The 144,179-nt window shown below is 38.2% G+C and overlaps 2 protein-coding genes across 2 annotated transcripts; one reads left to right on the top strand and one right to left on the bottom strand.

The window, feature by feature from the left end:
• Nucleotides 1-26,655: 26,655 nt before the first annotated feature.
• LOC132650883 (zinc finger protein 120-like) lies at nucleotides 26,656-30,037 on the top strand (the record flags this gene model as incomplete). The annotated part of the gene is made up of 3 exons (XM_060376217.1): nucleotides 26,656-26,776; nucleotides 26,986-27,046; nucleotides 28,630-30,037. Coding segments are annotated over 3 exons (1,071 nt in total), but the record flags the coding sequence as incomplete, so codon positions are not given.
• A 14,876-nt stretch (nucleotides 30,038-44,913) lies between these two features.
• Nucleotides 44,914-69,449, bottom strand: LOC132650900 (vomeronasal type-2 receptor 116-like; the record flags this gene model as incomplete). The annotated part of the gene is made up of 8 exons (XM_060376233.1): nucleotides 69,292-69,449; nucleotides 65,416-65,530; nucleotides 63,610-63,888; nucleotides 61,503-62,303; nucleotides 56,076-56,303; nucleotides 54,265-54,388; nucleotides 45,461-46,310; nucleotides 44,914-44,950 (listed from the first exon to the last, which is right to left on the bottom strand). Coding segments are annotated over exons 1-8 (2,592 nt in total), but the record flags the coding sequence as incomplete, so codon positions are not given.
• Between the last annotated feature and the right edge of the window lie 74,730 nt (nucleotides 69,450-144,179).

Genomic DNA, 144,179 nt, shown 5'->3' on the forward strand with positions numbered 1-144,179 from the left:
CTAACTGAGGTAACCCTGAAGCAGAAAGACATGCATGGTATATAATCTTTTGTAAGTGGATAATAGCCAGAATACAGGATAAATGTACTACAATCCACAGACGTAAAGGAGCTAAATAAAAAGGAGGACCCTATGAAGGATGCTCAATTCTCATTCAAAAGGGCAAATAGAATAGACACCAGAAGTGACTAAAGAGAGAAAACAGAGTGAGAGCTTAACATACATGTCCTCTGAAAGTCTCTACCCAGCAGGGGATCAAAGCAAATGCTAAGACTCACAGCCAAACTTTGAGCAGAGCACAGGGGGGTCATAGGAAAGTCTTGGGGGATAGAAAGACCCATAGCTGACAGGACCTCCATAAGAAGACCAACAAGGACAACAAATCTGGGGCCGTTGGGACTTGCAGAGATTGATGGACCCACCAAAGACCATTCATGAAGAGGAACCAGACCTCTGCTCAGATGTAGCTGATAGGCAGCTTAGTCTCCATGTTCAATCCATAGTAAGGGGAGAAGGTGCTGGCTTTGACATGGACTCTGTTGTCTGCTATTTGATCATTTCCCCTTGGTGGAGGGGGCATTGCTATAACACAGAGGAAGAGGATGCAGGAAGTCCTAGTGAGACTTGATAGGCTGGGTTCAGATGGTAGGAGAGGAGGGTTCCCTGTATCTGAGATATAGGAAGTGGGATAAGGAGGGAAGAAGAATGGAGGGTGAGACAAGGAAGAGTCAAGGGAGAAGATTAAAATTGGGATGTTAAGTGGATAAATTATTTTTTAATTTAATTAATTTATTTATTACAATGTGTTCACTTTGTATCCTTGCCATAGCTCCCTCCCTCATCTCCTCCCAGTCCCACCCACCCTCCTTCTTCTGCCCCTATGCCCTTTCTCTAGTCTCCTAATTGGGGAGGAATTCCTCCCCTTCTAACTTATCAGGTCTCATCAAGGATGGCTGCATCATCTTCCTCTGTGGCCTTGCAAAGCTGCATCACCAAGGAGGAGGTGATCAAACACTTGAGTTCATGTCAGAGACTAAATAAAAAAAACAAATTTAAATTAAAAATAAATTAAATGTGAATAAACCAAAGAAATAAAATTAAAAAAACAAATACAACAGGTAAGAAGAGCATCACACACACTTACAATTCAATGACTCAGAAAGCTCAGATAGTGTTAGTGTCATGAACAAATGGCATTCTAAGAAATTAAATATACACTCTGCCAAATTTCAAATGCAAGATGTTGATGAAGATCAACACAAAAACCTATGCTTACATATACAAAACAAAAGAAAATAAATACCTAAAACTCTATATTCCATGCTCAGCACTCAATGATGGTGATGTTGATGACAGGCATGTTGGCCTAGATTTAAACCCAACACTCGACTGGAGTTAGAGCTGTAAGTTCAAAACCAGCCTGGTCTACATACAAACTTTCAGGAAACATCCAGGAACTCTGGGACATTATGACAACACAAAACTTGCTGATAATCAGATTAGAAGAAGAAGGATGAGATCAAAGGTCCAGAAGATATTTTCAACAAAATCATACAAGAAAAATTTCTTAACCTAAAGAAGATGTCTATGAAGGCACAAGAAGCATACAAAATACCAAAGAGACTGGACCAGAAAAGAAAGTCCACTTAGCACAAAATAATCAAAATACAAAACATGCAGAACAAAGAAAGAATATGAAAAGCTGCAACTGAAAACAAAAAACAAAAAAACAAAGCAAACTAACTAACCAATCAGACAAACAAACAAAAAAAAACAAACAAAAAAATAAACAACCAAAAAACAAAAAAGGCAGATCTATTGGAATTAATCCTGTATTCTCAGTAAAAATTCTAGAAGTTGAACGGCTTAGACAGAGTGCTTCTCACTCTAAAAAACTACAGAATCCAACACAATTTACTAACCATGCCCAAAGTTTCAATCAGCAAAAGAAGAAAATAAGATGTTTCATGATAAGGTCAAATTTAAACAATATGTATCTATAAATATAGCCCAACACAGGGTGCTAAAAACACCACCACCACCATCACCACCAAAATACCAGGATTTACAATCACTGTTTGTTGATATCTCTTAATACCATTGGCCCAAATTCACCAATAAAAAGACACAGGCTCACAAAAGTGGATGATACAACAAAATCCACCCTTCTTCTAAATACATCAAACACAGCTTCACATCAAGATAGACATTATCTCAAGGTAAAGGGTTGGAGAAGATATTCCAAATAAATGAATTAGAGTATCAAGCTTGTAAAGCAATTTTAATATCTAACAAAACAGACTTCAAAAACAACTAATGAAAAGATGGCAAAAGACATGACATAAAAAAAAAAAAACATCCAACAATATAACATTTCAATACTTAACATCTCTGTCCCAAACATAAGAGCACCCAAGTTATAAAAGGAACCCTTCTGCAGGTTACATCACTTCCTGGCCCTCATAAACTGATAGGGGAAGACTTCAATATATTACTCTCAGCAATGGACAGGTCCTCCTGACCAAACTGAACAGAGAAATGCTCCAGTTAACTAACATCAAAAAACTAAATATACACAAATGATGTTTACAGAACATCCACCCAAGCACAAAAGATTGTTCCCTCTTCTCAGCAACACATATATTGTTCTCCAAAATTGATGATATACTTGAACAGTGGAAGTCTCAAAAGATATAAGAAACTTTCAATAACCTCCTGCATCTTATCAGACCACTAAGGTTTAAAGCAGCATATCACAAATAACAAAAACAATAGAAAGTTACAAACACATAGAAATTGAACAACTCTCTACCGAATAAAATATGGATCAAAACTGAAATAAAGAAATTAAAGACTATCTAAAAGTCAATGAAATGAATACACAACATATCAAAAGTCATAGTACACAATGGAATTGTTGACCAGAAGACAGTTCATACCACTAAGTACATTCAGAAAAAATAATCAGAAAGATCTCTTAGTAGCAACTTAACAGCACTCCTACATACTCTAGAACAAAAAGAAGTAAACAAAACTAAAAAGAGTAGACAGTGAGAAATTACTGAACTGTGTCTTCACTGGTAAAACCGAATGTTTCCACAGGAAAAGAAAGGTGGATCCTATCAAAATTGATAATGATTAAATTTGAATAGTAGAGATCTTCTGAATAAACAGACGTGACAGTTCATCAGACAGTGTGGTCGTTCAGTGCAAACTACCTTAATAAACACTAAAGTTTTCTTCTTAAATAAAAAAGGATACTTTTGTTGTTTCATATTAAAAAACAGTTAAGAGGCTTAAAATGTTTTAAGTAAATTCAAAGGAATAAACTTGTTTGAGTTGGAATAATTTGGACTGAATATAAAATATTTGAACAGCGTGGTGATAGACCATGCATTTAATCCCAGCAGAGACAAGCAGTTCCCTATTAATTAGTTGTTTTCTAAATAAAGGCGTAACACTGACAGGGTGTTGGTTCATAGCCTTAATCCCAGCATTTGGGAGGCACGTGACTTTTACATACCACCTGGGAGGCAGAAGCAGGCACATAGGATATACAGTGATTTTATTTAAAAGCTGCTTGTAATAGGCAGGCTGAAAATCAAAGTGAATGCCCTTTTTTATCTAGAAATAAATACACTTTAAGGTATATTTGTAAACTTTCAAAGATTTTTTTTAACTTTAATTAAGATAATATACTTTTTCTATTTTCAAAAAATCATTTGCCCTATAAAAGATATAACGTGCCTAAAAAGGTACAACCCTCATCCCCGTATTAGGGATGGGGTAGGGTTTTGATTTAATCTTTTCAGGAGAATAAAATCATCCAACTAAAGAATATGGAGACCACTGGACACATGAAACTTCTGAAGAAAATGACAGATCACCAAAAGAAAATGTCAAAAGTGAAGGAGTAAACTGGCCAACTGGTATCACTCACCTTCATGTTGTCTCTTCTGTCTTCTACAGACATAAGTGCAAATTGTCTTTATGTGATTGCTAAAGAACATTCCAAAATCTCTATCTCATATCAGAAAAGCCACCTGGTAAGAAACAGAGGAAAACAGAAAAATAAGGGATGATTCTATTGTCATGAATCTCATAATCTTCTGGCATGATGTGACTTCTGTACTTACCACAAAGTTCAATAATCAAGAATGTGTACAGTGTTTATGAAAGAATGAGGGGGTAAGAGAAAAAGTCAAAAACATAAGCCTAAAATAGAGACAAGTTTACATGAAAAGACCTAAGGAAACTCTAACATGAAAAATGTGCACAACTGCTACAAGACAAACACAAAGTGACACCTAAACCATTATATTTCTGACCCTCCAGCTACTACTAACCTCCTTTACAGAGAGTCATTTTGCTCTGGAAGTCTCTTAGAAAATGGAGGTGATCATAAGCTGGGCTGTGGCTTGCAGTCCCTCATGTCCCCTTGTGGGTTCAGGCACAGCCCAGCCCTTGCCAACAATCATACACAAAAAATGATGGAGAATAATTTAGTTTCTGTTTCCTGCTGCATGATTTATGTCACAATATGTGGTATCTTTCCTATCCACTTATTTAAAACCAGGCACACCTGACAAAATTCTGCATCTCAGAAATTCCTTTTGTACCCTGGAATTGAATTTCCCTAAATCATGCCATTGTGACTGGTGGTAGTTGAAAGGTTAAAAAAAAAAACATAATCAAATATTGCTGAAAGATGAACACCACCACCTCTTTTCTTCCAGTTTCAATATGAGTTGTAAAATTTGTAATGCAAAGCTCTATGTGAAATACAACATTCATCATTTCTAGAAATGAGACCTTCAGTTTTCCAATCTGTCCACTGCAAAACCAATACCTGTGTGTGCACACTAGATAAGTGATATTATAAGCACCATGACTTTCTACTGCCCAGGATGCAAAGTCCTCACTTCTTTGGGCAATCAACTCTCAGGAAGGGTTGGAGGCCAAGGGTCTCTGCTGAGATTCACATGGAGACCAACAGAAACACAGCCTGATCCATAGTCTGAACAACCATCCATCTCATTCAAAGCAGATCAGGCTGTGATAGCTCAGAAGCCTGCTCTTCCAGGCCTGGGGACAATGGCCCCACACTCAGCATGACATGGCCTCTGGTCTCACTCACAGCTCTTTAGAGCTACATCAGAAGAAAATCCCAGAACAAACCCATAAACTACCTCCCACTGTTGCTCCTGACTTCTAGGCCCGCCCAGAGTCCCTCATTAGCTTGAACAATAGAGCTGAGTCTCAAGACAGTAGTAACTCCTCTACCAGTGCATCAAAGATCAAATGATGCAGATAGCAGAGGCATTCTAGCTTTGCCCTAACCCCTATGGGCACACAGAACCCTAGTTTTGTTCTAAAAGAATGAAAATCCCAATTATTCGATTTTGAAACCTGCTAGCGCAGAGAGGCAAAGAAAGCACCCATCTGACCCTGCTACTCACCTCTACTCCAAGAGGAAAAATCCCCAAAAGCTCACCAGTTCAGATAACAGCTCAGGGGGGATAGGCCAAAGGAACCCAAGGCTAAAGCCTTCTAGCTCAAAGTTAAAAAATCCCAAAATTTACCAAGCTAAAACTCCTTCCACTTTTACACTCTGTCTTAAATTCATTTCAGCTGAAACTTCCACTTACTCTTTAATCCCTGTCAGCTGGTTTCTTGCTTTGCCTCTTGACCTAGGGTTAACATTATTTCATCCTGTGCACAGAGAGCTTTTGAATTAAAGGTATGTTCCAGGGCTGACAGAATCATCCCATAATCACCTTTTTAGAATAAACAGAAAATTCTTGGAAATAAGGTTTGTGTTAGGGCCCAATCATACCAAACAAAGCACAGGTTTCTACAGTTCACAATCTAAGGGATCACCCTGGGATCAAATATCCTGCAACACCCTCATCTTGGAAATGATTTAAAATTCAATCTTCCACTCTCCCAGGGCACTTGTTCATTTTCCAAGATACAGGTAATTTATGTTACACACTCAGTGTCCAGTGAATTCATCTCCACCTCATAGTTAGGAAGTCCTTCAGCCAAACTTCGGTCAAAGCCAAACAGTAACAACCATTAAAGAAACAAATGGCCATGAATTTGAAAGCAAGGAGTAGTTAAGCTCATTGAAAATGAGATATAAAACAAAAAGGATGTGGCTGTTCCTAGGTATGTTGGACTAGAAAGTTTATTATAGATAGAAGAGAGAACATAGACACAGGGAAATGTGGGACAGTCTAGAGTTGACATGACCCTGAACTATGTGAGAAGAGAGGACAGAGGGAAGTAGAGAGCCAGAACAAAGGGCCAGGAGGATAAATGATAAATGAAAAATTTATCATTTTAAATTTAAATAAAAATTTAAATTAAATTTAAATTTAAATATCATTTAATTTATTATTTAAATTAAGTGATAAATTTAAATGAAAAATTTATCATAAAGGAAAAATGATAAATGAAAAAGACCAGGTAACCAAAACGGTTAGAATACATAAGGAAGGACAGCTGGGAGGAGGGCAGCTCAACTCCTGGGCTAGAGAACTGTGTTTGACACCCATACCTTGTAACAGGTAAGGAATGAGGGATGCTGGGAGAACCTGACAGTCACGTTTATTTGATTTTTAAGTAGCCACCATAACCATTCATCTGAGCATTTGAGACATAAGTGTAGAGAGGAATGAGAAGTTTGAAACAATATCATTATAATCTCAAAAATTATTTTTAAAACTTGAAAATTGCTTTATGGTCCAATATTCTTCAGGGAATCCAAGCATATATTAGAGACCACAAAGTATTACTCATACCTTTTCTCTCAGGTTGTGCATTTTCAAATGGGGGGAGGGGAAAGCATTCCTGTTAGGCACTACCACACCACTTTGTCCAGATTTTCTATGTGTTTGAACTAGTGTAAGTGTAGAAATTAGCTTTCCAGAAACAGGTTCAGCAACTAATCAATATTCTTGATTCTCTTTGTGTATGACTCCCAGCTCTAAGTGTACACCTTTCACTTTTACTGACAATCTAAAATTGATTACCTGACTCAGTGCCATCTTCACTCCTCCCCCTCCCTTTCTGTGTTGTGACAACACCAGCTTCAAAGTAGGTCAATGAACTCAATTCTTACACAGGTCCCTCTTTATTTGTAATCACCAAACTCCAAACAAACAAACAAACAAACAAACAAACAAACAAACAAACAAAACCCGGGGAGGTCAGTGGACACTCATTCACTGATCTGTTTTACTTCACACTGACCAGTCAGGGCCCACCTGAAAAGAATTGCAGGATTATGTTTAGGCATTGGGCAGTAGAGTTAGCATTCTGTATTTAAATAAAGTGTAAACTACATAACATGTGAAAGACTGATCTATAGGAGACATTCATTTAAACAAAAACAAAAATCAAAGTACTAGAGAAAAAGGAATGAAATTATTAAAGACTGGGATTATCAGAGAATATTAACTAATAAGAGACTAGAGCAGTGATGCATCAACAAAGTAAAATTTAATAATACCAACAACTGACTTATTTACTATTTGTTTATTTATTTATTATGTATACAGAATTCGGCATGCATGTACACTTGCACACCAGAAGAGAGCACCAGATCTCATTATAGATGTTGTGAGCCACCATGTGGTTGGTGGTAATTGAACTCCTGACCTCTGAAAGAGCATCCAGTGCTCTTAACCTCAGAGTTGAAAAAGAAAACACACAGGCATACTGAATTTGAAAAACACAGGCCATTCTCTTGTAGAGAGAAAGCCATTAATAAGATACTGTTTGATGTTGTCCCTGTGTACAATATTAGCTGCTGAGACCTGTAACCTGACAGACACAGCTTTAGCCAATAGCCTGTGTCTCATATTTGAACTGACAGAACTGTGTCAATGAGGATTGTACATATGGGCCCAGGACAGTCCCTTAATTCAAAATTCAATATTCACTGGATCAAGCTACCTGACCCAAATTGAACACCCACCAATCTGGTCTTTTTTCATTCACATTCATGAATTAATAAATACATGTTTGAAAATTACAAATTAAAAAATCCTCATTCTGCCACATTTCTAGATAATCCTGGTGAGCAAACATGTGTATCCCCAGATCCTAATCTCTAACAGGCCTGGCTGACAACCATCTATAATGAAATCTGGCACCCTCTTCAGCATGTAGGTATAAATGCAAATACAACATTGTATACATAATAAATATTAAAACAAAACAAAACATTCTGTGCTTTTTTTTTTTTTTTTTTGCAGACTTCCTAGCATGTCCATGGTGGTTGACAATCTTCTGTAGCTCCTGTTTCGGGAAATTTGATACTATATGACCTCGTGGGATATAATGCACACATGTGGTATCCATATATATATATATATATATATATGCAAGTAAAATACTCTTATCAGTCATCTATGCAAAAGATTAAAATACCCCCTCAAAAAAAGAAAAGGTGAGTGGGCATAGTGGCACACACTGGATCTCTGTGATTTTCAGGTCATCCAGTCTGCAGAGCTAGTCCAGTCCAGGCAAAGCTACACAGGGAAACCATATCTTGAAAAGCAAAACAAAAACAACAACAAAACAAATACAAACAAACAAACAAACAAGATCATAAAGCAAGTGTGTTGAAACATGCCTGTAAATGGAGCATTAGGAAAGTCAGGAAGGAAGGTCAACCTGGACTATATTAAACTATGTCTCAAAAATAAAACAGCAGCAACAACAACAAAACTGCACAAGACTCTGAGTGACTGGGATGCTTTGGGACATTGACATTTTTTATCTTAATTCCTGGCTACATAGGAAGCTATTGAGGAGTGTATTTGTTTGAATGAAAATGACACCTATAGTCTCATATGTTTGAAAATATGGTACCCTGTTGTTGGAACTGTTTTGGAAAAAATATGAACTGTGATCTTGTTGAAGAGGTGTGTTACTGTGGGTGGGCTTTGAGGTTTTAAAATCCCATATTATTCTCAGTTAGCCCTTTGCCTCATACTTGTAGATTAGGATATAAGCTCTTAACCACTGTTCTCTCTGGTGCTCTGCCTGCCATACCTGTCTGCCTCCATGGTCCCTTCCATAATGGTCATGGACTTACCCTTTGAAACTCTAGATACCCAAACAACTGTTTCTTCTATAAGCAGCCTTGGTCATGATATCTTAGAACATTGATAGAAAAGTAGCTAAGACAAGGGGTTTGAAAACAGGAGAGAAATGCTTTGAGGTACACTTATCTCAAAGATCCTTTTGTCCTGTCAAATTAATAGTAAGATTTCAGAAATTTCAGGTCTCACAGCGCCCTAACCCAGAAGGCTGAGCCCTCTCGGGTGGGGCTGGGGAAGAGCTTTCGAGAGCCTCCATTGTCAAGTGTGATGGAAGCGCCGGTGCTATGGCTACAGACGCTGAAGGGAAATCGCTGAGCTCGTCCAGGGCCTGTTGGGCAGTGGTGGCTAGGGCGGCGATGGGAACTCTCTTCCTGGGCGCAGTGGCAGCGGTCATGGTTTGGCTACCGGAGTACTTCATAGTGGTAGGTTGAGACCAGGAGAAGCCAGGTAAGGGTGTGGGGCAGTCGCCGCCTGAGCTCTGCCTCCGTCCCCAGGCTCCACCTCCGCCCCTGGGCTCTGCTTCCCCCTGCCCCCTGGCTCTGCCTCCGCCCCGGGCTCCGCCTCCTCCTCAGGCTCCGCCTCTGCCTGTGTTCCTCCTCTGCCCTGGGCTCCTGCCTCTGCCCCAGGGCTCTGCCTCCGCCTGGCTCCGGGTTCTTCTTCCCTGTCCCGGGAGATAATTCAGCCCATCCAGTTGAAATTTCAAACTTTTCTGGAATAACTTCAACCATCACAACAGAAACATCAACCATGGCAGGTGAAATTTCAGCCACCTCAAAGTTCAGTCTTTGTAGGCAAAAATTCAACCATTGGAGATCAAATTTCATTGCAGGTAACATTTCAACCATCGCAAGAGAGACATCAAACATCACAGGTGACATTTCAGTCACCTCCCAGGAAAGTTCAACCATCACAGGAGATAATTCACCCTGCGTAGGTGAAATTGGAAATTTGCTGGAAATACTGCAACCATCTCAATGGAAATGTCAACCATCGCAGGTGAAATTTCAGCCACCTCAAAGGAAACTTCAACTATCAAGTGTGTAAATTTTACCTTTACAAGAAAAACATCAACAATCCTGGGTGAAAATTCAAACATTACAGGGGTTATTTCAGCGATGGCACAGGAAAGTTCAGTGTTTGCAGGTAAAAATTTAACAATCTCAGGTGAAACTTCAATCTTCACAGGAAAACCTCAACCACTGGTAGTGACAAGTGAACCATCACAAGAGAGACTTCAAACATCACAGGTGACATTTCAGTCACATCACAGGAAAATCCAAATATCACAGGCGATAAGCCAGGCAAGCCAGGTGAAATTTCAAATGTTGCAGGAAAGGTATCAACCATCACAAAGGAAACTTCAACCATCACAGGTGAAGTTTCAGCCACCTCTTGGAAACTAACTATCAAGGGTTCAAATTTTATTTTAAGAAAAAAAATGTCAACAATCCTAGGTGAAACTTCAACCATCACAATTGAATTTTCAGCCACCTCAAGGGAAACTTCAACTATCGAAGGTGCAATTTTAAACTTTGCAGGAAAAAATAGTCAACCATCCTAAGTGAAACATCAACCATTACAGGCAAAATTTCAGCGATGGCTCAGGAAAGTTCATGCTTTGCAGGCAAAATTTCAACCATATCAGGCAAAACTTCACCTTTCACAGGTAAGAGGTCAACCACCGCAGGTGACATTTCACCCATCGCAAGAGAGACCTCAAACATCACAGGCGACATTTCAGTCACCTCCCTAGAAAGTTCAACCATCACAGGCGATTATTCACCCTACATAGGTGTACTTTCAAACTTAGAGGAAAAACTTCAAACATCACAATGGAAACTTCTACCATCGCAGGTGAAATTTCAGCCACCTAAAGGTAACTTCAAATATCAAGGGTGCAAAATTTACCTTTACAGGAAATCTTTAACTATCCAAGGTGAAACTTCAGCCATTACAGGGAAAATTTCACTGATGGCACAAGAAAGTTCAGTCTTTGCAGGCGAAAATTCAACAATCTGAGGTCAAAGTTGAATCTTTACATGAAAAAGGTCATCCATTGCAGGTGAAATTTCAACCATCCCAAGAGAGACTTCAAAGATCACAGGCAACATTTAAGTCACATCACAAGAAAATAGAAATAGCACAGGTGATAAGACAGGCAAGCCACAATTGAATAATTTTGAGCTTCATAGAGAATTATGACATTACAATTGACTTGTGACATCACAACGGTACTATTGGTATATCACAAACACATTGTGACATCACAATGCTACTATTGTGATATCGCAAGGGAATTATGACATCACAATTCTACCAGTAGGACATTACAATCTCATTGTAACACCACACTGGTTTTACTGTGACATCCCTGGAGAATTATAACATTACAATTGAATGGTTACATCACAATAGTAACTATGATATCATAATTGTATTATGATATTTCAGTGTACTATTCTCTATTCACAATGGCATTCTGATATGAGAAAGGTATTATTAGGACCACAATGGAGTGATTGTGACTTTTCAATTGACTTGTGACATGAAAATATTAGTATTGTGACATCACAATAATACTTTGATATCACATTGGTACTATCCCCTAGTCATAATGGAATTATGACATCACAATGGTGCTATTGGGATAACAGAAACACACTGTGACAACACAATGCTAAAATTGTGATATCAAAAGAGTATTATGTCATCACAATGGTACTAGTAGGACATCAGAATGGTTTGACATCACAATAGTTCGAATGTGACTTCACTAGAAAATTATGACTTTACAATTGAATTGCGATATCACAATGGTATGATTGTGACATCACAATTGTACTGTAAAATCAAAATGGTACTATTCTGTAGTCAGAATGGCATTATGACTTCAAATGGTGCAATTAGGTTATCACAAAAATATTGTGACATCACAATGCTACTATTGTGACATTGCAAGGTAATTAGGACATCACAAAGGTACTAGTAGAATTTCAGAATTGTATTGTGAAAATAGTACAAGTAGGACATCACGATCTATTGTGAAAGCATAATTTTGTGTTTGTGACAATACTAGAGCATTTTGACATTACCATTGACTTGAGACATCACAATGGTACTATTATGACATCACAATGCTACTATTGTAACATCTGAAGGGTGTTATGACATAACAATGGTACCCTTAATACTCTTGTGATATTATGACATAACAATGGTACTAGTAGGACTTCACGTTCCTATTGTGACATCATAATGCTGTGATTGTGACAGCCCTAGAAAATTATGACATTACAATCTTATTGTGCAATCCCAATGGTACTATTGTGACATTAAAATTGTACTACGACATAACAATTATAATATTCTCTAGTCACAATGGTATTATGACATCACAATATTACTATTAGTATAAAACAAAGTCTTTGTGACATCGCAATGTTACTATTGTGATATCACAGGAGTATTATGACACAACAATGCTATTAGTAGGATATCATAATCGTATTGTGACATCACAATGGTTCGATATTGACAGCAATAGAGAATAATGATATTACAGTTGACTGGTGACACCACAATGGCAGTATTGTAACATCACAAGTGTACCATGACATCACAATGGTTTGACTGTGACTTCACTAGAAAATTATGACTTTACAATTGAATTTTGATATCACAATGGTATGATTGTGACATCACAATTGTACTATGACATCACAATGGTACTCTTCTATACTCAGAATTGCATTATGACTTCAAGTGGTACAATTAGTTGTGACATCACAATGCTACTATTGTGACATCGCAATGTAATTATGACATCACAAAGGTACTAGTAGAATATCAGAATCATATTGTGAACTCACCATTGGGCAGTTTTGAGCTTTGCAGAGAATTATGACTTTACAATTGACTTGACTTGTGACATCACAACGGTACATTTGGTATATCACAAACACATTGTGACATCACAATGCTACTATTGTGACATTGCAAGGTAATTATGACATCACAACTCTACCGGAAGGACATCACAATATGATTGTGATATCACAATGGTTTTATTGTGACATCCCTGGAGAATTATAACATTACAATTAAATGGTTACATCACAATAATAACCAGGACATCATGATTGTATTATAATATTACAATGTACGATTCTCTATTCACAATGGCATTCTGATAGGAGAAAGGTAGTATTGGGACCACAATGGAGTGATTGTGACATTCCTAGGGAATTATGACATTACAGTTGACTTGTGACATGAAAATGGTAGTATTGTGACATCACAAGGTTATTATGTCATAACAATGATAATAGTAGGACATCACATTCGTATTGTGACATCATAATTGTGTGATTGTGAAATCCCTAGAGAATTATGACATTACAATCTTATTGTGACATTCCAATGGTACTATTGTGACTTCAAAATTGTACTATGACATAACAATTGTACTATTCTCTAGTCATAATGATATTATGACATCACAATGGTACTATTAGTATAAAACAAAGTCGTAGTGACATCGCAATGTTACTATTGTGATATCGCAAGGGTATTATGACATAACAATGTGACTAGTAGGACATCACAATTGTATTGTGACATCACAATGGTTCGATTTTGACAATAATGGAGAATTATGACATTACAATTGAATGGTGACATCACCATGGTAGTATTGTGACATCACAAGTGTACTATGACATAACAATGGTACTATTCTCTAGTCACAATTCATTATGACATCACAGTGTTACAATGAGGATGTCACAAAGACATTGAATTGTGATATCACAATATGATTGTGACATCACAATTGTACTATGACCTCACAATGATACTATTCTGTAGTCAGAATGGCATTATGACTTCACAATTGTACAATTCAGACATCACAAAGACATTGTGACTTCACAAAGCTACTATTGTGACATCGCAAGGTTATTATGACATCACAATGGCACTATTAGGACATCACAATCGTATTGTGACATCACAATGGTTCGATTGTGATGATAGGGATTTATGACATCATAATTGACCTGTGATATCACAGTATGACATCACAATGGTAACATTCGCTGGTCATAATGGCATTTTGACAAGACAATGCTACTATTGTGATATCCAATGGTGCTAGAAGGACTTCACAATCTCATTGTGACATCACACTGGTTTTACTGTGACATCGCTGGAGAATTATGACATTACAATTGAATGGTTACATCATAGTAGGACTGTTGTGACATCAAAATTGTATTATGATATCACAATGTACAACTGCCTAGTCATAATGGCATTATGATATCACGATGAAACGATTAGGATGTTACAACACTATTGTGACATTGCAATGCTATTATTGTGAAATCAGAAGGGAATTATGACATCACAATTGTTCCACCAGTATGTCACAATCATTGTGACATCACAATGATACTAATGTGACATCGATAGAGAATTATGAACAATAGAATTGTGACATTACAATGGTAGACTTGTGACATCACAATTGTACTATGACAACACAATGGTACTATTCTCTAGTCATAATAGCATTATAACATCACAGTGGTACTATTAGGATATCACAAAGACATTGTGACATCACAATGATACTATTGTGACATTACAAGATGTCACATAATGGTACTAGTAGGACCTCACAAACGTATTGTGACATCACAGTTGTTTGATTCTTATATCACTCTAGAACTATGACATAATTGAATTGTGACATCACAATGGTACTATACTCTAGTCACAATGGCATTATGACATCTTAATGCTAATATTAGGACATCACAAAGACAATGTGACTTCAGAAAGCTACTATTGTGAAATCACTAAGCTATTATGACATACTATCACTAGGAGGATAACACGATCATATTCTGACAACACCATTTAGTGATTTTGACATTAATAGAGAATTATGATATAACAAATGACTTGTGACATCACAATGGTACACTTGTGGCACCAAGAGTGTACAATGACATCACAATGGTATTAGTAGGATATCACAAAGACTTTGTGACTTCATAGAGCTACTATTGTGACATCTCAATTATACTATGACATCACAATTGTACTAGCAGGACATCACAATCATAGTTTTATATCATAATCATAGTTTTATATCACTAGAGAATTATGATATTTCAATTGAATGGTGACATCACAATTGTACTCTTGTGACATCACAATTGTACTATGACATCACAATGGTACTATTCTGTAGTCACAATGGCATGATGACATCCCAATGGTACTAGTAGGATATCACAAAGACATTGTGACATAACAATTTTATGATTGTGGCATTGCAAATATATTATTACATGAAAATGGTACTAGTAGGACATCACAATCCTATTGGTATGTCACAATGGCATGATTTTGACATGATTAGAGAATTATGACATTACAATTGACTTGTGACATTAGAATGCTACAATTATGACTTCAAAATTGTACTATGACATCTCAATGGAACTATTGTCTAATCACAGTGGCATTTTGACATCACAATGGTACCATGAGGATATCACAAACACATTGTCACATCACAATGCTACTATTGTCATATCATAATTGTACTATGACATAGCAATGGTAGTAGTAGGACATCACAAGCTAATTATGACATCACTAGAGAAATATAACATTACTATTGAATTGTGACATCACTATGGTACAATTTTGACATCATAATTGTACTATGATATCACAATGTTACTATGCTCTAGTTACAATGGCATTATGACTTCACAATGATACAATTAGAACATCAGAAAGACATGTGACATTACAAAGCTAGTATTGTGACATCACAAGTATATTATGATACAACAATGATACTAGTATTACATCAAAATTGTATTGTGATGTCACAATTTTGTGATTGTGAAATTACGAGAGTACTATGACATTACCATCGTACTATTGTGATGTCACAATTGAGCTATGACCTCACAATGTTACTCTTATCTAGTCAAAGTGGCATTATGCCATCACAATGGTACTATTAGGACATCACAAATTCATTGTGACTACACAAAGCTACTATTGTGACATCACAAGGATATTATGACATCACAATGGTACTAGCAGGACATCACAATCATATTGTGACATCACTAGGAAATTATGACATTTCAATTGAACTGTGACATCACAATGGTACTCTTGTGAAATCATAATTGTAGTATAACATCACTATGGTACAATTCTCTAGTCATAATGCCATTATGACATCTCAATGGTACTAGTAGGATATCTCAAAGATATTGTGACATCATAATGTTACTATCATGGCGTCGCAAGTGCATTATGACATGAAAATGGTACTAGCAGGAGAACAGAATTATATTGTGACATCACAATGTTACAATTGTGACCTCACCAGAGAATTATGTCATTACAATTGAATTGTACTATGATATCACAATGGTACTATTCTCTAGTCACAATGGCATTATGACATCTCAATGGTACTAGTACGATATCACAAATACATTATAACATCAAAATGTTTCTATTGTGGCATCACATATGTAGTATGACATGATAATGGTTCTAACAGGAGGTCCCAATCACATTGTGACACCACAATGGTTCGTTTGTGACGTCACTAGAGAATTATTTCATTACAATTGAATTGTCCCATCACAATGGTACTATTGTGACATCAAAATTGTACTATGATTTCTCTAAGGAACTATTCTCTAGTCACAATGGCATTATGACATCACAATGCTACTATTGTGACATCACTAGGGTATCATGACATAACAATGGTACTAGTGGGACATTACAATCTTACTGGGACATCTAAATGGTTCGATAATGACATCACTAGAGAATTATGACATTACCATTGACTTTAGACATCACAATGGTACTATTGTTTTGTCACAATGGTATTATGACACCTCAATGGTAATATTAGGACATCACAAAGACAATGTGATTTCAGAAAGCTACTATTGTGAAACCACAATGCTATTATTACATAACAATGGTACTAGGAGAACATCACAATCTTATTGTGACATCACAATTTAGTGATTTTGACATTACTAGAGAATTATAACAATTGACTTGTGACATCACAATGGTACTCTTGTAACATCCAATGACATCACAATGATACTATTCTCTACTCACAATGGCATTATGACATAAGAATGGTACTAGTGGGATATCACAAAGACATTGTGACATCACAAAGCTACTATTGTGACATTGCACTAGAATATTATGACATTACCATTGACTTGAGACATCACAATGGTACTATTGTGACATCACAATTTTACTATGACATCACAATGGTAATATTCTGTAGTCACAATGGAATTATGATATCAAATGATACTATAAGTATATCACAAAGACATTGTGACATCACAATGCTATTATTGTGATATCGCAAGTGTATTATGCCATCACAATGGTACTCGTAGGACATCACAATCGTATTGTGACATCACAATGGTAGTACTGTGAAATGACAGTTGAAACATGATATCACAATGACACTTTGTCACAATGGCATTATGGCATCATAATGGTACTATTAGGATATCACAAAGGAATATTCTGACACCACAATAGTACTAGTAGGACATCACAATTGTATTGTGACAATACATTGTGACCTTATGACATCACATTGTTACAATTGTGACATCACAAATTTTTATGACCTCACAATGGTACTACTAGGATATCACAATCATACTGCAAAATCACAGTGGTATTAATAGGATATCATAATCGTATTTTGACATCATAATGGTTCAACTGTGACATCACTAGTGAATTATGGCATTACAATTGAATTGTGACATCAAATGTTTACTATTGTGACATCACAATTGTGCTATGATGTAACAATGGAATTATGATATTAGTAAGGTATTAATAGATCACAAAGATATTTTGACATTACAATGCTACTTTTGAGACATCAAAGGGAATTATGATATCACAGTGTACTAGTAGGACATAACAATTTTATTGTGAAATCACTATGGTCCGATTGTAACATCACAATTGTGCTATGAACTCACAATGGTACATTTCTCTAGTCAAAATGGCATTCTGATATCACAATTATGATATCACAGAGACTATTGTAACATCATAAGGGAATTATGACATCACAATTGTAAACTAGTAGGACATAACATTCATATTTTGAAATCAGAATGATACGATTGTGACGTCACAATATCATGATATTACAATTCTACCAAGACATCATAATGGTATTGTGACCTCACAATGTTACTAGTAGCACATCACAATTGTAATATCACATTGCAATGTGGCTATTGGGCCATCACTACAGAATCATGACATTAAAATTGAATTGTGACTTCACAATGGTTCTATTAGGATATCACAAAGCAATTTTGACATCTCAGTGCTATTATTTTCACATTGCAAGGGATTCATGACATCACAGTAGAATTTTGGACTCATTTTTGTATACTGTCATATCACCTGTGAATAGAGATACTTTGACTTCTTCCTTATCAATTTGTATCCTCTTAATCTCCTTTAGTTGTCTTATTGCCCTAGATAGGACTTTGAGTACTGTATTGAAGAGATTTGGAGAGAGTGTGTAGCCTTGTCTTGTCCCCAAGTCCAGTGGAATTGACTTAACATTTTCTCATTTAGATTGATGTTAGCTATATACTATTCTGTATATATTCTGTATATTCTGTATACTATCTTTACTATTTTTAGATATGTGCCTTTGTCCCTGGTCTCTACAAGACTTTAAACAAGAATAACAGTTGGATATTGTCAAATGCTTTTTCAGCATCTAAGAAAATGGTCTTTTTTTTTAAATTTGTTTATACAGTGGATTACATTGATGGATTCCATATACTTAACCACCCTTGCATGCCTGGGATGAAGCCTACTTGGTCATGGTGGATGATATCTTTGATATGTTCTTGGATTTGATTTGCAAGTATTTTATTGAGTATTTTTACATCATTGTTCATAAAAGAGATTGGTCTGAAGTTCTCTTTCTTTTTGGGGATCTTTGAGGATTTATCAAGGTGACTGTGGTCTCACCAAAGGAATTTGGTCATGTTGCATCCATTTCTATTTTGTGAAATAATTTGGAGAATATCAGTATTCGCTCTTCTTTGAAGGTCTTGTAGAATTCTGCTCTGAAATCACCTTGGATTTTTTTTGGTTGGGAGTATTTTGATGGATGCCTCTATTGCCTTATTCACTATAAGACTATTTAATATCTTTACCTGATGGTGATTCAACTTTGCTAAGTGGATTTTAAAGAGAATTGTATATTTCATTTAGATTTTCAAATTTTGGGGCATATAGGCTTTTGACATAAAAGGTAATGGTTCTTTGGATTTTCTCAGTGTCTATTACATCTTTTTCTTTCAGACTTTGTTGGTTTGGATAGTATCTTTCTGCCATTTACTTAGTTTGGCTAAGAATTTGTCTGTGTTTTTTATTTTCTCAAAGAACTAGCTCTTGGTTTCGTTGATTCTTTGAATTATTATCTTTGTTTCTAATTTATTGATATCAGCCCTGAGTTTGGTTTTTCCTAGTGGTCTCGTCTTGCTGGGTGTGTCTGCTTCTTTTTTTCCTAGGTCTTTCAGGTATGCCATTAAGTTGCTTGTATGGGATGTCTCCAATAGCTTATGATGGCCTTTGTTGCTATTCAAACTCCTCTTTGGACTGCTTTCATTGCATCCCATATGAAGTTGAGAAATCTTCTATCAAGGTTTGTAAAGTATTCTGTTGGTATTTTGATGGAAATTTCATTGAATCTGTAGATTGCTTTTGGTAAGATGTCCATTTTTACTATGTTAACCCTGCCAAGCCATCAAGCCATGAGTATTGGACATAGTTCCATATTCTGATATCTTCTTCTAATTCTTTCTTCAGAGACTTGAAGTTTTTTTTTTTTTTTTTTTTTTTTTTTTTCATACAAGTCTTTGACTTGCTTGGATATGGTCACACCAAGGTACTTTATGTCCTTTGTGGCTATTTTGAAGGGTGTTGTTTCCCTAATTTCTTTCTCAGCCCTTTTGTCTTTTGTATACAGGAGGGCTACTGATTTTTTTGAGTTAATTTTGTATCCAGCCACTTTGCTGATGGTGTTTATCATCTGTAAGAGTTCCCTGGTAGAAGTTTTGGAGTTACTCAGGTATACTATCATATAATCTGCAAATAGTGATACTTTGACCTCTTCCTTTCCAATTTGTATCCTTTTGGTCTCCTTTAATTTTCTTCTTGTTCTAGCAAGGACTTCAAGAACTATGTTGAAGAGATATGGAGAGAGTGAGCGGCCTTGCCTTGTCCATGAATTCAGTGGGATTGCTGTAAGTTTCTCTCCGTTTAGTTTGATGTTAGCTACAGGCTTGCTGTATATTGCTTTTACTATGTTTAGGTATGTGCCTTGTATCCCTGATCTCTCCAATAGTTTAAACATGAATGGATGCTGGATTTTATTTCAAATGCTTTTTCAGCATCTAAGGAGATTATCATTTGTTTTTTTTTTCTTTCAATTTTTTAATATTGTGGATCACATTGATGGATTTTTGTATAGCGAACCACCCCTGCATACTTGGCATGAAGCCTACATGGTCATAGTGGATGATATATTTGATGTGTTCTTGTATTGGGTTTGCAAAGTATTTTGTTGAGTATTTTTGCATCAATGTTCATAAGGGAGATTGGCCTGAAATTCTCTTTCTTTGTTGGGTCTTTGTGAGGTTTAGGTTACAAGGTGACTGTGGTTTCAATGAATGAGTTTCGTAGTGTTCCTTCTGTTCCTATTTTGTGGAATAAATTGAAGATAGCTGGAGTCACCTCTTCTTTGAAGGTGTGGTAGAATTCTGCACTGAAACCATCTGGTCCTGAGCTTTTTGTGGATTGGAGTCTTGAGGAATGCTATTTCCTTAGTGGATAAAGGACTATTTTATTGATTTACCTGCTCTTGATTCAGCTTTGGTAAGTGTAATTGATTAAGAAAATTGTCCATTACATTTAGGTTTTCAAATTTTGTGGCATATAGACTTTTGAAGTAAGTCCTAACGATTGTTTGGATTTCCCTAGTGTCTTTTGTTTTGTCCCATTTTCATTTCTGATTTTTTAAATTTGGATAATCTCTCTCTGCCTTTTAGTTAGTTTGGCTAAGGATCTGTCTATCTTGTTAATTTTCTCAAAGAACCAGCTCTTAGTTTCATTGATTCTTTGAAATGTTTTATTTGTTTCTAATTTATTGATTTCAGTCCTGAGTTTGATTATTTCCAGGTGTCTATTCTTTTTGGTGTGTCTGCTTCTATTTTTCTAGGGCCTTTAGATGAGCTATTAAGTTGATTGTGTGAGATGTTGCAAATTTCTTCTTGAAGGCACTTAGTGCTATGAACTTTCCTCTTAGCACTGCTTTCATTGTCTCCCATAAGTTTGGTTGTGTTGTGTCTTCATTTCCATTAAATTCTAGGAAGACTTTAATTTCTTTCTTTATTTCTTCCCTGACCCAGCTGTCATTTAGTAGTGAGTTGTTCAGTTTCTATGTGAGTGTAGGCTTTTTGCTATTTCTGTTGTTCTTGAGGTCCAGCTTTAGTCCATGGTAATTAGATAGGTTACAAGGTATTATTTCAATCTTCTTATATCTGTTGAGACTCACTTGTGGCCAACGATATGGTCTATTTTGGAGAAGGTTCCATGAGGTGCTGAGAAGAAGGTAAATTCTTTTGTCTTTGGGTGTAAGATTCTGTAGATATCATTTAGGTCCATTTGGTACATGACCTCTATTAGAGATATTGTTTCTTTGTTTAATTTCTGTTGTTTACCTGTCCTTTGTTGAGAGTGGGGTGATGAAGTCTCCCAGTAGTAATGTATGGGGATCTGTGTACAGTTTAGGTTTTATTAATGTTTCATTTACAAAAGTGGGTACCTTTGTATTGGGGGCATAGATGTTCAGAATTTTGATTTCTTCTTGGTGGAATTTTCCTTTGATGAGTATGGAATGATCTTCCTCATGTCTTTTGATTAATTTTGGTTGAAAATCTATTTTATTAGATATTAGAATGGCTACTCCTGCATGTTTCTTGGGTCCATTTGCTTGGACCCTTCCAGCTCTTTACTCTCAGGTAATGTCTATCTTTGTGACTTAGATGTGTTTCTTGTATGCAACAGTTTGTTGGGTCTTGTTTAAGTATTCATTCTGTTAGTCTGTGTCTTTATTGGAGAGTTAACTCCATTGATTTTGAGGGAAATTAATGACCAGTAGCTGTTAGTTCCTTTTATTTATTTATTTATTTATTTATTTATTAGTTCCTTTTATTTTGATGTTGCTTGTGGTAGTGTGTTTGTGTGCTTGGTTACTTTTAGTTTTGCTGTAGTGACATTATTTATTTCCTGTGTTTTCCTGAATGTAGTTAGCTTTCCTGGGTTGTAGTTTTCCTTCTAGGAGCTTCTGTACCTCTGGATTTGTGGGTAGGTGTTGTTTAAATTTGTTTTTGTCATTAAATATCTTGTTTGCTCCATCTCTAATGACTGAGACTTTTGCTGGGTATAGTAGCCTAGGCAGACATCTATGTTCTCTTAGGGTCTGCATGATATCTGTTCAGGGCCTTATGGCTTTCATAGTCTCTGTTGAGAAGTCAGGTGTTATTCTGATGGGTTTGCCATTATATGTTACTTGATCTTTTTCCTTTGCAGCTTTTAGTATTTTTTCTTTGTTCTGTATACTTACTGTTTATTATATGGTGGGAGAATTTTCTTTTCTGATCCAATTTATTGGGTGTTCTGTAGGCCTCTTGTATTCGTATAGACCTCTCTTTTAAATTGGTGAAATTTTCTTCTATGATTTTGCTGAAAATATTTTCTGAGCCTTGGAGGAAGGAAACTCTTTTTCCTCTATTCCTATTATTCTTAGGTTTTGCCTTTTCATGTTGTCTTGGATTTCTTGGATGGTCAGGAATTTTGTAGATTTAACATTTTCTTTGATGAATACATTGATTTCTTCCATTGTGTCTTCCACACCTGAGATTCTTTCTTCCATCTCTCATAGTCTATTGGCTATGCTTACCTGTATAGTTCCTGTTTTCTTCCCTAAGTTCTTTCTCTCCACAATTTCCTCAATTTGTGTTTTCTTTAATTTTTCCAATTCTATTATCAGATCTTGAGCCATTTTATTGATTTCCTTCACCTGTCTGACTATATTTTCCTTCAATTCCTTCAGCTGTTTGTTTGAATTTAATTTCTTTCAGTGACTTAAGTATTTCCTCTCTAAAGAAAGGCCACAGATTGTTTGGCTGAAACTTCCTGTATTTCTTTAAGGATGGCCATAATCTGTTTGACTTTATCTTCTTCCATTTCTTTGCAGATGGCAATAATCTGTTTGAATTTATCTTCATCTAGGTCTTTACGCAGTTTATTTTTTTCCTCTATTATCCTGTTCATAAGCACAGATGTAAGGTCATCTTCTTGAATTTCATTTACACTGGGTTATCCAGGGCTGCTTGCTCCTGGATAACTTGTTCTAGGGATGCCATATTGCTCTGTCTTTTGTTGGTTGAGCTTTTGTGCTGGCCTCTACCCATTAGGCTATCTGAGGTGTGGGGGGTTAGTTTCTGGTACTTCCTGGGATCCTATAGTGGGTCGAATACCCTTGACAGGAAGATGATTTTTCCCAAAGGAGGCCTCCTCAGCTTTTTGGGTATGGTCACTGAATGGCAGGTGTTTTTCCGGAATTGCCACAGCTCACCTCAGGTGTACAGACCTGAGTACTAATTGTGGCCTTTGTTAGTAAAGGGGGCTCTCCTCTCACCCAGAGAAGTCCTAGAGACAGCTGTGCTGCTGCTGGGTTTCTTGATGTAAATTTAGTGAGCTTGCTGCTGTAACCTGGGTGCCCTGGGGTTTGGTCAGTTTAGTTAAGGATAACTGGTTGTCCCTTGGGGCAGTATCTGGGGGTTGATATCAGGGAACCCAGGCTTCTGGAGGTCTGAGTTTGGAGCTCTCTTTCCCAGTACCCAAGTGCTAATCAGTGACACATGAGCACTACTCTCATGTGTACAGCAAGAGGCTAGAGTCTGGAGCCTGTGTATAACCAGAAACTTTTCTGGAGATAGGTGTCCTGAGGTAGGGCCAGATATTTCCTCCATCTTTGGGTTTTATCCCAACAGGAAGACCCAGTCTCTACTGTTGGGGGGGGTGTAGAGTGCACAGGCACTTGCTTGAGAATGGTGGCTCCAAGCTGGTGACTGGACAGGAACCTGGGAACTTTTTCCAAGAATATTCCCATATGTGGGGTGGTAGTGGTGGTGGTAGTGGTGGTGGGGTCAGCTGAGTGCTCTAAGCTGGGATCTGCTGTTTCCCTCCCTGTGGGTTTTCTCCCAACAGGAAAACCCAGCATCTAGTGCCCTGGGGCACACAGTTCTGTCAGTGACGAAGAGTCGGGTGGGAGGGACTGGTGGCTGGAACCCCACTCAGGGCTAGCTGCTGTGTACCCACAGGTCTACAGGACCTTTTCCAGGGATAGACTAGGTGACATTTGGTCAGTCCCACTTGCTTCCTTCCCTGTGGGGTTTTCTTGAGACTGGGACTCCCCGTCTCTGGCGCCCTGGGGTGCACAGTTTAGCCTGGGAAATTGATCAGGACATGCTTCTTGGGTCTTTTTGCTTGAAAACCCTACTCCTGCCACAACAGCCCAGGGAATTTTACAGGGATTAGCTGGGTACTCTGAGGTTGAACCCAATTGTTTTTCTCAACATTGGGTTTCTTATCACCTGGTAAATACAGTCAATGGTGTTTGGGGGCCAATAGTTCCAACAATTTGTCACTGTGCAGTCTCTGCTACCCCGCTGATCAGACACAGTGTGGGATCAGGTCTGCCATCTGGGATCTGTTTTTAATTTTTACTGAATATGAGTATTTTGATTGTATGCATGAATATGAACCTCTTGCGTGCCTGATCATCACAGTAGTCCAAAGATGTGTTCATAATTCATGAACTTATAGCAACTGATAGTAGCGGGTCCCAGTTAAACACTGACAATTGAGCCCAATTATTTGAAAGAGCAGCAAGAGCTCCTCAATGCTGAACCATCTCTCCTGTCTTATGTTGCTTATTTAAGATCATCATTTATATTGTTAATATTTTCATCTTTCTATTTTTAGCTGTTTAAACATGCATTCCCTTTTAGTAAGATCTTATTAAAGTTACAGTTTAAGCTAGGGCAGTGCAGATTTCTGGAAAATGAATACACAACTGGAGTGAGTGTATAATTCCTTGTAGAAGCTTCAGTAAAGACCTCTCAGTTATTTCAATCGTTTGTATTTGTTTGATTGACTTTTAGGGGAGGCTCTGTCTTACTATATAGGTCTGGCTGTCCTAGAACTCTTTGTATAGATCATGCTAGCATCCAATTCAATAAGATACACCTGCCTCTGCCTCCTGAGTGATGAAATTAAAGGCACAACAGAATACACACAGCTTGTCGATCATTTTTTGTTGTTAGTAATTGTTCATAAATTTCTCTGATGTGTACTTAGTACTGTCCATCTCTTAATTTCTCTGTGTGTCTCTGTCTCTCTCTTTCATTTCGCTCTCTCCTCTCTGTTGGTCTTTGTCCACATGAATTACCATGACTATTCCAAAGCTATATCCTATTCAAAAAAGTTCAGATATGATTCAGATATGACACAGTTAAACTTCATTATTCAGTTTTCTTCTAAAATGACTTAGTGATAACATTAACACTTATTTTTAATAGAAACGTTATAATCTTTATTTTAAACTATAGACTATACATGATGTAGAAAGGAAAGTGTACAAAACAATGATCAAAGAATAATCATGTGTTGTATGCCTTTTCTTTTGTCTGGTTACTCAGAAATATGATGTTATCCGCTATGATTATTGTTGCTTGCCACTCACATCATTTTTATCCATCTATTGACTGTAGTCCACTTTCCCTTCCACAAATATATGAGCCCCCCTTTTCATATACTTATATGGCACATCTCTAAGCCCTGGTGAAAACATGATATTCAGTACCATGTTGTCTTTTGACTGATGTCACCCATCTGTTCACTGTCCCCTGATATCCACATCTCATTTGTTGCTAGATAAAATATGATGACTGTGTCTTTTCCTTCCACCTGTCTCATGACAGGCTCCTGACCTACTTGCCCAAGTAACTGAAGATGATTCATAGATCACTCAAGAACCCAACTAATGGCTACGTCATACACATGTCTTACAAACTAATACAACACCTTTAACATAGGTTTTCAAAGCAAGCCTTTTGTTTCCTTTACAATCTAACCTTTAGGCTTTTTCTTCTCCCATCCTTCACCTGATTCACAGCACCCAACTCTCTAACACTAGCACTTCTGTGTCAGAAAATAAACAGAAGAAGCCCTAGAATTATATGATTATATTGCCAATGAAGTATAAATTTATATTGTTGCCACTCTTTCTTTTGTACAAATGTATGGCAAATTTTAGAATTCAGTGACCTTCGATGATGTGCATGTGAAATTTAGCCAAGAAGAGTGGGCTTTGCTGGAACCTTCCCAGAAGCAACTCTACAAAGATGTGATGCTAGAGACCTGTAAAAACCTCACTGCTATAGGTAAGACAGCATTTTTTTTCATATTTAAAATAAGGAGACAACTCTTACTTTGTTATTGATTCTCTTCTGTAATTCCAATTGAGACTGAGGAGGAATGAAGTGATTAAATCAAGCATGGTTCTAAGGGTCACAAGAAGATAGTGATTTGACTTTTGCCTTAATAATAATATATTTCAAAATAATATATATTTTCTGGTACTATATTTTAGGCTACAATTGGGAACACCATAATATTGGAGAACATTTTCAAAGTTCTACAAGTAATAAAAGGTAACTTTATGTGCACAATGATACAGATATGAATCTTAAGAAATTTTAATGTGTCCTGGAAGTTTGTTTGTCTGTTTGTTGGCTGCTTTTTTTTCTGTTTTCGAAATAGTTTTTGTTTTCTGTGTAGCTGTGGCTTGGCTTAGACTTGCTTATTAGACCAGAATGACCTCAACATCACACAGATCTGCCTGCTTCTGCCTCCACAAGTGCTGGAATTAAAGGCATGTACCAGCACAGCTGGCTGTGTCCTAGAAGTTTTAAAGAAAAGCAACAGTGTACAAACAATACTGCTTTAAGTGTACTGATGATCATTAAAATCTAACAATTCCATGTACTTCAATGTCAGGTATCTGATTTGGGTTTGCAAGGCACTCCCCTAAGATAGAAGAAAACAAAATAATATTGTAATTGAAAATACCATTTGAATCATATGGACATTACAGTTACTGACTTGAACTGCCAATATGATTAGTCTCATTCTATCTAATCAGATATTGTAAGAGGTATACATATTGAATAAGTGATCAGTATGTGTCCAAAACCTTCTAATGAGCAAATATTTCATAGGACAACCAGTGTTACTCATATTCATGCAGTAACACTGTAAAGTTTAGTGAAAGGTGCAGCTTATGAGAATCAAGAATATTGTTGAGGAGAAACATTAATCACTATATGACATGTCTATGATGAACAAAAAACAAACTGTTAATTCAATGTGGGAATCTTTTATTATTCTTGTAAATTAAACTGGTATATCATATGTCAAAATGCTTTTGTGACACATGAGCATAGGGATATTGATAGAAGCAGTGTCCCTCTCTTTCTCCAAGAACAATTCTTTTTGTAGAAGTCTGCACTGTGAATAAATTTTCTGAATGTGATAAGTGGTTACTGTTAATTGATTTTGCAACTTAACTGAGAATTCATCAGCAAACTCATACTGCTGAAAATACCTACAAATACTAGGAATTTGGAACTTCTTCTGATTGTCCTTGCTCACTTTGTAAATGAAGTATCATTCATACAGTACAAAAATTTTTGAATGGGATTGCTGTGGTAAAACTCTGAATTCTAACAATACTATTCATATATAGGAGAAAACCTCTTATAGAAAAAATGATGCTACAAAAATGAATCACATAACAAATGCTCTTACCATCACAGGGATTTTCAAAAATACCCATAATGAAGGCGAATACCATGAAAGTAAATAAAGTGATAAAACTTTAAAATTTGATTCTTCTTTACCATTACACCAAATTATGAAATTAATTCATATAGATAAATATATTTATTAGTGTAATGAAATGTAAATCTTTTACATGTGCCAATTAGCTTTGCAGGCATGAAAGCAGTCATAAAGGAGAGAATCCCTTTGAATGCACTCTATGTGGTAAAGCCTTCCCCTATACCACTGTCCTCATGTGGCATAAAAGAACACACACAGGAGAGAAGTCTTATAAATGTAATCAATGTGGTAAAGGCTTTGCAACAAACAGTCATCTCACGCGGCATAAAAGAACACATACTGGAGAGAAACTTTATGAATGTAATCAGTGTGGTAAAGCCTTTGCACAAAACAGTGATCTCATACGGCATAAAAAAACACACACTGGAGAGAAACCTTATGCATGTAATGAGTGTGGTAAAGCCTTTGCACAAATCAGTACTCTCTTAAGCCATAAAAGAACACACACTGGAGAGAAACCTTATGAATGTAACCAGTGTGGTAAAGCATTTGCACAAAACAGTACTCTCTTAAGCCATAAAAGAACACACACTGGAGAGAAACCTTTTGAATGTAATGAGTGTGGTAAAGCCTTTGCAAAAAGCAGTATTCTCTTAAGCCATAAAAGAACACACACTGGAGAGAAACCTTATGAATGTAACCAGTGTGGTAAAGCCTTTGCAGAAAACAGTACTCTCTTAAGCCACAAAAGAACACACACTGGAGAGAAACATTATGAATGTACCCAGTGTGGTAAAGCCTTTGTACGAAACAGTGCTCTCATAAGCCATAAAGGAACACACACTGGAGAGAAGCCTTATGAATGTAACCAGTGTGGTAAAGCCTTTGCACAAAACAGTGCTCTCATACAGCATAAAAGAACACACACTGGAGAGAAACCTTATGAATGTAACCAGTGTGGTAAAGCCTTTGCACAAATCAGTACTCTCTTAAGCCATAAAAGAACACACACTGGAGAGAAACCTTATGAATGTAACCAGTGTGGTAAAGCCTTTGCACAAATCAGTACTCTCTTAAGCCATAAAAGAACACACACTGGAGAGAAACCTTATGAATGTAACCAGTGTGGTAAAGCCTTTGCAGAAAACAGCAATCTCATACGGCATAAAAGAACACATACTGGAAAGAAACCTTATAAATATACTCAACATGATAAAGCCCTTGCACAACAGAGTAGTCTCCGAAAACATGAAAAAACACACATTGGAGAGAAACCTTGTTAAGGTAATTAGTGTGATAAAGCCTTTCCATTTAACAGTCATCTCCTAAGACAACAACACATTCTGGAGGGAAACCATATGAATATAACTGTGTGGTAAAGCCTTTGCACATAATGTCTCCTAATACATAAAGGAACACATACTGGAAAGAAGCTGTCTGACTGTAACCAATGTGAAAAAACTTTTGGACTTCAGAATAATCTCCATACTCATGAAAGAAATCCTAATGGACAGAAAGCCTGTGAGTGCTTTTAACATGGTGAAACCATTCCACATTTGTATAATCTTCATCATCATGAAAGGATTCATAATGGAGGAAAACTTATGAATGTGTTAAAATGGTGAGGCTTTTCACAAATCTAGAGCCATCATCATCATAAAAGTATCCTTACTAGAGAGGAATTCTGTGACTATAAGCAATATGGAAAGGCCTTTGTGTTCTTTGGTCTACTGAGATCCAGCAGAACTGAAAAACCAGCTCAATGGAACTGACCTCCCTTTTCTGAAGGGGAAAGGGAATAGGGGCAATAGGAATAGAGGGTAGTACTGGGGGAGGGAAGAGTGGGGGACTATGATTGGAATTTAAAGTAAATAAACTTATTTTTAAAAAGAATACAATGAATGGTGAATATCAATTACATGCAACAGTATTATATAATAAGGTGTTTATGGAAGACTTATTGATAATCTTGATTCTCACCATTTACTGTTTTCAGTTGCCTCACTTTACACAAGAAACTTTGAGTCCAGTGGATGAATATGTAGGGAATGGTGAACTAACACCAGCCAGGAAGTTCTCTGAGAGTATCACAACAGTGGTAGCCTGAAGAAGTTTCTTTGCGTGCATATACCTATGGTTCCAGGGGTTCTATTGAAAACCATCACAACCCAGACTGAATTTTGAGATGTGAGGGAGGAGGCTTTCTCTTCCATGTATGACCCTGCTGCTGGCCTAGTTGTAAAACCATGGCAAGGGTGTGTTTTCTCTGCCTGACTTCATCTGGAGAGTGCCTTTAGACATAGATGCCACCAACCAAAATTGATACATGGCCTTTGACACAGATCCCTGATAACTCCCCTCCCTTCAAATATAGGTTAATTAGGTTCCATGTTCTTTTTCACATGATAGGAATGTGCTGTTTAATGCAAATCAAGCATCCTTGAAGTGCCCTGTTTTAAAAAATTATCTACACTTATTTTAGAGCATCCCAGTCACTCCCCAAGGGGTACATACCCTCTGTTTTCTAGAATTAAAGTTGAACTTACTTTCTAAAGTTGAACTTACTTTCCCCGAGTATTCTGATCTTTGTTATGCTTTGGTGGCTTCCAAGCTTTATACCTCATCTTCTGGGCCTCCTTCCTTCCTGGGCTGGTGGGAAACAGCCTCCAGGCAGCAAGAGAACCACGTTCTCTGAAATGCTTGTGAAAAAAAATGTTTCACACTTCATAGCATTTCAAATTTCACATGTTTCTTGATGTGAGATGGTAAATCAAACAGTGTCTTGGGGGTGGGACTCTCTAAAATGAGTTATACCTATTGTTTAGTTCACAGTAAGCTTGCAGGCAAGGTTCATGGTATGAAATCTTCTGATGTGAGCACAGTGGCCTATGCAGAAGTAATAAGAGCAGAAATTTTATTTCCCTGATTTTAATAGCTGAGTAGTGTTCTGATAATGTGTGGATGGATGGGAGAGGAGGGGAACTCCCCCTATGAGAGGATTAGGGGAAAGGGTTTGGGGGAAAGAGGGAAGAAGTGTGGGACCAGTAGGAGTTGAGGGAGTGACCTTTAAAAGGGGTATACAACGAATAAATTGTGAAAAAATAAAAATGATTAATAACATACAAATTAATTAGAAAAGCAAAACGACAGCAAAAATTTGAGTCCAGTCTGGGTACCCACCCTCCCTCAAAGAAAAGAAAGAAGATATAAAGAAAGCAAAGAAAAATAGAATCTTTGTCTTTGCCACCTTTCTTCCTTGTGAGCTCATTTTTTAATCATTACCTAGTGGAGACCAAACTGCTCAGTCTGAAGTTTATATTTCCATAGATGTAGGTTTCATACCTGGAACAAAAGGCAGAGGTTCATATTTAACATATCAATACAGAATTAGCTGCCAATTTTTTCCCAGCAATCCCTCAGTTCTTCCATGTTTTACGGTCCTCAAGGCTGGCATAGCCCACCCAATACCCTGAATTCATACCTCCCTGCAAGTTCACACCTCCTACCATGCTCACACCTCCCTGGACGCTCTCATCTACCACACTCACACCTCCCTGCACGTTCATACCTTCTTGCATGTTCACCCTTCCCTACAGGTTCAAATCTCCCTGCAAGTTCACACCTCCTACTACACTCACACCTCCATTCATGCTCACACCTCCTACAAGGCTCACACCTTCTTGCCCGCTCACATCTCCTTGCACGGTCACACCTCCCTACATGTTCACACATCCCCACACGCTCACACATCACCACATGCTCACATCTCCCTGCAAGTTCATACCTCCTACCATGCTCACATCTCCCTGCATGCTCACACCTCCCTGTATGCTCACACCTCCATGCACACTCATGCCTCCCTGCACAGTCACACCTATCTGCACATTCACACCTACCTGCACATTTACACCTCCCTACATGTTCAAAACTCCTTGCAGGCTCACACCTCCCTGCATGTTCACACCTCTCTCACACCTCCATGCAAGTTTACACCTTCTAGCATGCTCACACCTCCCTTGATGCTCACACCTACAAGGCTCACATCCCCCTGCATGCTCAAACCTCCCTGCATGCTCACATATCCCTGCACGTTCACACCTTCTACCATGCTCACAGCTCCCTGCAGGCTCACACCTCCCTGCATGCTAACACCTTTGTGCACATTCACACCTCTGTGCAGGTTTGCACCTCTCTACATGTTCACACCTCCCTGCAGGCTCACATGTCCCTACATGTTCATACCTCCCTACAAGCTCACACCTCTCTTCAAGTTTACAGCTTCTACCATGCTCACACCTCCCTGCACACTCTCTCCTACAAGGCTCACACCTCCCTGGATGCTCACACCTACTATGCTCACAGCTCCCTGCATACTTACAGTTCCCTGCACATTCACACATCCTTGCACATTCACACCTCCCTGTATGCTCACACCTCCCTGCAAGTTCACACCTTATATCATGCTCACACCTCCCTGCATGCACACACCTACCTGCACATTCACAGCTCTGTGCACATTCATACCTCTCTACATGTTCACACCTCCCTGCATGCTCACACCTCACTGCACGCCCACTCCTCCTACAAGCCTCACACCTCTCTGGATGCTCATAAGTACTACGCTCACAGCTCCCTGCACACGTACACCTCCTTGCATATTCACACCTTTCTACATGTTCACACCTCCCTAAAACTTCACACCTTCTTCCATGCTCACACCTCCCTGCAAGTTCACACCTCCTACCATGCTCTCACCTCCCTGCATGCTCACAACTCCCTGAAGATTCACACCTCCTTGCACCTTCACACCTCCCTACAGGTTCACAACTCCCTGCAGGTTCACACCTCATACCATGCAAACACCTCCCTGCAATTTCACACCTCATACCATGCTCACACCTCCCTGCATGCACACACCTCATACCATGCTCACACCTCCCTGCATGCACACACCCACCTGCACATTCACAGCTCCGTGCACATTTACACCTATCTACATGTTCACACCTCCCTGCACATTCACATATACCTGCATGTTCACAACTCCCTACAAGCTCACACCTCCCTGCAAGTTCACTCCTCCTACCATGCTCACACCTCACTGCACACTCACTCCTCCTACAAGGCTCACACCGCCCTGGACGCTCACACCTACCATGCTCATGGCTCTCTGCATGCACACACCTCCTTGCATGCTCACACTTCCTGCATGCTCACACCTCCTTGCATGTTCACCCATCCCTACATGTTCACATCTCCCTGCAGGTTCACACCTCATGCCATGCTCACAACTCCCTGCAAGTTCACACATCCTACCATGCTCATACCACCCTGCATTCTCACACCTCCTATGAGGCTCACGCCTACTTGCCTGCTCACACCTCCCTGCATGCTCACACCTCCCTGCACATTCACGCCTCCTTGCATGTTCACACCTCCTACCATGCTCACATCTCCCTACACGCTCACCCCTCCCTGCATGCTCAAACCTCCCTGGACACTCACACCTCCTACAACGCCCACACCTCCTTGCACGTTCTCACCTCTGCATTCTCACACTTCCCTGCATGCTCACACCTCCCTGAATGCTCACACCTCCCTGCACATTCACACCTCTTTGCATTTTCACACCTCCCTACATGTTCACACCTCCCTGCAAGTTCACACCTCCCAACATGCTCACACCTCCCTGCAAGTTCACACCTCCCTTCAAGCTCACAACTCCCTGAATGCTCATAACTCCCTGAATGCTCACACCTCACTGCATGCTCTCACCTCCCTGCATGCTTACACCTCCATTTTGGATCTCCCCTGTTGACAACTTTTGACTCGAAGTGCATGTTATCAGACCAAAAAAATAAAAATATTCTCAGACAATAGAATATAGTTGTTTTCTGGTTCCACCTCCTTGTGATTCTTTCAAACCTGTAACCACAAGTCAGTTTCTGTGTCTAATATAGAGGGGATGTTCTCGGAAGTAGAAAATAGGCGGATCCTGTCTCTTAGACAGTCTGGTAGTTCATGTGTTTTTTATTGAGAATTTTAGACCACTTACTGAATTATTGTTGAAAGATGTATGCTGATTCCTGTCATGTTCATGACCTCATGCTGTTTTCTTGGGCTGATTCAACCACCTCACGTCCCAGGGGAACGTCTTTAAGCACCTTGTGATGTCTCAGATGTGTTAATTCTTCTCCTTAGGTGGAGGCATTCCTCCTCATTTTCTCTACTGACCCGTCTCTGGACACATCAAATCTTTTCATATGTGTTTATCCTAAACGAATATCCCTCTCTCAGTTTTAATACATACCATTGCAGATGATAACGTCTTTGCTAACAATGACGGTGTCCAAGGAGTCAGGCTCGGTGTTTTGATTTCCTTCTGAGTTTAAAGTTGATGTATTATTCTAGCAGGCTCGCCACCTTTGTAAGCTCGTTCATCTTTCTCCATTCAAGGTTTAATAACATTTTTAATTTTGTGTTTCTAATGTTTTAACTAAAATACATTGTTAAAATTCACATAACAATCTCTCTTTCTCTCTCTCCGTTTGTTTCGGGAGGATTCCAGGGTTCATGATAATATTAGGGACAGGACTTTAGCTCTTGACCACCAACAACTGGTCAGGAAGTATCACCAGGAAAAAAAAAAAGAAATGGCGGAGGGAGCCTAGGATTCTCCTCTAGGAATAAGTAAAAATCAGCTGCTGGCCCAAACCGGAAAGCTTGGTAAACAGGTTTGATCTGAAATTAGCTCCTGTGAAGGAGAGGACTTCTGCAGGAGCCATCTCCTGGGCTGGTGAGGAGACCAGGCCCCCTGTGGGAGGAGCCATCACCTGGGCTGGTGAGGAGATCCCGCCCCCTGTGGGAGGAGCCATCTTCTGGGCTTGTGGCGAGACCAAGGCCCCTGTGGATGGAGCCAGCCCTGGGCGGCTGGTCCACTGCCTCTGCATCAGCTCCCGCCTTCCTTCACTTCCATCACCGGCTGGGGTTTGGTCATCTGATTATCATCATCTGATTATCATCATCTGATTATTATTATCTGATTATTATTATATTATCCTTTGAACATTATTATCTGATATTATTATTATCTCTTCATTATTGTAATCTAATCATTATTATTTGATATTATCAACTGATTACCATTATGATTATCCGTTTATTATTATTTGTATATTATGATATGGTTATTATCTGATTATGATTATTATCTGATATTATTATCATTATCTGTTTATTATTATAATCTGTTTATTATTATGTGATTATTATTATCTGGCTAGTATTATCTGGTTATTATTATTTGATTATTATTATGTGATTATTATTATCTGATCATTATTATCTGTTCATTATTATTATCTGATTATGATTATGTGTTTATTATCATTTTCTTATTATTATTATCTGATATTATTATCATCTGATCATTATTATTATCATCTGATCCTTATTATCTGTTTATTATTACCTGTTTATTACCATCTGATTATTATCATCTGGTTCATATCGGTTTATTATTATCTGTTTATTATCATTATCTGATTATTATTACCTGATTTTTATCATTTATTGGTAATTTTGTCTGTTTACTATTATTATTTTATTATTGTCACTTTCTTGTGTGTGAGAAGTGCGAGGGGCCCTTTCCCAGCTTTCCTCAGAGCCGCCTTCTGCCACCATCACTGTCACTGTCGCAATCACCATCGCCCTCCATCCCTGGATGTGGAGTGGACACAGGAGTCCTGTCCCCTCTGCACAGCACTCTGGTATCTCTCTGTCTCTGTCTCTCTGTCTCTCTGCCTCTCTGTGTCTCTCTGTCTCTGTATCTGTCTCTGTTTCTGTTACTGTGTCTGTGTCTGTCTCTGTCTCTCTCTGTCTCTGTCTCTCTGTGTCTCTGTTGGTCTGTGTTTCTGTCTCTGACTCTCTGTCTCTGTCTCTGTCTCTCTCTGCCTCTATCTGTCTCTCTCTGTCTGTCTCTGTCTCTCTGTCTCTGTCTATCTCTCTGTGTCTCTCTCTGTCTCTGTCTCTCTATGTCTCTCTGTCTTTCTGTTTCTCTCTGTGTGTCTCTCTGTCTCTGCATCTCTGTCTCTGTCTCTCTGTATCTGTCTCTCTCTCTGTATCTGTCTCTGTGTCTCTGTCTCTCTGTCTCCATCTCTGTCTCTGTGTATGTCTGTTTCTCTCTGTCTCTGTCCCTGTCTCTGCCTCTGTCTGTCTCTGTCTCTCTGTCTTTCTGTATCTCTGTCTCTGGGTGTGTCTCTGTCTCTCTGTCTGTCTCTCTGTCTTTCTGTATCTCTGTCTCTGGGTGTGTCTCTGTCTCTCTGTCTGTCTCTCTGTTTCTCTGTCTCTCTCTGTCCCTGTCTCTCTGTCTCCCTCTGTATCTCTATCTCTGTATCTCTGTCTCTGTGTCTCTGGCTCTCTGTGTCTCTGGCTCTGTGTCTCTGATTCTCTGTCTCTCTGTGTCTGTCTCTTTTTTCTCTCTGTCTCTCCTTGTCTGTGAACCCTGAGTATTCAAGCTCATTTAAATATATTTGAATGTGTTTGACTTTATTTTAATACACGGGTATTTGAATAAATTTGAATATATTTAAATACATTACGCGATGCACTGGAATGTGCTGTGGAGCTCAAAGGACGCCCTTCCAGGCCAGTCCCTCCCAGCTCCTCAGAGGTCACCTCCTGGAGGTTGGTCTGATGGTAAGCGTTCGGCCCTCTGGGTAACCTGCCTGAGGGGTCACATGGGGGTCCTTGTACTGCGACCTGGAGGATGGTAAACATGTTATTAGTACGTTATAATGATAACGATGTGTTATCAGCTCCTTCTCTCTGGGCTCCCTCCGCGCAGGCAATGGACTTAACCCTATGTGCAAATCCTTCAGTCCTCTGTGCACTCATTCATTCATTCACTCATTCATTCATTAATTCATTCTCCTCCTCCTTCTCTTCCTCCTACTTCTCCTCCTTCTCCTCCTTCTCCTTCTCCTCTTACTTCCTCCTCTTTTTCCTCCTCCTTCTCCTTCTCCTCCTCCTTCTCCTCCTTCTTCTCCTCCTTCCTCTTCTCCTCCTTCTCCTTCCTCCTCTTTTTCCTCCTCCTTTTCCTTCTCCTCCTCCTCCTTTTTCTCCTCCCTCCTCCTTTTTTTCCTCCTCCTCTTACTTCCTCCTCTTTTGCCTCCTCCCTCTTCTTCTCCTCCTCCTTCTCTTTCTCCTCTTCCTCCTCTGCCTCCAGAATCCAGGAAGCATCTTAAAGTCTTGGGGAGACAATTGAAAGGTCTGATACCCCTTCCTCTCCTCCACCCCCGGAGTGTGTCTAACTGTGACCTTCTCCTCACTTACCCCTGCACAGCGTTCTTCTCTCACAAGGTGGAACACAAGAGACCCACAACGGTAGGAGCTTCCAGAGGACAAGGACGCTGCCAAGTGAGTCCAAACCCGGTGGGGGCTGCCGGCTGGGGGAGGGAGGAGAGGGGAAGGTGGTGAGTAGGTTTCTGCAGCGTTCTGGAGCTCAGGGAGGCGTGAGTTCGAGGCCATCCTGGTCCACAGAGCAAGTCCGGGACTTGGCTGGAGCCACAAAGAGAGACCCTGTCTCGAAATAATTCACAAGCAATTGGGGCAGCCTGGAATTATTTATTTCTCTCTTTCTCTCCTTCCTTCCCTCCCTCCTTCCTTCCTTCCTTCCTTCCTTCCTTCCTTCCTTCCTCCCTCCCTCCTTCACTCCCTCCTTCTTTCCCTCCCATCCCTTTCTCTTCATCCTTCTTTCTCTCCCTCATTCCCTCCTTCCTTCCCTCCCTTCTTCCCTCCATCCTTCCTTCCTCCCTCCTTCCTTCCTTTCATATCAAAAAGGGGGCAGGCCAAAGGTAGCCAAAACAAATGTAAAACTCCCGGTACAAGATGCCTAGCATATCCTTAAATGCTAAAAGGGAAAGTGAGTTTATATAAAGTTTGGCTATAAAGGCCCATCCTGTGCAAAAGGGGGCAAGCCAAAAAATAGTCACAACCAATGTAAAACTGAGGTACAATATGCCTGTGGTATGCTTAAATGCTAAAGGTAAGAGGGAGTTTAAATAAAGTTTGGCTATAAAGGCATAACTTCCCATTCTATATTAAAAAAGGGGATAGGACAAATAGCTACAGCATATATAAAAACCTAGGCCTAAACCTTTAAACAGGTACAGGATACCTAGGGTATGCTTAAATTCTAAATTAAAAAGGAGTTTATATAAAGTTTATTTAAAACATGCCTTTTCTGTTGCTCAAGGCAACCGGCTTGTCTCTCTAATGGAAGACCTCTCGGGAGATAGGTAGCAGCTTGGCCTAATACAACACTTACCCAAGATCCCCCAAAAAGATACTTTGATCTATCCAACATTGTTTTTATTTCAACATGATAATGATTGTATGTTCAATAATAATGGTAACTTATATTGTTGATCCCTTTACATGGAAACAATTCTCAACCTGACTGAGACATAAAAATATGTCTCCAGTCAAAACATCAACAATACATGGCCAATAAATCCTTGGCTATAATATCTTCAAAAATTCATTATGCCATTATTTTATTTGGCATAGTTAAAATTGGCTTACAGTTTAGTTTCATCCTGCACATCTCATACATTTATAATTTTAGAACTGTATGATACTTGTGAGAAATTATATGTATGCAGAACAAAAGGACTGGACACTGGAGATGCTGGACGAAACCTGACAGAATCCTCCTTCCAGCATGCTGAGAATTTAACATATTTGTTCTAGTCTCTCGCATGTTCCAGCATTCTGCTTGTTCCTGCCTCAAATGCTTCAATATTTCAATATTATTTGGTGATATTTGACACCAAAAAAAAAAATAGGGCTTCTTCTTCAGACTATGTTATCTAAACTGAAATTTCTAGGTTAAGTGTATGAGGGAACATACAGGGTAAGGGTAGGGTAAGCAGTCAGGAGGCAGAGTTAGGAGGATCACATTTCCAGAAACATTTTTAAGAAGGAATTATGGTATTAATTTGTTAGTCCCATCATTCTTTCACTCTTATTTTCTTTCTTTATTTCTTCCAATCTATCTATCTATCTATCTATCTATCTATCTATCTATCTATCTATCTACCTATCTATTTATTATGTAGTTTTCGGCCTGCATGTACACCTGCACTCCATAAGAGGGCACCAGATCTCACTATAGATGGTTGTGAGTCACCATGTGGTTGCTGGGAATTGAACTCAGGACCTTTGGAAGAACAACCTATGCTCTTATCATCTGAGCCCAGCCCTGGTCCCACTTTTTTTTAGCTCATGTTCCATAAATTTTCTAAAACATAAATGAATGTGTAATGAGCATCTGTAGAAGGAGGCATTGTTTTTCAAGGAAGGAAATGAAGTGTCTTAATTTCATTAAGAAATGTCTTAATGATTCTTTATTATGGTCACACATAAGTTTAAACAAATACTGCTGAGTTCATCTCAAGGGCTCATGTCACCATATGGTGAATTAAATTTATCATTGTATTTTCAGGACGATAATTATTTCTTACCTATGACCACTAGGAAGCTGTATGCTGCCTTAGCAATGACTGAGTAAACAGCAGCTTTTAAGAGGGAGGTGGGGAGGCCAGCCTTAAACTTGTGATCCTTTTGTCTCAGCCTTCTGAATGCTGAGGTTCCAGGCTTGGGCTGCTAAAGTGAGAACAGTGAAGCAGATAGTACATTTATCTGTTTTGTGTGTGTGGGGGATTATCACATTTTAACATTTCCAAACTTTGTATGCATAACGTATCTCCCACATAATAAAATACTTAAATGTATCGCTCTGCCATGTCAGGCAACTCCTAACCAACTGTAATTCCAACTCCAGGGAATCCAGTGTCCTCTTCTCTCCCACATGGAAACACACACACACACACTATACACAAACATATGTCTCTTTTAAAAAGTAAATGTGCAATCATCCTCACAACTAGAAAAGCACATTTTTTTAAGAGGTGCCAATGAGAGGCACTGTGGTAATGTGGCCTCGACAGGCAGAATATTTTGTCAAGTGTTTCACACCTTTCTTCTTCAGTAGAAGGATTTCACATATTCTCTTTACAAAATAAAAATAGAACCCTGTGTCTCACCACAACCCCCGCCCTATGGATCTTTTGTAGTTTTTCCTGCCTTCTTTGATTTCTATAAAAACAGTTCATAATAACTGTCTACCTTTCTGAGACCAGGCCTGTTTTTCACTGGGAGAGTTGGCACTCATTAAAGAAAGTGTGGCAGGGATCCCAGAATTTCTTTTTCAGGGAGCAAGGACTTGCTGGGCCCTGGCTGAGCAGAAGAATTTAAACTGGGCACATTTAAACTGGGATTATGTAAATTTAAGCTGTGGCTGTGGGGTCAATAAAATAGCTTTACTTACTAATCTTCTTTTTTCCCCCTCCTAAGAACTGTAAATCCCATCTGTTTATTTTTACACATATGACTGTTTTGCCTACGTGAAAAGGTGTACCTGTGTACCAAGTGGATGCGTGGTGCCTGAAGAGACCAGAAGAGGGAGCTGAATCCCCTGGAACTGGAGTTACAGATGGGGTGAGCTACCAGGTGGGAAACACACCTGATCCTTTGCAAGAACAAGTGCTTTTAACCCCGAGCCTTTTCTGTAGCCCCAGAACTATGAAAGGCATCCATGATCTCGTCCTCAGTGTTGTGGCTTATTGGTAGAAATCTTCTCACAATATTGACTGTAAGTGTAGAAGGCAGTCACCGACATTTCTGGGTTCCCATGAAAACTCTGCAACTACCTTGACCTTGCCCACGGTGCTATAGGAGTCAGTCAGGAAAGTGGCTAAGACACTGCAGAACACCAACACACTGGGTGTCAGGAACCTGGCTTCTGTAGATCAGTCAGGAAAGCTCTAGCCAGAAAAATCACAGTGGACACTCATCAGTGAAAGGACAACTGAGTATCCCAGAACACAGTAGAAAGCAGGAGTTGTGTCCTTGTTGAACATGACAATTGCCATGGCCCGGAGGCATAGATTCAGGTCACTCCAAATTACACATTCCCATGTGGAGGCAATCCCATTAAATATATATACTATCAGAAGAGCCATAAATGCTCTTCAGTTAGACCTTAGAAAAGTGGGTTATGGCAAAACAGGAAACTCAGCTATGGGCCTCCAATACCATAAGGTGAAATTCTTAACAACCGGTCTGGAAGAAGCTTGTGTTCTATTTAGCATGACCCTACAGGTATTCATCAGTCCTAAGACACTAGGTCCAACCAAGAGGCTGGCAAAGAATGGCAAATAGGGGCTAAAGATGGCCAAAGACAAATTGTTATCAGGCTCTGGACACATCAACATCTCCACATCACTCCAGTTCTGATGGGTTAGTCAGACTCTGTAGACACAGAGCCTCTGTGGGCATTCTCATTCCCATGATTAGGTGGGCGGTCAGGTTCAGGGTATGCAACTCTTTTAACATGGGAGAGAAATTCCCAGCAAACTTCACAGACAACAAGTTGAATCCAAGAGCAAATGAGAAGGATGATAGGCTATTGATACCAGCAACTGCCTCAGTGTTCCTGAATTATAGCATTAACTACAGACACACACATATAGCAGAATTCTTTCTCTGTCTGTCTGTCTCTATCTCTCTGTCTCCCTTTCTTTCTCTCTCTCTCAAACATATACACCCTAAATGACTCATGAACAGAGCCTCAGAGTGGCTTGTTGGGTGACACAGATGACTGTGCTGTGGTGGCCAATGTAGAATAAATAGTAGAGGAAGCAGTAGCAGCAGATAATCAAGGGATGGCTTAGAATTCTGGGATTGCCCTTGGCCAGGAAAGGCTTAGTACTTCACAAATTTATTTAAACCACAGCGGTGATAGCAAAGAAGCACAGAAATGCACCAACCCTAGACCAGAAAATGCTAAATGGCAGGCCAGATCATTAGTTTGGGGAGGTGGATTTATGTCACGGGCACACACTTTCATATTTCAGAAAGAAGAAATTGTCAGGCTCCAATCTTCCAGAAATCAATAAAATGGTTGAAGTGCCTAATGTTATTAATAAAAGGAGCAAAGAAAAAACATGAGGAAAACATGGGTGCAGAGATACAGATATTCGCTCACACAGAAATACCATGAAAGCATGAAACCAGAAGCCACAGGCATACAAAAGAAGTGAATATATATTGTAGCCTTGACAACCCACAAATATGCCCTTGAATATTTCTGCTGCCATCTGTTGCCGCTTATGGTGCTAACCGATTAGTTTGTTTTTTTTTGGCCCTTTGGAGAAAGAAAACTATCTTTAAAATTTATTATTATTATTTAAAGAGGTAGTGAGTGTTCTGTTTTGGAGAAAGGGGATCTTTTTTTTTGAAAATATATTATTTGTAGAGTATTCTGCCTGCATACCAGAAAAAAAGTGCCAGATCTCTCTATAGATGGTTGTGAGCAGCCACGTGGGTGCTGGAAATAGAACTCAGGATCTTTGGAAGAGAAGCCTGTGCTCTTAAGCTCTGTGACGTCTCTCCAGCCCCCTCATTTATTATTATATTATTATTTAATATTTATTGATTCATTTTACATCCCTGTCGTAGACCCTTCCCTCCTCTCCTCCTGGTTCTACTCTCCCTGTTTCCCCTATCACTCCTCACCTGGCTCCTCAGAGAAGGGGATCATCCCCTCCCCTGTGTCCACCCACCCATGCCATTATATCAAGGCACATCAGGACTCAGTGAATCCTCTTGCCCTGTGGTGTGGCAAGGTAGCCCCAACAGGGGAATGTGATAGAAAAGCTAGCTTGTGGGTCAGGGTGCATTCATATGTGTGTTGGTCCTGCTGTGTTTAAAAGGCCTTCTTACCCTCCTGTCCTTCATCCTCTTTGGTGTTTACACTCTGCACAGAGTTCCTTGAGCCCTTAGGGGAGGGAATTGCTGGAGACATCTCATTTAGAGTGGAATGGTCCAAGGCCTCTCACTGTCTGAGAATCAACTGGATGTGGGTCTCTGTATTTGTTCCTATCTGCTGCAGGAAGAAGTATTCTATGATGGCTGAACAAGGCACCGATCTGTGAATACAGCTGTGCTCCTTTAGCACAACTATAGCATTTACATTTTTCTGATGTCCCTGACCTGTGTAGACTTAGGCTCCTGGCCACCCAAGCCATGTTGGATCAAGGCTCCTTTTCATGGAGTGGGCCTCCTGAAACTCAACCAAATATTAATTGGTCACTTTCATGAAATTTGTGCCACAAGTGCACCAGTAAATCTTGTAGGCAGGTTACCATTGGAAAGTGAAGGGTTGGTGTGTACTTTCCTCTTTAGGTGGACTATGGTGAATGTTAAGGGGAACACGAACACCCACAAGCATACATGCCATGTCTTCAATGTCTTATGTATTGTTGAAAAAGCAGGCACTTGAGAATAACTATAAAGTTATGCTCCAAGAATCTGATAGTTGGTGGAAATTCAACTTTCAGGAGTTAGCATGGCACCTCTTCATTTTCCTAGTTCCTCCTGTATTCTGTTATTTTCAGATATTTCAGACCGAACAAAAAGCATCTTTTCAGGCTGGAAATGGACTGTAGTTTTCAGGTTAGATATAGCAATAGCATAAAATTTGGTCAGTGGTGAACTATACTTATCTGTGTGCATTATTAAAAGTATCTAGATTGCAACATGTTTATAGTCAAGAATGGACTTACATGTACTATAGGGATTTTATGTAGATAATTCACAGTATGATTGCTTAAAACTCTCCAAAAGTTTACTGTTATTTCATTCACTTCCTTCTTTTATATTTATCCTCCTTCATAATTAGAGTACCTCCCCTGGTTTATCCCAATCAGATCAATTGTTCATGCCATTGTATTGGTTACCCACCATGCCTTCTTGTTTCTACAGTTATTCCATGATGAATACGCACAAACCAACATTTGGAGCTAGATGCCCCAAAGTAGAGAATGAAAGATATTTGTCTTATGGATATGGGTTACCTCAATTATGGTTTTGTTTTTTTTTACTTACATCTATTTATATGTATGATATTTATCATGTTAAACATATTTATGACTTTCCATTTCCTACCTATTGTGAACAGAATAGCAATGAAGGTGACTGAGCAAGTATTTGTAGAGTGGGTTGTCAAGTCATTTTTAAGTATGTCAAGGAAAAGAGAGCAGAATTAGGCAGCAAATTTATAATTTCTGTTTAGAAAATTTTCTACTCTGATTTCTGGAATTGCTCAACTGTTTAAAAGACACACCACCAAAACCTTTCCAGAAACTGATTTTCATGCTTGGTCTATAGAAGAATCTCAGATATCACCCAAAGCCCTGTATATAACAGGGATAAAAACCCCATAAAATAACAAAGAAAACAAGTATTTGTTCATGTACTATTTATCTCAATTACTTTCATGTAATTACATTTTGAATATGTATATTGTCCAAAAATTAATAAATAACATGCATAACTTACTAAAATGTGTTTTCAGCAGCAGCTTCTATTCTAAAATAGAATGTCTGTGATTGTTTGACAAAGTGAGGAGCTCTTATGTTTGTTTAAATATACATTTAAGAAAAAGTTACTTAAAAGTGGGTAAATAACTTAATTTTATTATACTAATGGGTTTTATTAGAAAAAAGAAAACTAATACATCAAAATGATCAATTTTTATTTGCTATTTTTTGTTTTTAATACATCTCAAAGAGTTTTTATCAGGTCTTTTTTTTTAACAGTTCTAAAGAATGAGTTTATTGATTAATGCATAAACATATGGCCAACATCCTCTGCCAGAAGTATTTGTACAAAGGAAAACAAAGAATAAATAAATGGTATGACATCAAACACAGTTTTGAAGAAAGTCAGACACGTCAACAAATTAGGTTTTCATTGATCTGAAAAAGAGGAAACCCCAGTTACAGCTCAGGCAAATAGGTAAGGTTAAATTGGAAAGGAAGGCTTGGGCTTTCATTGGAAGTCAATAACTGTCAGCCACACATTTTTTTTCACTCTTTTGTAAATTACCACAATTTTGCTCTGCAAGATTCATGCTGGAGAATTAATGAATGTATTCCATGGGAAGAAATGAGCATGTCTCGACTTTTGCCTTGGCGTGAGATGTGCTATCAAATAGCCCCGGATCACCCTGCTTTAACTTAACCTTTAATTGTACCCTATGCAGGTGGACTGCTCTCCATATGGTTCTGTGATGTTGCCTCTTTGATATTGGTCTTAAGAGAATAATGTAGCACTTAGGGAAGAAGATACACCCAAGCAGCCCTGCACTAGAGGCTAATATGGAGAAGACCTCCACAGCCATGACAGCTTTGCCCTGGGTGCTCTGGTAGACAGGGATGAAAATGACCCAGACACTGAGGAAGACCAGCATGCTGAATGTCAGGAACTTGGCCTCATTGAATGTGTCAGGCAGGTTCCTTACCAGGAAAGCCACAGTAAAGCTACCTAAGGCCAGGGTCCCTAAGTAAGCCAGCACACAGTAGAAAGCAGTAACTGAGCCCTTGTTGCAAATAATGATGACATGAGCATGTTCAGAGTGTTCATCTGAGTCAATATATGGAGGCGAGGTTCCCAGCCAGACTCCAGAGAGAATAAGTTGGATCAGGACACAGACGGGAATGACAGCATTATAGACGCCTGAGACAAACAACCTTCTCATTGTTCTTCCTGGCTTCATGACTCTAAAAGCCAGAATTACAGTTATAGTTTTTGCCAAAACAGTGGAAATAGCCAAGGTGAACACAAGTGCAAATGTTATTTGTTGCAGTATGCAGGAGACTGTGTTTGGGTGTCCAATGAAGAAAAAGGAGCAGAGGAAGCAGAGGAGGATGGAGATGAGCAGGATGTAGCTGAGAGTCCGGTTATTGGCCTTAACAATGGCTGATTCTCGATGTTTGAGAAAGAGCCCCAGAACTGCAGTTGTGCTGATAGAGAAGCACAGAGCTGTGCAGGCCAGAGCAATTCCCAGAGGATCCTCAAAGGAAAGGAAGGTCACTGCCTTGGGCAGGCAGTGGTTTCTCTCAGGGTTTGGGTATTCTTGACTTGGGCAAGGGATGCACTCCTGCTGATCTGTGTGGAGAAATTGGGTCAACATTTCACCTTATATAAGTATCTATTCATTGCACAATTAATTCATTAAACTGCTTTCCAATGATGTGTGTACCATGGTATATTCTGCATCCTGTTAACTGTCAAGGACATGAACTCTTTATAATTCGCATTTCTATTGTTTATCTTGTTTAATTATAAATAAGCTTTCTGCTCAACAGCTTATCACTGTTTCTTTGGGGCAATGAAATCTATTTTATTTATATTCAGATAAAGTAATACTGTTAAGTAAGCCTTCAAATGCTTTTTTTACACTTTGAGTTTCTAAATATGTGTACTTTGTATTTTGATGACATCAATGTATAAAAATGCACTTCCTTGTTTCCATCATCATGGGTTCCTCTCATTTTTCTTGTTATTCACTGTATCAGTGGATATTTGTTATCCCACTCCTATAATTTTTCTAAGGTAACATGGGAATAAGTTAGGTCTCACCTCCATGACCTATGGAACAGTTCTGATTTGGTGGTAAATATACAGCCCTTGCATCAACAAACTCCAGCTATAATCTCAGAACAATAATTACCTATCTCAGCTGTGGAAGTTTCAAATAAATTTCTTTAGTCTTTCACATCCTTCGACTCAGGAAAGGACTCTGTCTTTCATTATTAATTCCATAATAATCCTGGGAATAGTTCTAATTTTCACTCTTGTTCTTCCAGTAATATTCTGAAGACTGAAAAATAACCTGCATGTCATAAATACCATAAATCTACAAAAATGTTAAATCACAAAGGGAGAATAACAGAGCCATATTCACTGAAATTGTTGAGAGTCATAAGCCAGTATAGTTGCTTGGTGCTATTCCAGCAAAGCTGAGATTGTTACAATTGTTCTATCTCTAACTTCTGTTTGTTGTTGTTTTTTTTTTTTAATTGTTTGTTGCATTACTGGGGACTTTCTGCACTTTGATTCAATTTCTGTTCATTTTTTTCTATATAAAAATTATGTCTGAGTCTTTTTTTTAATTAGGAATTTTTAATTATTTATAGTTTATTCACTTTGTATCTTAGCTGTAGCACCCTTGCTCATGCCCTCCACATCTTCCGACACTCATATCCTCCCATACCCCTCTCCAAGTCTGCTGATAAGGTGGTCTTCCTCCTCTTCCCTCTAACCCTAGCATGGCAGGTCTCATCAGAGCTGGATGCATTGTAAGGGGAACAGGGACTGCCTCTGGATTAATCTCAGTGGCTGGCTCTTTGATCACCTCCCCTTAACAGGGAGCAGCCTTACCAGGTCATAGAGGAAGACAATGCAGCCAGCCCTGATAAGACCCGAGCCTTATGAAAATACTAAACTTAACTTTATCTGTCCACTGTTTGAAAATCTTTTTTATGCCCTGGAAATTGTTAAGCAGAGTTAAGCAGATAGAGAGATGAGACCATTATTTCAGGAGTTTTCTTGGGGTATGTGCCTCTAAATAGTATATTGGTACAGGGTAAACAAAGGCAATATGCATACCCTGAGAGGCCTGGAGATTCATGTATAGGTTTAAGATCTTTTATTATAGGCTTAGAGCTCCCTGAAAATGTAGTTTAAAGATAGAAGGTCACAGAGGATACACTCCTGACGGAATAAAACTTAGTTAATAAGATAGATTGACTTAAATAAACTTTTTCTAGTTTGTAGCATAAATAATGATACATATAGTAAAAGAAGATATTTCTTTGTATTTGCTATGCATAAAAAGACCAGTTAAAGTGGTTTTTTTATTGTTTTTTGTTTTTTGTTTTTTGTTTTTGTTTTGTTTTTTTTTTTTTTTTTTTTGTTTCTCTGGACTGCTCTCATACTGCAAACAAAACCAGCCTAAAAGCAGGCTTTCACATATTAAATGTGTTTTCTGTGAAGGAGACATTCTTTAAATTCTTTAAAGTAGAGTTATAGGGCTAATAATGATAATCAAATATGTTTTGTGTGTACTTATTAAATTGTAACTGAACTTTTATCCCCGGATAATGAAAAAAATCAAACACCCATTCTGTACCACTTGTATAATCATTAATCTGTGTTTGTACTGTGAAACTTGTATAAACAAGAAGAGCCTTGTCAACAATAAGTCAGAGGCAAAGAAAGGTCTTTATGTTGTAAGTCAGCTGCTAGATTCCACTGACCACAGCAGCTGACTAACTCCCTCTCATTGTTGACCCATCATCTGCTCTCTGGAGCACCCTGTAGGCAAAAAAACTCTCCTTTCCATGCTCGGGATTGCCCCACAGAAAGGCTCCTGGCACAAACTCACAGAGAATGAACTGCCAACAGTAAAGCATGCAAGGGACAGATATGGGATTTCTGCACATATATAACAGTTGTGCAGCTTTGTCTTTATGGGGACACCTAAGAGCAAGACCAAACTTTCTCTGACTCTTTTGTCTCCTAATTTGACTGCCTTGTGTAGCCTCAATAACAGAAGTTGTGCTTATTCTTATTGAAACTTTATATGCCAAGGCTGGTTGATATCCATGGAGGACTTCTCTTTTTTTGGAAAGAAAGGGAGGAGGGTACATTGGGTTGGGAGGTGAGGTGAGAGGGAGGGTCTGAGAGGAGAGGTGTGAGCAGATGCTGTGATAGTACACAAATTAATTAATAATATAATAAAAAGAAATAATAACTTTGTAATAGAAATGAGTGAAACAGAAACAAAGAACACAATACATAGAATTAACCAAAGGAAGAGCTGTCTCTTTCTGAAGATAAAGAAAATTGACAGACCTATATCTCAAGTAAATTAAGGAAAAAATAGAGTACTCAAATTAACAGAATCAGAAATTACAGAAAAACATTACTACAGAATTCAACGAAATTCATAATATTCTAAGGAAATATTTTTAAAACATACTATATTCTAGTCAGCTTAAAATGGTCATGAGATAGATAAGTTTTAGATTTGTCCAAGCAACCATTAGTCAAAGATGAATTCAACAGTAATTCAGCAACCTAAATAGACCCAAGTGTAAATTCACAAAATTACAAAAGGCTCCCGCCAAAAAAGAAAACAATGAAAGATCAAAACAAGGAGAATCCAAGATAGTGGAGACCAGTGTGCACCTTATCTGAGAGGCAGAGATGCAGACTCTAAGTCCAGTCTATGGACAGGTGGCTAGATCCATAGCATCAACTTTGCTGCTTCCTGTTCTGGAAAGGTCATCCAAGAAATGGAGTCCTTCTGATCCAGGCCCTCTGTGGCCATCTCACAGAATCAGGAGTAGCAAAATTTGGGCCACCTGCCCCTTCATATACTCCAGTGAGTTTGGATCCCCATATCCAGGGACTGTTTGCTTTAGAAGCCAGACTTTGGATCCCTCCTACTCCCTGTAGGGAAGCTTCAGGTTTACTGGGAGAGCATCTAAGCCACCAAGCCACTGTTCTACTGGTCACTCTGTGGACACCATGTGAACAATAAAATTACAGGAATGGCAGATCCAAGAAGGCAGAGCTCAGAGGAATCTGAGTATAGGGAGCACAGTTTGGGACAGGCCTGTAAGTGGCAGCCCAGCTTTATTCTGAGGAATCCCACAGACATAACCTGATGCACCTGCATTTTGCTAATGATGACCACCAGTACATGAACTCCAAAATTTATGGTGCCAGTGCATGCAAACCCTTGGGCTTCAATTCACCAGTCCCTACATGTTTGTGTCCATACACTGCCATGTGCCCTGCCCGTCAAGATGCTGGCATCTGAACTGACAGTATCCATTTCTGAGCAACTGTACATTTGACATCTTCCTGAATACTACTCTAAACTCCAAAGACAGAAGGATCCAGTCTTTGGTACAGTTTCCAGGAAGAAACATGTAAGTCTACAGAGAACCAGATGGCCAAAGGCCATCATAGAAACACAGTCAACAAAAACTGGGACATCCTGGCTCCACCAGAACCCACCCATGAGAGCAATGGATATTCTAATACAGCTGAAACACAGAAAAAGGACATTAAATCTATGTTTATGCAGTTATTAGAGACATATAGTGAAGAAAAGAACAAATGTCTCAAAGAAATACAGGGAAATAGAGGGCAAACAAAGAGAGACCATCTTATACAAGAAACCACAATTAAACAGGTGAAGGAAATTATTAAAATTATTCAATTCTTGGAAATGGAATTTGAATCAATAAGAAAACACACAGAAAACCCTGGAGATGGAATACGTAGAGAAGAGATCAAGTACCACAGAGATAAGCATCACCTACAAAATACAAGAAATGGAGGAGAGAATCTCAGGCATTGAAGATACAATTGAAGAAACTGATCTATCTCTCAAAGAAAACATACAATCAGAAAAGTTCAAGGACTCCATGAAAATGCGAAACCTAAGAACAATAGGAATAGACTAAACAGATGATTCCAGGCTCCAAGGTGCAGAACATATTTTTAATAAAAATCATAGAAGAAAATTTCTCCAACCTTAAGAAAGAGATAACCTTAAACATACAAGAGGCTTACAGCAAAGGAAAAAATATCAAGTGACATATAAACGCAAACCTATCAGAATCACCCCAGACTTCCAACAGAGGCTATGAAACCCAGGAGGGCCTGGGAGGATGTCATGCAGATGCGAAGAGACCACAGATGCCAAAGCAGACTACTGTACTCAACAAAACTTACAATCAACAGAGATGGAGGAAGCAAGATATTCCATGACAAAACTAAATTAAAACAATATCTATACACTATCCCTGATGTTGAGACGCTATTAGAAGGAAAACTCCAACACAATGAGATCAACTACATCCACAAAACACACGATATAGATAACACCAGAACAAAAATCAAAAGAAAACAAGCACACAAACACACTATCCACAATAACACCATGATAAAAGGAACTGAAATTCATTGGTGACTAATAGCTGTCACATCAATAGATTCAACAATCTGATAAAAAGACACATGCTAACAGAATAGATATGGAAACAAGATCCAACGTTCTGCTGCATACAATAAACACACTTCAGTCTCAAAGATAGACACTACCTTGAAGTAAAGTGCTAGAAAAAGGTTTTTCAATCAAATGGACCCAAGGAGAAAGTGGCAGTACTTTCTTAATATCTAATAAAATAGTCTTCCAAACAAAATTAATCAACAGAAGCGAAGGATACTTCATCTTCATTATAGAAAAATCCACCATGAGGACAACAATATCTTGAACAACTATGTCCCAAATAGAAGGGCACCTGCATTTGTGAAAGAAAACATTATTAAAGCTTCAAACACACATCAGTCCCAACACAATAATAATGGTAAACTTCAACACCTCACTCTCACCAGGTGACAGATCATTGTCACAGAACCTAAACAGTGGAATAATGAAACATACATAGGTCATGAATAAAATACCTAATAGAAGACCTCAGAAAGATTCACCCAGACACAAATATGCCTTCTTCTCTGCAAATCAATGAACTTTCTCCAAAATTGAACATATATTCAGGCACAGAGCAAGTCTTAACAAATACAATAAGACTGAACTAATCCCTTGGATCCAGATAACACCACCATGTTCTAAATCTGGACCTCAACAATGACAGAAAGAGCAAAATGCCTACATCTACACATGGAACCTGAACAACTCAGTAACAGTCATGAAAGAAATAAAGAAAGTAATTAAAGATTTCCTAGAATTCAATGAAAATTAAGGCACAATATGCCCAAACTTATGGGACACAATTAAAGCAGTGTTAAGAGGAAAATTCATATAAGAATTTGAGACATCTCATACAAGAAATCTAATGACACAACTGAAAGACCTAGAGAAAAACAGCAAGATGTAGACAGGGCCAAAAGGAGTAGATGAATGGAAATAATCAAATTCAGTGCTGAAATTAACATACTAGAAATGAAATGATTCAAAGAAGCAACAAAACCAAGAGCTGGTTCTTCGAGAATATCAACCAGAGACAAACTCGTAGCCAAAGTAACTAAAAGGGAGAAAGATACTATCTAAATAAACAAAAACAAAACAAACAAACAAACAAAAATGAAAAGGGTGATATAAGGACAGAAACCGAGGCAATTGAAGGAATCATTAGGTCTTACTTATAAAGCCTATACAACACAAAAATTTCATATCTATATAAAATGGACAATTTTCCTGATAGATTCCACTTACCAAAGTTAAATCAGTATCAGGTAAATAAAAAGTCCTATCTCCCCTAAGGAGTAGAGGAAGTCATTAAAGTCCCCATCCATAAAAGCCCAGGGCATGATGGTTTCAGCTCAGAATTCTACCAGACCTTCAAAGAAGAGTTAATACCAATACTCTTCAAACTATCCCACAGAATAGAAACAGAAGGAACAATAACAAATTAATTCTATGAAGCTGCAGTCACGTCACAGTCAAGACCCAAGAAAGACATGAACTTCAAACCAATTTCCCTCATGAACATGGACAAAAATTACTCAATAAAATACTCACAAACACATACAAGAACACATAAAAGATATCATCCACCACTGTCACATAGGCTTTATCCCGGGTATGCAGCAGGGGTTCAGTCTATGGATATCTATCAATGTAATCCACCGCATAAACAAACAGAAGGAAAAGGTCACATGATCATTTCCATAGATGAAAAAAAAATTGAACCCCTGTTCATATTTAAAATTTTGGAGAGATCAGGGGCACAAGGCACATACCTGAACATAGTAAGTTTCAATATACAGCAAGACTATAGCCAACATGAAACTAAATGGAGAGAAACTCAAATTGATCCTACTGAAATCAGGGACAAGGCAAGGCTGCCTGCTCTCTCCACATCCTTTTTAACATAGGACTTGAAGTCATGTATCCCTCTGCAAGGATTTTAACCTATGATAGCATTAGATCTTAGAATATAAAGAATATTTAATTAATTTTCCAACATTTGATTGTTTGCAATAAAACATAATACAGCCACTTTTGATGTGAACTGACAGACTAAGATCAGAAAGGAGAGGAGAACCTCACCTATTAGTGGACTTGGGGAGTGGCATGCAAGCAGAGGGAGGAGGGAGGGTGGGATTGGGAGGGGAGGAGGGAGGGGCTTATGGGGGGATGCAGAATGAATAAAGTGTAATTGATGAAAAATTTAAAAAAAAGAAAGAAAAAAAGTTCTATTATTATTTAGGTTTTCTAAGGATTGGCCTTGTAAATATAATAAATAGTAGATTCACATTTTATTACTGTATTTTCCTTCTGAGTTTTTATTTGTAAATTATTTCATTTTAAAAATAACATAATTACCTCACTGCAACTTTCTTTTCTTTACTCTAAACCTTCTTCTGGACCCACCTTGTATTTATTCACTCTCAAATACATGGCCTCTTTTCTCATTAAATGTGTTTGTGTCTTTGTATGTGTGTGTGGTTTGTGTATTTAAAAATGCCACCTGCTCATTTCATATGATATTACTTGTATATGTTATCACATAGTTGACCAAAACCCTAAACAGGCAGCCATATTTTCATTTACAAAGACTTGCTTTTCCTATTGTTAATACTGAAACATGACAACTCAGTTATAAATGTAGTTCAGTTTTTTTTTGCATTCGGAAACAATCAGACGTGTACTTTTCCTGGAGGAATTTTGAGGCAGGAATCATTAGGTTTGTTAATCAAAGAAATACAGATTGATCCTGAACAACTGGAGATCTCACATTTAATGGGGAGCTCATAGCATAGAACACTGCAAGAGCTGAGATGCCATTCCATGCACCAAAAGGCATTTTTTTAAATAGGATGCATATGAAACAATAGCATGAGAATTGCCACTCTAAACTTCATACATTGTGTGCCTTCAGCAATGATTAAGAATAGATTCAGGGATAAGTGTTAGAAACATAGGGAACAGCACTACATTATGACACCAAGGTCACTTCTTAACTTTCCCCACCTCCATTCCCAAGCAGTTTGAGTAAAAGTATTATTTTTCTACCTGTCTGGTTGGAAATGTGCTCCTCTGGACAAAATGCACAAGAAAAACAGCAGACGGGTCTTTCTTCTTGTAAAACTTTCCAGAATCCTGGACCACAGCTTTGTGTACATACAGATTGAGGAGTCTGAAGGCAACACAGAAAAACTGATCATGATGTAAAACATCAGTTTAAATATTTTGGCTAAATACACATAACCTATGGAAATTGTATTTATTTATGAGGAACTCTGAGGTTTTAATGTTGGACTGTAGAATGGAGATTTAAACTTACCACACTTTCCAATACTAAATGTTTAACATCCCTTTATGGTGACCAAACTATGACTCACTACTGCCTATGTTGGGTGAAATGTGTAGGACATCAACATATTCTGTTTTGTGAGGCAGTAAGCCAGAACTCATTTTATTGTATGATTTTTGGAACAGATGGATTTTAAGACAAGAATCCAATCATACTTTCCTCCAAGTACACTTGTTTCTACCTTTATATTTCCAATCTTGTAGTAACACCCATGCACTCTGATACAGCTGCAAAAGGAAGTTTAATTTTCTCATGAAAATGGTTTTGGCATTGGTGAATTATAATCTGTTACTGTGTTTTTTACCCTTGACTCCCAATGCTAGGGATTGTTCTATGCCTTTCTTTTCAAACGTTAGTGACATCATCAAATTGGACTTTCACCAGTTGCATTCTTAATCACATAACTAATAAAATTCTAATGCAATTTTAGTTTGTTATATGTTAGAAATTTTGTAGGACAGGAAATATTTCTATCTTAGACCTCTTTTCTGCCTTGGTTTGGATTCGGTTTCTGTCTAACGATTATGTACATATTAACAGGAGTATGTTTCTGGATAGCTGGATCAGCTGTTAAGAGTGCATACAGCTCTTGCACTTAAATATAAGTTCAGTTCCTGACACATATATTGAGCAGCTCATGTACATTGTTTACAGAAATATCTCGTGTCCAAATCCATAACTTATTAATTATTTATGCTAGTTCACAACCTTGTAAAATTTTGATATGCTTGAGTGTGAGTTGTGTGAATGGAAGAATGCTTGAGTATCAGATAGCCTGTATAATTAACACATGTGAAAATTTACATAAGTTTGTGTGCATGTGTGTGTTTACATATAGAAACACTCATACATGCCTCTCTATAACCATGAGCTCTCAATTATTCATTCACCGCATTATGAATCAACACAAACATTCAAATTCAATTCACCTAATTCTAGCTAAGGAATTAGCTGAATTATGTGTGCATTTGTATGCATATTTATATGTGTATCTATGTATATATATATATATATATATATATATATATATGTAATTCTGATATATTGATTTATTTCTGATTTAAAGTCATCAAACAGAACTAAAGAGATATTTTAGTATTTAACATACTTGCCACATTAGCAGGAAAACATAAATTTGATCATGATGAAAGGATGGAAGAAAAGTTGGGTGCAGAAAAATAGGCCTGTAATCCAAACTTTATGATCATGAAGACAGAGAGAAAACCTAGGTAAAGCTATCCACTGAGTTCAGCAAAATCAGAAAGTAAGGGTTTCAGAGATAAAAATAAGGTGGACAGCAATTGAAGAAGATAACCACAGTTGACTGTGGACTTAAGAAGTACATGTGCTTGTGTGCATGAACCCCCACACACAAGATCACTGTCACAATAGAGCTAAGAAAGTAAAATTTCACAATTGTTTTAAAAGTACAGAGAATTATTACACCATCAATTTTTACAATTCTTTGCAAATAATTCCCTTCATATTAAATACTGAAAAATTTCCAGACCTGTTTGAAGTTGCTTGGCCATTCAATCAGAACTTCATTGATTAAAAAGCATTGATCTTGTGCACTCTTGAAGACAAACTCTCCCACTTTAAGTAGTAATGAATTTTGAAAACTATATGCAATATAGTTTTGTATATCATACATTTCCCTAATATTCTTGTTCTCATCAAAGCTTATTTCATCTCCAGCAGCATTTATAAATTTAATTTTCCTCAGAAATGGATGAAGCTGAAGAGAGATATCATATGATATGAGTGGCCCACACAGATTACTGGCTGACTATTTCTAACAGGATCTCAAGGGCAGGCTCTTTGACCTCCCCCCCAGGGGAGGAGCAGTCCTGTTAGGCCACAGAGGAGGACTTTGCAGCGAGCCCTGAAGATCCCTGATAAAACAGGGTCAAATTAAAGGGGAGGACCCCTATCAGTGGACTTGGAAAGGGGCAGGGAGGAGACCATGGAGGGAGTGCGGGGTTGGGGAGGGAATGAGGGAGCGGGATACAGCTGGGAAACAGCGTTAACAAATGTCACTAAAAAAATTAAATTAAAAAAAGAGAAGTTCATTTTCCCTCTCTCTCACATGGCTTTCTTTTTGAAGGTGCTTCATTTGTTCATTTGTCTTCCCAGTTGCTTAATGAGAGTAAAATTATTCCCCATAGAAATAATGCAACAGCTACTGAACACAAGTAGAAGTATTATCTATGAAATGGAAGATAACATAGTGTGTAGCATGTACTTAGTTGGAAAAATGTCCTGTGTCTTTCTCCAGCACTAGAAAGTAATATTTCCATTTAGAAGATGTAGATTTGAAGAGGATCCAAAATGTTGACAGCCAGTACACTTGGTTACTAAGGCTTGGACTGCAGTGACACCACAGCAAGTGAGAGGTCGGGCTGTAGACTTGAAAATGCCAGTGTCAATGCTACACAACTGTACAGAATATACTAGAAGGAGAACCCCAACCAAAGGAAATAAACAGCAACCAAAGAAACAGAAAATAAATAAGACCACTGCTGCAAAACCAAAAAAAAAAAAATAGAAACATACAAACTCACCACAATCATAAAAATCAAAATAACAAGCACTAGCAATCATTTCAACGTTCAATGGACTCAATTCCTCAATAAAAAGACACAGACTAATAGAATGGATGCATAAACAGAACTCATCAATCTGCTGCATAAAAAAAAATCTTAAAAAAGGAGGACATTACCTCAGAGTGAAGGGCAGGTTTTGCAAGGAAACTGACCCAAGAAGCAAGTTGAAAGAAGCCATCCTAATATCTAATAAAATAATGTTTTAACTGAGTTTATTAAAAAGAGATGGGAAAGGACACAAATCATAGCAAAAGGATACATATGATTGCAAAAATCCACCAAGATGACGTCTCAATTCTGAATATACTACTCCATATACAAGGGTACATACATTTGTAAAAGGAATATTACTAAAGTTTAACTCATACACTAACACCACCACAGTAATAGAAGGAGACTTCAAAACCCCATATTCACCTAAGGACAAGTCATGAACACAGAAACTAAACAGAGAAACAATTTAACAGAAGAACAGATCAAATGGATTTAATGAACTTGCACAGAATTTTCACCTAGACAAAAAGGAATATAACTTCTTTTCAGCACCTCACAGAAGCTTCTCCAAAATTGCCCATTGACTTGGTCAAAAAGCAAGCCTCAACAGGTACAAGAAAGTTGAAAAACTCCTTGTATCTTATCAGACCACCATGGAGTAAAGCTAGGTTTCCATAACAATGGAAAGAAGAGAAAACCTAAAAAACTAATGGAAACTGAACAACTCAGTAACCACTGAGACAGGGAAGAAATAAATTAAAGTTTTTCTAAAATTCAATGAAAATAAATGGAGAACATACCTAAACCTCTGGGACACAATGAAAGCAATGCTAAGGAGAAGTTCTAGTAGCAATTTTAAAACACATGTAAAAGCTCTAGAACAGACAGAAGTAATCACACCCAAGAGGAGTTGACATCAGGAAATAATCAAACTCATGGATGAAACCAGTATCATAGAAAAAAATGGAAACAATACAAAGAATCAGAGAAAACAAGAGCTGTTTTTTTGAAAACATCAACAAGATAGACATACCTCTAGACAAACTAACAAACAGTCAGAGAGACAGTATCCAAATAAACAGAATCAGAAATGTAAAGGGGAATAATTCCAAAGGATCATTAGATATTATTTCAAAAGACTGTGTCCCACAAGTTTGGAAAATATAAATGAAATGGAAAATTTTCCTGATTGATTTCACTTACCAAAGTTAAGTCAAGATCAAGTAAGCAGGTTAAACAGTCCTATAACCCCTAAGAAAATAGAAGCAGTCATCAGGAGACTCTCAACCAAAAAATAATAATAATCCTAGAACCAGAGGCTATAGCATGGAATTCTACCAGAATTTCAAAGAGGAGCGCATACCAGTACTTCTGAAACTATTTACAAAATCAAACAGAAGGGACATTGCCAAACTCATCTTATGAATCCACAGTCACACAGGTACTTAAACCACACAAGGACCCAACAAAGAAAGAAAAGTTCAAATCCATTTCCCTTATGGACTTTGATGCAAAAATACTCAACAAGATACTGGTAAAATGCTAAAATGATACGCTCAGGATGCGAGGCTAAGCACTGCACTCAGGGTCAGCCGCTTTGGACCCAGAGAAGAGCATGTCTGATTGCATGCGGGTTGATGCCCCAGGTCCCGCCTCTGAGAAAAAGGTATCGGACGGGTCTGATGCTCTTTGGGTGGATGACACCTAAATGAACATCTGTACAAAGTCCCAATTTATTTCTAATATCAGAGATCAGACCTCTACTCTTGCCTGATGCGTCTAAAACAAAAAGGGGGAACTGTAGAGAGCTGCGGAATGCTATGCTTTAAAGATGGAGCTGGTTTCCGCCTTCCACCTTCCCAATGGTGAGTGCTCTCTGTCACGAACAACTCCACATTTGGCTAAGGCCGAGGATCTGGCTTGCTTCCATGTATGTGGACCTATCTGCATTGCCCCCGTGGCACGCCTGGGTTGGCCACCCAGAGGCTATTTAAGCTGTTGGCTGGCTCTCCCCGGGGTCCAAGGATTGTTCAATGTTCCTGAATAAACTGCATTAAAAAAAAAAAAGAAATACTTCACTGTGTATCTAATTTTTTCTTCTACTGGTCTAATAAACACAAATGAAAAACCTTAAAAAAAAAGATACTGGTAAACCGAGACCAACCACATCAAATACATCATCCACCATGATCAAGTAGGCATCATCCCAGAGATGCAGGGATGGCCCAACATATTTAAATCCATCACTGTAATTCACTGAAAGAAAAAAATAAAGATGTTCATTTCGTTAGATGCAAAAAAAAAATGCCTTTGATAAAATTGAGCACCATTTCTTGATAAAAACCCTGTAGAGATCAGGGATACAAGGCCCTACCTAAACATAATAAAGGTAATATACAACAAGACGATAGCCAAAATCAAATTAAATGGGGAGAAACTCGAAGCAATTACAGTAAAGTCAGGGACAATAGAAGGCTGCCCACTCTTTTCATATCTTTCAGTGTAGTACTTTAAGTTATAGATAAAGCAATAAGACAACTACAAAAGATCAAGGGGTCAAAATTGGAAAAGAAGAAGTAAAAATATCCCTGTTCACAGATGATATACTAGTATATTTATATGACCCACAAAATTTTACCAGAGATCTACTACAGTTGATAAACCCCCTTTAGTAAACTGGCTGTTATAAAAATAACTCATTAAATCAGTAATCTTCATCACTATAAATGATAAATGGCCTGATAACAAAATTAGGGAAACAACATCCTTCACAATAACCAGAAATAATATAATATATCTGGGTGTACCTATCCAAGTAAGAGAAAGACCTCTATGACAAGACTGTCACGTCTCTGAAAAAAAGACTGAAAAAGATATCAGAAAATGAAAAGATCGCCCATGCTGATGGATTGGTAGGATTAACATAGTAAAAATGGCCATCCTACTAAAAGCAATTTACAGATTCCATGCAATTACTATCAAAATACCAACACAATTCTTCACAGACCTTGAAAGAACAATTCTCAATTTCATATGAACACCAAAACAAAAACAAGAAACAGAATAGCTAAAACTTTATTGTATACTAAAAGAAATTCTGGAGGTATCTCTATCCCTGACTTCAAGTTGCTCTACAGAGCAATGGTGATAAAATCTTATGGGACAAAAGGAAAGCAGTGCTAAGAGGAAGTTCATAGCACAAAGTGCTGCCAGAAAGAAGTTTGAGACATCTCATACAAGCAACTCAATGACAAACCTAAAACCCCTAGGAAAAAATAAGCAGTCACACCCAATAGGAGTAGACAACTGGAAATATTAAATCTCAGAGCTGTGTTCAATGAATTATAAACAAAGGAAACAATTCTAAGAATCAATGAAACCCAGAGCTGGTTCTTTGAGAACATCAACAAGATAGACAAACCCTTAGGCAAACTAACTAAAAGGCAGAGAGAAACTATCTAAATCAGCAAAATCAGAAACAATAAAGGGGACATAACAACAGATACTGAGGAAATCCAAACAATCATTAGGTCTTACTACAAAAGACTATATGCTACAAAATTTGAAAATCTAAAAGAAATGAACAATTTTCTTGATACCAAAATTAAATCAAGATCGGGTAAATTGATAAAATAGTCCTATATGTCCCAAGGAAATAGAAACAGTCTCAAAAGTCTCCCTTACAAAAAACAAAACAACAACAAAAAAAAAAACAACAAAACAGGGCCAGAATTTCACAGACTTTCAAAAAAAAGATAATTCCAATTCTCATCAAACTATTTCACAAAACAGAAACAGAATGAACATTACCAAACTCATTCTATGAAGCCACAGTCACATCAATACTTAACCTCACAAAGACCCAACAAAAAAAGAACTTCAGACATATCTCTCTTATGAACGTTGCTGCAAAAATACTCAATAAATTACTTGCAAACCGAAACCCAGATGACTACGTAGGCTTCATCCTAGGCACGTAGGTTCAATATACAGAAATCCATCATTGTAATCCATCATATAAACAAACTGAAGGAGAAAAAGACACATGATCGTCTTCTTAGATGCCAAAAAAAGCATTTAACAAAATCCAATACCCATTCATGTTTAACCAAGTCTTGGAGAGATCAGGGATACAAGGCACATCCCTAAACATAGTAAAGACAATATACAACAAGCTTATGGCCTTCATGAAACTAAATGGAAAGAAACCTAAACCCTTTTCCATTTTAACTTATACTTTCAATTATAAGATGAAAATGTTTATTGGCTTGACCACAGCAAATTACTTACTAATAATATAAGATTCTAAGCTTCCCCTGCTTGTGAATGAGACTTACCTGCCATGGTAAAAACCAGTCTGTGTTTCTGTCTTTTTTAGATCCTATTTCAGTTTTACTCAATAGCATTTTATGGAGGGCATGGGCCACTGTATACATTGCACTCCAGATGGAATAGATTGGCTCAGAAATAGTCATCATATCATTTACTTTATCCTTAGTCTTTAGGGAAATATTCCCCAGACAGGGTTTATGATTTCCACATCGGGAAGCAGGAGGTGAACAATTAAAATTGTCAATCCAGAATTTAGAGAAGTAAACATCTCCTGGGTAATGGGAGAGTGTAAGGGCCTCAAGAAAGTGCTTGAAGCCAGGGATAGTTCTCTTCTTTAAAAATGAGAAGCTTCCACTGAATAGGTTTCTCAAAACATGATTTTTAGTTACCATAGTCGAGTGCGGCTTTGCCAAGATCCACACCTTTCTGTTTAAAAATATATAAATGTCTACACAGAAGAACACCAAGTCATCTATATCACCATAAAATAAATTCACATTTACTGGTGTATGTTGTTTAAAGTTCAGCAAACCATAACTATATCTTACCCTATAGTCCCACTTATCTGGGAGTTTTTCTGTAAAAGCCACACAGATATCTTCTGGTACCATCTTCACTTTCAGGTCAGAGAGAAACTCCCTTCCTCTCTGATCATCAGACACAATGAGCCCCACCCATTTCCAGCCAAAGTGTAACAATAAAGAGATCAGACCTTGGGTTAGACCTCTGTCTTTAGTTGACATCTGATAAAGGGATGGGAATGTATCTTTATCACTAAGCATAGAATCAAATGGTCCATATGTGACCTGAAGAAGCAAAGAAAAAAAGTGATTCTGAGTTTCAGATATTTGGAATCAACACCCTGAGTGAGGAAGTGACTTCATTATTCACATATTAGGGTTAAAGGACTGAATATTGTTAAGGAGGATGTCTTCTGTGAGATTAGCTAGTCTATCAATCATATGGTGGAATTCAGTCTTTTCAAATACCATGGTCTCCAAAGTTACTAAGATGTCTGAAGCAGCCAGTAAATAAACAATAAGCTGTTCCCTGGCTTTGAGATGCACAATAGATCCCTGATGTTGCAATAACAATACAACAGAGTATCTGATGTAGAGAAAGACTGCAGAAAGCATTAATAGGTAATTTCTAGTCACATAACACTATATTTCCAAGAACCTTCATCTTTAGGAAAGCAAATACAGAGAGAGACTAACAAAGTTTTTAGAGATTCAGTTTCCTAAGTTAAAATGGTGCACGTTCTGGTGACGATCTGGGGCCACATTACCTGGGGTTATTACATCATCCCTATTGATAGATTTGATAGAGAAAAAACTCAGAAACATGTGAATTATTTTCTTTTATTTTTTGTTACATTAGGTTTCAATACATTTACAAATTGTTTAACTGTGTGATAACAATGAGAGTTACCATGTGAGTTTTTTAATCTTGATTATTGCTGACTCTTGTGCTCACCAAGTATTTTCTCTGTTTGTAGCAATGCCTGCTGATAGATGCAATGCATTTCTTCATTGTAGCCTGGCAAGAATCAATTGTGATAATACAGCTAAGTGGTTGGTCTCTGTGGGTACTATCCTGAGATCTACTTTCCTGAATGAGATCATTAATTCCTTGAAGGATTTTCATCAGTGATGGCATTAAACATTGTTTCAAATTTAGCTACATATCCTGAACTTTCTTTTTCCATATGTCAGATATTGACAACTATAGGAATTTTGAGATGTTTATATGCTAGATTGAGTAGTTAGGTATCTTTGCTGAAGAATCTGACTTATGATCAAATGCAGAATGAGTATCCACAGTACATCATCCATTGTTTGGAGATAGAATCGTGGATACTACTACGTGATATGCTTAGAAATTCCTAGAATTTGCTGTTCATGCATTTTACCACACTTTGTCATCTGTTAATTATTGCCATATCAAAATAATTCATTCTCTGATATTTGAAATCTGCCTGTACTAAACATAAACCACTTTTCTGTTCTTTTTTTTTGTTTCTTTGTTTTGTTATTGTTTTTTGTTTGTTTGTTTATTTGTTTCAGTCAGGTCTAAGATGTGATTGTGCTTAAAAATATGTTTCTAACTTACTTGTGGGAGATTGTAGAGCTCTGAAAGTGTTGCAATTGCAGCAGAAAATTCCGGCTTGGTTCCTGAAATGATTCCTAGAGCATTATGTTGAGTGTTGCACTTGTAGTTAGGGATATATTCACTCCTTCCAGACAGCCACATCAGAGGGCCCTCCAAGGTTCTTTTGTTAGAATTAAAGGCATTGTAGATGTGGGGACCCAAGGTCATATTGGGAAGCAGGCCTGAGTCCTTATTGTTCTCTTCAATGGCAAAGTATAAGGTCAGCAAATATTGATAGTTTCTCCAAAGGAATCTAAACCAGAAGAACAGAATGATGGGTATTGTCAGCACATTTTTTTCTCAAAAAGTCTTTGTCAAATACAGGAACCTAGAGGTCCTAGCCTTTGACTTTTCTTGCGACATGTAAATCTTGTGTGAATAAGCCCATGATAACCCAGGAACATTATTGAACTTCTCCTAAACTCTCAGAAGTTTAAATGTTCCTAATGTTTTTTGGTGTACATTGTGTGCATAAAATATCACATGTTTGTATCAGATGAGTACTAAATACATAGGTGCTTATGATGTTTCAGCACATGGAAGCACTGGGTTACAGAAGAGTCACTAAGGTGTTCACTACGAATATAAGTAAGAGCTTCATATCCTTTTCTTTTGTCATTATTCAATTTCATACTCACTTATAAAAATTTCTAACAAGTTTATATGCACTCCTAGTGTTAAAGTGTCTCTTTGTGGTTTAGACAGATGCCCAGGCATCTATATATAGATAGACCGCTTTGAATAAAAGCTAGCATCAGTTCTCAGTGCCCACAGGGTGGCCTTGGAAACATGTTTAGCTCCAGTTCATAAGATCCTTCTGGCATCTTTGGGCACCAGGCACACCTGTGATATTCACACCTATGTAAGAAGGTGAGCTCTCAAGTACATGAAATAAGAATAAATAAGCATGTGCAAAATAGTGTTCTTGGGTTTGAAAAATGATTGATACATTATAACTAGTTGCTGCTCTTGTGGAGGACCCTGATTCAATTCACAGTAGCCAGTTTTAGGTTCCAATAGTGTGTAACACCAGTTCTAGGGAATCCATGTCCTCCAATGCCCTATGAAGGGACCATGCACACAAGTGGTACACACACAAACATGAAGGCAAAACACTCATAATCATAATGTAAAAATTAATGAATTCTTATAAAAATTCAAAAAGTAGTAAGAAAGCAGTGAAGGAAATGTGTTTCTCTAAGCTTTCATATTGAATGAATGAGTAGAGTTTCCTGGGTAAGGTAAGGGAAAAATAGTAATTTAAAGTAGCATATTAAAGTGAGGAAAACCAAGTTCATTAAGACAGTACATAATGGAAGAAAGTTGAACTTTGTTGCAGGCAGTTGGGTTGAATTGTGTCACACATAGCCTTCAGTGCTTGAGGATGGGTCCTTAAAAGCTTGTTTCAAAACCTGTGGTGGATAAGAGTCTGGGTGACCCTAATAGAGGGAGCTTAACACAAATCATTAACCTGAAGTCCACTGGTTTCTATTGAAGGAAGAATTCGAATTGATGTACTACATTTATCTGAGTTCTGTATCTAGATGTTATGTTAAGAGAGAATCTGTTGGGAAAAAGCAGGCAATTAGCAACAGCCAAGAGAAAGATAATTTAGTCTTCCCCAAGGATTATACCATACTAAATATTGAACTGTAAGAATGTATACATGTATCAATGAGAACTCCTGGAAACAGCTGTGTTTGCAAAGACTGGCTATAAAAACTTCATTGAAGAGATTGCAATATTGTAGTTTGATAGGCTCATTACCAAAGCTTGGGCTACTTGCAGCACCCTGAGTAGCCATTTCTTGGACACCTCTGTGGTTAAGACGATAGCTACATAGATACCTGTATCTGTTTCTATATCTATATATCTCCTATAGCTGGTGAATAAAATCATTTTACAATGTAGTAACCCAGTACACTACTGGATTTTGCCAATCTAAAATACAAGAATGACATCACATAGCCATCTTGGTCCTGTAAGATACCTTGCCATATTTTGCTGTTAATATCCTCTCTGAGGTTTCCAGTGCTGTATTGGGTTTATAGTTTTCTTTATTCCGTTACTCTGAAATTTCATGAAGCTGCTTCCACATTGTACCATGGAATTTGGGATAACCTAAATTGTGTTCACAGACTCTCAAATTTATTCAAGAAGAAATTCTTTCTTTTTTTCATTTGAGCTGAGGGCTTATGTTTTTCCATTCACGTAAAAGCAATACTAAAGATTAAAGAATCGATTCAGTTCATTCTATCTGTATACTTATTCATTTATATATATATGTGACAGGAACTCTACAAGAAGACCATCAGGACCAATCACCCAGAGCCCAGAGGGTCATACAGAGTATGAAGTACCCACAAAACACAAGGCATATGTAGGTCTTCTACATATAAGTAGCTGATGTGTTTAGGCTTCATGTGGGCCCACTAGTTAGTGGAGTGGACATAGACTATATTTTCTCTTTGTTGATCACTTTCCCCTGATGGAACTGCCCTAAAAGACAACAGGAGAGGAACACAAACTCAGCCTACAAACTAAGACTACAGGGGCTGGGGTGTGTAGGTATGAAGCAGAATATTGGAGGAGGATGTGAGAGAGAGAGTAGGATTGGGAGGAGAAGAGGGTGGGGCCTATGACCAATATGTAAATTCAATTAATTAATGAAAAATATTCAAGTGAAAAATATGATAATAAGTTAGATGCTCTCTCTCCAAGCCCTCAGAGAGTTCTCCTGAGTATGGATTTAAGGAATGTAATGAAAATGATTTCTCTGCCACATATCAGTTGCTGAGATAGGTTGCTAAGATATGTAGATAGACTGCTTTGAATAAAAGCTAGCATCAATTCTCAGTGCCCACAGGGTGGCCTTGGAAACATGTTTAGCTCCAGTTCATAAGATCCCTCTGGCATCTTTGGGCACCAGGCACACCTGTGGTATTCACACCTAAGAATAAGGTGAGCTCTCAAGTACATGAAATAAGAATAAGCATGTGCAAAATAGTGTTCTTGGATTTGAAAAATCCTTACATTCCTGCTGAAGATATACTTCAAAGCTTCTCATTGTGCTGAAATCTTACCTGCCATTACACATTCAGAGAGAGGAAAGAAATTGTCTTTCTTTTGATCATATTTCAACTGTGGTAATGCTGACAACTGTACCATGAATTGCCACACACTTCACCCAACAATAAATCTCTGTCCAACCTAGGGACATGGTTGAATTAAATTCTCTACTCTGCATGGCCAAGGTAGGTTATTTTTCCCAAGTTCCTGCTCCATAAAAAATCAGGCCTCACAAGTCTGGAATTTAGAGGCTCATGATGCCTTGTGTGGCAGATAAAGACAATGTTGTTTTGTGTGGCATACAAAGACTGTCAACCTCTGGTCCCTACATAGTCTTTGAAAATGCCATGGAGGATCCCAGACTGGGTGTCCAGGTATCCATTAAATCTCTGTCATTTTTACTGGCATAGAGACCATTTGGATTATACTTCCAGCTAAAATTTACCCATCTCAGATCTCTTCTCATTTTCATAGCAGGTTGTCATTATAAAAGTTTAACAGATGTTATGAAACTTTAGGCAGCTCCTCTGAACAATGCTGCAGCTACATGGTCAGTCCATATAATACATGAAAGTCAGGCCTTGTTCTTTTCTACAGATACAAGATTTTCCTTTGAAGAAGATATTACCTTGCTGGCTTCACACTGAAAAAAATCTAATCTCACAAAATTAGATTTAAATGAAATTCAAACTGAAGCTACTAATACCTAATAGTTTACATTTTATCGTTCTTTCCTTTAAAAGGACTGGCTTGTCAATCATTTCTCCCAGTATTCAAACCAATCTGTCTCTGTTTAAATGCCTGGATGTTGGAAACAGACACTTTAAAGTTGATGTAAATTTTGAATGTCTAAGAAAGGGATTTAAGGTATGTAAATGCAAGGTATAAAAATCTGAGAAAATGGTTTAAAATATGTGAAAAATGAGACTTAAAGAGTTTAAACTTTCTGATTTTAAAATGTGAATCAGTGGAGTTCTGATATGCTATGAAAACCACCAGGGGAAAGCCTTGGCTAGTCTTCTCATAGTTACTGAATCAGACTTTTTAATGTCCTTACATTCCTGCTGAAGATATACTTCAATGCTTCTTATTGTGCTGAAATCTTACCTGCCATTACACATTCAGAGAGAGGAAAGGCTGTTCATTTTTAGTCCAGAACCATCCTTTTTGTTGCCCAAGCTTATCTGTAAAGCATCAGTCTACTCTAATTGTTTACAGACACTTGTTGACTGCTTTTGGTCTAACAGAATCTAGATTAAGACTTCTGTCAACTAAGAATGCAGTCTTTCTATCTACTGTCTATATCTGAAGATGGGTACTTTCCTTCCTCCTGTGTTGGCATTCCTTCTCTTTCCAGCTGCATTGGGCTCCTGATCAATGATTTCTCTATCTTGTGAAAGCATTCCTATGAGTTCTTTATTTTCAACATAAATTAGGAATCCTGATTTTTTTTTTTCTATTCAAGTACTCCACAACAATACAACTACCAGGATCTTAGGCTAGTATGTTTGTTTCCTGCTCAGAGAGGAAATATGTATTGTGGATTCAAAAGATACTTTTCAGCAAAGGACCATCCTAATCCCAAAACTGATGTTCAAATGAACACATGTACCAATTATAGCATCAACAAAAACCAGGAATATGAAAAAGCCTACTGACTCCTCCACAATATCATAAAAAATCAGCAACCTAACCCAGAGTTTCTCAGAGAGATAAAGTGGTAGATAAATACTTCAGAAAGTAAAGAGATGAACAACAGAAAAGAAGACAGAATCAATAAATGGATTCAACTAGGCATTCAGACAAGAATCAACATTCTCTATGAGAACTTGGATGAGGGATAGAATAAACAACAATACACAGGAAAGACTGACTACCATAAAAGACAAATCATAAGACAAAATTGAGATTGTGATGGAGGAGAAAGACAGATAGAAAGGTTGGAAATGAAAAGCATAAAACCTCTAATCATATCACAGAACACTGGGTTTCCAGCACAGCTAACTAAGCAGAGGACAGAATATGGGCATGAATGTCATGAATTTCAGAACACTACATTACAATATCAATGAAAAATAAATAATTTCTAAGTATGACCAGTGTCTAAACTCTGAGATCCTTTAAATATACTAAAACCAGAACACATGAAACTGGAGATTCTAAGTTTTGTACCAAGGACATAGGAATATTCAAGTTCACTTTAGCAGAAACTCTCCAATTTTTGAAATAAACAGATATTAAAACATAACACAGTTAGATGGCCAAATAGACAAGAGAAGAATGGAAACTTATCTTGACATATTAGCATCAATATGTTAAAAAAATGTTTGTCCATGGAATCACACCATGGAGCAGACACAAAAGTTGGTGGTTTCTCTTCCTGATTTCTTTCTTACTGGAAACATAACAAAGAGAAGTGGAAATGTCTGTAGATGCACAATGAAGCTGGAAAATGTCAAACTGTCACATTGTTCTGTAACTAGTTCATAATTCTCAATGGAATTACATGTGTTTAGCAGGTGATGTACTATCTTGTAGACAGAACAAACATAGCACATTCAAAAAAGTACTCACTGAAAGGTGTTCCATAGAGGACTTGGTTCACTGTCAAAAAGGTTCTGGACATTTTGGGTTAGATCAAGTGGGATGTGAATGGGGATAAATGTGCCGAGGATTATGTCTGCCTCCATGTAGTTGCTGGGCTCCCTGTAATGAAAACATGAGATCCCCATAGTTGTATATGCAGGTTGCTGGAGTAGGATGAGACAAAGCAAAAGAAGGAACATTTAGGCTCTTCACTACACAGAGAGAGTCTTCTGCATCTGGATTGATCCAAGGAGATTATTGGCTTAGGTCCTGGAACAGGCTCAGAACTCAACAGTTTCAGAGAAGACTTTGTATGCTCTATCTGCTTCCTACTGTTGCTTCAGTCTCTCAGTCTGTGCATACCCAATGGTTCTCATAAGAGGTCAGTGCAAACACTGTAGCAAAGTCCAGACAACTGAGGGTGACATTACTGAGATATTTCTGTCACTGTAGCCAGACTTGCTCTGAATTTGCTGTCTTTTTATTGTTGTATTTCCCTGTCATCCATGTACTCTTGTAATCCCATAGCCCTGGAGCTCTGCACCTGGTTCCTCTATGTGGGTTAAAAACATGTTTGGTTCTTTCTTTCTTCCTTCAACAACCTGTATGATTTCATCATGGTCCACAGTGACTTTAGAGAGCACCATAGTCTGAGGCAAAACTGTAGGTCATCAGGAAAACAGCTTGCATGTTTTGGATTGCTGTTGTGAAAGGAAATTTGAGCATTTGATTTCTCTTAGTAAGAGATGCAGGGGCAGTCACTCTTTGATCACTTTTCTAGCTCTTTGATCACTTCCACCAGTCAAGGTGGATAAAATAGGCAACAGGGAAAGTGGTTCTGGAATATTTTGATGAGACCTGATAGGGTACATTAAGATAGTAGAGGAGGAAGACGTCCCTTATCAGTGGGTTAGAGGAGGGATGTGGGGTGGCTGGAGAGGTAGAGATTCCAATTATACTTTTGACCAAGAAAGTAAATATTGGTGACTCAGCTTTATGCAGGACACCTGGGTCCAAGGTACTCAACTCAGCTTTTGCATTCAGATCTTATCCTGGACATCTGGCACCAAATTCATAATTACACAGGACCAAAAGAGGGGGCAAGCTGCTTATAGTCAATTTAAGTCATAACAGGCAACACATTTATGGCTTGTGGGCTTAGTTTAGATTAACAGCCACTTTCCTATTTACATTCTTTCCTGATTAAGAGTCAAACATGAATCACCTTAAGAATCATGATAGGAGTAAGTTTTGGAGCCTGTGAATATGAACTCAGTTTTGAACCTGGCAGCAGAAGACTTGAGATGGCTAGATTTAGTCAACTGTCTCATAACAACCAAAAAGAAAAATACTACATCTCTATACTTTTTCTAGTTTACTGTAATACTCTTTATCATAATTACTACTGATATAATTTCATGGTATTATTATATGTATTGTTATAATAAGATATATATAATATAATGCAAATCAAAATTTGATATCTAACTTATGTAAAATCCATTCATGAAAATGCAGATATTAAATTTCAAGAGGCTTTGAAAGTAGGAAAGTGAAAAAATGATGTAATGTTAATTCTTACATATAAACAAACAAAATAATTAATTGATGCCTCCTATGTATAATTTTACAAAGTTTTGGTTACTGGAATTTAAAAATATATATACAGATTACATACACAAACAATATCTATCTGTCTATGTATCTATCTATCTAACTACCAATCTAGATATAGATAAATATACCAATATAATGCAATTTCTATATAGGCACCAGCTTAATTTCTCTATGTTCAGTGAGTTGTGTGAGCGATAGCAACTTGCAGTGAATTTATGGAGAGCAAATTATAATATTGACAAATGTGTGCATTGTTTGGGCATTCCAATAAGACTCCTTTATCCACCTCCTCAAGTAGATATAACCCGGTCTTCATTTGATGATGAGTGACATCCTGTTTGGACTCTCATATTATTTCATTTGGATCACCTCAAGATATGTATATATTTTAGGAAGTTTCTGCTGTATTAAGTTACTACAGTAGCATTAACAAAACACTTATTTTTAGCTGTCTCTCTTCATATTATTTTCCTTAATGACTTCTTCCCTTCCCACATCCAAATGATTCTCCTTTCTGAGACCATCTTCCATCTATAAATCACTATTTTATTGCCCTATCTTTGGGAGATCTATTTACTTCTTCTCAAACACTAGTCCCTCATTCTGTGTGTATCCTACATGGTTATACATACTGTAGGTTGCTTATCATTCACTTTACAAGTAATATTAACATGTAAGTAGATACATGCCATATTTGCATTTTTGAACTTGTGTTACTATACTCAGACTGATTTTTTTCTAGTTTACCTGTAGATATGCATTTACTTTGAAATTTCATGATTTATTTTGTAAAAGGACTGATTAATATTTTGTTGTATAAATGTCCACGTTTTCTTTAGCTATTCTTCCCTTGATGGACATCTGGGCTATATCCAATTTCTGGAAGTGTTGATTAGAGCAGTCATAAACATGTTGGCACAAATGTTTACATAGAAGGATGAAACATTCTTTGGATATATGCCCAAGACTGGTATAGCTGGATCTTGAGGCATAACAACTCCTATTTTGCTGAGGAAGAGCCATAAATATGTCCTTAGCGGCTAAAAATGTTTGTACTCCTACTAGCGATGTCTGAATATTCTTAACCATTGTGACTCTCTTTAGACCATATCTCAAACCACTTTTGGTTTCCATTTCCCTGATGACTATGGATCTTACACAGATTTTTAAATGTTTCTCAGCCATTTGAATTATTTCTTTCAAGAATTCTCTTCTGGTATCTTCTTCTATTTCTTTCTTCAGAGACTGAAAGTTTTTTTCATACACATCTTTGACTTGCTTGATTAGAGTTACATCAAGGTACTTTATGTCCTTTGTGGCTATTAAAAAGCCACATTCAGTGCAATTCTCTTAAAAATTCCAGATTATTCTTGACAGATTTTTAAAGGACAATTTTCTGCTTCAATAGAAGCACAAACAAACCATGACAGCTAAAACAACCCTAAATAAGAACTGCTAGAGGTATCAGCCATTCAAATATTAACTTGAACTACAAAACTATAGCAGAAAGTAACAGCATGTTATTGGCAAAGTAACAAACACTTTGGTCAATGATGATATTGAAGACCCAGGCAGAAATTCCCAAACCTGTGGACACTTGATAGTTTTAAAATAAGAAATATTGGAATAAACACTGGAAAAAGGGCAGCATTTTCAACACATTGTTGTTTTCAAACTGGAAGTATGCATATAAAATAATTCAAATAGATCCCTATCTATCATGCTGCACAAAACTCACCAAAAAAATAGATTGAAGAACTCAGTAAAATCAAGAAATAGAAAATCTGATGGATGAGAAATTAAGAATAACCTTGAATTCACTCCCTGAAATGAAAAAGACGTGCTAAACACAATAGCACTTGAGAGTGCCTTTTTCATGTTTTGGACTGTGTTGGAAAGCCTTATCACTTGAGTTTTTGCTTGACCTCTTCAGTTTTTTTTATTTTCTAAGTTAATCTCAGTTTTAATTTTATTGAATAATTTTCTAACTTTATCTCAGACTCAAGAAGCAAGATGGCGTTGCCATTTTCATAACTTATAAAATAGGTTTTCAATCAAAATTAATCAAAAGAGATGGGGAAGAAAACTTTATACTCATCAAAGGAAAAATCCACCACAACAGCCACTCAATATAATGAACATCTACAGTGCAAATGCAAGGGCAGGCTCATTCATAAAAGAAATATTACTAAAACTTAAATCACACATTGAATCCTACACATTAATAGTAGGAAACTTTAACACCGACTTTCTCCAAAGGACAGATCATCTGGTTTCCGCCTTCCACCTTCCCGATGGTGAGTGCTCTCTGTCACGAACAACTCCACATTTGGCTAAGGCCGAGGATCTGGCTTGCTTCCATGTATGTGGACCTATCTGCATTGCCCCCGTGGCACGCCTGGGTTGGCTACCCAGAGGCTATTTAAGCTGTGGGCTGGCTTTCCCCGGGGTCCGAGGATTGTTCAATGTTCCTGAATAAACTGCATTGAAAAAAAAAAGACAGAAACTAAATGGGGAAATAAAGAAACTAACAGACGTCTTTAATCAAATGGGCCAAACAGATACCTCCAGAATATTTCTCAGAATATTTCTCATGGAAACATCTCCAAATTTGACCATATAATCAGTCACAAACCAAGCCTCAGCAGATATAAGAAGATTGAAATAACTCTGTGAATCTCATCAGACAACCATAGGTTAACTTCAACAACAAGAGAAATGCCATTGGGTCAGGGAAGAAACATAGACAGAAGTTAAAGCCTTTCTAGTTTTCAATGAAAATTAAGGTACAACATACTCAAACTTATGAGACACAATGAAAGCAGTGCTAAAAGAAAAGCTCACAGCATTTTAAATAATGGCGTGCCTGTATAAAGAAAATGGAGAGATCCCATGCTAGTAATTTAGCAGCACACTTGAAAGTTCCTAACAGAGGGAGGTAAATACACCAACATAGAGTAGATGACAGGAAATATTCAAACTTGGAGCTGAAATCAATACATTGGAAACAAAGAGATTGATACAAAAAAAGTCAATAAAACAAAAAACTGTTTATTTGAAAAAAAATCGACAAGATAAATAAACCATTACCCAAACTAACTTAAACGCAGAGGGAGCTTATCCAGATCAACAACAACAGAAACTAAAGGGGGACATAACTAAAGAATTCCAAAAAAATCATTAGGAATTCCAAAAAAATAATTAGGTCTTACTTCAAAAGCCTGTATTCCACAAAATTCAAAAATCTAAAGTAAACAAATGATTTTCTGGATAGATTTCACCTACAAAAGCTAAGTCAAGATCAGAAAAAAAGTTTAAACATTCCAATAACCACTAAGAAAATAGAAGGAATCATCAAAAATCCCCCCCCCCGCCCCACAAAGACACAAAAACCTGCCTAGGTCCAGATGGTTTTAGCACAAAATTCTGCCACACATTAAAAAAGAGCTAATACAAATATTCTTCAAACTGTTCCATAAAATAGAAACAGAAGGAACATTGCCAAATTCATTATATGAAGCCACAGTCACCCTGACACCTAAGCCACACAAAGACCCAACAAAGACCGTGAATTTCAGACCAATTTCATTCAAGGACTTCGATGCAAAAAAATTCTCAATAAAATTCAAACTGAATCCAAGAACACATCATAACCATCATTCCAGGGATGAAGGATGGTTAAACATACAAAACATCATCACCGTAATCTACTATATTAACAAACTCAAAGAAAAATATCACATGATCAGATGCAGAAAATGTCTGCATCTGATCCAACTACCCCATTATGATGAAATTCTTAGAGATATTAATAATACAAGGTCTATATTTAAACATAATAAAGGCTATATACACCAAGCTTATTGCAAGCATCAAACTAAATGTAGAAAACTCAAAGCAATTCCACTAAAATCTGGGACAGAAGAAGGATGCCCACTCTCTCCATACCTCTTCAATATAGTACTTTTAAGTTCTAGCTAGAGTAATAAGACAACTAAGGGCATCAAGGGCATAATAAAACCAGCAAGGAAGAAGTAAAAATATTGCTATTTCCAGGTGAGGTGGTAGTGTATGTAAGAGACCCCAAACATTCCACCAGAAAACTCCTATAGATGATAAACAGCTTCAGCCAAGTAGCTGGATACAGGATTTATTTAAAAACAAAAACAGTAACTCTCCTGTATGCAAGGGCATATGTGCAGAGAAAGAAATTAGGGAAACTATACCATTCATAATAGCCACAATTACTATAATGTATTTTGATGTGACTCTAACCAAATAAGGGAAAGACCTGTATGTAAAGAACTTCAAGTGTCTGATGAAATAAACTGAAGATGATGTCAGAAAATGGACAGATCTCTCTATCTCCTGGATCTGTAGGAATAACATAGTGAAAATGGCCATTTAACCAAAGGCAATCTACAGATTCAATGCAATCTCCATCAAAATACCAGCACAGTTCTTTTCAGACCCCGAAAGAACAATTCTAACCTTCATATAGAAGAACAAAATACCCCTAACAGCTTAAACAATCCTAGACAATAAAAGAACTTCTGGAATTATCTCAATCCCTGACTCAAAGTTATACTACACAGCAATAGTAATAAAAACTGCATGGTACTGTTAGAGAGATTGACAAGTTAGTTTTTCAATGGAATTGAATCAAAGACCCAGAAATAAACCCTTATACCTTTGGTCAATTGATTTTTGACAAAGAAGCCAAACTGTACAACGGAAAAAAGACAGCATCTTCAGAAATGTCTCTGCATGTAGAAAAAAATGCAAATAGATACATATTTATCTCCCTGCAAAAAAAAAAAAAACCCTTTCAAATCCAAGGTGGTCAGAAACCTCAATATAACAACAGATACACTAAATCTGTTAGAAGAGAAAGTTGGGAAAAGCCTTGAACTCATTGGTGCAAGAGACAACTTCCTGAACAGAACACCAACAGATCAGGCACTAAGATCAACAATTAATAAATGGGACCTCATGAAACTGAGAACTTCTATAAGGAAAAAAAGAAAAACACTATCAATGGAACTAAATGTCATTCTATATATTAGGAAGAGAAGATCAGTCCTATTTTCAACAAAGTGTTAATATCCAAACTATACAAAGGACCCAAGAAATCAAACACCAATAAAAAATGACCCAATTAAATAATTTGCACAGAATTAAACAGAATTTTCAACAGGGAAATCTTGAATGGCTTAGAAGCACTTAAAGAAATGTTCACCTTCCCTCAGCATCAGAAAAATGCATGTCAAAATGACTTTGAGATTCCATCTCATACCAGTCTGAACAGCTAAGATCAAATTCTCAAGTTACAGCACATCCTGGTTAGGATGAAGACAAAGGGGAACATGCCTTCCTTGCTGGTGTGAGTGTAAACTTTTACAAGCACTGGTGCTTTTTCAGAAAATTGGGAGGAGATTACATCAAGACCCATCTACACCACTACTGCATATATACCCAAAAGATGCTCAACAAGAAGGACAACCTAATCAACTACTTTCATAGAAGATTTATTTGTAGTAGCCAGAATCTGGAAACAACCTAGATATCCCAGAACTGAAGAATGGATAAAGAAACCGTGGCACATTTACACAACGGACTACTACTCAGCCATTAAAAACAAAGCAATCACAACATTTCTAGGAAAATGGGTGGAACTGGAAAAGATCATCCTGAGTGAGGTAACACAGATCCAGAATGACACACACGGTGTGTACTCACTTACATGTGGATTTTAGCTACATCATATAGGATAAGTATACTATGAGGCACAGACCCATAGGAGATAAGCAACATGGAGGATCCAAGGGAGGATGCATAAATCTCACTTGGTTGTAGAGTCAGCATGGACACAAGTAGTGGTTGAAGAGAGGGAACAAAGCAGGAGAGGGGATGTAGATAGTTAAGAGAGTGGAGATCAGAAATGGAGAAAAAGGACAGAAGGCTTTTAGGGAAATGTCCTGAGGGTGTTGTATCTCTATGACAAGCTGGAGATCTAACTCAGAATAGACTCCTGGGAGGATATGAGGGAAATTCAAGCAGAGATTCCTAATAGCAGAGTCCATAAAGACTGAAGAGTGCACCCTCTAACTAGAGTAGTCTCCTAGTACAGGGAGGGGAACACCAACACACCCTCAATAAATTCAATCCCAAATTTACCCTGCCTTCAAGATGCGTAGGAAAAATGATAGAGCAGTTAGAGCTGAGAGTGAAGGAATACCCAACCAATGCCTGTCCCAACTAAATTCCCATATTATGGGAGAGTGGCCACCTCTGTTACTATAAATGATACTCTGCTAAGCTTCCTTACAGGAGCCTGTGAGATGTCCTCTGAGAGACTCTATGTAATAGTGCCTCAAAACATATCTTGAAATCAATAGGCCAACATATGACAATGAGTAGGAAGTCTTGTGAAAAACTGGGAGGAAAGAGAGAAGTACCTGGAGGTGACAGGAGCTCCACAGGAGGACCAACAGAGCAAACCAACAGACCAACCGGGCCCCAGAGATGCTATGTGAGACATATGCATCAACCAAGATGCATGCAGCAACTGCACCTAGGCCCCTCCTAAAATGTAGTAGATGGGAAGTTTAGGAATCTTGTGAGTCTGCTAGTGAGGGAAGTGAGGTCTGAATTGAACACTGACTAACTTGCCAGCTTTTTGATCACTTCCCTCTCATGGGACTTCCTTGACAGACTACAAGTGAAGAGGACATGCTATTTCCTAATGCAACTTGATGATCTAGGTTGTATGGGAAAGGGGTTTCCCTTTACTGAGGAACAAGCAAGGGTAGAAGGATCAGCGAGAAAGGCAGGGAAGGTGAGACTGAGAGGGGAGGAGGAATGGGGCTACAACCATGATGTAAAGTTAATAAAAATAAACTTAAAAACAGAAGGAATATAAGAACAATAGGAAAAATGGTAGATTATTGAATCTATTCTTATAGATGTTTGGATATTTACACCAAAATTAAGCTCATAATACATTGGTATAGATAATTTGTATAATGATACAAAATTAAGGTTATGTTTTGAGCTTTCTGTGAACAGGATTTGACAAAGGTAACCATAGGTCAAGAGGTGAACCTAAAACAAGCTGACAGAGATTAAAGAGCAGGAGGGACTTTGAGTTGAGGGGTATTGAAGACAGTTTGGAGAAGAAGAAAGGGGTTATCTTTAAACTCTGGCTTTCAGCCTTCAGCCCTTAGCTCCCTGATTTTGGGGGCTTTGACCTAGCAAGCCTTCAGCCTCTATTTTTTTGGCCTTTTCATCTTGGGTGTTAGTTGATCTACTGACTCTATTGGGATTTATTTCCCATCTGGACCTGAGCTGGGAAGTAATGTCAGCTGGGTGCTTTCTCTTCTTCTCTGAGTTAGAAGGTTTTCACTGCAGCATATGGCCTCTGACTCTTTATTGGTAAAATTGAATGTTTGGGATTTTCATTTTTGTTTATAACAACATTTGCCATTCAAAACATTCACCCAACATTCTGCCTGAACTGCTACAGCATAAAAAATTCATCTGATCATGGTAATTATGAGAAAAAAGGTTTATATTTAAAAGATAATGTCATGTTCACCTGCTATGCCTAGATCATGAGACGTTCCCCGCCCTCCAAGAGACCACCAGGAATATGAGTCTGATGTAAACACACAAGGGTTTTTATTCAAGCTTGAGCTTAAGCCATCAATCATGCCTGACACAGCAATTCAGAGAGACCCAAGCCTAGAGAGGGTAGAGTTTTTAAGGAAAACCACAAGCAGGGAATTCCAAGCCTTGGCATTACACAGTTGGGTAAGAAGTGAGTAGGTAGATTGACCTTTAAGCTGATTGTTTCGGGCCAGTTGGACAATCCATAAGGAGGAAACAGGCTATTGAAAAAGGAAGACTTTGACCTGGCAATGCCCTGAACTATGTATGAAGTTTTATTTCACTGGTTGGCTCCAGGTACGGGGCCTAATTATTCTTGCCAAGTTCATCCTGTGGGCCTATTTGCTGTTGCAAAGTTTCCCCTGGAGTTTTTCACTTGCCAGTTTTCTTCTATAAGCATTTTTATTTGCTAAGTTCCTTGGGGGAGAACTTGGGTCACCTAAAGGACAGGGACATTCAAAATGGTGTCTGAAAAACAAGATGGTGTTAGTTCTGCCCTTCCTCTCTCACCTATTGTATTTCAGTTGGTGTCGACATTTAAAGATTTGTGTGTTTGGTTGTGTTAAAGGAGGGTCTCTTGTAGCCAGGTTGAAGTCAGAGTATAGAATTGAGGCTAATGTTGAATCTCTGGTCTTCTGACCTCTGCCTCTCAGGTAATGAGATTACAGGAAGGGACCAACATACATAGTATATGTGGTGCTAGAGATGAAAGCCAGGGCTTTCTACATGCCAGACAAATCCTATACTAACTTAAATACATCTGCAGGCCTACGTCATGTTGTTTAAAGAACAGAGTTAAGTCCATAAGAGAGCTTTCAGGCTGTTTCCTGGGGACTGGGTTTCCAGCTTGAGTCAGTTTAGTGGGAGTCACATGTCTCCACAGGGAAAATTCAAAGTTCCTCCTCCCTTGAGTGAGTGACCAGAGTGCTGTGAGAACAAAAACAGAAATATAAAAGAAAAGAACCTGATAGGTACCAGGTATGGGGGAGAATAAAGTTATTATAGATGTGAGGAAGAATGTAGACAGAGCAGAGCAGGGACACCTGGAAGAATCCAAAGTGAACGTGACCCTGGGCCATGTGAATAAACTGAAAAAATAAAAATAAAAAATAAAGGAATGACTGGGGTAGTTTTCCAGATCAGCAGACCTCTGTCCTCAGCTCCAACCACAGCCCCCAGAAATGATTAAAGCACTGGCCTGCCATTATTAGAAGTTTTTTATTTACATACGAGGATGCTATTTTTTGAGACAGATTCTTGGAAAGAACTTGACTTACTTGACATACTTTGTAGAAAAGGCAGGCCTTGACCTCACATAGATCAACCTCCCTCTTCTAGACAGAGTGCTGGTGTTATAGGCATGTGTCAACCTGCTAGGCTCTGATTTTTTGTTTTAATTTAATTTAATGTATGTGGGGCATTGTTTTGTTTTGTTTGAGACATGGTGCCTCTGTGTATCATTGCCAATCCAGGAATCTCATTGTAAGTCAGGCGGACCTTGAATTTATAGAGATTCACCTTCATCAGCCTGTCAAGTGCTGAGACTAAGGATCTGTGCTACCATGCCTGACATGACTTTCTTTTTTTTTCTCCATAATTTTATTTTTCTCATTAGTTACATTTTGTTAATTCTGTATCCCAGCTGTATCCCTCATTCCCTCCCTAATCCCACCCTCCCTCCCTCATCTCCTCCCTGCCCCTTTCCAAGTCCACTAATAGGGGAGGACCTCCTCCCCTTTCATATGACTCCCTTTTGTCAGGTATTTTCAGGACTGGCTGCAAAGTCTTCCTCTGTGGCCTAACAGTACTGCTCCTCCCTTGGGAGGTGGGGAGGTCAAAGAGCCAGTCATTGAGTTCTTGTTAGAAATAGTCCTTGTTCCCCTTACTATGGGAAACCAATTGATTACTGAGTTATCACGGGTTGCACCCGAGCAGAGGTTTTAGGTTTTATCCTCTCATGGACTTTGGTTGAGTGTCCATCTCAGAAAAGACCCTGTGCCCAGATAAGTTTGGTCCTTGTGGAGCTCCTATCCTTTCCACATCAAACTCCCCTTCTTTCATATGATTCCCTGCACTCTGCCGAAGGTTTGGTTGTGAGTCTTAGTATCTATTTTGGAGCACTGCTAGGTAGAGTCTTTCAGATGCTTTCTGCGGTAGACTCCTGTCATACGTTCAATGCATATCCCATTTGCCTTTCTAAATGAGGATAGATCATCATACCCCATGTCCGCTTTCTTGATTATCTTCTTTAGGTGTATAGATTTCATTATGTTTATCCTATCTTTTAGGCTGACATGACTTTCTAATAGCCTAGTTGAAGTCACAGTATGTGATTTCAGATATATATCTAGACATGTGGGTATGAAAGCCCTTGTTTTATTAGGCAAGGTTTCTCTCTGTAGTCTTGCATATCCTGGACTTGCTTTATAGACCAGGGTGATGTTTAACTCACACAAAACAGCATAGTTGTGCTTCCTGGAGATCTGGGATTATAGATATGTACAACCATGTCTGGCTCAGATTTTGTGTATATATATATATGATTAAAACAATATTTATTAAATATGTATATTAACTACATTATGTATTTATTATTTTATATAAATATATTAAAATATAGATTGAATAAATATATTTATATACATATATTCACATATATGTATATTTATATTATATACATGGATGATTTGGTATTTTTGAGACAGTGTTTCTCCTTTTACCCATGGCTGTCTTGGACTAGATCTATAGAATAACCTGACCTTGAACTGACAGAGACTGGCCTGCTGCAGTCTGCCAGAGTGCTGGTCATAAAGGCCTGTGCCACCAAACCTGGCTCAGATTTTTATTTGTTTGTTTTAATCTTATTTTTTGTTTTGCTTTGTTTTGAATAGCAGATTTCTCTGTGTAGGCCTGTCTGTCCTGGACTCTCTTTGTCAACCAGGCTGACATTGAAATCACAGAGATCGGCCTGTGTCTGATTCTCGTGTGCCTGGATTAAAGGCTTGTGCAATCACGTCTGGCAAGACTTTAGACTGTTATGAATTTTTGGAGGAGCGTTCCTTATATACTAAACTTTTTATAAGATTTATGAGTGGGTGAATGAGGGGACCTCTGATTATATTACCTGTGTGTGCATGTGTGTGTGTGCATGCACAGACATTAAATCAGACATCGCTGACATCCTTACAGTCCATTTTTGATCAGAGCTTTTGTTCTCCTTATTAAATTTTATTTTATTTTTTTAGAAAAGTATCTCTTAGCGTTCTTGTGTGTAAGAGGGAGTCAGATGCACTGGAACTGGATTCACAAACAGTGAATTGTGGATTGAACCTAGGTCCATCTGGAGCAGCAGGCACTGCCTTAACGACTGAGCCATCACTCCAGCAGTTCGTCATGTAATTTTAAAAATGGAGCATTAATCACTGTCACACAAAATCGCTACAATTCATCTGATAGTGGGATTTTGGGGTGAAAAAAGCTCAGAGCCCGCCTGCCACTGCCTGCAGGAATGCTGAGACGACGGGGTGTGCCGCCACACTCAGCTCTTTAAAAAATACATTTAAAAGAGATTTATTACCTGTGTCTGACTCCCAATGACGTAATCAAAGGGGCAGAGACCCAAAGACCCTTCATAAGCTACTGGCACTGAAATTAGCAGCAACCCCTTCTCCAGCTCCCAGGGACTGGACATTTTTTACTGTATCAGCAGCAGGAACAGCTCCTGTGTGTTGAGTTCTGGGTCAGGGGGCGTGGCAATGACGTCACAAAGCTCCTGGACAACCGTGATCCCACAAACACTATGGCATACCTGGGAGACACCGGGACCACAGGACAGGCTGTATGGGCTCTGGACGACGGTGTGCCACAGACCAGCAAAGGTGTGAGGAGTCTACAGGTACCTACTTCCGGACTCCTCGTTAGTGAACGCTGGCACGTGGTGCTGGGAACCGCACAAGGGGAATTCTGGGATTTGTAGGCGGCACCCGAGCCATACGTCATTCTGTAGCCAAGGAGAGACGTAGAGGCGTGACTGCAAGCAATCAGTATGCATCGCGCCGCCTGGACACCTTTTTTGTAGTTCTCAGGTATAATCCCAGAAGTCCTTGCTCGGGAGCCATGTTTGTAGTTCTTAGGCAGGTGGCCCTCTGCCGCAATGCATCTTGGGACTGTAGGTACTGAGTTGGAGCTGAGTTGGGAGCGCTCCAATTTCAGAAACAAAGGGATAAAAGTCCCCCGTGACTAGAAGATTTGTGTTTAAATTTCAGTAGTGGGGGCCAGGGAGATGGCTGGAAGTGGGAGGTGGGGAAGTAGGGTGACCTCAAGCCTCCACGCCAGGATGTCTTCGCTCTCTTCAGGGCGGATATAGAATCGAAGCCAGAAGGGACGGGACTTCCGTGATAGGTGCGCCAATATCGCGGACCGCATTCCCACGTTAGCATCCTTCCTCTCCCAAACTGTTTGACAGAGTTGCACATCACGAGCCCGCTGTCCATTTGTCAGCTCGTGCCTGGGGCAGAACTGTAGGCAGAGGAATGGCGAGAAGAGAGGGGCACAGCTCTCCCGCTCCCACCATGCCTGCATGCATCCTGGGAGAAATGGGTGTACGCCGCCCTCCCCCACGTCCCCCCTCTCCCGCCAAACTCGGGGTCAGGTTGTGCACGACCTAGTATAGGGTGTTCTGGCGCCCTCTCCTGGCCTGTGGATGTATGAGCAATCAGGAAACTATAAATAATGTTTAGGGTGCTGGGGGCTGAGTAGGTAAGGTGCTCTGTGTTTAGTGGTTATAGTGCTGGGGACTTAGTTCATAAGGCTCTAGCCACATCTGCTGTCCTGAAGGCATACACACATGGGCAAATAGAAAAAGTAAGAGGAGGAGGAGGAAGAAGAGGAAAGGAAGGAAGGAAGGAAAGAAAGATATCTGATCTTTTTTTTTTGTTGTTTGTTTGTTTTTTCATAAAACACCCAGCTAATTGAAACATGGTACTATTTGGTGTTTATTTGTTGAACTTGAACCAATGTACACAGGTAAATGTTCAGGTATTCTGTAGTGGTTTTTCTGCATGGTGAATAAAATATTTTCAGCTAGAAGTAAGTTGTGGAACACGGTGAAGGAATACATTATATTTACAGACTGTATCAAATAAAAATGATTTGATGAACTTTTCAGAGGAAGCTTCTCATATTAAAAAACAAGAACCATCCCTCTCTTAAAGCATTTTCTCGAGGCACTGACACCCTCCCAGTACCCAGGAGACTCTTACTTCCAGAAATACTGGATTGACAATTTTGATTGCTCATTTCCTGCTTTCCTATGTGGAAATCATACAGCATACCCAGCAAATGGGGATGAGAAGGGAAAGGGAAGAGAAAATAAAGGAAAGGGAAGGGAAAGTAAAGGTAAGGAAAGAAAAGGGAAAAGGGAAGAGAAAGGGAATGGAAAGGATGGGAAAGGAGAAGGGAAGGGAAAAGGAAAGTGATGGGAAAGGAAGGGAAAGAAAGGGAAAGGGAAGAGAAAGAAAAGGGAATGAAAAGGATGGGAAAGGGGAAGGGAAATGAAAGAGAAGGGGGAAGGGCAACAGAAGGGATGGGAAGGGGAAGGGGAGGGAAAGGGAAGGGAAAGGGGAACAGAAGAAATTGGAAAGGGTAGGTAAGCAAAGTAAAGGGAAGGGGCAGGGATAAGGAAAGGGAAGGGAAGGTGAAGGGAAGGGATGGGAAATGGATGGGAAGGGAAAGGAAACGGGAAGGGAAGGGGAACAGAAAGAATGTGAAAGTGAAGGAAAGGGGAGGGGGAATGAAAGGGACAGGAAAGGGAAGCAAAAGGGAAAATGAATTGAAGGGAAGGGAAAGGAAGGAAAGGGGGAAAGGGAAGGGAAATGGTACAAGACTGGAAGGAAAGAGAAAAGAAAGGAAAGGGAAAGGAAATGGAAAGTGGATGAAAAGCACAGGGAAAGAGAAGGAAAAGGGAAGGGAAGGGAGATGGAAAGGAGGGGAAGGGAAAGGGAACAGAAGAGAAGTGGAAGGGGAGGAAGGGAAGGGAATGAAAGGGAAGGGAAAAGTAAGGGAAAGGGGAAAAAGAAAGGAAGAAAATGAAAGAGAAGGGAAGGGGGACGTAATGGATGGGAAAGGGAAAGGAGAGGAAGGGAATAGAAGGAATGGGATAGGGAAGAAAAGGGAATGGAAAGAGAAGGGAATAGAAGGGATGGGATAGGGAAGAAAAGGGAAAGGAAAAAGAATAGGCAGGGAAAGGGATGGGGAAGAAAAAGAAAGGGGAAGGGAAAAGAGGGAAAGGTAAGAAAGGGGAAAGGGAAAAAGGAAGGGATTGGAATGGAAAAGGAAAGGGAAGGGAAAAGAAAAAAGGGAAAGGAGAAGAACAGGGAGGAGAATGGATGGGAGGAAAAGGGAAGGGAAAGGAATGGGAAAGGGAAGTGAAGGGGAAAGGAAGGGAGGGGTGGAAAGGGAAGGGAAGGAAAGGAAATTAAGGGAAAGGAAAGAAAGGAAGGAACAGAATGGGAAGAAAAGGAACAATGATTATAGCTCTGTGGTAGTGTACATGCTTTGCATGGGTGAGGCACTGAGTTCAATAATGAACACTGAAGGAAAAGGGGAGCAGTGCAAGGGTAAAATACAACATGGGTTAATCTCAGTTTATGAATCAAAGTGGAAAATAAGCCATTTTTAAAAATAAGACATTTTTTAAATGTCTTATTCTATTTATATGCCATTCTACAACCAAGAAAATCATACAGACAAAAAGCAGATCTGTAACCAGGAGAAAACAAGGTCAAAACAGAATGCAAAAGAGCATAAAAGGACTTTTGTTTAGTTTTGTTTTTCAAGACAGAACTTCTCTGTGTAGCCTTGGCTATCCTGGGATCTCTGTTTAGACCAGCCTGGCCTCGAACTCACAAAGATTTGACTGCAGATGCCTCCATGAGTGCTGGGGTTACAGGCATGCACCACCATGCCCTGCTTTATAAGAGTACTTTTTATAGGGAAGAAAATGTACAATAACTTGGTTGTGGTTGTGATTATACTATTGTATATAATTGCTTAAAGCCACTGAACTGTTTGCCTAATTTTTTGCACAAAGATTATGCTTGAATAGATCACACAATTTTTATAAAAATATAACAGTAAAAAAGTATACATTTCACACTTCAGATTATAATTCATGCAAGAGTCTAAGTTTCATTTAAAAAAACAAAAGGAAAGAAAGAAATCTTCCCTTTGTTCATGTGGTCAGAAAATGGCCAAAGCCAAACATATTGTATCAGAAACTGTGGGTTAAAGTTGAAGGAACAAACTGTCCTTGAGCATTAAGATGGAAAGGGAGTGAGGGTGAAGATGCCTAATTGTGAGGTCAGAGCATGAGCACAGTGTGGCCACAGAATCCATCATAAGCATAAGCACATTGGGGAGATCCTGTGTGGTGGCATCCTAACATTGGCTTTTATATCCAACAGGGCTGGAAATGAGGGAGGAGGATATGAAATGAAGAAATAGCCTCAGTAAGGAGAGAAAATGAGTCCCTATAAACAACAGCAAAAATGAACAAGGTGTGTGTGTGTGTGTGTGTGTGTGTGTGTGTGTGTGCAAAGCCTGATTTCTCATTGTTTGAGAAGACCATTACAACATGAAAAATACAAATGCTAGATTTCTAGGCTGAATTCAGAAGTACTGAATTAGTTCACAGTTTTCAATGTGCACAGACAGAAATGTAGATATATGTGAAAATATGGGTAAATATATCCTCTAGCTCCACATGATGAAAACCTGGGAATACTTGTAACTCAACAGTAATAAAGATGCTAGCTGGGAGAAATTAGTCTCCACTGAGAGAAAGCAGGGTTCCCTAGAGGAATAGTTGATTACAGGGCCACACTTGTTTATTATGTAAGCAGCCACATATTAGACACTCTCCACAAAGGAGAAGAAATGTGTGTATGTATGCCAGAAATACCTTACATTGAAAAATAGTGCTACCTCAAGATCCAGCTATACCACTCCTAGGCATATATCCAAAAGATGCTCAAGTATACAACAAGGGCATTTGCTCAATCATGTTTGTAGCAGCTTTATTTGTAATAGCCAGAAGCTGGAAAAAACCCAGATGCCACTCAGTTGAGGAATGGATATGAAATTGAGGTACATTTACAGGATGGGATATTACTCATCAATTAAAAACAAGGAAATTGTGAAATTTGTGAACAAATAGTGGGAACTGGAAAATATCACCCTGAGTGAGGTATCCCAGAAGAAGAAAGACACACAGGGTATATCACTCATAAGAGGATATTAGACATATAATATAGGATAAACATACTAACATCTGTACAAATAAATAATTTTATCACCAACGAGGACTCTGGCTAAGATGCCCAATACTCATTCAGCAAGGCAAAGAGAATAGATATCAGAAGAGGGAGAAAACAGGGAACAGGACAGGAGCCTATCACAGAGGGAATCTGCAGAGTATCAGAGATGATGTTGAGACTTATAGCCAAATTTTGGGCATAGTGCAGGAAATCTTATGAAAGAAGTGTATATGACCTGGAGAGGACAGGAGCTCCACAAGGAGAGTAAGAGAACAAAAAATTCTGGGCAGAGGGGTCTTTTCTGAGACTGGTACTCCAACCAAGGACCATTCATGGAGATAATCCTGCACAGATGTAGCCCATGTCACTTCAGTGTCCAAGTGGATTCCATAATAATGGAAGAGTCCCAGGGACTGTCTCTGACATGAACTCAGTGGCTGGCTCTCTGATCATCTCCCTCTGAGTGGGGAGGAGCCTTACAAGGCCACAGAAGAAGAAAATGCATCCACTCCTGATGAGACCTGATAGACTAGGATCAGAAGGAATGGGAGGAAGACCTCCCCTATCAGTGGACTGGGGGAGGGGCAGGGGTGGAGAAGAGGGAGGGTGGGAAAGGAGGAGGAGCTCCAGGTGGGAAACAAAGTGAATAAACTGTAATTAATAAAAATATAAATAAAAAAGTAATGATGCTCAAAGAACAATGGAAATGGGACATGTCAAAAAGACACAGAAGTGACTGGAGAGATGGCCCAGAGGTTAAGAGCACTGGTTGCTCTTCCAAAGGTCCTGAGTTCAATTCCCAGCAACCACTTGGTGGCTCAAAACCATTTGTAATGAGATCTGCTACCCTCTTCTGGCCTGCAGGCATATGTGCAGGCAGAACCCTGTATAGATAAGAAAAATTCTTTAAAAAAAAGAGAGAAAAGGCAAAGAAGGCAAATATATGAGCTCTCATTGGTCAAATTACAAAACATTTTAAACATCAAAATGGTCTGAATATCTACATCCTCCCCAAATTCCTATGTTGAGGTCCTGATGCCTGAAGTAACAGAACTGCATGAGATCTTTGGGAGGTACTTAGGTCTTGGAGGTGAAGTCCTTATAAAGACGTTCATAACCTTATTAAAGAGATTCTATAAAATCATGTGGCCCTTTAGGCCACTGAGGCTAAAGTGAGAACTGGACTGTAGACAAGCATGCCACCAAGTAGACTTCATATTTTAACTTTAGACTTTCCAGAGTTTACAACTGTGAACAGTAAAGCCTTTGTTTATGAATCATTTGTCATGTAGCCCTAGAAGACTAAATAATAATAATAATAATAATAATAATAATAGTACAGTCCAATACAGAAGGCACATAAATCATCAATCCATACTGATGTAAGAGCATGGCAAATGCATTAACATTCTGATGAGGACCAAGACACAGAGTGTCAGGGTACTTATGGGGGTGCAGGGTATTATCTCTGTAGTAGAAAAGCCTTGCAGATACGGATTACAAGTAATCAAAGTGAAAGTATGTACCACCTGATAAGACACAGTGTGTGAAACTGTTGTGATGTCCTTGTCTAAGTGTATGCAACAATCCATGAGAGCACAGAGAGCTGAGAGACCGTCTACAAAGATATCTTACCTGGGATACTAGATATATAATACATGATAACCATGGTACAACTCACAAATAAACTAACATAGAGGGTGCAAGAGAGGACACTTGATTCCCACTAAAAAGAGGAAATAAAATAGATATCACAGACATGAGAAGTGGAGGGAGAGAGAAAGTGGGTGGGGGAAGGAGGTGAAGAGAGGAACAGGACGGGGGATCGGGTGTGGGAAAGGTGGGGATGAGGGGTGAGAGGGCTAGGAGAGAAGGGAAATTGGTGTTGGGCATCTCTGAGACAAGATGAAGACCTGGAATTTTGGAGGTACCTGGGAAGATATGGGGCTCCTGTCTGGGGCTCCTAGCAGCAAGGATATTGAGACTGAAGTGGACACAGCTTGTAGCCAGTGGAGGGAGGGGGGCACCGTCAAACTCACAGAACACTTGACCCAAATTTCTTCACCTACAAGATATGCAGGGATAAAAGATGGAACAGAGATGGAAGAAATGGTAACCAATGACTGGCACAACTTGAGACCCAACCCATGGGAGAGACCCAACTTCTGACACTATTAATAATACTCTGCTATGCTTGTAGACAGGAGAATAGCATAACTATCATCTGAGAGGCTTCATCCAGCATGTAATGGAAACAGTTGCAGAGTCCCACAGACAGAAACATTAGGCAACAACTCAAGGAGTCTTGTGGAAGAGTCAGAGGAAGGAGTAAGGAGCTGGAGGGGTAGGACACCACAAGAACTACACAGCCAGCTCACCTGGGACAGTGGGGTCTCATAGAGACTGAACCACCAACAAAAGAACATGCCTGGAGTAGTCCTAGGCCCCCTACACATATGAAACTGATTGGCTGCTTGTCTTCAAGTGGGTCTCCTAACAACAAAAGCAGGAACTGTCTCTGCCTTGGACTCTGTTTCCCCCTTCTGGATTCCATTTCCCTAGCAGGGCTGCCTTGCCTTGCCTCAGTGAAAGCAGAGGTACTTAATCCTGATGTAACTTGATGTCCCAGGGCGGGTTGGTTGGGGGGGGTTTATGGGGAAAATGGGTGGGAAGGTGGAACTGGGAGAAGAGGAAGGAGTGGGGTTGTGAGTGGGATGTAAAATGAACACATAAATAAATTAATGAAGAAAAAATATAACTGACCTGTAGTTATCCAAAGTGACAAGATGAAAATGATGAAGGAAATGTTCCATATTGAAAGAGACTATAAAGACATAAAGAAACAATGCAACACTTAAATGTACCATCTTCCTTCGACTTATATGTGAGTAATATCATAGTCAACAAAACCCAAATTAAATGGAATACTGTGTCAGCATGAACTTCCTATTTTGATAACTGCACTGTCATGTAGGACAACGTTCTTGTTTGTAAAAAGTTGACACTAAACCATTCTGAGTGACAGGGCATCAGGTTATCAGCTTCCTCTCAAAATGTCAAAAGTAAAAAGCAATTAACTGTGTACCATACTTGGAACTTTTTTAAGTTACTGTTTCAAAATTATTGTGGGGGAAGCTGGGCATGGTTTCAATCCCAGCATTTGGAAGGCAGAGGAAGGATGATCTCTTTAGGTTCAAGACCAGCCTGGTCTATATAGGGAAGCCCAGGGCAGCCAGGGCTCTGTATATGGAATTTGTATCAAAACAAAAACAAAAAAATAAAATTGTTGTAGGGGGAAGATCAATGTAACTAAAAACTGAACAAGATTAAAACAAACTGATTCTCCACACTGGCAGTTTGGGTAAGACTATGTCTGTAAGAGATTGACAAGTGAAATGACACGACATTTTAGAGCAGCAAGAAGATTCTCTAAATACAGCACAAAGTCTTCTTTTTTAGTGTGTGTGTGTGTTCATGACTCGGGTGAAGCATGCATACTACGGAACACATAGGAAGGTCAGGAGACAACTATGTGCAATCACTTCTTGCCTTCCAACTTTTTATCAATTCAGGAATTGAACTCAGGTCTCCAGGCTTGCCCAGCAAGAGCCTTTATCTGCTGAGTCATCTCACTGACCTGCAAGGAGTTCTCTTAATTGACTCCAATTAGGTAGTAGTGAGAAAAAATGTGAACAATCCCTTGTTTTAAAAAAATTCTTAGGGGTGAATAAATAACAAAAAGAGAGTTGAGCAGAACATTGGTATCCTAGTGCTTCCAATGACTAACAATCAACAAAACACAACCTAAGCACCACCTGAGACAAGGGCCTGCAGGGCTGGTAGCTAAAATTCCTTGCAAGGGTTTCTGGAGCCCACCAGTAGAGTCAAGGGTTCTTGAGTTGGGAGTGAGGATTAAAATTAATAAAAAAAAAAAAAAAACACACAGCACACAGGAGACTTTTTTAAGAGGTTCCGGACTCGGCAGCCACAGCAGCAAGCTGCAAGCAGCAGCCTTAGCAGCAGCAGCTGTAAGCAGCAAGCAGCCAGCCCAACTGGCTGCAGAGAGTTTTTAAGCCAGAGTAAAAACATCTCATAACAATGGGTTAAATTCACACAAAGGGGTGAAATAAGAGGTGTGATCTTCACAAGCTATCCCACCTGCTGTCACAAACAAAAGGAGATGGACTTGCAAATTCTTTCCTGACTTCAGTGAAGGCCTGGTAAAAGCAGTCTTTCTGCTGAGACTAAATATCAAAGCAGCTGAAAGGGTAAAACTGGAATTACCCTGAAATAAAAGATCTTTCCAGGCTCTACAGTAGACTTATTACATCGTGCTTATCTATGCATAGCAACACAAGGACATACAAACAGGAAAATAAGCCTGCGTGAACCCTGTATACTCCTGTTTGTGGAAGTCTGTCGGGAGCCGTGACTCCAGTGGCCTGCTTTGATATTTAAATCTTGGTGGAGAGATGGCTTTTAGCAGGCCTTTACTAATGGCAGAGAAGAACTTGCAAGTCCATCTCCTTTTGTTTGTGACAGCAGGTGGGATAGCTTGTGAGGGTCACACCTCTTCCTCAGTCTCCTTGTGCAAATTAACCTATTGTTCTGAGATGTTTTACTGGCTAAAAGTAACTCCTGACAATTAAAGAGGTCAGAAGGCTGGAGGCAGAGGGAGGAGGCAGAGACTTGAGACTTGCTGCTGACACTGCTTGCTGCAGCAGCCTGCCTTTTGCTGTGGCTGTCGAGTCTGGACCTTAAAAAGTTTCCCGTGTGCTGTGTGTTAATTTTATTAATATTAATCCTCACTCCTGACTCAAGAACCGTTCAACTCTGCTGGCTGGCTGTGGCAGAAGTCCATCAAAGTATAAACAGCAGTGTATCTACCAAACTGTTCGTTATGAAGAATTCTCTGATGAATAAAGGGAACAATCAAATCATGTGAAAGCTAAGTGAGAGAGAGCACCTGCAGTGGTTGGCTGGCTGTCTTTTATTTAAGAAGCATCATTTCATTCTGGAACGCAGGCACATACATTCTGAAACAATGTTCCTAGAAATGTGCAAGGCTCCTGTCGCCTTTCCCAGTACATTCATTAGACTGGGATGTCCAAGCTCCCCTACCCCACCCGTCCTAGGGCAGGATGGACGCAGCAATGGACTCTGCATGCCCTTTCCTGGAGGACTGGGCCCAGCATCACTCTTCAGTGTGCTCCTGCCCTCCCAACCCCAGCGGCAGGAGGGCGCTGTCCTGGGTACCAGCAGCCTCCACAGAAGCTCTTGGCAGAACATGGGCAGGCTCTCCCGACCCGTCCAGCCCTCCAGCTCCTGGATGCAATGCAGAGGCCTCGCCCCGCGACCGCCGTCCAGCGGGTCCCTCCCACGCGCCTACAGCCAGCCAGGCTTGGCTGCTCCTCGAAGGATGACACCCGTGGACCCGCCGCTCCTCCACCGTGAGACCCAACTGTCTCTCCTCCCCGCCTCCCAGCCACTATGCCAGGCCCAGCACCACCTGGTCCATTGGATGGCTGCCTGGGGCTGAGGCGGAGCCCAGAGGAGGAGGCGGGGAGGAGCCCGAGGGCGAGGGCGGAGCCAGGGGGAGGAGGGTGGCGGAGCTTGGGGGCGGAGGCGGAGCCCAAGGGGGTGGAGGCGACACCAGGGAGACTTAGGCAGAAACTGGAGCCGGGCAGGGGCAGAGACCTGGGGCAGAGGGGAGGAGCCCGGGGGCGGGGGTGGAGCCCGGGGCGGAGACGGAGGAGGAGGCCGGGAGATGCGGGAGGCCAAGCCTGAGGCAGAGGGAGGCTGAGCTTTCGGAGGTGGAGGCGGAGCCTGCGACAGAGGCGGAGCCTGGATGGAGCAGAGGTGGAGCCTAGTTTGGGCGGAGACGGAACCCGGGAGCGGAGGCGGAGCCCAGGAGGCGGCGCCTGCCCCACACCCTTACCTGGCTTCCCGGGTCTCAACCTACCATGATGAAGTAGTCAGCTAACCTAGCCACGACTGCCGCAACCGCGCCAGGGAAGAGGGTTCCTGTCGCCAACGCTCGACACCGCCGCCCACCAGGCCCAGGACGAGCTCAGCGTTTTCCCTTCAGCGTCTGTAGCCATAGCAATGGCTCCTGCATCAAGCTTGACTATCGAGGTGCTCACTGCACCTCGCGAAAGCTCCTCCTCCGCCCCACCGGAGTAGGTTCTGCCTTCTGGGTCGGGGCGCTGTGAGGCCTGAAATTTCTGAAATCTTGTTATTAATTTTACAGGACAAAAGGATCTTTGAGATAAGTGTACTTCAAATCATTTCTCTCCTGTTTTCAAACCCCTTTGTCTTGGTCACTTTTCTATCACTGCAAAGATATCATGACCAAGGCTGCTCACAGAAGTAAGAGTTCGTTGGGTACCTCAAGTTTCAGAGGGTAAGTCCATGACCATCACGACAGAGACTATGGTGGCAGACAGGAATGGCAGGCAGAGAACCAGAGAGAACAGTGGCTGAGAGCCTACATTCTGATCTACAAGTATGAGGCAAAGAGCTAACTGAAAATGGTGTGGGATTTTAAAACCTCAAAGCCCACCCACAGTAACACACCTCTTCAACAAGATAATACTTACTAATTTATCTAAAACAGTTGCACCAAATGGGGACCAGATTTTCAAACGTATGAGATTGTAGGAGTCATTTTCATTTAAACAACCACACTCTTCAATAGCTTCCTATGTAGCCACGAATTAAGATAAAAAAAAAAAATGTCAATGTCCCAAAGCATCCCAGGCACTCAGATTCTTGTGAAGTTTTGTTGTTGCTGCTGTTTTGTTTTTGAGACAGTTTCAAATAGTCCAGGTTGACCTTCATTCCTGACTTTCCTGATGCTCCATTACAGGCATGTGTCACCACAACTGATTTATGATCTTCTTTGTTTGTTTGTTTTGTTGTTTTGTTTCGCTTTTCAAAACAAGGTTTCCCTGTGTAGATTTGGCTTTGTAGACCAGGATGGCCTCGAACTCATAGAGATTCAGTGTGTTTGACCTCTTTTCTTCTTCTTCTTCTTCTTCTTCTTCTTCTTCTTCTTCTTCTTCTTCTTCTTCTTTTTGAGGGAGCTATTTTTATCTTTTGCGTAGATGAGTGATAAGAGTATTTTACTTGCACGTATATAAGCATACCACATGAGTGCCTTATATTCCAGGAGGTCATATGACATCAAATTCTCTAAAACAGGAGCTACAGAAGATGGTCAGCCACCATGTACAAGTTAGGAACTCTGGGGAAAAAAAGAGAGAATGTTTTGATTTAAGATTTATTATTTATTATGTATACAATGTTGTGTTTGCATGTACACCTGCAGGACAGAAAAGGACACCAGATTTCATTATAGATGGTTGTGAGCTACCGTGTGGTTGCTGGGAATTGAACTCATGACCTCTGGAAGAGGAGCCAGTGCTCTTAACATCTGAGGCATCTCTCCAGCCCCACAGAAAGTATTTTTCATTACTAAGCCATGTCTTCAGCCCCTCTGGCTTCCTTTTTAATCATCATTATTATTATTATTGTTATTATTATTATTAATTTCTTCTTCTCTATTATATTCAAAACAAATCGCCTTCTTTCATTTCCCCTACTGAACTAAAATGTTCTCAACTTTGGGCCCTTGAATAAATGTATTCTTTGTCTCTTCTAGGGTGTTAGATCCTCTTTGCTTTTCTTTAGGTTTCATAGTGGATTTTATAGTGATGTATACATTTCTATGCATGGTCTTTGGTGGATTACCCCACAAGACTGTAAACTTATAGAGAAAGAATAGTGTTTGCATGAATCATTTTTTTTTTGTGTGTGTGTTCAGGACTTAGCACAGTACTGGGTAACTAATTCACAAACAGTAACTATCTGTGGAAGGACAAATACTCTTTTAAACAGTAAATGCCTTTAAAAAAGTCTTCATAATCTGATAGTAATAAAGAATTCCCACCTAGAGGATGGGAGCATATAGCATTTGTTAATGCCAGCCATTGTATCAACTGTAATAAACTTCTCCTGAAGTCTTTTTATCTTGTTCTGTTACTGCTGTTATAAGGACAGCCTCCTCCATGCCTGTTGCCTTCTCTATGTTCTCTTTCATTTATCCCATAGAAAATTACTTCCTTTAAGCTTTAGTGAGGTTTAGCATCTGGCTTTATCATATGCAAAGACTATCTGTATCTACCTGTTTTGTGCAGAAGCTAGGAATACAGCTAAGAATACATTTGCTTCACATATATGAGGTAAAGAAGGAGGAGGAGGAGGAGGAGGAGAAAGAAAAGGAACAGGAGAAGCAAAACATTGCTTTTCTTTATGCAGATGCTCTGCCTTAAACACAGGGGTTAACAGTTTACCTTTCTCAGCCTTCCAAACAAGATAGAATTACAGATACAGCAACAGTGCTATTTATTTGGTGTTAGTTTTTAACCTGTTTCCTCTCTTGACATTCACTGTTTACCTGCTTTATACGTAGTTGGTTTTATGTACATGTTCATTTTCTGGGACATCATCTGTATTTTCAATAGGTTTTATGGGAGGTTAGGTCCTCAGAAAATGTTCTGAGCTTTGCACCCTGCCATACCTATCCCTAGGAGACCATATCTGCAAAGCTGATTATGTCCTCTTTGTATATCATTTGATGTTATGACTTTAGGATGCATCTTGAACCTTGTTTTCAACAAAATGTTGTAAACATGTCCTAAGCTTACCAGGAATTTTGTGCTTCATGAAAAAAAATCATCATAAAATTTCTTGTCTGAAAAGAGCATCTGAGATCATTATACAAAGCACTTAGTTACTTTCATTTTGGTCATTAAAATTATTAGTACTTCTTATTGTTTTTCATTAGTTTTCTAGAGACCCAAATATGACAATCCTAATGTAAGGGACTCTGTACACACTATTAACTAAGAAATAAAACCACACATTCAAAACAATCAAAGCATCAGCTCTAACCTTTCTGATGACACAGATTACACATTTTGCCTCGAGTCCCCCCCAAAAAAAACAAAACAAAACCAAAACACAAACAAACAGAGAAACACAGAGAAAGACACAGACAGACACAGACAGAGTGCTCACTTACTGGTTGTTGTTCAGCTCCATGTGCCCGGCGTGCTTGGGAGACTTGGGGATCCAATATGAGAACCCATATATTATGGCCAGATCTTAGGGTCACCAAAGATCATCAGGAGCTGGACGACATATGCAAGAGTGAAGAGTTTTATTTGGGCTTAAGCTGGGTCTCTCCATCACTACAAACACATTGGATCAGAGAGGAGAGCCCTGAGCAGCTGCATGGTGGGGTTTTGATTGGAGTTTTAAGAAGGACCAGGAAGTTCCATTTTAACAGTTACAGGTTTAGATGGCATTCAGCAATGGCAAGCTTTTTACAAAATGATTGGCTAGCTAACATAACTAACATTGAGCGTGCTATCTCTAGGCCTCAGGAATGTTATGTATTTTTTGTGTCATTAAATGTTCTACTACAAGGTTGGTAGGGTACTCAGCACAAATGCCCCACTTTGAAATGAGATACCTTCCCATCCTTGTGGTTATGCTCAGGTTGTTCTTTGGGTAGGTAATATTATGACCTTGTTTTTGGAATTGGTGACCCATGGCCTAGTTCCTGCTGACCTTATGGTAGAGTCACTATTCTAGTGACCTTTAGGTGCCTTTTTTAGGCCTAGTTCCTGGTGACTTTGGGGATGTCAGGTAGGTTCTCTCAGTTCTAAAAGATCCATGTGGATTTTGTGGGGCTTTATAAATGGTTTATGTCCTATGTCAGAGAGCACTCAAATATTAAGCTGTGATATAGAAGAGTAGAACTGATGATGTGAAGGATTTACTATTGCTGAGAAACTAGTGGTCCTAGTTAGATTTTACCAGAGGGAAGGCTGTCTGTAAAACACTCCACAGATAAGTAATATGCTAACCAGGCCTGTTAGATATTAGGACCTGGAACATACATGTGTGCTCACCAGGATTATCTAGAAATGTGGCAGAGTGAGGTTTTTTAGTTTGTAACTTCCCAATGTGTATTTATTAATTTATGAATGCGAGTGAAAACAGACCAGATTGGTGGGTGTACAGTTTAGGTGAGGTAACTTGGTCTAGTGAATATTGAATTTTGAATTAAGAGACTGTCCTATGCCCATATGTACAATCCTCATTGACACAGTTCTGTTAGTTCAAATTTGAGATACAGGCTATTGGCTAAAGCTGTTTCTGTCAGGTTACAGGTCTTAGCAGCTAATATTGTACACAGGGGCAAGGTCAAATAGTATCTTATTAATGGCTTTCCCTCTATAAGAGAATGACTTGTGTTTTTCAAAGTCAGTATACCTATGTGTTTTTTTTCAACTAAGAGGTTAAGAGCACTGGCTGCTCTTCCAGAGGTCAAAAGTTCAATTCCTAGCAACCACATGGTGACTCACAACATCTATAATGAGATCTGGTGTTCTTTTCTGGCATGCAAGTATACATGCATGCAGTACACTGTACACGTAATAAATAAATATTTAAAATAGTCAGTTGTTGGTATTATTACATTTTATTTTGTTGATGCATCATTGCTCTAGTCTCTTATTAGTTAATATTCTCTGATAATCCCCAGTCATTAAGAATTTCATTCCTTTTCTCTAGTCTTTGACATTTGTTTTTGTTTAAAGCAATGACTCCTGTAGATAAGCCTTTCACATGTTATGTAGTTTACACTTTATTTTAACACTGAATGCTACCTCTACTGTCCAGTGCTTAGAACATAGTTCTGCAACTCTTTTCAGGTGGACCCTGACTGGTCAGTGTGAAGTAAAGAAGAGCAGTGAATGAGTGTCCACTGACTTTCCTGGTTTGTTTGTTTGTTTGTTTGTTTGTTTTTGGAGGTGGGTAATTACAACTAAAGAGGGACCTGTGTAAGAACTGATTTCACTGACCTACTTTGAAGCTGTAGTTACAACACAAAAAGGGAGGGGGAGGAGGGAAGATGGCAATGAGTCAGGTAATCAATTTTAGACAGTAAAAGTGAGAACTGTACATTTGGGGGGATTCATATACAGTGAAATCAGGTATATGGATTAGGAGCTGAGCTTGTGTCTGGAAAGCAAATTTCTATAGTTGAACTATAGATCTGAAAAAACTCGTGTGGTAGTTCCTAACAGGAATGCCCTTCCCCCATTGAAAATGCACAATGTGAGAGAAAAAAGGTTTGAGTAATAATTGATGTGCCCTAATACATACTTGAAGTACCTGAAGAATATTGGACCATAAAGCAATTTTCAATTTTTAAATCTAATTTTTGAGAGTATAATGGAATCATTTCAACATTCTCATTCCTCTCTACTCTTATGTCTCAAATGCTGGGATGAATGGTTAAGATGCCTACTTAACAATCAAAGCAGACGTGGCTGTCCGGTTCTCCAAGCATCCCTCAGTCCTTACCTGTTACATGGGTATGGGTGTCATACCTTGTAACAGGTCTCTAGCCCAGGAGCTGAGCTACCCTCCTCCCAGCTGTACTTCCTTATGTATTCCAACCATTTTTGTTACCTGGTCTTTTTCATTTATCATTTACTCTCCTGGCCTTTTGTTCTGGCTCTCCACTTCCCTCTCTCCTCTCTTCTCACATGGCTCAAGGTCATGTCAACTCTAGACTGTCCCAGATGTTCCTGTGTCTGACTATGTTCTCTCTTGTATCTTTATTAAACTTTCTACTCCAATATACCTAGGAACCGTCATGTCCTTTTTGTTTTATTTATCATTTTCATTGAGCTCCCATTAACTACTCTTTTTTTTTTTCAAATTCTCTTTTTTTTTCAAATTCATGGCCATTTGTTTCTTTAATGGTTATTACTTTTAGGCTTTGACTGAAGTTTGGCTGAACAACTTCCGAACTATGAAGGTAGAGATGATTGCACTGGACACTGATTGTGTAATGGGCAACATACATGATATGTATCTTGGAAGATGAACAGGTGCCCTGGGAGAATGGAAGATTGTACTTTAAAACATTTCCAAGATGAGGATGTTGCAGGATATTTGATCCCAGTGTAATCCCTTAGATTGTGAACTGTGAAAACCTGTGCTTTGTTTGGTGCGGTTGAGCCCTAACACAAATCTTAATTCCAAGAACTTTCTCCTTATTGTAAACATCTGCTTATGGTTCCATCAGCCCTAGAACATACCTTTAATTCAAAAGCTCTCTGTGAATAGGATTTAATAACGGTAACCCTAGGTCAAGAGGCAAAGCAAGAAACCAGCTGACAGGGATTAAAGATTAAGTGGAACTTTCAGCTGAAATGTATTTAAGACAGAGTGTAAAAGTGGAGGAAGGTTTAGTTTGGTAGCTTTTGGGCTTTTTGAGCTTTGAGCTAGAAAGCCTTTGGCCCTGGGTTCTTTTGGCCTACCCTCCCTGTCATCTGAACTGGTGAGCTTTTGGAGATTTTTCCTCTCGGAGGTGAGGTGAGTATCAGGGTCAGATGGGTGCTTTCTCTGCCTTTCTAAAATAGCAGGTTTTCTCCCCAGTATCTGGCTCCTGTGTTTGTATTGGTAAAATCGAACAATTGGGATTTTCATTCTTTTATAACAACATTAGGGTTCTGTACGCCCATAGGACTAGGGAAAAGCTAGAATACCTCTGCTATCTGCATCATTTGACCTTTGATCCACTGGTAGAGGAGCTACTACTATCCTGAGACTCAGGTGTATTGTTCAAGCTAATGAGAGACTCTGGGCAGGCCTAGCAGTCAGGAGCACCAGCATGAGGTTTCTTACCAGTTTGTTCTGGGATTTTCCTCCGATGTAACTGTAGGAAGCTGTGAGTGAGTTGCCATGCCATACCATGGTGATTGTGGGGCCATTGTTCCCAGGCCAGGCAGAGCAGGTCTGCTGAGCCATCACAGCCTGATCTGCTTTGAACGAAATGGACTGTGGTTCAGACTGTGGTTCTGTTGTTCTCCATGTGGTGACCTGGGGAGACACTCTTGGACTCTGACCCTTCCTGAGTGTTGATTGTCCAGGGAGGAGAGGACCCTGCAGCCTGGGAAGTAGAAAGCTGTGGTGCTTATAATATCACCATCTAGTGTGCACACACAGGCATTGCTTTTGGTGTGCAGTAGATAGACATATTGGAAAACTGAAGGTTTCATTTCTAGGAATGATGAATTTTGTATTCCACACACTGTTTTGTGTGACAAATTTTACAAATAGTTTTGAAACTGGTAGAAAAGAGGTGGTGGTGATCATCCTTCAGCAAAACTTGATTACTGATTTTGATTTTTTTTTTTTTACCTTGCAACTACCACCACTCCCAATGGCATGGTTTAGGGAAATTCAATTCCAGGGTACAAAATAAAGTTCTGAGATGCAGAATTTTGTCAGGTGTGCCTGGTTTTAGGTAAGTGGATAGGGCAGATTCCACATCTTATGACATAATTCATGCAGCAGGAAACATTAAATTCATTAAATTATTCTCCAACATTGTTTTGTGTGCCAGTGTTTGCAAGGGCTGGGATGTGCCTGAACCCACCAGGGAACATGAGGGACTGCAAGCCATAGCTTATCTTTATGATCACCTCCCTTTTCCACTTCCAGAGCAAAAAGGCTCTCTGGAAAGGAGGTTAGTAGTAGATGGAGAGTCAGAAATATAACAGTTTAGGTGTCACTTTGTGTTTGTCTTGTGGCACTTGTGAAATCTGTGTTTATTTAATTTGTATTAATTAGAAAATCAAAGGTGTCTCTGGTCCAGTGCATTTTCCATACTAGAATTTACTTACATCTTTTCATGTAAATTTGACTATATTTTAGGCTTATGTTTTTTAGCTTTTTCTCCCACCCCCTCATTCTTTCACAAACACTGTACACATCCTTAATTATTGAAGTTTGTGGTAAGTATAGAAGTCACATCATGCCAGAAGGTTATGAAATTCATGACAATAGAATCATCCCTTACTTTTCTGTTTTCCTCTGTTTCTTACCAGGTGGCTTTTGTAATATGAGGTAGAGATTTTGGATTGTTCTTTAGCAATCACTTAAAGACAATTTGCACTTATGTCTGTAGAAGACAGAAGAGACAACATGAAGGTGAGTCATACCAGTTGGCCAGTTTACTCCTTCTTTTTTGATATTTTCTTTTGGTGATCTGTCATTTTCTTCAGAAATTCCATGTGTCCAATGGTCTCCATATTCTTTAGTTGGATGATTTTATTCTCCTGAAAAGATTAAATCAAAACCCTGCCCCATCCCTAATTCTGGGGTGAGGGTTGTGCCTTTTTAGGGATGTTATATCTTTTATATGGCAAAATGGTTTTTTGGAAATAGAAAAAGTATAATATCTTAATTAAAGTTAAAAAATCTTTGAAAGTTTACAAATATACTTTAAAGTGTATTTATTTCAAGATAATAAAGGGCATTCATTTTGATTTTCAGCCTGCCTTTTACAAGCAGCATTTAAATAAAATCACTGTAAATCCTATGTGCCTGCCTCTGCCTCCCAGTTGGTATGTAAAAGGCAGGTGCCTCCCAGATGCTGGGATTTACGCTATGATCCACCAACACCTTGTCATTGTAACTCCTGAATTTAGAAAACAACTAATTAATAGTGAACTGCTTGTCTCTGCTGAGATTAAAGGCACTGTCTATCACCACACTGCTCAAAAATTTTATATTCACTCCAAATTATTCTGTCTCAAACAAGTTTATACCTTTGAATTTACTTAAAACATTTAAACCTCTTAACTGTTTTTAATATAAAACAACAAAAGTATCCTTTTTATTTAAGAAGAAACCACTAGTCTTTATAAGTTTGTGTGGACTCAATGACCAAGCTGTCTGATGAACAGTTACCTCTGATTATTCAGGGGATCTCTACTATTCAAATCTAATCATTATCAATTTTGATAGGATCCACCATTTTTTTTCCTGTGGAAACATTCAGTTTTACCAGTTAAGAAACAGTTCAGTAGTTTCTCACTGTCTACTCCTTTTGGTTATGTTTATTTCCCTTTGTTCTAGAGTATTTAGGTGTGCTGTTAAGTTGCTACCACAAGATCTTTCTGATTATTTTTTCTGAATGTACTTAGTGCTATGAACCGTCTTCTGGTCAACACTTCCATTGTGTACTATGAGTTTTGATATGTTGTGTATTAATTTCACTGACTTCTAGAAAGTCTTTAATTTCTTTCTTTATTTCAGTTTTGATCCATTTTTTTTTATTCAGTAAAGAGTTTTTCAATTTCTATGAGGTTGTAAGCTTTCTATTGTTTTTGTTATTGGTGATGTGCTGCTTTAAACCTTAGTGGTCTGATAGGATGCAGGAGGTTATTGCAAGCTTCTTATATCTTTTGAGACTTCCACTGTTCAAGTATATCATCAATTTTGGAGAACAATATATGAGTTGCTGAGAAGAGGGAAGAATCTTTTGTGCTTGGGTGGTTGTTCTACAAACATCATTTGGGTATATTTAGTTTTTTGATGTTAGTTAGCTGGAGCATTTCTCTGTTCAGTTTGGTCAGGAGGACCTGTCTATTGGTGAGAGTGATATATTGAAGTCTTCTCCTATCGGTTTATGAGGGCCAGGATGTGATGCAAGCTGCAGAAGTGTTTCTTTTATAACTTGGGTGCTCTTAGGTTGGGGGCATACATGTTAAATATTGAAATGTTATATTGCTGGATATCTTTTAATATGTCATGTCCTTTGCCATCTTTTGATTAGTTTTTTTTTGAAAACTGTTTCGTTACATATTAAAATTGCTATACAAACTTGATACTCTAGTCCATTTATTTAGAATATCTTTTTCCAACCTTTTACCTTGAGATAATGTCTATCTTGATGTGAAGCTGTGTTTGTTGTATTTAGAAGAAGGATGGATTCTCTTTTATCATCAATTTTGTGAGTCTGTGTTTTTTTATTGGTGAATTTGGGTTGATGTTATTAAGAGATATCATTGAACAGTGATTGTTATTTTTGTGGTGGTTGTGGTTTTAGCACCTTGAGGGGGCTGTATTTATAGATACATATTATTTAAAATTGACCTTTTTATGGAACATCTTATTTTCCCCATTTGGTGATTGAAAGTTTGTGGGCATAGTTAGTAATTTGTACTGGCTTCTGCAGTTTTTTAGAGTCAGAAGTACACTGTCTAAGCCCTTCAACTTCTAGCATTTTTACTGAGAATACAGGCTTAATTCCAATAGATCTACCTTTTTTGTTTCTTGGTTGGTTTTTGTTTGTTTTGGTTTGTATGATTGGTTGGTTAGTTTGGTTTGTTTGTTTCCATTTGCAGCTTTTCATATTCTTTCTTCGTTCTGTATGTTTAGTGTTTTGATTATTCTGTTGTAAGAGGTCTTTCTTTCTGGTCCAGGCTCTTTGGTACTTTTTATGCCTCCTGTGCCTTGATAGGCATCTTCTTTCTTTAGGTTAAGAAATTTTTCTTGTATGATTTTGTTTAAAATGTCTTCTAGACCTTTGATCTTATTCTTTTTTCTGCCAATCTGATTATCAACATGTTTTGTCTTATCATAATGTCCCAGAGTTCCTGGATGTTTTGTGGTAGGGAATTTTTAAATTTAACATTTTCTTTGACACATGTATTTATTTCATCCTTTTTCCTGTTCTTTTGTTGTTGTTGTTTTGTTTTGTTTTTTTAAATTTTCAGACAGGGTTGCTTTTTATAGCCTTTGCTGTCCTGGAATCACTTTGTAAACCAGGCTGGCCTTAAACTCACAACAATCCAGCTGTCTCTGCCTCTCTGAGTTCTGGTATTAAAGGAATGTGCAAACACACCTGTCTTCCATTTCTTCTATTTTGTATTCTATGCATAAATTTCTCTCTTTGATCTCCGTTTTCTGTGTGAACCTTGCCTCTGTATTTCCTTGTAGTCTTTAAATTTTTCATTTCCAGGATTCCCTGAGTTTCTGCATTTTAAAAAATAAATACATTTCTTTTTTTTTTTGAGGCTAGGATTCTCTGTGTAGCGATGGTGTCCTGGACTTGTTTTGTTGACCAGGCCAGCCTCAAAGTCAAAGAGATCTCTCTGCCCCTGCCTACCCAAGTGCTGGGATCACAAGCGTGAACCACCATGGCCAGCTTCTTTTTGCTTTCTTTATTGCTTCTATTTCCATATTTCCAGAATGTGTTTCATTCTGTCATTCTCCATTTGGGAGAGGCCTGGAGCTCTGCTTCCAGATGGAGAATGGTGGCTCCCTTTCTCTCAGGGACAGCTAGAACACTTTAGGGCAACACCCATGTTCACTAGGCTGGGGTGTGGAAAGAATTTTCTATTGACAGTCACAGGTAGCTAGCTCTTTTAGAATGAGATCTCCTAATGGTAGTGGAAATTTGGGCGTTCCAGGGCATATGACCATACCATTCTCAATTAAGCTGCTATGCCTTGCTGTGAGGTGAAGGATAACGTCCACGCCTGGTTGGCTTGCAACCAAGACATAGGCCAGGTGAGACCCAAAACCAGTGAGGCCTACGCCCAGTGGGCCAGAAAGCAGGCCCAGATGGGCATAAATGACAACTCTTAGGGGCCATGATGGAAGGCTGATGTTATCAGGCAGCATACAGCCTGCAAACATGCATGTGCCCCAGCATGTTTATTTCAAGTCAGGGATTTATAAACCTTGGGCAGAGGGAAGGATTTCAAGGAAGAGTGTTTGATTTGCTGGGGTCTAGCAGTCAAGGATATTTGGTTTACATATAGTGCTACCATGCCTCATTTTCCATACAATAACATTGTCCTATCTCAAGAAGGAGGACACAGTACTTAATTATCCTATATGTGCGGGGAAATCTCTGAGTACAGTTGAAAGTCACTGCTGAAAACTAAGATCCTTAGCAGGGTGATACATTTCTAGGAATTCCCATTTGCTTGTTGGTACAATTATCTTATCAGGAAAGGGTTTGGCTAATAATCTGCCCTGAGGGCTATGTGAGGCTCTTTACAAGACTTGGGATACAGATACAGCATACAGATCTGGAGGTGTATTTTCTGGCCCTTCACTGAGAAAACAGAGTTCACCATCATAGACCACGTGTAAATAAGTGGCTATCCTGATAGGTCAGACTTTACCCTAATCCAGCATAGTCTCACATCCATCAAATGTTTGTTGTTTCCTGGCTTTATTTAAGGAATTTATTGGTTTCCTCCTATTGTTTGATTATTATTTGCCTGGATTTCTTTATGGAATTTATTCATACCACATATCACAGCACATCCTGAGTATACAAACATAGCTGAAAGCATAAGAAAAAGATCTTAACTCAAACTACATGAAGATGATATTGGTCATTAAAGCAATTAGTGCAAAAGGAGGTGTTTAAGCGTATAATAAAAATACACTGTTTCTTTAAAATTCTGCTTTCTTCCACTTGGCTTGAGAAGTTTACAATTTCTTAAACTGATGCAGACATATATCCAATCATCAGTCATAGAAAATAATATGGTTTCCAAGTGATTGTAACAGATATCTTCTTCATCATAAGAGTATGAGATAATTTTAGTAGTTAAAATCATTTTTTCTAATATTTAAACATTTGTACGCTTTAATGGAATCTCTTCAATTGGAATAGCCCTCCACCTCTAATGCATTTTTTATAGTTGGCAAAGGAAAGAACCAGAATGTACAAGTTTAGTGCTGGACAGGGAATTCTTTGATTTTGACTATAATCCTATTGTATTTGCTTATAGAACTGTGTTATATTTATATGCCTATCTTTGTATTTCCTTTTGACCGGGGTGCTATGTATATTGTATGGTTTGATATGTTATAATATAACTGTATTGTTTCTCTTGAAAGTGATAGACCTTCACCTATTTTTGCCTTTTGAAAATTTATTATGATATATTTCCTTGAGCTTTTGTTGATTTATAGACTTCATTTATAAAAACAATTTTACTGTTCTTTTTCTTGATCCTAAAGGTTTGCCTCTTCTCATTTCTTGGTACATCTGTGTTTTCAAGTTGTTGCAATCATCAATGTCTCGGTTTTTGCTACTTAAGTGATTGGTAGAGTTAAAACACTGGTTTTGAGTTTTTAAAACTTTCTCATATATTGTTGTCTCTATGTCCTAATTAGCTTCAGTTGTCAACATTTCAAAGCCTACAGTTATCTGAGGGAGCCTCAATTAAGGGTATGCCCTCATCAGAGAAGGTGGTTGCTATATCTATGAGAGATTGTGTTGACAGATGATTGATGTGGGAAGGCTCTTCCACTGAGAGATGAATATCCCTAAGCAAGTGGGCCTGAGCTTCATAAGATAACTACCTGAGCATAAGACAGTGATGAAGCAAGAGGCCAGCCCAGGAAACATTTGCCCATTTTTCCATGGCTTTTCCTTAATTTTCTTCAAGCTTGACTTTCAATGCTAAACTCCAAAAATGATGGACTGTGATCTGACAATACCAAACTAAACGTATAAACCCATTCATGACCTGAGATGATTTTAGTTAAGGGATTTAGTCACAACAACAAATACTCAAATTAGAACAAAAAGTTATATGTAAAGAGTGATTTTACTGCTGAACAGAGTCTTGGAATGTTCTCTTTTTAAGGACTGTGGAAAACATCAGTATTTAAGATGGCAAAAGCATTACAAAGATGTACACAGAGCTTCATCAGCTGTTCTGGTAGGACCTAGAAGATCAGAGTATTGAGAGTAATGCAGACAAAGGAAGTCCATGTCATACAATTTCAGTGGACAATAGACTCTACCAAAAATTAAGCCAGAGGTCATTTGTGTGATGTTTTAGCTGCAAATCATACTTATTCTGCCCTTACCTTGAAATTGAGTAAGGCAGAATTAAAAAATAATGGATGGGATTTCTTAGATGGAATATTGAATCTGTTGAATGGTTATTATTAGAGAGACATTCAGGACCACAGTGAAAGAAAGAGACAAGTGGAGCAGAAATAAATCTAAAGTCTTTGGTTTGTAGAGAAAAACAGTACTAGGTAGTTTCAGATGGCAGTCACGTGATGAAACAGAGGCAGAATTTTTCAAGGAGATTATCACCATCAAAGAAGAGGTCCTAGCTCTGTATTTGAAGCCTAAAATAATATTTATAGAGTAAATGCCTTCCTGCTAATTCTTCTGTTAATGGAAGGAGGACTCAAAGTGATTCCTAGTGCCAGGAATGAACTTCATATAAAGCCTGCTCCAAATGGTCCAAGTGTGGCACTGTCCATCCCAATTTTGAATCCAAATTGACAGGCTCACCCATGTTGTGCTTTTTCTGGAAACAAGAAAGAAGTAAAATTTAATGTAATAGATTCTTTGTGGTTTCTATTCAGCACTGCGCCAGCCTTCTGTGTTTGGCAGAGTCAGATCACCAGTGAAGATACTGTAAAGGTTCATTGCATGACACCATGAGGGGTGAAGCCAGAGTTGCATCTTGACACTACAAGATGTTGAGATACCTAAGTTATGAGATACCTGTCATGGAGTGCTGCCTATAGGGAGTGGAAGTAACCAATCTGAGAGATGTATGAGACATTGCATAGATAGGACCCTCTAAGCCTTTTGAAACAACAAAAGGATTTGCTGTTTTCCTTGCTGGTCTTCTTTCCTTGGAACAGTCTTCCCTCACTGTGTATACATTCCTCTCTACTGGAATGGGAAGGGGTATGCTGTGCATCTATGTTGGAATGATGTAACTTGCTTCTGATGTGGCAGTCAAGAGATTTTCTTATATGTCAGAAGAGACTTTGGACATTAAGCAGTGTATGAGATATTGCCAAATTTTAAGCTCACTGAAGTTAGACTACATTTTCATCATGGATGGCCACAAGCCAATAGTGAATTTGGTAAGAAATTATTTGATTGAATCAAAAAAGCTCCCAGAGAGGATGATGTTTCTGGTTTTGACATTGAATGAAAAAATTTCTGTCCTGAAAGTCAGTATGTACACCAGGCAGGTTTTGCACTTACAGGTCTAACTCCAGTTGAGTGTTGTGAGTCTTAGCATCTGCTTCGATCCCCTACTGGGTTGAGTCTTTCAGAGGACATGTATGTTAGGCTCTCATCCTGTTCCCTCTCTTCAGTCACATATGGTATCGATTCTATTTGCCCTTTTAAATGAGAATTGAGCATCCTCTGTAGGCTCCTCCTTTTTATTTAGCTTCTTTAGGTCTGTGGAGTGTAGTATGTTTGTCCTGTATTATGGCTATTATCCACATATAAATGAGTATACACCATGCATGTCTTTCTGGTTCTGGGATACCTCACTCAGGATGATCTTGTCTAGTTCCATCCATTTCCCTGAAAATTTCATGATTTTCCTGTTTTTAATATGTGAGTAGCATTCCACTGTGTAGATGTACCACAATTTCTGTAACCGTTGTTCCATTGAGAGACATGTAGGTTGTTTCCAGATTCTGGCTATTATGAATAAAGATGCTGTGAACATAATTGATCAAATGTATTTATTGAATGGTGGAGCATCTTTTGGAAATATGCCCAGGAATGATATATCTGAGACATGAAATAGCACTATTTCCAATTGTCTGAGAAAGCATCAGAATGATTTCTAATGTGGTTGTAGAAGTTTGCACTCTCACCAGCAATGGAGGAGTGTTTTCTTTTCTCCATATCCTCACTAGCATGTGCTGTCTCTTCAGGTTTTGATCTTAGCCATTCTGATGGAATATCAAAGTCATTTTGATTTGCATTTCCATGATGACTATTGATATTTAGCATTCATGTAAATGTTTTCCCACCATTTGCTATACCTCTGTGGAGAATTCTCTGTTTGGTTCTGTACCCCAGTTTTAAAGAGGATTATTTGGTTTGTTGGAGTTTAATTTCTTGAGCTCTTTATATATTTTGTTTATTAGACCTCTCTGCTGTATGTAGGGTTGGTGAAGATCTTCTCTCAGGCTGTAGGCTGTTGATTTGTTCTATTGACAGAATTATTTGATTCATAGAAGGATTTATGAGATTTTAAGTTTTAAGTTTCATGAGATTCTATTTATTAATTGTTGATCTTAGACCCTTGGTGTTCTTTTCAGGAAGTTATCTTTTATGCCAATATGATCAAAGCTTTTCCCCACCTTTTCTTCTAACTGATTTAGTGTGCCTGGTTTTATGTTGGAAGTCTTTGATCAACTTGGACTTTAGTTTAGTGCAGGATGATAAATATGGATCTATTTTCATTTTTCTACATGTAGACTTCCAGTTAGACCAGCACCATCTGTGGTTTGTGGGTTTATTTATGAGCCTTCGCTTCAATTCCATTGATTCACCAGTCTGTTTCTGTAATAGTATCATGCTGTTTTTATTACTGTTGCTTTATAGTATAGTTTGAGATAAGGAATGGAGGAACCTCCTGCAGATCAGTTATTGTACAGGATTGTTTTAGCTATTCTGGTTTTCTTTTTTCCACATGAAGCTGAGAATTGTTCTTTCAAGGTCTGTAAGGAATTGTGTTGATATCCTTGAATCTGTAGATTATTTTTGGTATTATGGCAATTTTTACTATTTGATCCTACTGATCCATGATCCATGAGCATGAGAGATCTTTTGTTATCTTCTTCAATTTATTTTTTCAGTGGCTTGAAGGTTTTTTTTTTTTTTTTTTTTCTTTTCATATAGGTTTTTCACTTGCTTGTTTAGGGTAACACCAAGATACTTTATGGGTTTTTTTTTTCTTCTGGCTATTGTGAAGGGTATTGTTTCCCTAATTCTTTCTCAGGCAGTTTGTCTTTTGTATACAGGAGTGCTACTGATTTTTTGTTAACTTTGTATCCAGCCACTTCGCTGAAGTGTTTTTCAATTGTAGGGGTTCCCTGGTAGAACTTTTGGGGACAGTTATGTATACTGTCATTTCATCTGTGAATAGTGATACTTTGACTTCTTCCTTTCAATTTGTACCCCCTTAAACTCCTTTAGTTGTCTTATTGCTCTAGATAGGACTTCAGATACTATATTGAAGAAATTTGGAGAGAGTGGGTAGCCTTGCCTTGTCCCTGAGTTCAGTGGAATTGATTTAACTTTCTTTCCATTCAGTTTGAGGTTAGCTATAGGATTGCTGTGTGTTGCCTTCACTGTTTTTAGGTATGTGCCTTATATCCTTGGTCTCTTTGAGACTTTAAACAAGAATAAGTGTTGGATATTGTCAAATATTTTTGCAGCATCTAAGGAAATGATTGTGTGGTTTTTTTTTTCAATTTATTTATATGATGGATTACATTGATGGATTCCATGTATTTAACCACCGCTTCATGCATGGGATGGAGCCTACTTGGTCATGGTGGATGATATCTTTAAAATGTTCTTGGATTTGGTTTGTGAGTATTTTATTTGAGTATTTTAAGAGTGATTGGTCTGAAGTTCTCTTTCTTTTTTTGGGTCTTTGAGGATTTATCAAGGTGACTGCAGTCTTACAAAAATAGTTTGGTAATGTTGCTTCCATTTATATGTTATCAAATAATTTGAAAAATATTGGTATCCACTCTTCTTTGAAGCTCTGGTAGAATTCTACTCTGAAATCATTTGGCCCTTGGTTGGGAGTCTTTTGATGTACACTTCTATTCACTGAGGGAATGTAAGATTATTAAATTTCTTTACCTGATATTGATTCTACTTTGGTAAGTGGAAACAATACAAAAATTGTATATTTCATTTTGATTTTCAAATTTTGTGGCATATAGGTTTTTGATATAAGAGCTAGTGGTTCTTTGGATTTTCTTAGTGTCTGTTATATCTCTCTTTTTATCAGACATGGTTGATTTGGATAGTGTTTCTCTGCCATTTTCTTAGTTTGGCTAAGAATTTGTCTGTTTTTGATTTTCTCAAAGAACTAGCTCCTGGTTTTGTTGATTCTTTGAATTGTTCTCTTTGTTTCTAATTTATTGATTTCAGCCCTGACTTTGGTTATTTCTAGTGGTCTACTCCTGTTTGGTGTGTCTGTTTCTTTTTTCCCAGGGCTTTCAGGTTTGCTAATAAGTTGCTTGTATGGGAAGGCTCCAATAGCTTATGAAGGCACTTAGTGCTATTAAATCTCTTCTTAAAACTGCTTTCATTGCATCCCATAAGTCTGGGTACGATGTGCCTTCATTTTCATTGAACTGTAGGAAGTTCTTTATTTCTTCCCTGACCCAGATTTCATTGAGTAGGGAGTTCAGTTTCTATGTATGTGTAGGCTTTTTGCTATTTCTATTATTGATGTATATAAGATGTCGAGATCCATCTTTAGTTCATCATGGTCTGATAGGATACAAGATATTACTTCAATCTTGTATCTGTTGAGGCTTGGTTTGTGACCTACTGTATGATCATTTTTAGAGAAGAGTCCGTGAGGTGCTGAAAAGAAGATATTTTTTTTCTGTTTGGGTGAACATTTCTCTAGATATCTGGTAGGTCCATTTAATTCATGATATCCATTTGTGTCATTATATCTCATTTTAGGTTCTGTTTCACTGCTCTGTCCTTTGATGATAGTGAGTTATAGTGGTCTCTCACTATTAATGTGTGAAGAATGAAATGTTCTTTTAAACTTTATTAATGTTTCTTTTACAAATGTGGGTGTCCTTGAATTTGGGGAATATTTACCCAGAATTGAGACACAATCTTGGTAGAATTTTCCTTTTCTGAGTTTGAAGTATCCTTCCTCATCTCTTTTTTAATTAAGTGTCCTTAATTTAATTAAGTATACTTAATTTAAGTATCCTTCCTCATCTCTTCTTTTAATTAATTTTGGTTGCGTGTCTGTTTTATTAGATATTAGAATTGCAACTTCTGCTTGTTTCTTGGGTCCATTTGCTTGAAAACCTCATTCCTGTTTCAACATCCCAGGAACTTTTCCAGAGATAAGCTCAATGCTCTGAGTTTGGAACCAATTTTTCCCTCACCATTGGGTTTCCTTTCACCTGGGAAACACAGAACTCACTGCTGAGCCATCTGTCCTGCCTTATGTTGCTTATTTATCATCAACATTTACATTGCTAACATTTTTTTAACTTTCTAAACATGCATTTTCTTTTAGTAAGATCTTATTAATGTTACAGTTTAAGCTGTGGCACTACTTGTTTCTGGAAGATTAATACAGAATTGGATTGAATGTATAATTTTTTGTAGGAGCTTCAGTAAAGACCTCTGAGTTTTTTTCTACCTATTATATATGTTTGATTGACTTTTAGGGGAGGCTCTGTCTTACAATATAGGTCTGGCTGTCCTGGAACTCTTTGCATAGGTCATGCTGGCATCCAACTTAATGAGATTCACCTGCCTCTGCCTCCTGAGTGATGGAATTAGAGGCATAACTGAATACAACCAGCTTGTCCATAATTTTTTGTAGGTAATAAATGTTCATAAATTTCTCTGATATGTAATCAGTAGTGTTCATATGTTCATTTCTCTCTGTATCTCTATCTCTATCTTTCTCTTTCTATTTCATACTCTTCTCTCTGTTTGCCTTTGTCCACATAAATTGGCATGTCTATTTCAAGGCTATATCCTATTCAAAAAGTTCAGATATGACACAGTTATTCAGTTTTCTTCTAAGAATGACTTATTGATAACATTAGCACATCCTTTTAAATATAAACTATAGACTATATATAATTTAGAAAGGCAAATATATAAAATAATTATCAAAGAAAAATCATGTGTTCTATGCCTTTTCTTTTGTCTGGTCACTCACAAATAAGATCTTATCAGCTATGATTATTGTAGTTTGCCACCTCTTATTATTTTTATTCATGTATTCACCATAGTCCACTTTCCTATCCATAAATATACAAGCTCCTCTTTTTATCTACTGATATGTCATATCCTTGAGGCCTGGTCAAAACACAATACTCGGTGCCAAGTTGTCTTTGGACTGATGCCAATGTCCCCTGATCACCACATCTTATTTGTTGCTAGAGAAAATATCATGACTATGTTTTTTTTCTTCCACCTGTCTCCTAACAGGGTCCTGAACAACTCACCCAAGTAACTGAACACAACTCATAGATTTCTCAAGAATCCAACTGCTGGATACTTTAGATTCATGTTTCACAAACTGATGAAACTCCTGTAACATAGGTCTTAAAAGCACAGCTTTGGTTTTTCTTACAATGTAATCTTTAGGCTTTTCCTTCTCCCCTCCTTCACCTGATGTCTAACATTAGCACTTCTGTGTCAGAAAATAAATGAAAGAAGTACTAGAAATATGTGAATATATTTCCAATGAAGTATAAATTTATATTGTTGCCTCTGTTTCTGTTGTACACATGTATCACATATTTTAGGATTCAGTGACCTTCAATGATGTGCATGTGAAATTCAGCCAAGAAGAGTGGGCTTTGCTGGAACCTTCCCAGAAGCAACTGTACAAAGATGTGATGTTAGAGACCTGTAAAAACCTCACTGCTATAGGTAAAACTGCAAATTTTCTTTCACTTTTAAAATAAGGAGATAACTCTTACTTTATTATTGATCCTCTTCTATAATTCCAATTGAGAATGAGGTGGAATGTGGTGAATAAATGAGACATGGTTCTAAGGGTCACAGAAGATAGTGATTTAAGTTTTTCCTTAATAAAAATATGGTATTTCCAATAATATATATTTTCTGGTACTATATTTTAGGCTACAATTGGGAAGATCATAATATTGAAGAACATTTTCACAGTTCTACAAGTAATAAAAGGTAACTTTATGTTCATGCTGATATAGGCATGAATCTTAAGAAATTTTAATGTGTCCTGGAAGTTTGTTTGTTTGTTTGTTTGTTGGCTGCTTTTTATTTTCTGTTTTTGAAATAGTTTTTGTTTTCTGTGTAGCTGTGGCTTGACTTAGACTTGTTTGTTAGACCAGCCTGACCTCAACCTCACACAGATCTGACTCCTTCTGCCTCCACAAGTTCTGGGATTAAAGGCCTGAATCAGCACAGCTGGCTGTGTCCTGGAAGTTTTAAAGAAAAGCAACAGTGTAAAAACAGCACTGATTTTAGTGTACTGATGATCATTAAAATCTCACAATTCCATGTACTTCAATGTCATGTATCTGATTTGTGTTTGCAAGGGCATTCCCCTAAGATAGAAGAAAATAAAATAATATTGTAACTGAAAATACCATTTGATCATATGGACATTACAGCTACTGAGTTTAACTGACAATTTGTTTAGTCTCATTCTATCTACTCAGATATTCTAAGAGGTATACACCTTCTAATAAACAAATATTTCATAGTACAACTAGCATTACTAATATTCATGCAGCAATATTGTAAAGTTTAGTGCAAGGAGGAGCTTATGAGAGTCAAGAATATTGTTGTAGAGAAACCTTAATCCCTATATGACATGTATATGATGAACAAAAACCAAACTGTGTTAATTCAATGTGGGAATCTTTTATTATTCTTTTAACTTAAATAGGTATATCATATGTTACAATGTTTCTAAGGCACATGAGCAGAGAGATATTTAAAGAAACAGTGTACCTGTCTTTCTCCCGGAACAACTAATTTTGTAGTAGTCCCCACTTTGAGTAGATTTTCTGAATGCGATAAATGGTTGCTGTTAACTGGTTTTGCAACTTCACTGAGAATTGATCAGCAAACTCATACTGCTGAAAATATCTATGAATACTAGGAATTTGGAACTTCTTCTACTTGTCATGGCTCACTTTGCAAATGAAGTGTCATTCATACAGTAAAAAAATTGTGAATGGGATTGCTGTGGTAAAGCTCTGAATTCTAACAATACTCTTCATTTATAAAAAAAAAACTCTTATAAAAAATGATGTTATAAAAGTGAACCACATAACAAATGCTCTTACAATCACAGGGATCTTCAAAAATACCCATAATGAAGGGAAAAACCATGAATGTAAATAAAGTGATGAAACTTTAAAATGTGATTCTTCTTTACCATTAGACCAAATTATGAAATTAATTCATATAGATGAATATATTTATTAGTGTAATGCAATGACTGTGATAAATCTTTCACATGTGCTAATTATCTTTACAGGCATGAGAGCAGTCATTCTGGAGAGAAACTTTCTAAATGCACTCTATGTGGTAAAGCCTTCCCCTATACCACTGATCTCATACGGCATGAAAGAACACACACTGGAGAGAAGCCTTACAAATGTAGTCAATGTGGTAAAGCCTTTGCACAAAACAGTCATCTCATGAGCCATAGAAGAACACATACTGGGGAGAAGCCTTATGAATGTAACCAGTGTGGTAAAGCCTTTTCACAAAACAGTCATCTCATGAGCCATAGAAGAACACACACTGGAGAAAAACCTCATGAATGTACCCAGTGTGGTAAAGCCTTTGCAAGAAATAGTACTCTCTTAAGCCATAAAAGAACACACACTGGAGAGAAACCTTATGAATGTAACCAGTGTGGTAAAGTCTTTGCACAAATCAGTACTCTCTTAAGCCATAAAAGAAGACACACTGGAGAGAAACCATATGAATGTAACCAGTGTGGTAAAGCCTTTGCACAAAACAGTACTCTCTTAAGCCATAAAAGAACACACACTGGAGAGAAACCTTATGAGTGTAACCAGTGTGGTAAAGCCTTTGCACGAAACAGTACTCTCTTAAGCCATAAAAGAAGACACACTGGAGAGAAACCTTATGAATGTAACCAGTGTGGTAAAGCCTTTACAGAAAACAGTATTCTCATAAGACATAAAAGAACACATACTGGAAAGAAACCTTATGAATATACCCAATGTGATGAAGCCTTTGCACAGCAGAGTAGTCTCCGAAAACATGAAAAAACACACAATGGAGACAAGCCTGGTGAGGAAAATTAGTGTGATAACGCCTTGCATGTAACAGTCATCTCCTAAGACAACAACACATTCTCCGGGAAACCATATGAATTAACTGTGTGGCAAAACCTTTGCACATAACATCTCCTAATACATAAAAGAACACATACTGGAAAGAAGCTGTCTGACTGTAACCAATGTGAAAAAAACTTTTGCAGTTCAGAATCATCTTCACACTCATGAAAGAAATCCTAATGGACAGAAAGCCTACGAGTGCTTTCATAATGGTGAAACCATTCCATATTTCTATAATCTTCATCATCTTGAAAGGATTCATACTGGAGTGAAATTATGAATGTGTTAAAATGGTGAGGCCTTGCACAAATCTACAGTAATCATCATCATGAAAGTATCCTTATTGGAGAGGAATTCTGTGACTGAAAGCAATGTGGAAAGGCCTTTGTGTTCTTTGGTCCACTGAGATCCAACAGAACTGTAAAACTAGCTCAATAGAAATGACCCTCCTTTTCTGAAGGGGGAGTGGAAAGGGAATAGAGACAATAGGAGTGGAGGGTAGTAATGGGAGAGAGACGGGAGGGGGATTATGATTGGAATGTAAAATAAATAAACTTATTTTTAAAAAGAATACAATGAATGGTGAATATCAATTACATGCAAAAGTATTATAAAATGTTTTTAGGGAAGACTTATTGATAAATCTGATTCTCAAAATTTACTGTTTTCAATTGCCTCACTTTAGACAAGAAAAGTTCAGTGCAGTGTATGAATATGTAGGAAATGGTGAACTAACACCAGCCAGGAAGTTTTCTGAGAGTAATAAAACAGTGGTGGCCCGTAGAAGTTTCTTTGTGTATACATACCTATTTTTCTAGGGGTACTATTGAAAACCATCACAACTCAGACTGAATTTTGAGATGTGAAGGAGGAGGCTTTCTCTTCCATGTATGAACCTGTTGCTGGCCTAGTTGTGTAACCATGGCAAGGGTGAGTTTTCTGTGCCTGTCTTCAACTGGGGAGTGTCTTTTGACATAGATGCCACTAGCCAAATTTGATAGATGGCCTTTGACACATATCCCTGATACCCCTCCCCTCCCTTCAAATATAGGATAATTAGGTTCTGTGTTCTTGTTCATATGAAAAGAATGTGCTGTTTAATGGAAATCAAACATCCTTGAAGTACCTAGTTTTAAACAATTATCTACACCTATCCTTGGAGCTTCCCAGTCACTACCCAAGGTGTAGATAGCCTCTGTTTTCTGGAATTAAAGTTGAACTTACTTTCTGAGGTGGTTCCCAGTGTGTCTGATCACTGTTAAGCTTGTGGGCTTTCCAAGCTGTATACCTCATCTTCTGCCCCTCGTGCCTTCCTGTGCTGATGGGAAACAACTGTCCAGGCAGCAAGAGAATCATGTTCTCTGAAATGCTTGTGATGAAATGTTTCAGACTTCATAGCATTTCAAATTTCACATGTTTCTGGATGTGAGATGGTAAATCAAACAGTGTCTTAGGGTCAGATTCTTTAAAATGAGTTATAACTAGTGTTTATTTCACAGTAAGGTTGCAGGGAATCTTCATGGTATGAAATCTTCTGAGGTGAGTACAGTGGCCTATGGAGAAGAAATAAGAGCAGAAATTTTATTTCCCTGTTTTTAAAGTGATGGATGGAGAGGGTATGGGTGGATGACAGAAGAGTGGAACTCCACTTTTGAATGGACTAGAGAAAGGGGTTGAGCAGAAGATGGAGGGAGGGTGGGACCAATAGGAGTTGAGGGAGTGAGCTTCAATCAGCATATATAATGAATAAATTGTAAAAAATAAAAACAATAAAATAAAAAAATAGTAAGAAAAACAAACAAGAAAGCAAAAATTTGAGACCAGTTTGGGTAACCACCCTCCTTCAAAGAAAAGAAAGAAGATATGTAGAAAGAAAGGAAAAACAGAATCTTTGTCTTTGCCACCTTTCTTCCTTATGGCTCACTTGATAATCATTACCCAATGGAGACCATGCTGCTCTCTCTGAAGTTTACGTTTCCATGGAAAGTATGATTCAAACCTAGAACTAGTGACAGAGGTTCCTACTTAACATATCAAATCAAACCTACCTGCCATTTTCTCCCAGCAATCCTTCAGGTCTTCCATATCTGTTCCTCCAGGCTGGTATAACCCATGCAATATCCTGAATTCTCCTTCCCAGAGCCTCACCCATATATAGGCAAACTATTTTGGCTACCTGGTCCTGTCAAAAGCCATGCAGGAGCAACAGCAGAACAGCTGTAGAACTCATGGAATGTGGCTCCCCTGTTAGCAAACTCACAATGAATTTGTCTTGGAGAAGCATAATCCCAAGAACTGCTTTTCCTGAGTACTTTGTGCTCTTATGTATCATATCTCTGCTTGTTACCCCTATGATGTCCATATTCCTCATAACATGAGTTGTATGAAAAATCTAAGGAGGCTTCTAGCCCATCACTGGGTGATATCACTGGCATTTAAAATTAACAGTGCTTGATCTCCTTTCACATGTTTACCTCCTTGCATGGTCACACCTCCTTGCATGGTGACACCTCCTTGAACGCTCACACCTCCTTGCTCACTCATGATCACACCTGCTTTCATGCTCACACCTCCTTGCACACTCACACCTCCTTGCTCACTCATGATCACACCTGCTTGCAGGCTCACTCCTCCTTGCAGGTTCACTCCTCCTTGCATGCTTACACCTCTTTGCATGCTCAGGCTCACACCTGCTTTCATGCTCTCACCTGCTGTCGTGCTCACACCTCCTTGTCCACTCACACCTCCTTGCACACTCACAACTCCTTGTCCTTACAAAGTAGTTGACATTCCTACATTCAGTTTGTCCAGCATTCAGTTTGCACTATAATCAAAGGCATTCCTTGCCCAGTGGCTACCTTGCCACATATGGAGCCATATCCTGAAGGAGAATTTTTAGGCCCATCATATTCTTTGAGTTGGAAAGTGTGCTGCCAGGAGATGACATGTCTCATTGCCAAAATTTTTTCAAATCAATAAAATATCTTTAAATTTTACATATTTCTGAAGTTTCTGAAAACAATCTAGTTATACCTAGTATATTTGAACTACTTGTTTCTAGCTATGAACTGACTCATTTGGTTAGCAAACATCTGTGTGAAACTAAAATAGTTCCTAACAAAACAACAAATTTGATTATTAGTTTGTATTTCTTAGATATCCTAAAGAGTTTATGACAGTAGCTTTCAACCTGACTAGAACTTCACATTGCATTTTCAAGGTTTACACAGGTACAATACTTTAAAAAAGAGTTGTTACATTGTATGCTGTAACCAAAACATAACCTTAATTTTGTATCAATATACAAATGATCTATACCAATGCAAGCAATTATAAGCTTAATTTTGGTGTCAATATCCAAATATCTATGAGATTCAATAATCTACCATTTCTCCTCTTGTTCCTATATTATTTCAGTTTTTAAGTTTATTTTTTATTCACTTTACATCATAGTTGTAGCCCTATCCCTCTTCCCCTCCCAGTCTTACCCTCCCTCTGTCTCTTCCTCAAAACCTTACCCTTATCTGTTCCTCTGTAAAAGAAAACTTCCTTTCACATACACTCCAGATCATCAAGCTGCATCAGGAAATAGCAAGTCATCTTCACTTGTGGTCTGTCAAGGAAGTCCCAATATGGGAAAGAAATGAGAAAGCTAGCTAGTGAGTAAGTGTCCAATGCAGACCCTAATTCCCTTATTAGAGGATTCAAATGATTCCTAAGCTGCCCATCTGCTGCATCTTAGTAGGGGGCTATGTCCAGTCCTTACCTAGTCCTTGGACGATCCTTAAGTCTCAGAAAGCATCTCTGTGACCTGGTTGGTTGGCTCTATTGGTCTTCATGTGGAGGTCCTGTCACTTCCAGGTCCTTCTCTCTTTCCTCCCACTTTCCGTAAGACTCCCTATCATGGCAAAATGTACAGCTGTGAATTTCAAGTTCTATTTTGAGGTGCTGCTGGGTAAAGATTCTCAGAGAATATCTCTGACAGGCTCCTTTCTGGAACCTTAGTGGAGTATTATTTCTAGTGACAGAGGATGCCATTCTTCCATAATGTGGGTATTTGGTTGGGTCACACATTGGTTGTTTATTCTTTCAGTCTTGGCTCTAAGTGCTCTATATTTTCACATACACATCTTGAAGGCAGGGTAAATTCGGGGTTGAATTTTTTGAGGGAGTGTTGGTGTTCACCTCCCTGTCCTAGGAGACTACTCTAGTTAGAGGGTGCACTCTTCAGTCTCTATGGCCTCTGATATTAGCAGTCTCTGTTGGAATTTCTCTCATAACCTCCCAGGAGCCTATCCTAAGTTAGGTCTCCAGCTTGTCAAAGATATATCCCACCCTCGGTTTCTCTTTTCCCTAAAGGCCTTCTGTCCTCTCTTCCTCTTTCTCTGCTTGGCTGATCTGTATTCTCCTAACTCTCTTCATCTCCTCCCCACCCTTTCTCTCTCTCTGCCACCACTACTTCTGTCTATTCTGTCTCTTCCCCTGAGTGAGATTTATACATCCACCCTTGGAGCCTCTATGTTGCTTATCTTCTTTGAGTCTGTGCCTGATAGTGTGCTTATCCTGTATTATATGGCACTCTACATATAAATGAGTACATATCATGTATGTCTTTCTGGGTCTGGGTTAGTTCATTAAGGATGATCTTTTACAGTTTAATTCATTTGCCTGCAAATTTCATGATTCCTTTGTTTTTAACAGCTGAGTTGTATTCCATTGTGTACATGTGCCACAATATCTGTATCCATTACTCAGTTGAAGTACAAATAGGTGTTTGACTACCACTAAAATCTACTAAAAACAGAGTTAAGTAGGTGTCCTTGTTGTACGGTGGAGCCTCTTTTTGGTATACATCCAGTAATGAGGTCTTGAGGTAAGGTAATTCCTAATTTTCTGAGAAAGCACCAGATTGATTTCCAAAGTGGTTACACAAGTTTACACTCCCACCAGCCATGAAGGTGTGCTCCCATTTGTCCTCATCCTCACCAGCATGTGCTGTAACTGAGATTTTGATCTTAGCTATTCAGACTGGTGTGAGATGGTATCTCACAGTTCTTTTGATTTGCATTTCCCTGAAGACAAGAGATGTTGAGTATTTCCTTAAGTGATTCTCAGCCATTCAAAGATTGAAAACTGTCTGTTTAGTTCTGTGCCCCATTTTTAATTGGGTCATTTTGTTTATTGGTGTTTGATTTCTTGAGTTTATTGCATATTTTGGATAGTAGCACTTTGTCAGATCTAGGATTGATGAGGCTTTTTCTTAATGTGTAGGCTTCTGTTTAGTTCTATTGACAGTGTCATTTCCTTATAGAAGTTTTATGTTTCATGAGGTTCCATTTTATAATTGTTGATTGTAGAGCTGGAGCAGTTGATATTCTGTTCAGAAAGTTATCTCCTGTGCCAATGAATTCAGGCTTTTCCCAATTTTCTCTTCTAATATGTTTAGTGTATCTTCTGTTATATCGAGATCTTTGATCCACGTGGATTTGTGTCTTTTGCAGGGAGATAAATATGATCTGTTTGCATTTTTGTACATACAGAGATACAGTTAGACCAGCACCATTTGTTGAAGATGCTGTGTTTTTCGATTGAGTGGTTTTGGCTTCTTCATCAAAAATTAATTCACCAAAGGTATGGGTGTTTATTTCTGGGTCTTTGATTCAATTACATTGATCAACCAGTCTATCTCTATGCCAGTACTATGCAGTTTTTATTAATATTGCTCTGTAGTATACCTTGAAGTCAGGGATGGAGATAAGTCCAGAAGTTCTTTTATTGTATAAGCTTGTTTAAGCTATTCTGGGTTCTTTGTTCTTCCATATGAAGTTTAAAATTTTTCTTTCAAGGTCTTTAAAGATCTGTGTTGGTATTTTGATGGTGATTGCATTAAATCTTTAGATTGCCTTTGGTAAGATAGTCGTTCTTACTAAGTTAATCCTACAGATCCAGGAGCATGGGAGATCTGTCCCTTTTCTGATATCTTCTTCTGATTCTTTCTTCAGACACAAAGTTCTTTACATACAGGTCTTTTACTTTTTTGGTTAGAGTCATACCAAGAGACTTTATAGTATTTGTGGCTATTGTGAATGGTGTAGTTTTCCTGATTTCTTTCTCAGCTCATTTCTAACTTGTGTTCAGGAGGGCTACTATTTTTTTTTTAATTAATCCTGTATCGAGCTACTTTGCTGAAGCTGTGTATCAGCTGTCAGAGTTCTTCTGTGGAATTTTTTGGGTTGTATACACAAACTACTAACTCTTCTGCAGAAAGCAATATTTTGACTTGGTCTTGCTGATTTTTATGCCCTTGATCTCTCTTAGTTGTCTTATTGCCCTAGCTAGAACTTCAAGTACAACATTGAAGAGATATGTAGAGAGTGAACACCCTTCTTTTGTCTCTTATTTTATTGTAATTGCTTTCAGTTTTTGTTTTCAGTTTTTGTCCATTTAGTTTGATGCTTGCAATCAGCTTACTGTATATAGCTTTTATTAAGTTTAAATATAGACACTGTGTCCCTGATCTCTCTAAGACTTTCATCATAATAGGATGTTGGATTTTGCCTGAAGCATTTTGAATCTAATGATATGATCATATGATTTTTTTTCCTTTGAGTTTCTTTATATGGTGGATTTGATTAATGTAGTTTTGTAAGATGAACCATCCCTGCATCACTACAATCATGTATATGATGTATTCTTGGATACAGTTTATATTTTATTGAGTATATTTGCAATAACGTTCATGCATTAAATTGGTCTGAAACTCTCTATCTTTGTTGGGTCTTTGTGTGGTTTAGGTATCAAGGTGACTGTGGCTCAATAGAATGAATTTGGCAATGTTCCATCTATTTAGGAACAGTTTAAACAGTATCCATATTATCGCTTCTTTGAATGTCTGGTAGAATTCTGCTCTAAAACCTTGTAGACCTCAGTATTTTTTCGGGGGTGGGTTGGCAGATTTTTTGATGACTCCTTCTATATTCGTAGTGGTTATAGGACCGTGGTGGATAAGTAGAGCAGTTCAGTTTCCAAGAATTTTTAGGCTTTCTGTTGTTTCTCTTGTTGAAGTCCAGCTTTAATCCATGGTGGTCTGATAAGATTCAGAGGGTTATTTCAATTTCTTTCTATCTGCTGAGGCTTGCTTTGTGACTGAATTTTCTCTAATTTGGAGAAAATTCCATGAATTGCTGAGAAATATTCTGTAGACATCTATTAGGACCATTTGATTCAAATTGTGCATTAATTTCTTTACTTCCCCATTTAGTTTCTGTCTTGATGATCTGTATTTCTGGAGGAAGAGGGTTGAAATATCCTACTATGAATGTGTGGGATTCAATGTGGGATTTAAGCTCTAGTAATATTTCTTTTATGAATGAGGCTGCCCTTGCATTTGAGTCATAGATGTTCATAATTGAGTGGCCATTGTGGAGGATTTTTCCTTTGATGAGCATAAGTGTACTTCCGCATCTCTTTTGATTAGTTTTGGTTGAAAACCTATTTTATGAAATATGAAATTGGCTACTCCATCTTGCTTTTTGGGTCTGTTTGATTAGAAAACCTATGTCAGCCCTGAGGTAATGTATACTCTGAGGTAATGTCTATCTTTATCCATCATTATTTTTAGTGTAATCAGCAACACCTAAAAACATCCTCTGTCTAGTATCACTAATGACTTATCAAGACATGCCCTCAGAAAAATTCTCTAAAAGACAAAACACAGCCAACAACTTTCTTAAGATGCAGAGAGGGAAACAGAGATGAAGAAATTAAAATAAAAATAGACAAGTCCAGACAGCAAGAGCTAGAGTCACAATCTTTCAAAACCCAGTTACCTAGACACCAGTGTGAAACAGAAATCATTATCACCCAAGAAAACAGTAGTCCACCAAATCACATCAACACTACTAGAGAAGACCATGAGAAATTCTATAGCCACAGAACAAGACAATGACTTTGAAATATAAATATGTTCAAGGACATTACCCATGATATGAATAAAACCATAATGAAGACCATAAAAAAAACAAAGAAACAGTGAAATAAAATGCTGAAAACGATTGAAGACATCATAGTGGAAATGAATTATTAAAATTAAAAAGTAAGATAAACCTAGAAATAAAAATTTGAAGAGGTCAAACAAAATCTCAAGTGATAAGCCTCACCAACACAGTCAAAAACATGAAAAACAAACTCTCAATATCAGAAGAAATGCTACTGTATTTAGTAAGTCTTTATTCTCTCAGCAAGTGAGTTCAAGGCTATTCCTTACTTTGTCGTCCATTAGATTCCCTGTTTCTTGATTTTACTGAGCTCTTTAATCTATTTTGTTGGTGAATTTTGTGTGGAGTTATAAGTAGGAATCTACTTGAAATGTCTTACATGCTTACATCCAGTTTGACCATCACAATGTGCTGAAGATGCTTTCTTTTTCCATTGTTTATTTCTGGAATTTTATTTAAAAAAATCATGCCTCCATAAATATGTGGAATTCTGCCTGGATCTTCAATCTCATTACTGACTAAATGGTTTGTTACTCTGCCAATACCATGCTCTTACTTACTACTATAATTTTATAGTTGAATTTGATTTTTGTATGTGTGATCCCTCAAGCAACTATTATTCAGAATTGTTTTAGCTATCATGGTTTGTTTGTGCTTCTATGTGAACCTGAAAATTGTCCCTTTGGCATCTGGTAAGAATTGTCTGAAATTTTCAAGGAGGTTGCATTACATATGTTGATTGTCTTTCTTAGGATGTGGAGTTTACTATATTAATCTTATTTATCCATGAGCAGTGGAGATATTCCCAACTTTTGCCCATTAGTCATTTGAGAAATGTACATTAAAAAAAACCCTGAGATTTCACCATATAACCATCAGAAAGGCTAAGATCAAAAACTCAAGGGATTATGCATGCTGGAGAGGTTGTGGAGAAAGGGGAACCTCCTTCATTGTTGGTAGGAATATAAACTTATACAAGCCCTTTGGAAATAAATCTGGTGTTTTCTCAAAAAATAAAATAGAAAGAATGCTACCTCCACATCCAGGTATATGACTCCTAGGTATATACTCAAAATATGCCCCACCATTCAATAAGGACATTTGCTCAACTATGTTCATAGCAGCTTTATTTGTAATAGCCAATATCTGGAAACAACCCAGTTGTCATTCAACCAAGAAATGGATACAGAAAGTGTGGTACATGTGCACAATGGAATACTTCTCAGCAATTAAAAACAAGGAAATTATGAAATTTACAGGCAAGTGGTGGGAACCAAAAAAGACCATCCTGAGTGAGATAACCCAGAAGTAGAAAGACCCACAGGGTATATACTCACTTAAAGTATATATTATCCATATAATATAGGATAAACACACTAAAATCCATAGTCCTAAAGAAGCTAAATAACAAGTTGGATCCAAGGGGAGATGCTTAATTCTCATACAGAAGGGTAAACAGGATAGACATACAAAGTAGTAGGAGACAATGAACAGGAGCCATCCACATGGGGAATCTGAAAGTCTCTACCCACTAGGGTATGGATGGAGATACTGAGACTTATAGCCAAACTTTGGGCAGAGTGCTAGAATCCTTATGGAAGAAGAGGGAGATAGACTGGAAGGGACAGGAATTCAACTAGGAGGCCAACAGAGCCAAAAACACCTCAGCATGGGGGCACCTGCAGAGACCCATACTCCAATAAAGGATCATGCAAGGAGAGGACCTAGACCCCTTGTTCAAAGGAAGCCCATAGGCTGCTCAGTTTCCAAGTGGATTCCCAAGTAAGGAGATCAGGGGCTGTCTCTGACATGAACTCAGTGGTCAGCTCTTTGATCACCTAACCCTGGGGGATGAAGCCTTGCCAGGCCACAGAGGAAGATGATACAGCCAGTCTTGATGATACCTGATAAGCTAGGATAAGATAGAATGCAAGAAGGTCCTGCCCTATCAGGGGACTAGAAAAAGGGCCTAGGGAGAGAAGGGAGAGGGTGAATAGAACTGGGAGTACATGAGGGAGGGAGCTGCAGAAGGGATACAAAGTGAATAAATTGTAATAAATAAATTAATTAAATTAAAATTAAAATGAATGAAAGTGAAATTAAAAAAAACCTCATGGCAGGGTTTTCATGAATGGATTTTCCATAATTTAGATATATAAATTTGATTTGCATTATATTATATTATAATAACAATAATATATAATAATACCATAAAATTATATCAATATTATTTATGATAAACAGTATTACATCAAGTTAGAAAAAGTACAGAGATGAAGTATTATTTTGTTGTTGTTAGGAGACATTTGCCTGAGTCCAGACATCTCAGCACTTCTGCTGCCAGGTTCAAAACTGAGTTCATATACACAGGCCCAGGAACCTTCTCCTATCCTGCTTCTTTAGGTGTTTCATGTTTGTCTGTTAATCAGGAAGGAATGTAATGAGCAAAGTTGCTGATCATCTAAACTAAGGCACAAAAGTCATAAATGTGTTTCTTGTCATGACTTAAATCGACTATGAGCAGATTTCCCCCTCTTTTGTTCCTGTAACATTCTGATTTGGGGGCCAGAATTCCAGGAGGAGATGTGAATGCAAAAGCTGAGTTGAGAACCCTGAACCCAGGTGTCCTGGATAAGCCTGAGTCACCAGTGCTTACTTTCTTGGCAAAAATCCCCTGTCTAAGTATGATTAGAAAATGCTAAAATCTGCTCTGCTCCCCATTGACTTGTGGTTCCATCCTATAAAAATGCTATACAATTTCACTTTAGGCCATAGCTCAGCTCTTGAATCTGTTAGTAGGACCTGACCAATCACCAGCAGCCTGAATACAGTATCATTCTGTCATCTGCTTAAATATTTATACTATGGTGAATGTTCAGAGAATCAGTCAGTACCCACATCTGTGCTATTGTCCCCAACTAGTCCGTTTTTCCCTCCTAATTCAAATAAAGATCTTGCTTTGATGGACTTTTGCAACTTCTTGGATTATTTTGGTATTTCTGACCCCACATTGTGTTTTATTGAAAAATATAATTGTGGAATGGCTGGTACAATATTGTACTAACAGCAGAACACAAATTCTGAGACTAAGGCTTGAGGATCTTAATAATATGAAAGAGTGAGGTAGAAAATGATCATCTGTACTTGGCTGTAATAAACTTTTTTACATCTTTATTATTGTAGCTGCAAATGAGTCAAGATAGGTAAAAGGCTAATGGGCTTCTGAATGTCAGACACTGGAAACTGATATCACAAGTTCCTCTTCTTAAAAAAAATGCACTGAATATTTTAAAACTGAACATTTTAAGTGTGCTTTGTGGAAAACAGCTATGGCAGTTTTCAAATCACCTGTTCTTTTTGATGATTTTTTCATTATTATTATTATATATTACAGTTTATTCATTTTGTATCCCAACTGTAGTCCCCTTCCCCATCTACTCCCTGTCCCACCCTCCATCTTTTCCACTGTGTTCCTCCCATAGTCCACTATTAGGGAAGGCTCTCTTCCACTCCTGACTTTGGCCTATAAGATTTCATCAGGACAGTCTGGACCCCCTTCCTCTGTGGCCTAGTAAAGCCACCTTGACTGGGGGAAGTGAGCAAAGGGAAGGCCATCAAGTTCATGTCAGTGTCTTTCCCCACTCAACTTACTAGAGGAAATTAAATGTTCTAACTACTTTCACAATAGCAATCCCGAACAAACAAGATGTTCTTGATGACCTATAATTCTGTCTCAGACTATGGTGCTCACTAAAGTCACTATGGACTATGATGAAATCATCCAGGTTGGTGAAGAAAGAAAGAACCAAACATGTTTTTCACCCACCTGGAGGAAGCAGGTGCAGAGCCTCAGGGCTATGAGATTCCAAGAGCACATGGATGAGAGGGAAATAGAACAATGAAAGGACAGAAAATTCAGAGCAAATCTGGCTACAGTGACAGAAATATTTCAGCACTGTGACCCCCAGTTGTCTGGACTTTGCTGCAGTGTGTGTGCTGGCCTGTCATTAGCACCATTGGGTATGCATAGACTGAGAGCCTGAAGCAAGAGTAGGAAGCAGCTGTAGCATACAAAGTCTTCTCTGACACTGTTGAGGTCTGAACCTGTTCCATGATCACAGCCAATAATCTCCTTGGATCAGCCTCAATACAGGGGACTATCTCTGTGTAGTGAAGATCCTGACATGTCCTTTCCTTTGCTTGGTCTCATCCTCCTCCTGCAATCTGCATATACATCAATGGAGATGTTTCAGCTCAATTGTCACCAATACTGGGAGCCCAGCACCGACATGGAGGCAGACATAATCCTCAGTACATTTATCCCCATTCACATCCAAGTTGAAATACTCAAAAATATTCAGAACATTTTTGAGAGTGAACCAAGTCTACTATGGGACACCTTTCTGTGAATACTTGTTGCTATGGGTTTTCTGGCTACAAGATAATATATGACCTGCTAAACACATGTAATTCCATTGAGAATAATGAAATAGATATGGAGCAATGTGAAAGACGGTTTCACATTTTCCTGCTTCCTTATGCATCTATAAATATTTCCACTCTGCTTTGCTATGTTTCAGTCAGGAAGGAATTAGAGAAAGAAACCACCCACTTTTGTGTCTGCTCCATAGTGTTATTCCATGGTCAGACTTACATATTTTTAACACATTGACTCTAAATATGTCAAGATACATTTCCACTCTGCTCACCTCTATTTAGCCATCTAAATGTCTTATGTCTGAACATCTGTTTCTTTCCAGGGACTTAGAGAGTTTCTGCTAAAATGAACTTGAATATACCCATGTCCTCAGTACAAATCTTAAAATTTCCTTCCACATGTTCTGGTTTTAGTATCTTTAATTTAGCTCAGAGTTTAGATACTATGGTCATACTTATTCCTTATTTATGTACCATTGACATTGTAATGAAGTGTTCTGATAGTCATGTTATTCATACCTGCTGGAAACCCAGTGCTTTGTGTTTTGATAGGAGGTTTTATGATTTTCATTTACAACATGTGTATCTGTCCTTTTACCCCCTCAGAGTCTCAATTTTGTCTTAGGATTTGTCTTTTATGGTTCTGAGACTTTCCTGTGGATTGCTATTTTTTTCTATTGATATTCCAAATTCTCTTGTACACTGTTGATTCTTCTCTCAATATCCAGTTTAATTCATCGTTTGATTCTGTCTTCTTTTCTGTTTTTCATCTTTTTGCTATCTGAAGTATTTTTCTGCAAATTTAACTCTCTGAGAAACTGAGTTCAGTTGTTGGTTATTTATGATACTGTAGAGGAATCATTAGGCTTTTTCATATTACCTGTTTTTCTGTTGATGCTATGATTGGTACATGTGTTCATTTGAACATCAATTTAGGAATGAGGATGGTCCTTTGCTGTGAAGTGTCTTTTTGCAACCTCAGTACATATTTCACCTTTGAGCAGGAAACAGAAATACAAGCCTGTGGTCCTGGTAGTTGTAGCATTATGTAATATTTGAATAGAAATTAAAAAAAAAAAAAACACCTTAGGATGCCTGATTGATTTTGGAAATAAAGCACTCTTAGGAATGCTTTCACAAGATAGAGAAACTATAGCTCAGTAACGCACTGCAGCCAGAGAGAGAAAAAATCCCTACACCAGAGCAAGGAAGGAACCCATCCTCAGACATAGATAATAGGTAGAAAAGACTGAATTGTTAATTGACAGAAGTCTTAATGTAGATTCTGTTTCACTTGTGATAAATGGATCAAATCTCAATTCCTTGAAGCTTACATCACAGTTTTTAAAGTTTACCCAAAGATATAAAAGTTTAAAATATATTAACATGACCACAATCTGTAATCTACACTGAAATTCTCACTGTAGGAAAAACAGGTAACAAGTGTCTGTAAACATCTAGATTAAACTCATGTTTTACAGCTAACCCTTAAGCACCAAGAAGGATGGTTGGTTCTGGGGTTTAAAAAGGAAAAACATTTCCTTTCTCTTTAATGTAATGACAGATAAGATTTCAGCACAATGAAAAGCATTGAAGTATGTCTTCAGCAGGAATGAAAAGGTAATAAAAAGGTTAATTCTGGAAGTATGAGAGAGAAGCCAGTGCTTTCATATCATGGTTTTCATAGCATATCAGAAAGCCACCTATTAATATTTTAAATCTCTGAAATTTTAAAATCTTCAACTCTCATTTTCACATACTTTAAACCGCTTGCTCAAACATTTACAACTTGGAATTGCATAGCTTAAATCATTTTCTTAGAAATTCAAAATTTACATCAACTTTGAACTGTTTGTTTCCCCCATCCAAGCATTTACCAGGAGACAGATTTGTTTGTTTACTGGGATAAATGTTTGACAATCAAGTTCTTTTCAGTGAGAGAACTGTAAAAAGTAAACTGTTAGGTTGGATTTTTCAGTGTGAGCTAGCAAGGTAATGATTTCTTCATCAGGGAACCTAGTATCTGTAGAAAAGAACAAGGGCTGACTTTTATGTATGATATGGACTAACCATGAAGCTGCAGCATTGTTCAGAGGAGCTATCTAAGGTTTAATTACCTCTGCTAAACTTCTACAGTGACAACTTGCTGTCAACATATCAAGAGATCTGAGAGGGGTAAATTTGAGCAGGAAGTATAATCCAATTGTCTCTATGTGAGTCAAAATGACAGACTTAAGGGATACCTGGACACTCAGTCTGGGATCCTCCATAGCAATCTCAAAGACTTTGTAAGGAGCAGAGGTTGACAGTGTTTGGATGTTACCCAAGACATTAAGGCTTCAGCTGCCACACAGAATATTAGCAGCCTTCAAACACCAGACAAGTGAGGTCTGAAAGATTTTTTCTGTGGACGGAAATTTGGAAAAAGTAACCTAACTTGTCAGGGAGAATAGGGCATTTAACTCAACAATGTCTATAGGTTGGGCAGGAATGGATTGATGAAACATATGGCAATTCATAGTTCAGTTGTCAACATTACCAGAGTTGAAATACGATCAAAGAAAAGGTCATTTCTGCCTATCTTATTTGTGGATAGGCATAGCTACTGACTCTTGAAGTCTGTCAGAAAAAAGCCTTTTTCATTAAATTCCTTAAATACATACTCAGCAGAACTCTCTGAGGGGTTTGATGGAGAACATCAAATTTATTTCCATATTTTTTCACTTGAATGTTTTTTATTAATTAATTCAATTTACAACTTGGTCATGCACCTCACCCTCCTCTAGCAATTCCCCTCCCCTATTCTACCCCATACCTACAAAATCAATCTCCTGTAGTCTCATGATGACTTGTTCATCTATCTTCCCTGTAGTCTGTTAAGGCAGTTCCATCAGGGGAAAGTGATCAACAAACAGAAAAGATATTCCATGCCAGAGATATCTCCCCCTCCGCTAATTAGGGCCACATGAAGCCTAATCAGCCCATCAGCTACTTGTGTGTAGGTCCAGACCATGCATTTTTCCTTGGTGTGTGCTTCAGGGTCCTTAGGCCCCTTTGGGCACATATTGATTGGCCCTGATGACCTTCATGTGGAGTTCCTGTCACACATATATAAATGAATAAGTATAAGGATATAACCAACTGAATCCATTGCTAATTCTTTAGTATTGCTTTTATGGGATGGGAAAAACATCAGCCCTCAGCTAAAATGGAAAAAGAGAGAATATATTGTAGAATATATTTGAGAGTCTCTGAACATAGTTTATGTTATCCCACATTCCATGTTACAATGTGAAAGCACCTTCAGCAGTTTTCATAATAACAGTATAAAGAAAGCTATAAATCAAATGCATCACTGGAAATATCAGAGAGGAGCTTACATCAAGATGGGGCAAGTTATCATACAGGCCCATGATGCTATGTGATGTCATTCTTGTCTTTTAGATTGGCAGAAGCCAGTGGTGTGCTGGGGTACTACATTCCAAAATGATTTTATTCATTAGCTATAGAAGGTAGATATAGATATAGATATATCATTTCAACCTCAGAGGTGTCAAAAAAATGGCTATGTAGGGTGCTGAAGATAGCCTGCACTATGATAGTAAGCCCTTAGAACTACTATATTCCGATCTCTCCACATCAATGAAGTTTTTATAGTCAGTCTTCTCAGGCACAGCTGTTCCCAGGAGTTCTCATTGACACATGCATACATTCATACAGTTCAATATTTAGTATGGAATAATCCCTGGGGAAGTTGTTGCTAATTGCCTGGTTTTGATAAATAGCATCTCTTAACATAGCTTCTAGCCATAGACCTCAGAGATAATGCAGTACAGCCAAATAGCATTTATTTTCTGTGATAGCTGGTCTTAAGGCAGAATTGTTCCTTCAGTACAACCCAGTGGACTTCAGGCTCATTATTTATGTTAATCTACCTCTATTAAGGTCACCTAGACTCTTACCTACCACAGGTTTTGAAAGAAACTTCTGACAACACATCTGCAAGCACAAAAGCCATGAGTGACACAATTCAGCCCACATATCTGCACCAAAGTTCAATGTCCTCTCATAGTGAACATTATTTTTTAAATGTCTTACTATCCTCTTTTCCTCTCTTTTATATGCTAGTTTAACTTACTTTTTTTCCCCACTGCCTTACCTTACCCAGGAAACTCTACTCAATGATTTAGTCTGAAAACTTATAGAAACACTTTTCCTTTAGTTACTACCTTTTACATTTTTGTAAATATATATTAATATTTACATGATTACAAGTGTTTTGCCTACATGTTTGAGTGTGTTAACCAGTTCTCTTCCTGGTTTCTTTAGAGGCCAGTGGAGGACATGGATCCCCTAGAACTGGTGTAACATATTATTGGAACCTAAACCTGGCTACTGTGATACGAATCAGGGTCCTCCACAAGAGCAGCAAGTAGTCATAATATCTCATGCCCACGGAACAGTATTTTACACAGGTTTATTTATTTTTATTTCATGTATTTAAGTGTTTACATTCTTGTATATGTGTGAATGCCACAGACGTGCCTGGTGCCCAAAGATGCTAGAAACGATCTTATGACCTATAGCTACACATGGTACCAAGGCCACACTGTGGGCACTGAGAACTAATGCTAGCTTTTATTTTAAAGTGGTCAGTGTTCCTAGAGGCCTAAAGATCATTGTATCCCTCAAGGAGACACTTTAACACTGGGAGTACGTACAAACACACTTGTTACAATTTTTCCAGTGAGTATGAAATGGAATCATTACAAAATAAAAAGACATGAAGCTCTTATCCATACACCTAGTGGACACCTTATTGACTCTCCCATGACACAGTGCTTCCATGAACAGAAACAGCATAAGCACCTATGCATTCAGCAGTCATAGGACACAGACAAGAGACATGTTATCCACACAGTGTACCTCAAGAAAACAATTACTAGATGCAGTTTTATTTCTGAGCATTTAGGAGGCATTCCATGAGGTAACTCAGTTGCCAGGGGCTTATTCACAACAGCTTTCCATGTCACAGGAAAGTAAAGTCCTAAGAACTCTAAGTTCCTGAATTTGAAAAAAAAAAAGTCTTTAAAAAAATTCTCTGAGAAAAATGGACTGACTATACTCTTCACTCTAACTCAATGAGTTTAGCTCGAGATGGAAAAACTATCAAATTTTGCTGACCTTATACTTTGCCATTGAGGAGATCAATAAGGACTCACAACTGCTTCCAAATGTGACCGTGGGTTTCCATGTCTACAATGCCTTTAATTCTAACAAAAGAACCTTGGAGGGCACTCTGATGTTGTTGTCTGGAAAGAGTGATTATATCCCTAACTACAGATGGAAAGTGCAACACAAAACTCTAGGAATCATTTCAGGAACCAAGCCAGAATTTTCTGCTTCTATTGAAACACTTTCGGAACTCTACAAAGTCCCACAAGTAAGTTAGAAAAGTCCTTTTGTTCACAATCACATAGGAAATCTGACCAAAAAGAAAACAAACAAGTGGTTTATGTTCAGTGTAAGCAGATTTCAAAAAGCAGTGAATGAATTACCTTGATAACACAATGATTAACAGTGGAAAGAGTGTGGTGAATAGAATGAGCAGTACATTCTGAGAATTTCAAAGCAGATCACTTAGTAATATTCATGATTCTATCTCCAAATGCTGGCAAGGTTTACTGTGGATATTCAGGCTGTATGTGCTCACAAGTCAAACTCTAAAACACAGATACCTAACTACCCAATCTAGCTTATAAAAATCTCATAATTCATAGATCAATATCTGACATAGAAAATAGAAAGTATAGGACATGTAACTAAATTTGGAACAATCCCGAAACCATCACCAGTGAAAAATTCCAAGAAACTTTTATGAACTCATTCAGGATAGTAGATCTCAGATGAAAATTGATAGATAACACCAATTTAGGTATATTCCCACTACTGACTATTGCCAGCCTATGCTGAAGCAAAACATCCATCAGAAGGCTTATTGCAAACAGAGAAACCATTGGGTGAATGTAGAGGTCAGAAATAATCAAGATCACAAAACCCACAGTGTAACTCTGATTGTTATCATTCAGTTAAACAATTCATATGTGAAGAATAAACCCATTTCCTCTCTTAGGGTTATGACCCTAAATACCTCTAAAGTCAGAATCCCCACTTTTTTTTCTTTGCTTTTTTAGGTCACATATGGACCTTTTGATACTGAGCTAAATGACCAAGTTACATTCCCATCCCTTTACCAGATGTCTCTTAAAAACAGAGGTCTAGCCAATGGAGTGATCTCTTTATTGCTATACTTTGGCTGGAATTGGGTGGGGCTTTTGTGCTTGATGATCAGAAAGGAAGAGAGTTCTTCTCTCACCTGAAAGCAGAGATGGTATCAGAAGATATCTGTGTGGCTTTTACAAAAAAATTCCCTGCTTTTTGGAAAGTGGGGTTAAAAAATATTGTTGTTTTGATGGACTTGAGCCAACATACACAAGTAAATGTACAGGTATTCTATGGTGGTATAGATGACTTGATGTTATTCTGCTTTGATAACCAAATGTTTGTAGCTGGAGGGAAGGTGTGGATCATGGCAAAGCAACACTTCGTATATTTAGATTCTATAGCAAATGAGAATTCTTTGCTAAACTTTTTCAGTGGAAGCATCTCCTTTTCAAAGAAGAAAACTATCCCTGGATTCCAGCACTTTCTTGAGGATCTTACACCCTCCCAGTACCCAAGAGATTTTTACTTCCATAGATTCTGGATTGATCATTTTGTTTGTTCACCTGCTTTACCATGTAAAAATCTTAAACCCTGCCTAGCAAATATTTCCCTAAAGATTAATCATGAAAAAGTTGATGTGATGACCATTTCTGAGCACATCTATTCCATATGGAATGCAGTGTATGCAGTGGCCCATGCCCTCCATAAAATGCTATTGAACAAAATTGAAATGGAATCTAAAGAAGGTAGAAACACTGACTGGCTTCTACCATGGCAAGTAAGTCTCACTCAGAAGCAAGTGAAGCTCAGGTTCTCATATTATTAGTAAGCAATTTACTGTGTTCAAGCCATTCAAATGTTTTCATCTTATACTTAAAAAATACACTAAAATGGAAAAGGGTTCTGTACCAGTGTATGTATATATGTCTATAATTATCTTACATGATTTTAGAACTAAAAGCACTGATTTGAAGACAGTAAATTTGAATGTCTTTCATCATATATTTTCCTTTTTGCAAGAAGAAATTCTGTAAGATATTGATGTAATTAATATAAAAATATAGCAAGTTCAATAACCAAATTATATGGGCTTTAATGGAATAGGTCAACTGTCATAAGATATAGACAAAGTGACCATACCCAAAGGTGCTACATTAAATAAAATGCAATCTATATTTTTAAGGACACAAAACCATGGGGAGATCCTTTTGTGGAAAATAAATCATCTGTCCTAGAGTCATAAGTAACAGAAAATTAATTGCTTATACAAATTATTTATTCTTAATTTTATAAATGAAGATAAAAGCAAAACTATGCTTCCATTCTTAAATGTTAGAGCACAAACAATATTCATAAGCCAAGGCTATATCTTCATGCATTAGTGACAAATGGCTTTGTTTGGGTTTTACACCAACAAGATAAAAACAGGACTCATCAACACATATGAGCCTCGATGATCACCTTCAAATAGGGCATCATCAATAAGACTGTTGAACAAGTCAATTTAACTTTAAATTCTATCAAAGATAGATAAATAAAAAATAAAATTCTGAATGTGTAGTGTACTATGTAATATTGAGCATGTTGGAAAACAATAATATTTGACAGACATTGACACAGTTTGTGAATATGGCTTTCTGCAGATGTGATCTTGAGGTAAGTTTGTATATACCTTCTATAGATAACAGAGTACCTATCCAATAGTTCTTTATAACATGAGTTTAATTAGGTAACGCAACACTGAATATCAAAAGTCGAAGTACTAACCCATTTTATTTGATAGATATGTAATTAAATCATGGTCGAGGGATGACTCAGCAGGTATAACCATGTGCTGCTCATACAGGGTACATGAGTTTAGTTGTTAGCACACATATGGTGGCTCACAACTGTCTTTAACGTCAGTTCCAAGGAATCTGGCACACTCTTTTGCTCTCTGTGGGAGCAGGCATACACTTTGTGTACATATATACATAGTTGAAGGCAATAAACAAAAACAAAAATAACACAAATCTAGGGGGTTGAGATGGCTCTGTTTAGAAGTACTTCTTGCTCTTGAGAAGACCCATGCTCAGTTCTTGGTATCTATATAAAAGCTTACAAGTGTATGTAACTCCTCTTCTGGGGGATCCAGCAGCTTCTTCTGGCCTTCAGAGGCACCAGGCACATTTGTAGTGCATATTGTCCCGCATGGTGTTCATATCAAAACTGAAAGTCAACTGTTGTTACAGAAAACAAACCAAAGAGAAATGAAGTTAGGCAGTGGGTCCCTTTACAGTTTCCTGAGTTATAACTGACACAAATTTTATACTTATTTAATATACATTTTTAAATGAATGTGGAGCTTTGCATAAATTCCTACTAATGTTATCACATCAAGGTACTCTCTTTAAATATATGCATACATATTTACCTAATTGAAATACTCTCATATTCATGTGTGGCATAAAAATGGACATATCTTAATACATATGAACCCACTAAAATAATGTTGTTTAAATCTTAGTCAAATTTTTCTCTACAAAAATTTCCATTTCCTAGTTAGAAATATTTTGCTCATACTAGAAAAAGACACAGGGCCTTGTTCCCTCTAAAAACATGCTGCACATGTTCCATACCATTGACAACATTTCTACTTGTGTTCAGTAACTCTTGCATTACTTGGGGAGGACTGTTCATCTCAATAAAAAAAAAAGTGGAGGACACCTAAACAATCTAAGCCTCTTCAAAAATAAAACCATGTTAGAAAGAGAACGGATTTCTCTTAAAGAACGTCAACTAGTAATTTGTATGGGCCGCTCATATCAAATGATGTTTCTCTTCAGCTCCATCCATTTCTGAGGAAAATTAAAGTGACAAATGCTGCTGGAGATGAAATAAGCTTTGAGGAGAACAAGAATACTATGGAAACGTATGATATACAAAATTTTGTGGAACATACTAAGCATAATTCATTATTAGTTAAAGTGGGAGAGTTTTTCTTCAAGAGTCCACAAGACCATGGCTTTTTCATCAATGAAGTTCTGACTAAATGGCCAAGCAACTTCAGTCAGGTCTGGAATTTTTCAATGTTTAATTTGTAGAGAAATATTTGTTAAGATTTAAAATTGTGTGATCTATCTTTGAAATTTTAAAATAATTGCTTTTGTTTTTTAATTTCAGTTTACTTTCTTTACATCCCCAGATGGTCCCTCCCTTCTCACCTCCAGGCTTCCTCTTTCCTCTTCCCTTTTTCTTTCTCCCTTTCTCCAGAAAAGGGGATCTCCACTTCCACCATAGAAACTCTCTCTAGCACATCAAGTCACATCAGGACTGAGCATGTCATCATCCACCGAGGCCAGCCAAGGCAGCCCTGCCAGGGAGAAGTGCTCCAAAAGGAGTCAGTAGAGACCATATTAGAAACAGGCCCTCCCATCTATACTTTCCGGTTGACCCACATGAAGAGCAATCTACTTATTGATCACATATGGACAGAGGGCTTAGGACCAGAACATGTATGCTCCTTAGTTGATGTCTCAGTCTCTGTTAGCCCCCATGATTCTGTGTTAGTAATCTCTGTTAGTCTTCTTTTAGGATTTCTACCACTCCAGGACCTTCCTACATTTCCACAAAAAACCCTGGAGCTCTGTGCCATGCTTGGATGCAAGTCCCAGCATCTCCACCCAGCTGGGTGGAACCTTCCAGACAAGTGTCCTGTAATGCTCTCTACAGTGCAGTGGGTCTCAGTTTGGGCCAATTACTAGTTCAACTTTTCCTCAATCTTTGTTCTCTCTTTGCATCCCTACCCCCCACCCCGCCCTTTATGCAGGAAGGGTAATTTTTGGAGCAATAGTTTTGTTGATGCAATTTAGGCTTCATGTCTTCCTCCTTGTTAGGGGGCCTCAGCTAGAGACACACCCATATCGTCCCAGAAGCCCATCCTGTCAGTGGTCTCCATCCTAACAAAGATGTAAGTTTCTTAGTTTCCCTTTTTGTTCCCAGCCCTAGAACCTCCCATCCTCATTGCCCCCACATCTGAACCCCACCGGTGTTTCTTTCCCAATTCCTTCTCCTGTCCAGTTCCACCCTTCATCCAGTTCTGATATCTAATCTATTTTTCCCTCTAAGTGTCATTCTGGCACCCTCACTTGGGCACTCCTTCTTACTTAGCTTCTTTGGGTCTATGGATTGTAGTAAGGTTATCCTGTACTATAGGTCTATAATATCTGCTTATAATTGAGTATATATCATGTGTGTATTTCTGCATCTGGGTTACCTCACTCAGGATGATCTTTTCTCATTCCAAACATTTGGTTGCAAATTTCATGATTTTCTTATTTTTAACAGCTGAGTACTGTTCCATTTTGCAAATACAACACAATTTCTTTACCCATGTTTTTGGTCGAGGGACATCTACGTTGTTTCCAGTTTCTGATTATTAAAAATATAGCCACTGTGAACATAGCTGAGCAAATGTCCTTCTTGTGTGGTGGATCATCTGTTGTAGGTGACAATTAATATTTACTAATAATTGTCTTTTAGTAAAGCTTAATGTTAATCCTAAACAGCTGTATAACCAAATCACCACACAGAGACTGGGTTTATTTAATTAACTTAGAACACAATGTTGGGAAATAGTTCCTCTCTCCTAAACCTCCAAGCCTTCATAGTTTCCTAACATTTAGATTTCACCCATTTTACTTGCTTTTAGTGATTTATTAGGACCAGTCCATCTCTCCACATTGTTCGAAGATCTATCCTCCAGCTCCCTCTCCTAGCTTTCTTCTCACCCTTTCTTCTCCCACTCATTTTCTGTCCTCTGGATCCTCCCCTCTTTCCTGTCATCTGGCTCCTCCCATTGCTCAACATTGTGGTAGTTGCTTTATTTTGGCCTGTTTACACACAGTTGAGACAGGATGCTTATAATAAGTATCACAATGCAATATCCGAATTGAAACCAGTGAGTGGGAGGGGGGAGAAGTCAGTATTTGAATGAACAAGGGTAAGGTGTATACATTTCAAAAGAATGTATACCAACAATCCAACAATGAATACCAACAATCATCTTTTAAGTATATGCCCAGGAATAGTATATCAGGGTCTTGAGTCAGAACTACTCCCAGTTTTCTGAGAAAGTGCCAGCTTGATTTCCAGAAAGGATGTACAAGCTTCCACTCCCATCAGCAATGGAGAAGTATTCCCCTTTCTCCACATCCTTGCCAGCATGTGTTGTCAAGTGAGTTTTTAATCTTAGTCATTCTGACTGTAGGAAAATGGAATCTTAAATTCGTTTTGATTTGCCGTTCTCTGATGGCTAAGGACATTGAGCATTTTTAGCTGCTACTCAGCCATTTGAGATTCCTGTTGTGAATTCTCAGTTTACTTCTGTACCCCATGTTTTAATTGAATTATTTGATTTGTTGATGTTTGATTTCTTTTCATTTTTTTTTTTTTGTGCATTTTGGATATTAGCCCTCTCTGTGATGGAGCTTTGGTGAAGATGTTTTCCCAATCTGTAGGCTGTCATACTGTTCTATTGACAGTGTCCTTTGATTTATAGAAGCTTTTTCAGTTTTATGAGATCCCATTTGTCAACTTTTGATCTTAGAGCATGTGCTATTGTGGGTCTATTGTCTGCTATTCTAATGAGTTCCAGGCTTTTCCCCATTCTGTCTTCTAATAGATTTAGAGTCTCTAGTTTTATGTCAAGGTCTTTGATCCACTTGGACTTGAGTTTGTACAGCATGATACATATGACTCTATTTGCATTTTCTACATGCAGACATCCAGTTAGAACTTCAGTTTGGTTCTATAGATGAACCTGTCTGTTTCTGTGCCCATGCCATGTAATTTTTATTACTATTTCTCTGAAGTATAGGTTGAACTCATGGATGTTGATACTGCCTGAAGTTCTTTTATTGTACAGAAATGTCTTGGCTATCCTGTGTCTTTTGTATTTCCATATGAAGTTCATGGTTGCTCTTTCCAGGTCTGTAAAGAATTATGTTGGAAATTAATGGGAAATGTATTGAATACGTAGATGGCTTTTGGCAGGATTTACATTTTTAGTATTTTAATCCTACTGATCCACAATCATGGGAGAACTGTCAATCTTCTAAAATTTACAGTTTCTTTTTTCAAAGACTTGAAGTTCTTTTCATACAGGTCTTTCAATGGCTTGGAGTTACACCAAGTTCTTTTATATTATTTTTAGCTATTGGGGAGTGTGTTGTTTCCCTATTTTTTATCACCCCTATACGGGAGGGTTACTGATGTTTTTTGAGTTAATTTTGTATACAAATAAGTCTCTGAAAGTGTCTCGCACCTGTAGGAGTTCTCTGGTAGAATATTGGGGGTCACTTGGGTATAGTATCATATCATCTGCAAATAGTGATACTTTGACTTCTTCTCTTTCAATTTGTAATCCTTTATCTCCTTTACTTGTTTATTGCTCTAGCTAGAAATTTAAAAACTATATTGAGGGGTTATGGTGTGATTGGCAGCCTTTATTTGTCCCTGAATTTTAGTGGGAATGCTTGAATTTTCTGTCCATTTAAATTGAAGTTGGCTATTGGCTTGCTATATATTGCCTTTATTGTGTTTAAGTATGTGCCTTTTCTCCCTGATTGCATGATGCCTCTTTGAAAATTTAAAATGATTGTAATATGCTGTTCTTAGTTCCATTGTGATTGTGAGCTTACATGTAAGTGTTCATGCATATAAGCACATGTACCTGTTAGGGCCACCCTCAACACTGGTTATCTTCCTCAGTTGCTCTTCCGTTTATTTTTAAACAGGATATGGCTCTGAAACCTTTACTATATGATTTTGATATATTCAGCTTACATCATTTCTTTGATTTTCTTACTGTCTTCATGATCACAAAATTTGTATTACAACAACATTTTCTACACCCAACTTTTCTTTCCATCCCTCAGCATGATCAAATTCACATTCTGATGTTCATGTGGAAAACATGTTAAACACTAAATCATCTCTTCAGTCCTATTTTATTAATTCAGAAATAAAGCTCAGTATTTCAGAATTATGTATATATACACATAAAATATACATATAAAGAAACACATGTTCCTGTAGATAGAATTAGATGAATTGCATTTCAGTGTGATGTGTTCATTCATGCTGCAAAATAAATGAATTTTCATGGTTATATAGGTGTGTATGTATGTTTCTATGTGTACACACACATGCATACACACATATGTATACATTCACATATTTTTATTATACATGCATGCTCATGTTCAAGCATCCTTACTTTTGTACAACTCATACTCAAGCATATCAATAGATTTGCAAAGTTGTGAACTAGCATGAACACAAAACAAATTATGGATTTTGATACAACATATTTCTGTAGCCAATGTATATGAGCTACCAGATATGTGTATCAGGAACTGAATTCATATTTCTCTGCAAGAGCAGCATGCACTCTTAACTGCTGAGACAGTTATCCAGAAGTATATTCCTGTTAATATATTAATATTTATGAGATAGAAATTGAATCCAAACCAAGGCAGAAAAGAGGTCTAAGGATAGAAAGAAATAGTTGTTCCTTTCCTACACAAATTTAACATATAACAAACTAAAGTTTTGTTAGTTTAGTAGTTAATGTGATTAACTAACGTGAAACTGGTGAAATTCTTATGTGAAAAAAACACTAATGTTTAAAAAGAAATAACTATTCTTAGCTTTGGGAGTTAAGGGTAAAACTCACAGTAATAGATCATAATTCATCAATGGCCAAACCATCTTTCACAAGAAAACTGAACTTCCTTTTGCAGTTGAAACAGAGTGTATGGGTATTACTACATGATTGGAAATGTAAAGATAGAAACAGATGAGGGAAGAGTGACTGGGTTTCTCTCTGACAATCCAACTGTTCCATAATTCATATGAAAAATGAGTTCTGGCTTGCTGCATCAAAGGAGAGAATATGTGGCTGTCATACAGATTTCACAAAGGCTAGGAAGAAGTGAGTCACAGTTTAGTCACCACAAAGGGAGGTTGAACATTTAGCATTGGGAAGTGTGCTAATTTCAAATTTCCATTCTATACTTCCATATTAAAAATGTTTGAGCTCCTCATGAATACATAGAATTTCCATAGGATATGTGCATTTAAGTTATTTAACCTAAAATATTTTAAATTAATGTACAATATTATGACTAGTTTTTTCTGTGTTTCCTTCAGACACCTCAATCTGTATGTACACAGCACTGTGGTCCAGGATTCTGGAAAGTTCCACAAGAAGGAAGACCCGTCTGCTGTTTTTCTTGTTCATTTTGTCCAGAGCAGCACATTTCCAACCAGACAGGTATAAAAACAATATCTTTCCTCAAACTGCTTGGGAATGTAGAACAGGAAAGCTAAGAAGTGACCATGGTGTCATAATGTAGTGCTCTTCCCTATGTCTCTTTCACTCATCCCTGAATCCATTAGTGACCACTGCTGATCCCACACAATGTGTGAATGTTTGAGTGGCAGTTAGTTCTCTTGCTATTGTGTCAAAATCAACCTACTTAAAAATCCTTCCTTTTGGTGCATGGCCATCTCAACTCTTGCAGTGACCCATGCTATAGGCTCCACATTGAATGTGAGATATCCAGTTGTCCAAGATCGAATTATATTTCTGTAATAAACAAATGTAATGATTGGTGCCTGAAAGTAACTCCAGAAAAAATAGATGTGTAATTGTTTCCTCAATACACAAGAAATAGAACTGCATTTAAAACAGTTAAAGTTGACATTTCAAGTATCAACAATAGCAGAAAAAGCCAATCTTTGTAAATGAAAGTATAGCTGCCTGTTTAAGGTCAACCATGTGATAACAAATATATGATAACACAAGGAATGAGCAAGTAGTATTTATGAATACAAAGACACACACACACAAAAACACAAATACAACATTTAATGAGAAAGAGTCCATGGATTTGAGAGACAATAAATATAAGGTGGGTCCAGAAGAAGTTCTAGAAAGAACAAGAAGAGATATAGTCAAGCAAATATGTTATTTTTAAAATGAAAATTTTTATAAAAAAATAAAAAGTCAGAAGGAATAAGATTATTATAATGATGAGAATCTGTTATTATTTACTATAATAAAAAAGCCAACCCTTAGGCAATTTTATAAGAAACAGAACTTTTTATCTTTTATTAAAAACAATAAAATGTTGAAAGATTAATTAAAAATTTAAAAATTATGTTCTACAGTCTAATTCTACCACGGGAAAAAATTCTTGCATTGTGCTATATGACTACTAGTACTAGGTTGAAGAGATATGGAGAGAGTGGGCATCCTTGACTTGTCCCTGATTTCAGTGGGATTGGTTTAAGTTTCTGTCCATTTAGTTTGATGTTGGATGTAGCCTTGCTGAATACTGTCTCAACTCTGTTTAGATATGTGCCTTGTATTCCTGATATCTCCAAGACTTTAAACATGAACAGGTGTTGGATTTTCTCAAATACTTTTTATACATCTAAGGAGATGATCATGTTTTTTTTTTTTTTTTTTTTTTTTCAGTGTGCTTGTATGATGCATTTTATAGGTGGATTTCCATAGATTGAACCATCAGTATATGCCTGGAATGAAGCCTACTTAGTGGTAGTAGATAATACTTTTAATGCATTCTTGGATTCTGTTTGCGAGTATTTTATTGAGTATTTTTGCATCAATGTTCATAAGGGAAATTGGTTTGAAGTTCTCTTTCTTTCTTGGCTCTTTCTGCAGTTTAGGTATCAAGGTGACTGGTCTCAGAGAATAGAGTTGGTAATGTTCCTTCTGTTTCTATTTTGTCAAATTGTTTGAAGAATACTGGATTTA

Source organism: Meriones unguiculatus (genome assembly GCF_030254825.1).
Source record: "Meriones unguiculatus strain TT.TT164.6M chromosome 13 unlocalized genomic scaffold, Bangor_MerUng_6.1 Chr13_unordered_Scaffold_34, whole genome shotgun sequence".
NCBI classification, from domain to species: Eukaryota; Metazoa; Chordata; class Mammalia; order Rodentia; family Muridae; genus Meriones; species Meriones unguiculatus.